At 40.7% G+C, this 126,127-nt stretch overlaps 7 protein-coding genes and 1 long non-coding RNA gene across 12 annotated transcripts in view; 2 read left to right on the top strand and 6 right to left on the bottom strand.

Annotated features, from left to right (window-relative positions):
* Window positions 1-32,383: 32,383 nt before the first annotated feature.
* Window positions 32,384-56,084, top strand: WRNIP1 (WRN helicase interacting protein 1). Its single transcript, XM_040548168.1, has 7 exons — window positions 32,384-32,946; window positions 40,793-40,984; window positions 42,029-42,273; window positions 48,595-48,824; window positions 53,782-53,937; window positions 54,753-54,832; window positions 55,324-56,084. The coding sequence occupies exons 1-7, from the start codon at window positions 32,428-32,430 to the stop codon at window positions 55,597-55,599; spliced, it is 1,698 nt and encodes a 565-aa protein (XP_040404102.1). The 5' UTR covers window positions 32,384-32,427; the 3' UTR covers window positions 55,600-56,084.
* A 7,871-nt stretch (window positions 56,085-63,955) lies between these two features.
* On the bottom strand, window positions 63,956-72,980 carry LOC121065270 (leukocyte elastase inhibitor-like). 5 transcript variants are annotated; one of them, XM_040547986.1, is made up of 7 exons: window positions 72,847-72,980; window positions 71,478-71,653; window positions 69,164-69,301; window positions 68,156-68,273; window positions 67,272-67,414; window positions 66,359-66,526; window positions 63,956-65,610 (listed from the first exon to the last, which is right to left on the bottom strand). In XM_040547986.1, exons 2-7 carry the CDS (start codon window positions 71,643-71,645, stop codon window positions 65,209-65,211), a joined length of 1,137 nt encoding a protein of 378 aa, XP_040403920.1. In that variant the 5' UTR covers window positions 71,646-71,653; window positions 72,847-72,980; the 3' UTR covers window positions 63,956-65,208. The 5 variants fall into 5 exon arrangements, with proteins under 5 accessions (XP_040403920.1, XP_040403924.1, XP_040403921.1 ...); XM_040547990.1 differs by lacking the exon at window positions 72,847-72,980 and adding an exon at window positions 72,663-72,700; XM_040547987.1 differs by lacking the exon at window positions 72,847-72,980 and adding an exon at window positions 71,987-72,509.
* Window positions 72,981-73,330: 350 nt separating this feature from the next.
* On the bottom strand, window positions 73,331-82,088 carry LOC121065269 (serpin B6-like). The gene is made up of 7 exons (XM_040547985.1): window positions 81,975-82,088; window positions 81,382-81,559; window positions 79,601-79,738; window positions 78,329-78,446; window positions 77,939-78,081; window positions 76,026-76,193; window positions 73,331-75,086 (listed from the first exon to the last, which is right to left on the bottom strand). Exons 2-7 carry the CDS (start codon window positions 81,547-81,549, stop codon window positions 74,682-74,684), a joined length of 1,140 nt encoding a protein of 379 aa, XP_040403919.1. The 5' UTR covers window positions 81,550-81,559; window positions 81,975-82,088; the 3' UTR covers window positions 73,331-74,681.
* Window positions 82,089-84,422: 2,334 nt separating this feature from the next.
* On the bottom strand, window positions 84,423-97,969 carry LOC121065265 (heterochromatin-associated protein MENT-like). The gene is made up of 9 exons (XM_040547982.1): window positions 97,554-97,969; window positions 94,056-94,248; window positions 92,208-92,384; window positions 91,060-91,146; window positions 90,209-90,346; window positions 88,086-88,203; window positions 87,382-87,524; window positions 85,798-85,965; window positions 84,423-84,927 (listed from the first exon to the last, which is right to left on the bottom strand). Exons 2-9 carry the CDS (start codon window positions 94,218-94,220, stop codon window positions 84,526-84,528), a joined length of 1,398 nt encoding a protein of 465 aa, XP_040403916.1. The 5' UTR covers window positions 94,221-94,248; window positions 97,554-97,969; the 3' UTR covers window positions 84,423-84,525.
* A 537-nt stretch (window positions 97,970-98,506) lies between these two features.
* On the bottom strand, window positions 98,507-106,440 carry LOC121065268 (heterochromatin-associated protein MENT-like). Its single transcript, XM_040547984.1, has 9 exons — window positions 106,109-106,440; window positions 104,648-104,701; window positions 103,153-103,329; window positions 102,682-102,768; window positions 102,167-102,304; window positions 101,500-101,617; window positions 100,801-100,943; window positions 99,886-100,053; window positions 98,507-99,340 (listed from the first exon to the last, which is right to left on the bottom strand). Exons 3-9 carry the CDS (start codon window positions 103,318-103,320, stop codon window positions 98,933-98,935), a joined length of 1,230 nt encoding a protein of 409 aa, XP_040403918.1. The 5' UTR covers window positions 103,321-103,329; window positions 104,648-104,701; window positions 106,109-106,440; the 3' UTR covers window positions 98,507-98,932.
* Window positions 106,441-106,988: 548 nt separating this feature from the next.
* On the bottom strand, window positions 106,989-114,905 carry LOC121065267 (serpin B10-like). The gene is made up of 8 exons (XM_040547983.1): window positions 114,532-114,905; window positions 113,293-113,470; window positions 112,305-112,418; window positions 110,600-110,734; window positions 110,080-110,197; window positions 109,564-109,706; window positions 108,890-109,045; window positions 106,989-108,016 (listed from the first exon to the last, which is right to left on the bottom strand). The coding sequence occupies exons 2-8, from the start codon at window positions 113,458-113,460 to the stop codon at window positions 107,612-107,614; spliced, it is 1,239 nt and encodes a 412-aa protein (XP_040403917.1). The 5' UTR covers window positions 113,461-113,470; window positions 114,532-114,905; the 3' UTR covers window positions 106,989-107,611.
* A 9,701-nt stretch (window positions 114,906-124,606) lies between these two features.
* LOC121065263 (ovalbumin-like) overlaps window positions 124,607-126,127 on the bottom strand; it is an 11,056-nt gene continuing 9,535 nt past the window's right edge. The window contains exon 7 of the mRNA XM_040547981.1: window positions 124,607-125,846. Coding sequence (XP_040403915.1) covers window positions 125,451-125,846 — 396 coding nt within the window. The 3' untranslated portion in view covers window positions 124,607-125,450. The remainder of the gene's footprint in view (window positions 125,847-126,127) is intronic.
* Window positions 125,559-126,127, top strand: part of LOC121065264 — a 6,137-nt gene continuing 5,568 nt past the window's right edge. The window contains exon 1 of the long non-coding RNA XR_005816963.1: window positions 125,559-125,696. This is a non-coding gene — a long non-coding RNA (uncharacterized LOC121065264). The remainder of the gene's footprint in view (window positions 125,697-126,127) is intronic.

Genomic DNA, 126,127 nt, shown 5'->3' with positions numbered 1-126,127 from the left:
TCCTGCCGACTCATTTTCACCTGTGGTGGGTGGTTCATTCCCTGCTGCCTTCTGCTGTGAGACTGGCCATGGAAGTGCAGAAGTGGGAAGAAGGGTTTGGGGTTTTTTTGCTTGTTTGTGTTTTAAAATGCCAGTAAACTCTCTCCACAGCTACTATTTGGGTATTCCTGCATCATATACTCACTAAGAAATTATTTTATCCTACTCTGCTGCTAAGGCACTGCACCAAAACCAGGAATCCACTCATCCTGCAGGTGAGCCAGGGCATTGCTTGTTTACCCAGGCAGGCTCTGCTGAAGCAAACACTTCTTTACCACTATGACTGCAACCAGAGTTGGAATTAAACAGATTTGAACTAGTAAATCAGCATGAAAAGCCATGTGCAGAAAACACCTTGATCCACCTCGTCTTCTAGAAAGTCTAGTGTGAAAAGTGTGGAATAAATGGCACATTCATATTCAGCGTGCATGTCAGAATCCAAGACTGGGTAGAATAAGAAGAAAAGCACCCTGAAATGCACATACTGAAGACCAGTGTTTTTAGGGAAGGGGTAATTTGAGCTGATTTTATATGTAAGGTTTGCCAATTTTGGTGTATATTTGTTGATATTTTAATAGTTTGTAAATTGCACCTGGCAAGTTTCCATAGCATACCTTTACGCTTTAGGGGAGAAGAATTTAAAGAAAGGGTGTTACATATAACTTAACTTCTGAGCTATATTAAAAAGACTTAAAATCCAGGAAGTTAAGTATTATAGTTTTCCTACGTTTTGATCTGTTTGTTGCATACCAAAACAAATAGCCCACTCTGCTCAGTTTCATATGACAGAAGGAAAGGACGTGAGGTAAAGATCACAGAAATCTCCCTCCCTCTCTCCCTGTCCTGCCTATGGTACAGGTGCTACTACTGTTTTGCGATGGTGGATATTCTCAGAGACAGAAATGCCTTTCAGCTACGTCTTCTTTTGTAGCTATTTTCTTCCCCACGGAGAGATCATCCCAACAAAATGAAACATGCTTAACCTTAGAGCTGAACTTTGAAACCCATCACAATCACCACCTATTTTTGTATTGCTGAACCCCCACATATTCCAACTAAATGATCATTCCAGATGCCTGGCCACCTGGCTGTAAAGATTAGCCACAATCAGTGTCCAACTGAAGACATTCAAGGAAATGAACAATACCAACATCAATATCAAGCCATTAGAAAGATCCTGTGTGGGACTTCAGTTTTCAATTACCTGATGAGATCTGAAAAGTGACATAGTAGCTGGCAGGACAATAATGTACCAAAAAAAAAAAAAAAAAAAAAAAGAGTCAACAATATCTTCTATGTTAAAACTTTTTCTCTCTTAAAAATAAATAAATAAATAAAGTCAAACTTTAACAGTTCAACTTAAAAATTCCAAAAAATGAGCATCAGTTTTGCACTTAATACTGTGAGTACATTCAAATTAAAACATTTCCAAGAAAAAATAAAATTAAAAAATATGTTATACGTATGCTAAATATATTGTTATTACCACTTAGACAAATATTACGGAGAGGGGTTTTGCTGACACTTACCTACTTTTTCTAACTGAATAGAAAAACACTCAGACCTCATTGATTTTTAAGGATCTTGCAAAAGAGACTTCACAGATTTTGTTCATTCATACTTTCTCTGAATATTATATTTACATGGAACTTGTGATCCTGGAGGACATTGAGTTGGGGCAGGGTTTTCTTTGCAGATAATTCTCTTGCCTGTAGTGGCATTGCCAGGTGAACCTCCACACACTCACATTTTTTTGTCCTGGGCTTTCACTTCACTCTGTGACACTCTTTAGGCAGACTAAAATCAGCAAAGAACCTGTTTAAATGGAATCAAGTGAGTAACACAAAGGATGCACTCAACGTGAAGGAAGAAAAGTCCTGAGAATCAAAATGCTGTGAACAGTCTCCTGTTTATTGTCCAGGAAGGTTACTAAAATATTCTGTGTGAACAGATGTTAGGACAGTCCATAAGAATGAGGGGAGAAACTCTGAGGTTCCACATTCATCATTTTTCAGCTTCTCAGTGCTTTTCTTGGGAAGCAGAGCTCCTTTAAGCAGGCCAGGAGTAAAATAACAACTTGATTGTCTAGTAAAGAAGATGAGCTAAGGTTTTATTTCATAGACATGCTGCAAGGAAACTGCTGTCAGAGGACAGTTTGGGCATCTGATGAATACAGTGACCCAAAAGACACAGCTGGATTACGGCACCTATCACTGAAAAACTATTTCCCTACTTTAATGTGCAGGATATGTAAAATCATGCAAGATTTAAGGTTCTTGGTCTTTGGGAGAAGCCCAACTGGCTGAGCAGAAAGAGTGCTTCCTTTGGCCAACCGTAGCTTTTCCCAGACAGAAGTTTCTTTTCACAGAAATTTTATCAACATGCAACGCTGGACTAGTCTGTGGTTTGAATAAACAATAAAGTACACCAGTGTTACAGAAGCTGGCTAAATAAAGCAGTCTAGCATTACTGATTCGTTAATATTCCACTGCTGAAATGGTGTGTTTCAGCCTGTAAACGTTGAGGAATTACTTCTTGTTTTTTTTTCTTTTTAGAAATAAATATTTTATTAGCGTTACATTGCTTGCACTGATACCACGTTGTATCATTTACACAATTGCAGTCCTACTTCTTAAACACCTGAATCCCTGTGACTACCAGAGTTTTTTTCTCTCTCTTTTTTTTTTTCCCCAGAAGATGTGAGGCAGTGTTTCATTAGACTTTGAAGGACTCCAGTAGTCAGCACTATTAAACCAGGGTCCAGAATGAAAGCCTTGTGCTAATAAAATGGCTTAAGTGCCTAAAGCAAGGTACATTTTCCCTGAAAGTACAGGAGAACCAAACCAATACACTCAACCTGCCTGCTCCAGAACTCAGCAGTTGAGCCATTCCTTTGCCAAAATGCACACATTGTGCTTCCTTTTGTCACCTGCTCCAAATTATAATTCAGTTACAGTGCACACCTGCAGGCTACTGACCCGGAAGCTTTTAGCTGTTGCTAAATCCATGCTGTGGGATTTGGAGTTGGGTTTATGACCAGGACTTTAAGCTAAGGACACCAGAACTGAAGTATGATCCATTTAGGAAGGAACTTCCACATGGGTGGCCAGAACAGGTGCAAGGCAACCTTTGCTAAGGGTAGTCATGTTTCAGTGTGCTTCACCCCCTGGTATCATTATGTGCATCCAGAAGCATTTCTGACTGCTCTTTGAGAAGTCTCAGGGGAGAAGTTTTGCCTGCTGTTTTTTCTTACTTGTGAACTTCTGAAGCCCTGCTTGAACATTCAGGTGAAAACAACTGCACTGAGATGTTATAGCAGGGGGAACTCCTCAGAAGCTGTAAAGTGGCCATCCTCTGAACCACTCACAGAGGACTCCAGCTGCGTGCACTGGCTAGTAGTTTTTTAGTGAAGCAGGTGGCTGGAGCAAGCACTACCTTCCAGAGAACCTCAGTGCTCTCCCAGAAACATGTTCAGGTAATTGGAAGAGAGGGAAAAAGTTCACACCCTTCCCACTTGGCCATGTAGTTGGCCCAATCACTAACTGGTTTTCTTATCTTATCCAAGAACAGAAAAGGGGGTGATGATGTTTAGCCAGGATGGTCTGCTTGCACCTGTAGGTTCTCAGGCATGAGGGGGACCAAAAGCTATCTCTAACTTTGTGTTGTTAAAAGGAAAGAAACAGGAGAAATGTCAGGACTCCTGCTGCATTGTACAGTTGATCACAGCAAACTACCTGTGTTCTGCAGTACTACAACATTCAATAAGCCCTCACAAATAGGAAACTGACTTGAAAAATCAGCAGGATTGAGAAACATTATACTTATGCAATGTAAGAAAAATGAGATTCTTGAGGAGCCTGATCTTTCGCATTTATTGACGTTTTCAGACAACATTGTTTTATTTTTCCATATTAAATAATTAAATAAGCATAACATTGGTCAGAGTAAGTTTGTTGTATTTATGTTAATGAAAGATTAGTTCTGAATTCCCAAGTGTCTAGTGACCCTGCTTCTGGGACAGGGAAACACGAGAAGAACAGTCTTGTTATGAAACAAACTCTCCTTTTACCTCAAAGGACCTCTCCCCTCTTCCCCTGACCTATCCTCATCTGCTCACTTCTTCTATTTACAGAACTACATCAACGTTACTCACTCTAATTTGATCACAAGTTTTTGGGCTCCATACAGAAACCACCTGGCCAATTTCCATGGCCTCTGCTCCGTGGAAGGGCAGAGCAGAGGATCAAAATGGTCCGTTCTCACTTCATGCAGTGGTGGAAACTTATATTGTAGGCTGTTTTTCTTTTAAACTCTGTAATGCCTTTGGAATCACAGACATTAAGTCACACAGTTTTTCTCCTTCCTAATTGAAGGGAAGGCATAGGTAGATAAAGCCCTACTGACATTCCTGTCTGGCTTTCCTCTCCTCCTCAGCAGCATAGCCAGCAATTGGTACCATTACACTTGTTAAAGCTGGACATAAGCGAAAGAAGAATAAAGTTACAGAACCTCTAAAATCCATAAATCAAACTCTAGTCATCTAAAAGATGTTTTGACCCTCTATAGTCAAGGGAGAGAGAGAGAGAGCTCTACAGGACAGTCACAGTGCAGAACAGATGGGAAGAAGTGTTCCTGGTGGTACTGCTCTCCTTTCTGACTGAAGAGAGAGACCTGCTTCAGTTGGACATCTGATTTTTCAGGGATGATGGACAGAGAAGCCTAATCTCATCTTTCATCCCCACTTCTAAAATGGTTACAACGATGCTTAGAAAACAGACTGTCATCACTGCAGAAACTTGAAATATAGCTTTCAGCATCGTTGAAATTCTGTCAAGGACAATCTGGGCAGGACAATGCAGTTGTCCAGCACATTATGAAATGAGTCTGCCCTGATCCAGTGTGGTAGGTTCTAGTGAGAGACAACAGTAAAACAGTCTAGTCTTGGCTCAAAACATTAAGTAGTGGGGCTTTGATTTGGTGAGAAGATGTGGTGGATGGCTTTTTTGTCTTGACTCCTTTGAATATATTGCTCATGAATGTTGCTTGGAGAAATGACATCAGCAGGAATCATGGATTAGACTTAGTCCTAAGGATGGGAAATATATGAGAACTGATCAAAAAACAACAATTACTTCCTCACTCAGCCTACACAACACAGATTTGCGCTGCAAAAGGGATTATTCCTCACAAAATGTCCAACTTTCACTCTTTGGAAAGGCAATATTCATGAGCTGGAAAAAATCTGTATTCTTTTGAAAGGCAGGGCAATTTCATACAACAATTTCACTTTGCAATTATGCCATGCTCTTTGGTTCCTCGTTAGTTTGCTTAGCTGGTTTTATAGTTTGGTAAAACAATTCATTCCTTTCCCTCTCACTTGCTCTCTCCCTTTTTCTTTTTCTTTTTCTTTTTCTTTTTCTTTTTCTTTTTCTTTTTCTTTTTCTTTTTTTTTTTCTTTTTTTTTTTTTTTTTTTTTTTTTTTTTTTCTTTTTCTTTTTCTTTTTCTTTTTCTCTTTTTTTTTTTTTTTTTTTTTTTTTTTTTTTTTTTTTTTTTTTTTTTTTTTTTTTTTTTTTTTTTTTCTTTTTCTTTTCTTTTTCTTTTTTTTTTTTTTTCTTTTTCTTTTTCTTTTTTTTTTTTTTTTTTTTCTTTTTTTTTTTTTTTTTTCTTTCTTTTTTTTTTTTTTTCTTTTTTTTTTTTTCTTTTTTTTTTTTCTTTTTTTTTTTTTTTTTCTTTTTTTTTTTTTCTTTTTTTTTTTTTTTTTTTGGGGGGGGGAGTATTTTTAAAAGAAAATCACTGTTTCTAACTGGTGCTTTTGCCTTAATCTCAGTATTTACTAAAAAGTTATGCATATGCCTGTAAGTAATATCATGGCTCTAAAAATCATGATTACTGAGATGAATGGGGAATGACTGATTGCTATTTCTCCCAGTGCAAGAAGATGGAGATGCTCAACACAGTTACTACACATCAGGTTTCAAATGAGAAATAACAGATCACCACAGCAATTACATGTTGGTCTGGTGGCAATGGGGTAAATGGACAGAAAAAAGGTATCGGATGAAACCACAAGGGATAGTTTCATTAGTGGCAATAGTGAAGATGTAACTTCTGGCCAAGTGCTATCTGACTGCCTGAAGCTAAGGGGGTTTCTCTGGGCAAGAATGTCACCTCATGCTCCATGATTTGAGATGCTGCTACTAGACATCTGTAGCTGGGATGCTGACCTAGCTCTAAATCTGGAATATTGAAATGAAAGTCCCTGCTTAATTGCTACTAATCCTTTCTTTCTGCCACTAGAGTATAGTGAAGATATTTCTTTCTTCTAGGTCTGTCCTACCCAACAACACAGAAGATTTCAGTCTCTTTGGTTTCTCTTCAGTCCTGCTTGTACCTGGAACCATTTTGAAGCCTTGTAATGACCTCATTCACCTTTCCACCTGTGGGATTCAATTTCATGACTGCTGCATTATTTTTACCTAAATTTTTCATTTAACATTATGTAAAATGAATTGTGACTACCAAGAGTGCAAATCTATTCCCTGACCAATTCATATGATCCAATGTGAGAATTAAAAATAGTTGTCACTGGAGCTAATCAAAGAGTTTAGAAACAAAACACTAGACTGTATTGGAAAATGATGGCTCATGAAAACAGATTACTTTGATGGACACATGAGAATGTGCTACCTCCAAATAAAATTAATTGGTGAAGAAGGCAATCAAAGCAATGCTTTCAACCCTATTGGAATGAAGCATGCGTATTTTTCATTTCGGTGCAATTTTGTATATTGCTTTCCTCTCTTCAAGAGCACTAAATCATTACAGTGAAACCGAAAACCTTATGAGATGAGCCAGATTATCAATTTCTTTGTAAACCAATTTCAACCAGCTTGCTTAGTGAAAGGCTTTGTTAGCTTCTGGAAACCAACCGGCTGAACCTAAATTATAATTGTGCAGTGGAATCAGCTAAATTTGACATAAAAATATGATCTTATGTGAAGCTAGAGGAAGCCGTTTTAGGTTTTGTTTTAAATGCCAGTTCGCTGAGCACAACATACAGAGTTAAGGCAGAGCATGAAGCTCTGACAGCAGATATATCTATTGGGATTTGCACAAATGTATTTTTTTTAATATTTCTTCTTTTCTTTTTTTTTTTCTTTTTACCCCTACACGTCTTCTTCTTGCCATTTTCCTCAAACGATATCATTTCTTAATGTCATGTTTCAGCCACAGTACCCACACAGCACAGCCAAATCCTTCAATTCTTCAGTTTTGCTGTACTAGCTGTTTCAAATTTAATTTCAGTGGTAAACATGCCACAATGGGCAACATCGCCATATATCAAGTAGCTGTGATCAGGCAGATCAGGTACCAGTAATTTTCCTAATGGAGATCCAGTGTCAGAGATCAAGCACGAAGGATCAGATGTCTAGCTTGCCGCAGCTCAGAATCAAGTGTCATGGATCAGGACTGTAACTGCAAGGAATTAAGTGTCACGTGTCACCAAGCGGGGAGTAGATAATGCCCTGGACCTCATGGGGGACTGTGTCTCCACAGCTTCACCACTGGGCATCAAGGATAAATGCAGCAAAGGCAAAGGTGGTTAAATGGTTGCTCTCTTAGTTGAGCACAAAGCCTCTTTGCCCAACACTGGTTTGGTGTCATATTATATTCATACAGGTGTGTCTCTGGGTGAGAATTACCTGCAATACTGCTTGTGCACTCAACCTTTCTCGACGCTGCTAATTATGCATTTGACTTGTTACTCTCTTTACATATATATTTACATGTGTTTTAAGAAAAATGCATTGAATGCACGTAGTGACAGGGAAAAGTACCAAACATGCAAAACAGTGCTCCTGAAGGAACTGAAGACACGTTATTTCTTGAAATGATCCAATCTGAATCCCGAGGATCCATCAGCACTCCACTCCTCTTGTATACGTTATCATTCTGCTCAGGTCACTGTTTGGCAGCATTTTGTGCAAAGCTGTGGATCCGTGTAACCCAGGCATTTAGACACTGAAGAGCATCTGTTGGTAGCACACTCCCTGCTTCACACTAACTCCATGCACAGCATTTCTTAGACCTTGGGAGTATGAACAAACTGTAAAAGAATAATCGTTGACTTAACATGGAGATTAAGTATGAAGTTGCTGGTGGGCTCTAATTCCACACCATTTCAGCGCACAAACGTGCATTTACCTACCTGAACAGATTAAACTTGACCCAAGAAAATTTTCACTGACAAAAAGAGACCGTCACACATAGCAAGCAATTTATATGAACCTCAAGGCCTTATTCCCTTACAGGGGACAATGATTTACAGGTCCCAAATAGAAGCTTAGAGGTGTATTTTAATATCAGTAAACAATGCAATTTGCTTTTTTGAGGTTTCTCAGGCTTTCAGGCTCATTGAAACTTGCAAGGACAGAGTTAAAATTGATTGCATACTAAAAAGTTTCAATCTGCTTCACTAGTGCTGCAGTCCCCCTCACACTACAAGTTAGTCTTCTTGAGTTCGGGATAGACTATTTGAGCACCATTGCTTTAAATTTTAGTTTGTTTTTAAAACACTCAACAGAAGATGTAAGCCCACAAAATATGAAGGAGCAAGACTGCTAGACTGAAAGACAAAAAAAAATAAAAAAAAACAAATCCAGCTCTTCCACCCTCATACCTTCCCAGTCTATTGGCAGGTACAACAATCATTTGAAATGTGAAATCCTGCAAATGCCTTTAATCTGAAAAATGTTTTGGTGGTAGCATGTATCCTGGCTTTCCTTCATCCAAGATGGACTCGATGAACTTCTCTTAGGAAAGCATCAGAAATGCGTTCCTTATCTAGACTCTGATCATCTGGAAGGACAAAGCTTGTTTCTGCCCTGCTTCCTCTTGAGCTGGGAAATAAGACAGATGCAAGCAGCTTTATTTTTTTTAATGTTAATATGGACAGTCACAGATCTGTAGATTTTAGGATACGATAATTGGTTTATAATCATATATTCTAATTAGCTTGCATTAGTTCGTGAAGATTATCTTGAGATTCTCAAGAATCCCCAGAAAACAGCCCACTGTCAAGATGCCTACCATTGCTGAACCACAAAAGGAAACAATACTGCCCTCAGGAACCACTCCTGGAAAGTACTGACACAAGGAGGTTCACAGAGAACATCCAAAACTATGGCTTGGGGCTATGACACATTTTGATAGTGCTTGGTATTAAGTCCTTGGTATATGAGCCATCTGTAAATCCCATCTATTATTAGCAGGGATAAAAGAACATGCCTGGAGCCATTTAAGGAACTGTAACAATTGGAGAGAGGTGGACTTCTTACACACAACATTCATTTCACTGGACATCATGTTTAGTGAACTTAGGGGACTTGGGGGCTTCGCTCCTTCAGTTCCCAGCTAGCTTTGACATAAATGGTTTAAAAGTTGGGACAGAGGAGCCAGCTACACACATTGCACCACTACATCTCGTGTCACAGGTCTGAACCTTTGTCACACCAACACCTGCTGTGCTGCTGACAACTACAGTCTTCTAACTTTTCAAGCTGCCCTGACACCATCAGCATATCTTCAGAGGTCCACAGCCTCTCCCAGGGGTGTGAAACTTGATGTCTGTTTACCAGTGCCCAGAGATCACTGGAGAAACCTCTCGGGGTGAGAAACACGTCTGTCCCTGCAGAATTAGCCGTGGCCATGCCTATTAGCAGTTCTTCATCTGAACTCCAGCCTGAGCCCTGAAAATCAAACGAGCAGGCTATTCTTATGCATGTTTGCTCCACAGCGTATTAGGTGTATGCATTTGATTTCCAGGAATTTGCAAAGTTCACAAGGAGCAAACTACGGAGAGATTCCCAGAAGTTACGCTGGCTCCCTGCCACTATGGCACAAATGCTCCCTATCAGCTAGGACTTGAATATGCCCCTTTACAAGCATAGCTGCCTCTTTGAAGCCCAGCATAAGGCAGGCAGAAATGAGATCAAGAAGGGCAACATCCCCTTTTCTTTTACAGGGGCAACTCCCGTGCAGTGTGGCTGTGGCAGAGGTACGGAAAGCCTCCCAAAGGGAAATGCTTAGGAAGGAGTTATGGCAGGGTCAGTCCAAGCACAGTTTACAGAAGAATGATTCTATGCTTTATCTTTCAGTGGGCTGCTCTGCTGTATTGTTTAACTACTTTGTTTGTTTGCCAGACTTTAGCCCGTCTCAAGCAAGACAAGGTACTCCATTCTGATAATCCCTCAAATAGCTCATCAAAGAAAGTCCCTGGGAATTAAAGACCCACTGTAACCAGCAAAACCTGGCTCAGAAAGTCAGCAAACAAGACCTCTTTGGCAAATTCTGAAACCTGGTCTTCATACCTGTTTTTTTCTGTGTCTCTACCAAGATATTCCTAGGAAAAGACAACTCCCATTATTTGCTCATTGACAACTTGGAATACGTCCACTCGAGTCACGCACATATGAATTTACATTCAGAACAGCTGGTCGAAGTCTGATGATTTCTGATCCCTTGCATGCCTACCACACAGCATATTTACTTGGTATATGAAGTGTAGAAGAATGAAAATCATCTGGGAAAGGCAAATGATTGCTGTATCATATTAGCCAAAAAAATTTTTCCTCCTCTTGCCTATAAAACCGCAGATGACCTGACAGCTTGACAACTCTTTGTAGAATCCAGCTCCATTTTCATCCCTGAAGATAGCTCTGTATTTCTATAGGGAAAGGTCAGTAATACTAACAAATGGAAGTATCATTCATTCCAATGAATGAAGCCTCATTCATTTGAGGCAGTCAGGCTAATCTGTGCTGCCCACAGCGCAGAAGTCAGCATAGGCAAAGATCTCTAAAACATCTAGTTATATCCTGTCTTGCAGAACACAGAAATATCTTCTCCCACACCCAAAGCCTGATTCCAGCCTCACTATTTCCAAAAATCCACTCTTTCATACTGTTTGTGGGGTCTGGGCTAGCCAGATGGCTAAAACACTACAGAATCAACCCTTAACGTAGAAAACGGAAGAAGACAGTTTAAGTGAAATGGAAAAAGGCCTCAATTAACAACATAGAGGAAACTTAACAAATACAGGGGAAAGCTAGAAAGACAGAGGAGGAAGGAGCTGAAAGAAATTGTGAGCATTGAGGAGGCTACAGAAAATAAGAAAGAAATGGAAGATTTCTGAGGGGAGGAAGACCAGAACTGTTTTCATGCTATTATACCAGGAAACACATAATCAGCAAAGTCTCATACTGCTCACATATCACATGGCTCCAATGAGTATTATTAATCATTATCAATTCAAAAAGCAGGAGAATCCTGCAAGGAAAAAAAAATCCAACATAAGAAAAAAAAAAAAGCAACAACAGAAACACAGCACAAAACACAACAAATAAATAAATCTAAATGCTTTATGAGACTGAGACCTGCATCACCTAACCCCTCTGATGAAAGATTTCCAGCCAGATTTGGGCTATTAGCTATGTCATTCCTTGATAAAGGTTTTTCACCACTGGAGGTCACTGTAAACTTTAGTTGGGCTTTACCACTCCCTAAAAAAAATAAACTCTATGCAAGTTATGTAGGATCCACATTTTGGGTTGAGATTGAACTAAAGCAACACTTGCAGAGTATTTGAAAAACACCTGTAGCTAACTGGTGAGGACTTCTCTGTGCTGGAGGCAGACTTACTCTTGCTCCAACTTACACTAAGTGAAGCAATTGGAAGTATGCTGAAGGAGTAGACATGCCTGTGTATACACACTGATCAGTTTTGCATCTGTCAGCCTGCCTCTCTTACCACCAGTCTTGCAGACACTCTGAACACCAGCAAGCAACACTAGGTAAGGTGATGGAGTCACACTGGGAGACCTAATAGTGTAGCTCCTAAAAATCATAGTGGTTTTTTGCTGTTGTTGTTGTTGTTTGTTTGTTTTTGAAGGAAGATGAATGTATGATTAAATGCAGCAAGATCTCTAAAAAAAAAAAAAAAAAAAAAAAGACAAATGTTCAGCAACCAATCCTAATAAAGAATAACCATCTTAGGTTGGAAGGTTTAATTCCTGTGTAACCCATAGATCACAGTTCATCTGAATGCAATTTTCTTCTCTCTTATCTTTGCGTTCAAATGACCATTATTGGGAAGAGTCTTTCAAACAGTACTTAGTACAGCCCATTTAAACAGATAGCAGTACATATATAATATAAGTATTATGGATTTTAAACTGATGCTCAGGAAGTAAAGACATGTTAGTCCAAGTTTCTGTCTCCGATACTGTAGGACTCCTACTAACATGCATATCAGAAGACAGAGCTGATGTTCACAAAACAGAGATGCTGTGCCACTTTCAGGGAAAATAAGATTGAAAACACTGGAAAAGAAAAAAAGAGAAACGAGCCCAACTAGTTCTCAATGGCTTTCAAAAAACTCAGCTTCTTAAACCAAGGAATTTAAATTTTAGGGACACAACTGAAACTCCCACTTGACCACCACTCTGACAATGAAGCAGTGGCAGCTGGGCAAGTTTTATCTGAAATGCACATTATATTTACCAAAATTCCACATTTTGGTGGTGAGAGAGAATCATCTGAACACAGATTTCTTTATTTTCTGCTCACTGAAACACAGCAGATCAATTCATGGCTTGTGTCAACCACAATAGCTCCAAAGCAGTTTGATCTAACGAGAACTTTTGTAAAACAGAAGCAACCTGGGTCAATTTAAAAAGAAATTAAAAAGGGGCCAGCTTTTCTTCCCCCCTCCTATTCATCTTCTAGCTTTACCTTTACTCCTTTGCATTTTAACTTATTTCAAGTCATCAGTAACAGAAGGCTGATCGCACAACCCATGATACAGCAAAATGCCAGCAAAAACTAAACCCTGTAGAATGCAGCTTAAAGAAAATCCTCTGACGTGATTAAAGCATTATACGGTAAAGCAAAGGATATCAACAAAGACAAGTTCACTGCACTTGATTGCTTGATTGTGTTGTTCTCCTTTTGTTTTCATTTACACATGGAATATGAGGTCAATATGAATATTGAAAGAATAACTGTCTTTTTACTAGTTGTATGTGGGGCTGAGGATCTTACTCACAACCTCAGTTCAAATAAATACATATGTTATTAATAATACCTAACAACCCTGATTTAACAAAGCATTTCAGCACATGCTTAACTTTAAGCGTGTGATCACTGTGATCGTTTTATCACTGCAAATAATGTGTAATCCAGGACCACCCACATGCTGAACTATCTCCGGACATACCCTCTGGCATGTGGTTTTAGCCCACTGGAAAGTAGAAAATCTCAGCTTTCCACTGGGACGAACAGTACTTGCTCGTTTGCAATTATAATTAACTAACAGATAGCAGTACTTTATATGCCTTATGTAGTTCAGAAAGCTATCTTCTAGTTTCATCTAGTTCTTTCTATTCTGACTCTTCTGGACTACTGTGGAGTACCACAAAGACTGAAAGAAGAATGCCTTTAAAAGCTGACAAGAAAAAAAAAAAAAAAAACACAGATATTGAACAATGGGTGAAGAGATACTCTAAAGTCATGTTAAAATTTATTCTACAAAATGTTTACTTGGCATAAACTTCACTGTTTCATTTGAAACTCCAATATAAAGTCCCGTTCCAAATTCATGCCAATAAATCTTGTATATAACACTACCAACCAACATGAACTTCTTTTCTTCTTGACCTTCCATGTATTGATGTATTTCTATAAATTATCATGATTTCCAAACTGAACTGTAAAATGCAGTTTCTAAAGTCAAACGTGATTTCTTTTTTTTTTTTTTTAACTTTTAAGAGTCTAATTTTTTCTTTGGTGTCTGCTGAAGACTTTTGGAAAGCATTCATAGTGCCAGACACTGCTTACATTAACAGTATGATTCCAGATGCACGAGATCCTGGGAACCATGGAAGACTTGGCAGATCTGGAAATACAGCTCAAGTCATTATTGCCAACTCATATTCTTCCAATTAAGCATTCCACTGATTTTGGAACCTAGAGGTAGCTAAGAAGCCAATTTTCTCTACCACAGTCACATGATGCTGAAATGGAGATGACTGAAGAATTTGTGGGGGGAAAAAAAAAAAAAAAAGATCCCCCACATACTTGGCAAATGCTAGCTAATAACATAGAGGGTTTCGTACAACATGTGTGAGAAAATACATTTCCAGATATATGAAACAGGTGTGATGAGGAAGACATTTCTTTCATTACAAGGGGGTCATGCTGCAGTAGCCCTGGCCTGGATAGCCCTGCTCGTGTCACAGATCTGCTGGGTGACCTTGGATGTTTCTTTCCATCCCCCTGAGCCCCTGCTGCTCTATACACTTCCATAATGGCCAGCCTACCTACACTGTAAGGTCTTCGAAGTGACAGCTGTCACTCATTTACACTGTTCACAAGTAAACTCTAATGCAGTAAAACTTTGCATTGCCTGAGGAAATAAAGGACCAAATGCGCATCCCAAGCTGGCCTCCTGAACTATCTAACCATGCATGAAAATGCCACTAATGAGGCAGGGGGAAGAAGTACAGCACAGGCGTGAGCCAGGAATAGTGCAAACAGGCACCGCACAAACTTTTTTTACAAGTCCCACGCTAGCCCTCACAAATATTTTGAATCACTCTGCTGGCAATTGGTGGCAGACAGAGAATATTTTATTGGGATTCTTTAAGAAGATCATTAAATAAAATCCATTTGACTTGTTAGGAATTTCAACCATGAATGCCTAACTAAAGATTTTCACAGTTGTTCTCTGGAGTAGACAGAGGTAAATGATTTTTAAATTTGAGTGACTTACAGTTGAATTTACATTTATATAATATATATATAATTTACATTATATTTGTACAACTTTATTATAAAGATTTGTAATACATATTTTATTATGCACTATTTTGTGTACAAGGTGTTCTCTTTACAGAAAGGAGAGTGCTGCAAGTAGTGTGCTTAATGAACGCAGTAACATGGCAGAAGAGGCAGTAGCTGTATGCATGTACCTCACTTTCATCATGTGGAAGCAGGGCACCTAAGAGAAAATGCCTCCAAAGACCTGAGCAATTCAAGTATTTGGATAAACCCACACATTTCTGTGTGCCTCTATTTTAACAGACAGTGAATTTTTCTATAATTAAAAATCAAGCTTGTCCATAGCAGACTTTAAAGATACCAACCTTGGATGTAGCGCTGGAAAGAGGCAGATCTTCTGCCTCTTAGTGCCTAGAATATTGCCTTGAAAGAAGAACAACTTTGAGATCCTAAATGAATAAGGGAAAAATACATCTTTATAGAAATTGCAAGTTAATAGTTGTAGTAAATTTATCTGATTCATTTGTCCTAATTACCTGGATTTTGGTCATTTTTCCATTTTAGTAGTGCTATATGGACTTCAGATCTTTAGACCCTACAACTCTTTAGATGCCCTCTCCAGCAAGCCACATTTCCATACTGTACTTTTGTATTCTTACAAAACCATAATAAAGCCCTGATAGCATTATGAACTGGAAGAAATAAATACATACTGTAAGCTTAAATAGGAGAACTTGGTTACCTTTGGGATGGTCTAAAATAGGTAAAACCAAGATTCTTTAGGCAATTTATCCAGGTTCAGAGCTACCAAACATAGGTCTACCATGAATTTCCAAAAACAAACAAACCAAAAAAGAGCAGAAAATGTTTGGTTTGGCAAATGAGACAGTTCTCTTGGTGAACATGTCCTTTAAAATGCAATGATGATGTTAAGAGCTGTGCTATCATCAAAGGTCAACAGAAAATCATCCTGCACCTTGTTGTCTCACTGCCAACAGCCAACATAAAGGGCTGTAATTTTCTCCTACCATCTTCAACTACAGTCACTATTTAAGATATGAGGTCAAATAAACAGGCTCATAAGTAGATAGGGTCATAGCTGAAATTAAACCTGTCTGCCCATGTATCTGCTCAATCACTGTTTAGTCCAGGCGTGAAGTTGGGGAGATCTTGTGTACCAGTATGTCTGTTTAGTTAGCCTTGGAGACAGGGAACTATGGAAATATACTCTCTTCTCATTTTAGTATCAATAACAAATTCCTTTATATGTATTATAACAACGTCTTACATGCTTTCTTTAGCGTCAGGACATATTATATAACATCGCTTTCATGTCTCTCAGGAATTTCATTTGTAAATGCCAATCAACTAGTTAAAAGTACTTGACTAAAAAAATTCTCCTTAATATGCTATTCAATATGTACCTAACAGTTACGCTTTTAATATAAGCAATTAAGGGACTTGTTTAACTCAAGAGAAAACTAAATATTTTCAGTAAACATGTAAGACCCAAACACTAGGAATTATGTTGGATTGTCCATGTAAGTGGAAAAATGAAGATCCTCAGCTCCTTCAAATGCTCATTACACAGGAGGTTTCTCTTTGAGATGATGGAAGTGTGCCCTCTCCTGTGCAAAGGCCCTTGTTTGGAATCCTCACGCTGGGCTCAGCACTGGAAAGTCATTTTTATTGCACCGTGACTTCTACTAAACGTGTCCACTAGATGTTGCACAAGAGTGCCAGAAGAGAAAGGTCACAGGGACACTCTGGATTTATCCCCCTGCATCTCAGTGTATATTACAAATTGGCTGGGTAGGTAACCTGTAATGAGACACCTTTGAATGATCACAGCTGAAAGAAGTCTATGCTAAGCCATGCATCCAAGGGCAAAGAGGAGTTTTTAAGGAAAGGAGGTATTTTTCTAACCAGCCAAGATTTACCATTTTTTTTACACTGAAATAAGTATCTATGCCTTTGATGTATCAAAAGTGATCTGTTTTTCATACGTTTTAACAGCCACAAATTCCAAAGGTTATGATAAGCCTCTCACCACAGTACTCTTAGGATTTAAATAAAAACCAAGGAGAATGAACTGGGGGAAGAAGGAGTGAATTGCAAGTAAACGAACATCAGAAAAATAATGAAAACATCTAGGAAGCCGCTGCAGATTTCTGAAATTTTAGATTCTGGATCATATAGCATGAAGGACCTTTGCAAAGTAATTAGCATTCATGAAATGGCTGGGATCCAGCAGGCTGAGGGTTCTGAGGCATGCCTCTTCCCAGATCTCAGCATATAGCTATGTAAAGAGGATACTAGACAGAGAGTCAGCAATTTCATTTCCATATTACAGTTGTCTCTGACACTGACCGAGAGCATGACCTGAGGAGACTCTTCATCCATCTCTCTGTCTGTTTCTGATTTTACTGATCTCCTATCCAGCTGTTCAGACGATGAATTCTTTGGACCAGATCCTATCTGTACAGTGAGTGTCTCATACAATCTCAGCTAGGGTCTCTGCTTGCTCATAATAACACATATAGTAAGTATCAAAGGCTGTTTACAGCCCACTGAGCAGCTACAAAAAGCAAAGCTAATGAGGGAAACCACAGCTATTTGGAAGTTCGTTTATCCTGCTGAACATCATGTCTTCCAGTGCTGCACATTCATTACACTCTTTGTGGAAATTGAGTTCTTAGTAACTGAGTAATGGGTCTCTCAGAAGCAAGACAGAACTGAGCACAAGGTGGATGTTTGCTTTCAGTCATAGCTATTATCCATCCAGAGAAACAATAACAGGGCTGTGACGCTCTCCTGCCCAACCATCTAACTTGTCTAGAGGTCAGTCTTACAGACTCTTTCTGTTTAAAATACATGTAAGCTGGCATATGAAAAAGAGAAAGGTCCAAGAGCATAAATACCAATATGCACAGGTCTAATAAGATCCCACAGCCTTCAAAACATCAATAATGTTGATAGGACAGGATGAATTTAATGCAAAGCTCATCTCATTGCTGGTTGAAGGCTTACAGAAGTACAGTTACCTGCCTACTGGAAGTGTTCTTCTGCTGGGGTATCACATGTAGAAATAAAATGCATCTGCTGGAAGTTGTTTGTTATAGCTCTAAATTTTCTTTCTCAATTAACTCTGCTTTGAGAAGGGAGCATAATGACCTAAGGGCAGCACTGTTCCTTCATAATCCTTTAGGAAGCCAAACTCACATTTTTTCCAGAATCACAGAAAAAGTGAGCAAGATCCTCCTAGACACTCTTTAGATCCCATCCCCTTCTCTCTGCACTTTGGGAGTTCATAAAGTACCATTCTCAAATACAAACTCAACTAGAGATCACCAGCCTTTCTGATCACACCAGCCAGAGGTCCAAAGGTTCACAGGTCTGAGGGCCACAAGGCACGTCCCAGCTTGCAGAGGAACCAGGCAGCTCTGGGAATGGTTTACTTGCAGATGACAACAATACCTCTCTAGAAAGAGAAGGGAAGGGATGAGTCTGGAATGGACATGCCATGGGGTCCTGAGATGACACTGGTCTCAGCCTGCTGTTGGCTCATTTCCTCCCAGAGCAAAGGATTCAGATTATCCAGGAGTCCCTGCACAAGCACAGCCCTACTGCCAGTCCCTGGCAAGGAAGCTTGCTCTGCTTCTGAAATACTTCTGAGTCCATGCCACCTTTCTATGCATGAGGGCTTAGGAGATAACATGGGAACCTTGCACTTCATATGAGACCTTTTTACTCAAAAGAACAAACATAAAGTAAGTTGCAAGGCAACCGAAAAAACAGATGTCTGACAGATGTTACCACGCTGAATTTCAAAAGTGGATTTGTGCCATGTGAAAAAAAAAACTGACAGAGAGCTCAGATAGTCACTGACCTATGCAAAATTTGGGAAAAGAATACTTTAGCACAGGTAAAGACTACAAAACAATCTCTGATAGTCTTAACACAAGGTATTTTAAAACCTATTTCCTTCACAACACAATGGATATGGTCGTCTTGCTAACAAATACCAATTAATACACTAGCCTTAGATAGATAGGTCTTAAACACTGTAAAATAATAGTAGCACGGCAGTAGAAGTACAATAAACAGAATAGTGGAATGAAATGAGCTTCCTTTTCCTTACATACCAAAATTCACCCAAGAAAAAATGCAAAATTTTAGTGACCTAAGCATAAACAAAAAGAGAATATTTTTCAAGCTTATCTGCAAGTAAAGTAACAGCTCAAGACTGCATCAGAGATAAAATGCAAATCACTAACCACAGACTTTATTTTTATCTGCCAGCGAATCTAAAGAAGCCCCTTTCTATAAAGATCAGGGTGCTAGTGTGGTTTTGACATGTATATTAGTAGTTTCACTTCTCTTTACCACTCCTGTTTGACTGTCTTGCATAAAATGCACAATTATACGCTGTTAATGGCTTAGTAACTGAATGTGACTGAACTTTAAATCCAGCAGAGCTACATATCCCAGACAGCATTCTCCTTGACAGCACGGTACTCAAAAGCTAGCTCTTCATCTTCTGTCAAGTTGGTTGAAGGGTGGACTGAAAGTTCATTACTTAAGGTGAATGTTTCAAAAAATAAAATAAAATTATCAAATCATCATTCAGTGACACTTTATCAAATTAATTAACAACATGGATAAAGACATTTCTAATATGTTTTTACTTTTTGAGTGTACCCTTAGTTTTTCCCTTCTTTCTACTTCTCCATGCATGTATATACCATAAAGCAGAATCAGTTTAAATGGGAACAGCATCAAAAACCTTAATACTATCTGGCTTTTTTTGCTTCTACTTAGGAAAATATTAGTTCAGATTTCCGGGAGAACGATTTTTCTGATGAATTACAGAACATCCGCATAATGAGTTTCTTAGGTTATCACAGAAGAGTATTACAAAGAATTCTACACTATTTCTTGCCTTTCTTCTATTTCCTTATGTATCTTATTATACAGAGTGCTGATATACCTAATAATCTTTCAATTATTATCCTCATCACTGTCCTTTGAGCTCTTCACCCAGCACATGAAAAACTCTGTGGTATTCCCACGAGGTCAGGGCTCCCTGGCTAATAGTAGTAGACAGATATGCAGGGTGAGGTTGCAGACATTTCAGAATGCAAACCCTTTACATGAAATCAGTTTTGAGATTATGAGAAAATTCTCGTTTGCAGCAAAATAATTAAAAGCCTAAACATTCAGGCAATTTACAGCCTCAGAGTTACTCTAGAGATAGCGTCTTCCTTTTTGCCTTTCCGAGCTCATATATTTCTTTCATTCAAGCAATGTTTCCTGTCAAGAACTCTTCTAAAAGCTGTTGAGTTAAAACATGTCTGCGCTGTATTACTTTACGGGAAACCACAACAAACTTATGCACTATCCTTGACTGCAACATCTAGAGATATAACAACGAAGCACTCCCAAGAATTAGCTGCTAGTTCAGTGGGAAGAAAATGCTACATAGAAGAAAATAATGGGCAGTAAGTAGCCTTTCCGGGGATCTCTGGGTCTCACATCATGACGGGCTGGCGACCTCACTCCCACCATGGCAAATGAGGGTACCCTTGAGGTAATCCCTCGTACTGCACCCAGCAGAGGTCACTAGAGGATGCATCATGTGTTAATGGCAGACAAAGCACCCTGACAGCAAGGGCAGAGATGCACCTTTCTGAACAGCACATCAACAGCTATCTGGGACTTACTTCAGGGTATGCTCTCATAAAAGAGAAGAATATGTTCTAAGTGAGAAAAAGACTTTTTTTTTCCTCCACTCCAAGAAAGAACACACAGGTTTAACTGGCTACATCTAAACACAAGCAGCATTCACCCAGTTAAACAATATCAATACTGATCAGTGGAATACATCTTAATTATTAAAAATATATCTACTACCTGTGTACTTCCAGGAGCAGGAATCTTTCTCTTTCTTCCACAGCTTAACACAGCCCATAATGCATGCCAGAGATACGAAGCCAAAAGGCAGAAACTACCTGCAATCCAGGCAGCATTTCTTTGCAGGGGTAGATCCATCCCTTTACTTTTAATCAACTGATTAACTTGGGTGTCTTGGTCTAGCAGATGCAATTTGGCAGGCACCCTCAAAACCCTCCCTAGTTCCATAAGTACCACCTAGCTAGACAAGGCTTGGAGACGCGGCAGGATCCCATCTCATACTTCAACACATTCCCTGAACCTATAAGGAAAAGAAGTGATGGCCTACTGACAAGCTTGAAACAGGTGCGGAGATCTACACATGAGATGTGTATTGCATGGACTTGAATGGTAATTACTCTGACATCCCAGAACTTCTCAAATGAAAGCAAAGTGTCAGCGCAATCCTTTTACAGTTAGCAGAGCAGGCCACTGGTCATCTACTGGGTCCTTTTCCTCTTTTAGTAGACAAGAAGTGGGGAAAAAAATGAACAAACAAACAAAATAAAGAGCAAAATTCAAGACATTCACTTAAAATGTGTCATAGTGCACATGCACAGAAAAGTCGATTTGAAATGCCATGGCTTTACTGTCTGCAGTCCCTTCTGTTCTTGTACTTACAGTCTACTCACATTGCTCTCATATCCAAACCACCACCATGCACCAAGCAGTTCCTATCTCCCCATCTGATATCCAGTATCTGCTCACTTGCCAACTACCAAGGATCTAATGGATGGAGATGCTGGATCATTTCAACCAAAGGGATATGACACTCCCAGTATCATCACGGCAACTTCTTTCCCCTAAAATTTCAAGAAACAGACTTCTTTTGCTGAATTTTCCCAAGTAATTCAATGTGATGTAAATTCTGCAAGGAAAATTTTGGCTTGAGCAGCCAAAACCTGGAAGGGTTTTAAAAAACTGAAAACATGATCTTAAAATTGGAAATAGTAAGCAACTTCAGTTAATAAAAAAAAAAAAAAAAAAAAAAAAAAAAAGCCTGCAACCAGCTCCGTTACGAGTCCAGGGAAGCTGTTTTACTTATAGAGACAGAAAACTGAAAATCTGAGAAACAAAGGGTGTCATGTTTCATTGGCACGTGTGAGGATGCAAAGAATATATAATCCTTACATATAAGGATATATTTAAGAGGTGCCCACAATTACCAACAGTCATTATGGAAGATGAAACAGTAAGAAGACAGTGCAATTTCTTTTCCACTTGTTCATTTCTTTGATCAGGGCAATGAATTTAACACACTCCTTCTGGCTGTGGGGAAATATGAGCACTGGAAATCTCAAGTACTAAAAACTTAAAAATGAAAGTATAAAAATCATATCATCATTTGAAAAATCAAGAGATTCAAACGTTATGACTGTCATTCTTTCCTTACTCATCTTTTGGTTTCCAAGTCTTCAGAGCACTTATGAATCACATTTTGAGTTGTTATGTAGTTGTTATGTTGGGGAGGGTGGCTTTGTTTGTGTTTTTTTTGTTGTTTTTTTTGTTGTTTTTTTCAATCAGGTAATCTTGATACTCTTTCTTTCTGAGAAAGACAAATTCTTGTAAATATGGGAACTGGGAGCATTAAGTAAGACACAACTGCCTGAAATCATGCAATCACACATATTGATACACGGCAACAGACTGCCGTGAACTTGGGACCTGAGGAGTGCACTGCAGAAAGGGTGTTTTGTACAGCCCGGCCAGACTGAGCTTGGCAACAGGATGCCTGGTGACAGAATTTCAAGCAAGCTGAAAAGGAAGTTGGGAACTTGGTCCACTTACATTTTTCTGACTATAACAAGGCAACCTTTAGACATGGTGCTTTGATTTAGAGGCTGTAGGAAGCCTTTATTAGTTAAGAAGTCTCACTGAAAATGTACAGAATCCCTTGTAGAATTTTGTCAAAGAGGCATTCTTGATTAAAATGGTAAAACAAGAAACAGGTTTCTGTCAAACTATTTAGTTAAATACCTTTATCAGTATTTGTGAGTAAAGGAAAGTTGTTTTGGGTTAAATTACTCAACAGTTTTGAGTAACATTTTGTTCCCTGTTCAAAACACTGCCATGAGCCTGACCTCACCTAGAAAAAGAAATGTACAAAGGTATCATTACCACCAAGGCCATTTCTTCCTCTGCCACACAGAGAACGCAGCAGAAGGAACTGTTAGAGAAATTGTGGTGGTGGTCAAGAGAGAGAAAGCAGGCCCAAAGGAGAAAAGATTGATCCCATTCTTATTGGAGACAAGGAATTAGAGGACAAACAGCTAACACCAGACCTAGCTTAACTGAATCCCAAATACTGAGTATATCCAACAGGACTATATCTAACACTTCCAACTGGGATAAATAATTAAAGTTAGTCCTCAAACTGTTTTCATAATATCATTAAAGGGATATTTTGGCATGGAAATCTGTACTGCGAAGTAAAAAAACATTAAACACCTGTGGAAAAACAAAAGATTTAAAATTAAATTACCATTTTTACTTTTGATTAAAGAAATTTTCTTCACAAAATGACAATAAGAAGTATTTTTCTAGCTTTGTCAAAAAGACACAAAAATAATTACCCGTCTTGAGAATACTTCACGTCTCCAGAGCTTCTTCAAAATGAACTGGCATAGCAACGATCTATTCAAATAAAACTAGCTAGTGAGAATTTAATCTCCTTTATTCTTTGTTGCTTTGTTTCCTTATAAGAACACAACTAAGAAGGCCTGAAATATGACCGTAAGGAAAGAGCAGCTCTGTTTCTTGCCAATTCTGTTCTTTCAGGGAACACAGCAAGAATAGTAGAGCTGCTAGAGGTTATTGCTTATACAATAACAAGCTGCAGCTGATAAAATCACTTTTTTAGCAAACATTAAAATTCACGTTTATGCTTACCAATAATGTCAGAAATACTATTCTGGTACATGAGGCTGTGCTTTAGCCAATTTAATATATCTTAGCTCATGAACTGAACTGCAGTGACTAGAGAACAACTCCACAAATGTAAGGTAAAACATAACAGGTAAAATCATAGGGAAAAAAGTTTGAATCAACGCCTTTTACCAGTGCCTTTTCTTTCTGTTTTGGAGAAGACTATAGACAAATGTGCATGTAATGTGTGTGTTGCCACCACTCAGTGGACAGCAGGTAATGCATTACCCACAACAGTTCAGCTGCATCTAAACTCCAGGTAAAGGCTCTTCACAATGCTTATACCTCCAAGGAAAAACTGACGTGCATGTATAGGGAGCAACTCTACTGTCATAGCATGTTGCCCGAATGAATGCTGTACGGGCACTACGTAGCAAATAAGTAAACGGACGGTAAACCGAGGTAATGGCCAAGCCTTGTAGCTGCAAATGATAAGATCCAGAAACCCAACAGTTACCCTGTCGACTTGTAATAGATTCAACCACAGGAACTGCAATTGTAGCTCCAGCTCTCTAGGTTGCTTTAAGAGCAGTAGCTTTATGCTTGGGGAGAGACCCTGAGTTTCAATTCTCTTTCCCTGGGTGGTCTGCCAAAGTTCAGAAAGCTTTGAAGCTTTGCTTAAGACTAGATTTAACTTTTGTCTGATATTTATTTAATATTGCTCTCCTAAAAAAGTGGTCATTTAATTATTATCCAACGTGGGTGGGTTTACTTCATTTTTAATTTGTAAAATATGAGCCTAGCAGCTTCAATTGTTCTGAACATTTCTAACAGAAAAGAATCAAGCTGTGCCCATCAGAATCGTGGAACCAGGGTTTAAAAACAAGTCATTGACCATGAAGACGACAAGTTTATAGCATTTAAAATGGCTCTGTCATTAGGGATAGGGAGTTAGTGCTCTAATTTCAGACAGTGATTCAAAACAGAATAATGGCATTGTCTCACCCATCACTAACCAGGTAAGATCCAGAAGGGAAAGACTGCAGCTTTGATGACCATGAACATGCAGCTTTGGCTGGGCCATCAACAGCAGACTAGGTGGGGAATGTGGAGCTCACTGGGTGGTAATTCATTTTTGTAAATCATGTGGTAGTTTCACAAACATTTTACCTTTGCATAGTTTAGTGCTGTTGTCAAAAGAGTTGGTTTCACCCACTCACAGCTGCTCAGTCCTACCCTGTGCCACCGCCTCCCTTGGACCACAACAACCACTTGGTGTGGCTATGCAGTGTAATGGATCGAGGAGAGATTTGGATTTTTGTTTATTTTTTTCATCTGGTTCTTACACACACACAGAAAATTGTTCCTATAAAACAAAATGTCTTTCACTTGTTAATGTATCACCTGAAGCAAAACCCTGTGTTGGTTAAACACGTGCTGCCAACTATATAAATGGAGGCAAGGGGACATTCTAAACAAAACACATGTAGAAGAGGTAAAGAGCAGTTTTATCATCAGTCCTTCTGAGTCATCCTCTCCAACAAAAAAAATGGTCCAGGTGGAGAACTGGTGTGGCAAAGAGTGCCATCTAGAGGACTGCAACACTGAAGCTTCTTGACAGTTCAAAGACATAAACGTTATACTGTAAAGTCATTATTCGTGGCTGATGGTCAACAGTTGGTGGGTTTACTTTCCATAGTTGTACTGCAATGGTTGTGGAGAGACTTTCTGTCTAGAATTGTTTTGTTTTGTTTTGTTTTGTTTTTACAATACTATACTGAAAGATTAAAATTGTGCTTGCTTACGTTAGAAAAAAGCATTTCTAGAAAAATAGTTGTTTTGAGGAGGGCGATCATTTTCTTCTGTAATTATATCAGTTAGTCAAATCCAGCATTTATTTCTTCCAGGAAGTACAGACTTTGACCACTCTATGCTAGATGGTCTCTTGAGTTGTAACCTACTCCCACCGAAGTGAATAGATATTTTATCTCTGCCTTCAAAGTGAGCAGGACAACATTCACAGAAATTATGTACATATGCCCACAAACATACACATGTAAATGCATACCTCTGAGCAAAGTTTATTGCACTTCCTGCCAGCACAATCATCTTTCTTTCCTTTCCCAATCAGTATAATCAAACTTTGTCAGGGAAGCAGACCAAGTTGAGACCTTTCAAAGTAAGGTCTTGGTTTTCCTTTCATCAACATTCACAGCACAGTTAGGACCTAATTCTGTATCCCACTGAGAAATTCCTAAAAAATTTGCGTGAAAGTTAAGCTTTGCAATTAACTTCTAAAAAAAGCTTGTAAAAGCTTAGGAAAAATATAACTGATGTTTATGTATCTGGAAACCTCACTCCAGTGATCTGGTATATTACCAGAGTTCAGTTGGACTGCCTTTCACCTTTGAAGTCTTGTCCCCAGGAGACTGAGGAGCTAAAATGGGAATACAGAGCTATTTCTCCAACTAGCAACCAGCTGTTCATCTTCTAAGCCTATCCACTTTTCCCCTACTGCACCTCCAAACTCTTCCTGGCTTATCTTACAGCACTCCTAACAAAGAGCTAGCTCCACCATTAGACTGAAGAAGCAAACATCAAGGCAATCGATTAGAGATTTTGCAGCAAAAAGTGAGGAAAAATCCCACCATCTCAATTACTATCTGCAATTTGTCATCAAAGATACATTAACATACACAAAGCAGCTCTCATGGCTATGTATGAAGGTTCACACTTAGTTCCTTCTGCCTGACCATAAAGAGACAAAGGAAGAGTCACGTGGCAGCAATATCAGCTTCTACTTTCTCACCTGTGCAAGTTGTGATTTTCACTGGAGGAAATCTGTTTTAAAAGAGGTAAATAACAACATCCAAACCACAACCACCCAGATTTTTTTTCTAATTTTCACTGTAATTCTAAATGAAACTCCCTAAACACATCCTACTTATATGAGATGTACTTTGTTTTAATATGCAGATCATTTTCTTTTACTAAAACTAAGAAGTTATTAGTTTACTGAAGACTGAAATAATTTTGTACAAAAGGAACCTAGTAGATTAAGAAATATCATCAAAAATTGTATTTTTTTTGTAGTTTTGAATACAAACTGAAATGTCACTGAATTTATACCAATGCTCCAGGATATCATATGAACATGAAAATATTCAGAATATTTGAAAAACTGCTCTAGCCTATCAGTACAAATAGTGCACAATCAGCCATAGCACAATTTTTTCTTCAAGCCTTTTCACAAACTAGTGTGTACTAATTATTTCTCATTGCCCTAATGTGCTTATATGCTTATATTTCCTTATTTCTCGTCTAAGTGACATATCAATAAAAACAGTTGTTCCTCTATACCGTCCCACAGAAAAAGCACCATGATACAAGGAGTGTTTTGCTATTTCCAAACACATTTTGGCTGATTGAGATGGAAGATGGTGAGTCATCTTCCTGCCAGAGACCACTCAGTGTAGCTCCCACTACTGTTCTTACCAGAGACAAATGCAGCACAGAGCTACAGTGGACAATGCTTGTCCCTGCCACCACGGCACACTGCAAGGAACCATGCCCTATTCCCCCTGTGTTAAAGGGAAGCAAAGGATTAAGCTGCCTTAGTTCTTCTGGGAGATCTGCTCTTCTCATGAGACTCATTCAGTCCCCACAAATTCTACTGCTGTTAGGTAGGACCAATGCTTTCAAAACATGAATCCAAGGGAATCTTAAAAACCTTCTGGTTTTTAAGAGCCGCAGAACCACACAACTTCTTTGGAACTTCTGAATTTAAGTAGGTAAACCCCCAAATAAAAACATACATGCTTATTTCTATGAATCCAAAAGACTAAAAGATGCTGACCAGACTCTTGTAGTGGCAATACACGTTCACAGACAGAAATGAAAAATTCAATTCTACTCTGAAATAGACATAGTAAACTCTTTAACTAACTGGAAGAAGAAAGGAAGCATACTTTGGGAAGACAAAATTAATTATGCAGTTAGTTACCTTTTCATCTTCTATTCCAGGATCTGATTCACTGAATTTTTCTTCCTGAAAATGTGTAGTCCTCTCCACTTTTTCCATGCTCTGAAAAAAGGCTGTTTTTTCCAGCCTGTTGCTGTTGTATCGTGTATTGATTTCCTCCAGCCTGTTAATCTTAAGTAGCTTCATACTGTGCCCAGTTAATTTACTGTCTGTTTTCCTCTCCACCTTAGATTCGTAAACCAGTGAACACTCATACCTTCTGATTTCTCCTCTTTCTTGTCTGTACAAAGGAAAGACAAATAGTAAATATCAATGTTATTCATGAATTTTACCTTAGAAAACTGCCAGTGTTGCAAAGTTTTTTATATCTCAAATATCTATCGTTATATATTTTGAACCAATACAAAAATACAGAATTAACAGCACTCTTTGTCTACATTGAACACTAGATAATTCAAGAAGGCTACAGGACCGATGTAATTTAATTTGTTTGTAGAGACTATTTAGCTCTACCAAATCCATATATATTGCTGTTGCTTGTAAACCTTGTTTATGGATCACTACCCAGTTTTTAATCACTCGAGTAGCTCCCTGTTGCTCAGAAGTGTTTTCTTTCTCTCCACTGCAGTTCCAGCAAGTGACGTGTGAGGACTCTGGGACTGAGCCCATGAAATTTTAAGATATTAAACAAAGTGGTTTAGGCCTGAACTCACTCCTTTTCTCTCTTTCCACGGTCCTATACCATGAAAAAAAATGTAATTGTCAAATTGACTGTGATCTCAGGCCTTCTGTAAAATGCTGCAACAGACCACACACCTCAGCTGGGTTCCTTTCCACTATAGGTCCTCACTATGTGTTTAGCACTTACATGATATAGGATCATCAAGGCTTGTCTAACAGTAAAGTTGGCTGAAAAGTTATTAAGTTATTGCAGGTCAATTTAATCTCTGGTTGCTACTTTTGATTAATCCTCTATAGAAAAGCCTTTATTCCACAGCAAGGTTGTGGGGCTCCCCCCCTCCCCCCCCAAGTAATTACTTCATTACACTTGGAAAATATGTCCTTTTGCACAACTAATTCTATAAGACTACAAGAAACTACACTAAAATTTCACTTAGCAACTCAGAATAGACTCAGGAAATACAGGGCAAAAACCGTTTTCGTTATTGCAAACCTTCCTTCACTGGACTAGAAACCCAGCTACAAAAGCACTGTAGCAATGCTTTAGTTCTAGAAAGTTGGATCTGGTCAATCTCATTAGTTTTTATTTTAACTTGCATAAATACCATAAACTATATGGCATAATTAAGAATGTATATACAACCTTACATTCATCAGCAGCATGGGGAAACAGCTCTCGGTACACAACCAGAGACCCAATTAAATCAGTTATTTTTACCTAAACACCTTCCAACAGAAAATGTTCGCCTTATTTCAACTCCACATCTGTACACATGCACCAGATTATATGTATACCTACACCAACTCACTTTACAATGCCCAAAGTTATTCCTCCAAACTCTTCCCAGATGCGGAAGACGCCTTATGCTATCACAAGTGACACAGGAGGTGGCTTGCTAGTGGTGATTATAGATCATGGCCAGTAAAGTGCAAGCTTGCAGCTAGCAAATAAGCTTTCTAGGAAGATTTGTTACCACGTTATTGCAACATGGTGGCAATATGGGACCAAGATGTTGACAGACCTGGCATCAGGTAGAGGGCCCAGAGTAGGAGAGACACCCCAGAGCACACTGGTAGTAAGTGAGATGCATGGACACCAGCATGGGACTGTGAAACATCCATTGTCTGAACAAGTCTTGCACTCGGTATGCAAAAATGTTAGGTCTGCTGCCTCTAGCCATTATCACCAGCTCTCATGGCTCTGACCTCCCTTCCCACCTCCTTCAGGTGAAAGGACACTTTAAGAGCTATTTCTCCACCAGGTTCTCAGATCAGGGCTTGTGAGTTTTGCTAAATGCACTAACAGTTGCAGGCTACATACCACAAGGGCTCAATCTAACCTTTCAGCCACAATTCTCTAGATCATTCAATCTATCCAGCACCAAGGGGTGATGGAACATACTCCAACGCTGTTAGAAGAAGCAAGTGAGGTTTCCAGATTTCCTACCCCCACCTCCACGTCTACAGCTATTTAAAGCCATGTGTTTTTGAGCTACCTGGCTGTGAAAACCACTTTTGACCTGATGTGACTGCAAACAGGGAAAGTTGATTCAGGCCCTCCATAGTTCTTCAAAGAGCACACCATCCTGTAGGTTACGACCACCAAATGCGGCCATCCATCTAATGAGAATGACATGTCCTGCTGGAAGGGCATGTTGTTCCCTCATAAGTGACTGATGGGTCACTTATCTGGGAAAGTATTAGTGGGGTGGAAAGCCTGAAGGCATTACTGTGCTCCATTACCAAAGAGAGATTAGGATCAAGTCCAAATCTTACTGACTTCTCCCCCATTACCACTTCTACATATTACTGAAATGATAACCTAAACAATGGAATTTTTTTGAGGTGCACAGAGGGCAATTTGTTTGCAACTGCCCCCTGCACAGTCCCAGAGAAGCAATCCCATTCTCATCATGTGCCACTGTGCAATGTGAGGCTGTAGCACTCCACGTTTTTGAAAGGAAAGAGAAAAAAATGTGTTCAATTAGATGTTGAGCTCTGTTTCTCCCAAAGGAGGATGAACGTTCCCCCCATCATTTATATACCCTAACTTCAATCTGCTTTATTTTGGGTCTTCCTCAGCAAGCCAATCTCTCACTTTAAGTCAAATAACTTGCTTCATGTGTCACATCTTCACTTATACACTCAGAAATCACAGACCTAACACAGCAACACAGAGACTTGCCCAGTTGTATGCAGAGGAGGTATATACAATCCTACACAATAGTAGCATGAGCACAATAAAAGTGTAAGCGATTAAGTGAATGCCTTTAAAACTGCTCCAATATAGAAAGAGGCAGGCAAATGTGTCAGTCAAAAGAAAAACCCATCAACAACCTTTTTCTTTCTCAGTTTTTAGTTTGTAACCCCTTCAGCCAGAACTTGGTTTACATGATGGGTTGCATAGCACTTTGCTCAAAACTCGGTCCTTTGGCCTCTGTCTTGAGTTCAAATGAAAACTTTATTTCTGAGCTGTTGGTCATTTGCAAACCAGCCATTTTTAATATTTAAGCTGGGAGACAGGTACTATTACATACATAGTAGCCAGACTTGTTTACCTCATAGATCCTGGCATAGCACATCTTGACATTAGACTGACCTGAAATTTACAAGCTGGGAATGATTATGTAATAGAATATAATTAAACCTAAATATATAATTCAGGAAAAAAAACAAGACGTAAGGTGGAAAGAATTACCAGTGGGTCAAATTCAGGTGGTAAATTAGGATGCTAACAGTACTGCTTACTATACTTTTCTTTAACATACAAACCACTCAGCATTCTGTGTAATGCGGGAGCTGTATTTTCTTCTTAAAAAGAATTTATTGGTATTTTGTCAACCAAAAAAGAAGCTTTGGTGTATTTCATCAAATGACCGAGGTGGACCCCCAAATACAGATTGTGATTTAATGTTAATCAGTGTGAAACTGAAGCAAGTCCACCGCACTTCAGGCCATCTAATTGGGGCTGGTGTGGCCTGGCTCACCCTTTCCCAGTGCTTGGTTGTACAATCTGAGTCAGATCATGCAGTGTGCTGGCTGAAAATGTGCGAAGCAACAACAACAAAAAAGCAGCAGTGATAACCCTATGTTGCTGTGGAATCACAGCCAAAGAGACCACAGAGATGCTGCACATCTCAAAAACTGGAAGGGTTTTTCAACGTGTTTCGACATGTTTTTCAACGTGTTTCACCTTGAGTACTGTGTTCAGTTTTGGGCCCCTCGCTACAAGAAGGACACAGAGGTGCTTGAGCAAGTCCAGAGGAGGGCAACGAAGCTGGTGAGGGGTCTGGAGAACAAGTCTTGCGAGGAGCAGCTGAGGGAGCTGGGGTTGTTTAGCCTGGAGAAGAGGAGGCTCAGGGGAGACCTCATCGCTCTCTATAGGTACCTTAAAGGAGGCTGTAGCGAGGTGGGGGTTGGTCTATTCTCCCACGTGCCTGGTGACAGGACGAGGGGGAATGGGCTCAAGTTGCGCCAGGGGAGGTTTAGGTTGGATATTAGAAAGAAGTTCTTTACTGAAAGGGTTGTTAAGCATTGGAATAGGCTGCCCAGGGAAGTGGTTCAGTTGCCATCCCGGGAGGTCTTTAAAAGGTGTTTAGATTTAGAGCTTAGCGATATGGTTTAGTGGAGGACTTGTTAGTGTTAGGTCAGAGGTTGGACTAGGTGATCTTGGAGGTCTCTTCGAACCTAGATGATTCTGTGATTCTGTGTTTTCAACATGAAGGCAGAAGACAGCAGCTTAAAGACAAATCTAAGGATGAGCAGGCCTCACTCTGAGGGGTTTGCCCCGGGGCTCCTATGGCTGCGCGGCCCTGACGCCCCGAAGGCGCGCTTTTGGCCCATGCCCACGGCGGCCGTTTCGCCCCGAGGCTGTCTGGGGCCAGGTTGGTGGCCGTGTGGCTCGGAGCCCTCTGCCCTCTGCTGCATACAGCCAGGCTCCCCGCGGCTCCTCCGGCCGCTAGGGGCGGGCTGGGCGGCAGCCGGGGCGGACTACAGCTCCCGAAGGGCTGCGGGAGCCGAGGGCGGGCGGTCTCGCTTCCTGCCCCGCCGGTGCCTGCCGCGGGAACCGATGGAGGGCGCGGAGGAGGAGGCGGCGGTGCGGTGCCCGGTGTGCCTGCGGGAGCTGCCGGGCGCGCTCATCAACTCGCACCTGGACCGGTGCTTGCAGGCAGGGGAGGGCGATGCGGAGCGGGGCGGGTCGCCCCCTTCCAAGAAGCCGCGCCTCGCCGCCGTCCCATCGGGGGAGACCACCCCGGCGGCCGCCCCCGTCTTCTCCCTCTTCCACAAGGGTCGCGGCGGCGGGCAGAGCCCCGGAGCCCCCGGCGGGAGGAGCGGGGCTGGGCGGGGGGACGCCGCCGAGAAGCCGGAGGAGGGAGGCCTGGAGCTGGGCGGTGGGACAGCGCTGCGCGGGGCCAGCGTGGCGCAGAAGCTGGAGGGGAAGCCCCTGGCCGACAGGCTGCGGCCGGACACGCTGAGGGATTACGTGGGGCAGGAGCGGGTGCTGGGCGCCCAGACCCTGCTGCGGTCCCTGCTGGAGTCCCACGAAATCCCTTCCCTCATCCTCTGGGGGCCGCCGGGATGCGGCAAGGTGAGTGGAGCCCCGGGCCTCCGGCGGCAGCTCACGCCCAGCGTCTTCCCTGGTTCCTTTCCAAGTCCGATCAACCCCGAGAGTGTCTCTTTTTTTTCCGTATTCCCTCGCATTTTGTTCTTTTTTCCCACCCCGTGTATTATTTTGGCTTCTGTGTTGACTTTATGCTGACTGATGCCCTCTAGTTTTTGCAGAGGTTGCGAAAACACAGCTTGCCTCTAGAATGAAACGTAAGCAACCCACACTCACCAGCCAACCTCCCTACAGCCTGCATTTGGATTACACGGGCCAAACTTGATTCATTGCAGACAATTGGCTTGTTTTAGTAAACTCCAAAGCCATTACTAACATGCAAAAGCTGGGAAGCTTGAAAACAGCAAGAAAACAGAATCTATAAAAATATTGAGGAAAAGGGGTGAGATAGTGTCAAATTTACTACAGTGTGGCCTGTGAGTGCAGGTTTGGTTTTGCCCACAAATTCCGTCTCCTGACAGGAAAAGACTTTGGTGTGGAAAGGAGCTAAGACAGTGGTTAGGTACACTGTGCTAGGCACTCATGCATCTTCAAAAAGGCAAACCAAAAGTGGTCAACCCTTCCAGCTTTTGGTTGCATATCCTGGCTACTGCATGCTTTTGTTCTGCCCCTTTTAAGATACTTGGGGCAGGCTGTGGTAAATCCCCAACAGCACTGTAATTGCAGCACAACAGTGAAGGGGTCCACAACTGTAGTGAGCGAAAGACCAAATGAACGGCTCAAGTGTGTTCAGGTGGGAGCACCAAAGATCTCAGCCTAATTTTGTCATTTTTCCCTGTATTCCCAGTTTTTGGTGGAAGGAGCTAAACAAACAGAATATGTAGTTATCTCTGTCAGGCTAATGTGTACACAGCTCTGAGTTTTGCATATATATATGTCTTGGCTATGAACGAGAGCATATATGGGAAATCTGGGATAGGGAAAATAATGACTAATGAATTGGTGCGAGCAGAGGAGTTAAGGACTGAATTGCAGCTTGTTTTTCTTAGTATACTTGTTTGAAGATAAATAGAGACATTGTGTGTGTGGTATTTGAATAATAATCATGGTTAATTACAGTTAATCACAGTTAATAAGGAGCAGGTATGAGAATAATAGATGGCTACTGTTGGCAAAGATGCAGTAGGTTGTTCAGGCTAGATAACATGTACCTGAAAAGAAACAGGTGGTGAGCTTATGTAATTGCTACTTCCTTTAAAGTACCACAGTAATATCAGGAAAACCCGATGAGATAAAGAAAAGCACATTCTACGAATTTGTTAAAGGAGAGGTTGATTGACTGAAGTAAGACAGCTGGAGAGAGAAGTGGAGTTAAACTCTTTGGTTAATTAGTAGTCTAGTAGTTTATTAAATAAGTAACTTTCAGGGACCTACTTTCATGTTTCTTCGTGTTATTCTGTCTTTGGTTTCTGGTTGTTTGTATTAACAGTGCTTGCTTGGTCTTTCTTGAAGCCCTTTTTCCTTAGGAAAAAAATATGTTCCAAACACAGTGGTCACAAAGTGAAGGCCACATACAGTCTCTGGAAACTAGAACTGGACTCGGTAGGCTTTGGATTGTGTTCTGATGAATGCACCTTCTTTGAAAGCCTGTAGAAATGCTTGTTCGTGAGGTGGTGATAACTTAGTTGTGTTACAAGGCTTTTGGAACCTCCTGTGGTGCCTAAGATAGGCTTTGAATAACGAGTGATCAGTTTCATGTCTGTAGTAATGAAGCTTTCACTCTCCTTTCTCAGGACCTGTCTTCCTTGCTTATATACCACAAGTGGAGTTGTATTTAGTAAGCTTGCTTTTCACCAAATTCTGCTGTTCATCAGATTAGACTTGGGACTTGCATAAGGACTGTCCCTTTTGCCCCATCAGGAACAGTTCCAAAGTCTGGTACTCTCTCTCCAGATACTTAAGTTCTTGGCTAGTTCATCTCTTCTCTAGGTTGCCCCTCAACAAATAGCTCCAAGGCTTTGCTCTTTCACCTAGCTTTTAATGTATTCTTTTGAAGTGTCAGGACCATATATGCCTGGCTGAACCAGGAACTCCTACTGCAAAAAGCTGAATGTTTCCCCTCACCAATGCTTACTAATATTTCTAGGATGGTGTTGGAGTAAAATTTCATTTCAGGCCTTCTTCTCCATAAGTAGTGTTTGATTTGCTTAAGTTGCTGAAAGTTCATATTTAAATGATCTTGTGAAATAGAAAAGTACAAGCACTGCCTCAGGACTTAGTTGGGCTGATAGTTAAAAACTTTCTGTTGCACAGTTCTTTTCAGTGGGGAAAAATATTAACAAATGACTGTATTATCTAGCGTCAAATGTAACAAGCCCACATGCGAAGCTCTGCCCATCAAAGAAGAAGTCGTACATTAGTGGGCAGATGCTAAAAGGAATGTTATTAAATATATTGGTCTAAACTCCAAATTGCTGTGTAAGGTGGTCATTTGGACTTCTTAGACCTCTTCACTCTCCTGCTACCCATGCAACCTGGTTATTGCTATCTATCTGTGCTTTTTTCCATTTCTACAGCCGAATGCCATGTTAACTGATACTTCTTTTAAAAAGGGTAGGCTGAGTCAAAAAATAAGTGGACATTGAGTTAACCCTTGGGGAAAAATTTCAAATGAATTTATGTATTATTTATCAGTCTGGGCTTTTACGAGAGGTGTTGTAGTTCAACAGACTTTCTGAGCAAGAAGAGAATCTTTGCTATTAAACTGCTGCAAAAGTATTTGATATTGAAGGTCAAGAACACTGAGAATTTTTATTATGAAGATAAGAAAACCAGTACCTGATTAAAAATGCATTGTGGGTTGTACTGTTCTGATCAAGTTAACTTGTCCCAGGTGCACTTGAATATTCAAGGAGGAACAATCAAAACCAAAAAGACAAAATCAGGATACTTTTGTTGAGGGCTAACTTTCTTTTTTTGAATTTTCATTTGTGTTGTGCCTTCTTGCTTTAAGGGAGCGTGATCTTTGTACTTTTGTCATCCTAATTTCTTATGAAGCCAAAGTGCTTTAGTTGAACTTGCTTTGACTCCATTTTTTTTAATTTTGTGACTACTAAGTATTAAACCCATGAATGTGTTTTCCACTCTAAGAAGCTGACCAGTCGCAGGCCAGAAGAAGAAACACTGCCTCAAAGAGATGCTGTGGTTATTAACTTATGAACAGTTAGCTTATTCATCCTGACTACACAAATTTTTTAAAGCCTGTATGAATCCTAGTGTAATCCGAGTAAGCTGCCCTATGATTTATGACACCTTAATGCAGGGATTTACATTTTTGCTTGTCTGCCATGGGGCGCCAATTTTAGTAGAGTTAGCGGGGGGACACGAGTAACTTGAGCAGAGAATAATTTTGCTGCCACAGATGCGGTTTAAGCTTTATAAACCTGAACGTTCTGTTTTTAAATATGGTAAACATTCCCTCTTACGTATGTCGTTTAATGAGGGGAAAAAAGAAGGCAACAAGTAGCTGGAACCTGCTCCCTGTAAACAACGTGACAGAATGTTCATGCGTGATTTTCTTGGTCTGTGTATGCAATCTGGTACTAAGTTAAAATATGCCATGTTGATATAGTGCAAAATGTTTTTTAAAAATGCCCAACAACCGCAAGTGGTCTTTGAAGTTTCCATCAGATCTCCACTGAGTTTGTTTTATTTCTAGGAGTCCCTTATTTCTTCTTCTTATTTCTGTTTTTATTCAAGGTTATCATGCAGTGCTTTGAAACACAGCTGGCAATTTTAAGCTGAAAATGCGCGGTCTCTTTTACGGTAGCATAGAGTTCAGAACAGCTCTGAAAAATGGGTTCATCTTTGCAGTTACATGGAAGAAGTGTTCAAAAACTGCATGCCTGAGTTTGCGTATGTCAATTTAAATTGGCAATATCTTTGTGTAGTTCTCTGAGAAGAGAAGACTGGAGTTAGCTCATTGTGTTTGTAAAGCATGATGGAACAAACCTGGATGGAGCAAATGAGGGCACAGCTCTGCTTCAGAAAACGCCATGCAGTGACCTTGCCTCTGTTTATGCCAGGTCTGGTTTGGATTTTGGAAGTGCTGGAAGCCACTTGCTGTTGTTCAATGACACCTTACTCCTCCAGTAGTCTCCCTGTGGGCTATTTGGGGTGTGAGGAACCAAACAAGAGGAGTAAGAATAGCATCTGCCCTTATATAAATGCCAACTGCTGCCACTTTTGATTGCATTTATCTCAGTAGGCAGCGTCCCTGAGCCATGCTCATCTGCTGTCCTGGCAATTTCCTTTAGGCATAACCTGACTCATTGCCCGCGTCTCTTGTGACACGGCGTGGTAGCCTGGGTTCAACTCAGTGGTGTTGGATAGGACAGACCCCAGTTTTTTTAAAGCTGTATCCCAGAGAGCTGCTTTCCCAGTTGCAATCTAAGGGTGCTGGCACTGTTGGCACTCTTCACAAGGCTGTGCGACCAGGCGTGGCCTGTTGTGACTGGTCATCAAGTGCGCTGTGGCCCTGCTGCCCTCGGAGGGAGGGCTAAGGGTGAGGGGAGGCTGCCGATGGTAACGCCGTGGAAACAAAGATAGAGAAATCGTAGCAGGATAAAGGAAGAGGCAAAAGTACAGGGAATGTCATGGTGGAGGGCAGCAGGATGCTGGAGTAGAACTCCGATAATGTGATTGGAGACCCTACAAGTCTACAGATGTAGCGAGCCAGCTGGGAGAAGCATGTATGTTGGAAGAGAGCTCCTGCACTGCAGTGTGTTCCCAGAAAGTGTAGTATGAATGTCAGCTCCTCGGGAAGAGGCTGAGAGACAGGAACAGAAGAGTGTGAGCTGTTCTGCACACCTTGCAGGAGCTCCACAGCATGACTGCTGAAAGCAATGTAGATGACACTTGAGACTCAGTGTGTTTTCTCTGACCAGCATCTACAACAACTGTTTTGCCAAATTTGTGCAATTTAAGAGCAAACAGGGGAAGGCTCCATGAACAGGAAGCCATGGGCAGATTCGTTAACAAGGTCTGCCTGATCTTCCAGTGCAGTGAGGTAAGGATGACCTTAGGTTTCACAGACAACTTCTTGACTAGGGTCTCCTTTGCTATGATCTGATCGTATACACAACCCTTCCAAGTTTTTCAATTTCACTTTCTGAAGAGAGAGAGGCATTATTGCTCTTAATCCCTAGAAGGGGCTGTGCAGTGGGTGGTATTTAATCACCTGGTATAAAGCTGCAAAAATGAAAACACCACCTTGTTTCCAATTAGTAATGCAAAGTCATTGAACATCAGCGTAAGTGGGACAGGCTATGTTTGTACTTGATTTTTCCTGTTTTCTTCCAGCCCTGGAGGTGAGGTTGCATTTACTAGTGGCAGCACAGAATGAGGAAATAGGTTACGTTCAAAGAGAGCTGCACAATCAAGGAAACTCACAGGTGTGCAGAAAGTTCTTGTCTCCTGCTACAAGCATCCTACTAACCAAACCAGCAAATCTGAGGGACTTAGCTGCTCTGACATTCAGAGGTGTGCTTTAATCCAGGACTACTTTTATTTTATTCATAGCTAGTATCAAAGCATGGAAGAACCAGTAGCACTGCTGCTGGGAGTGGGCTTGTTTGGTTAGTGTTTTGTTTGGTTGGTGGGATTTTTTCTGTGTTTAAATCTTGGTTTATTGCAGCCTTTGGGGAAGGAAGTCCTAAGTCGGGTTGACATGAAGAAATTTCCAGCGGAGGAGAGCTTTGGTATTCAGGTGTTCTGTGTGTAGTAGATCTGGAAATAAGTAGCTGCAGGCTCAAGTTGAAGTTATTAATGAGTCATGGTTCTTGACTTTTTGTGTAGCATAATACTGGCTTCTGCTTGAGAAAAAGCAGGAGAATAAATTGGGCTTCAGCTGAAATCAGTTTCTTTTTGGCTAATGACTATCATTTGCTATACTCATATATCTTGCAAAAATTGTGAGTTTTGACTCGCAATACCAGCTGTGCTGATTGATAGAAAGAAAAAACATGTTCACTCTGGGTGTAGAAAAAGTGATCTCTGCAGACTTGAATGCCTCGATTTAGACCTGTTCTTAGACTTATGCTGACCGTAACTAGGCCCTTCATCTGTGTGACCTGATGTTGATAAGTGCGAGCTACCAGTTGAAGTGGAGCTATAAGAAGAATAGCCATTTGGGTTTGTTTGTTTGTTTGTTTGTTTTTTCCTCTCACCACTGCTACTTTTAGAGAAAGAAGAGGTACTTTTTTCTTTTTCATCTTCAGATTTGATATATTGGGGTTTTCCATGCTTTCAGTGGTTTTGAGGTATGGATAAATCCTCCAAAGGTACATTCTGAATCAAGTCGCTTTTGTAAGGAAACACTAACTTTTAGTTTTATGGTTTTATTCTGTTAACAAAGTCTTAAGTATCACCTTTTTTTCCTGGTCTCCCAGCCCTCCCTGATGTCTGTAGGCTTGGCTGTGAGCACTTTCCAGAGTATCATTCAAGTCTTGTCTTCTGCAGCATTCTCAGGAGGGAAGGGGCTGGTGCTTTGAGCTGCAGCAGATGAGGGGATCTGACACAGGGTTTGTGTCTTGTATCAAGAGATAAAATGACACCTCTTCTGAAACCAGTCAGGAACCCCTTACTAAAGCTAAAGCAAGGATAAATAATTATATATCCTTCCCCTTAGCTTCTCTTCTCTCATCTTTGTCTGGCTGTTTTCGGGATGTGGAAATCCATTAAAGAGACAGCAATGCTGGTAGGGCAGCGAAGGAGGTCCCGGCAGCACCACTAGCAGTGGTCTGGTAGGTGGTTGCTCCTGCAGTCTTTCTGCAAGACGATCAGGTTTAGAGCACTTGCTGCATTAACCTGAGTACCTAGAATATCTTCTGAAGCAGTTTTGTCAGCACCTGTTCTGCTCCTCAGCTGCTGAGGCTCTCCTGGCTTCTGTCTCCTTGGGCTCCTTTACTAGAAGTGAGACTGATGGAAGAATCACCCATTTTTCCTCTAGCAGTACTTTCAAATAGAGATGCGGTGCTCGAGACATGCAGATACACCTGCCTTTACAGAGGGGAGTGAAGGCAGGACTGAAAACCATGCCCGTGTTCAGGTGTACTCAATCTGTGTGCAAGGTAGCGCTGCAGGCTGCTTCTCTGCTTCAGTGGGTGCAGTGAAATTCCCTATAAATAAATTCTGATGGGAAGGAGTTGTCTACAAGCAAAGGAAGACGATGTGAGTGCTCATTAAAACCAGGCAATGTTTTGTTCAGCCAGCAGCCCTTTACTTCCCTGAGCCAGCGCTTGGTTACTATTGACTATTTAGATTTAGAGTTATGTTTTCTGAGGTCTGCATATAATTTTTCGGTATTAACACTCATGCTTTTGTAGAGAACTGCTTTTTGATTAATTTCATTATTACAAGGGGTGGAAATAGAAAAAGCTTTAGTTAACAATGTGTATGTACCTTTTTCTTTCTTAAGTAATTGCACTGTAAGCTCTTCTGCAGGTATCTTGGAATGGTCCAGCTCTTTATTCTTTAATGTACTCTACAAAATAGTTGCGTGGTGAATTGTAGTCAACCCATCTTCTATGACAGCAGCGTATTTGGAGAAGAGTTTTCCTTCAGTGATAAAGGAGGCAGCTGTCACTGCTGGCACTTAGAATATTGAGACTGATACTTAAAAGCGCAGGCCCTAGAAATGCAGTGGTGGAATTGGCAGCCACAATAGCGTGAACTAAAATATCCTACTCTCTAAACTGTCAGCACTGTCCCTATGTCCTAAATATATAGCTTTGCTCTTTATGTACTGTCTTCGCACGAGTACTTTCTGTATCCAAAATGATTGTTACAAGGCTAGCTCCTACCGCTGTTTCAGACCACCCTGGCACACATCATAGCCAACAGCAGCAAAAAGACCGGCACAAGGTTTGTGACACTGTCAGCCACAAGTGCCAAGACAAATGATGTTCGAGATGTCATCAGTCAAGCCCAGAATGAAAAAAGACTCTTCAAGAGAAAAACCATTCTCTTTATTGACGAGATCCATCGTTTCAACAAATCTCAGCAGGTATTGTACTACATCACTTTTTTGGAAAAAGCTTTTGTCGGAACTTCTGTAAAATTCCCCACTTTGCCTTAAGATGGTAGCGCGCTTTGGGCTTTTGTTTTTAATGTTTGTAGTAAATAAATTAGAGTTATGAAAATTAAATTCATAACTAACTTCCAAGCATCAATGTGTAATTACTGTTATTCGAAGGTTTAAATAAAAGGCTGAGCTATACTTGTAGCTGACTTGCATGCTGGGCTCTGTGTGATGTTTTCCTGAAATTTTTTTTCTCCAAAGACATGTTAGTAGCGTTTGCTGTACCTATCTTCATTTCAGCCTCCATGCTGGGGATTAAATTCCATGTTACCTTTAAAAAGGTCTGGAATGTGGATGTGCATAGGGTGTGTTCGCTTTAATGTTGTGCACTCTTCCCTGTGAAAACAGAAAATTAAAGCATGGCATGGTACTTTGGTGTAATATGTTGCTGCAGCCATTGCTTGAGTGTTGTAGTTTTTTAATTTTTCTTTTCCTAGGTATTATTGCCTTTAGTCATGCCATGGAAAGCTCAGATTTTGTCCTGCTGGTTAAATTTTCATATGGAACCATGTTCTGATCCTACAGTTTTCTGAGACATCCTGTTCAATTAGGTAGAGAACTGTAGCCCTAAACATTGGTTCAAGGAGTTAGAAGTAGCCTCATTATTTGTTATATTAGATAAGTTATTTTCATGGTATTTTGATTGCCAAACAATAAAACAGTCATATAAACTAAAACTTTGCGGATTTTTTGACACTTCTTTTTCAGCTGGGAGGGTCATTCTCAGTGCAGGCATGGGTTATCAAGGTGAGCAGCCCACTGTGTGCTCTGTGCATGAAATTAAATCATTTAATTAGCCGAACTGATGAGGTGCCTTGTCAGTGAGGTTATTTGTCACATCAACAGGGAACCCAAAGACTCACAACACCAGAAAAAAGTATTTGAAAATGCCAGATAGCCTACTCACATGGGATGCTTGAGGTTGTCATTGATGGAGATCAGGTTTTTCTGCTTCCCTCCCATGCTCAGGACACTTTCCTTCCTCACGTTGAGTGCGGGACAGTGACTCTGATAGGAGCGACGACAGAAAACCCGTCCTTCCAAGTCAATGCCGCTCTCCTGAGCCGATGCCGGGTGATCGTTCTGGAGAAGCTCTCAGCTGAGGCGATGGAGACGATTCTGATGCGGGCCGTCAGGTCTTTAGGGGTCCAGGTTTTGGGCAAAGATGACCAGCACGACAGCTCTGCAACTGGCAGCAGCAGCGAGAGCTCGGAGTGAGTACTTTATGGGCTGCAGGGTGTTAACGCGCACAGCCTGAGGAATTGACTGCCTGCCAGGGAGACGATGAAGCAGTTGGGGGGTGGGAAGAGAAACCCTAGCCACTTCTGATAGTAAAGAAAAGAGGTGGCAGCATATGGCAAGGGCGGGGGGGTGACAGGAGAGAGAGAATTCAAAGCACTGGGTCTCCATCCAAAACATAATCTCACCGTCTGGATTAGGAGAGAGTTTTATACTTGGATCTGTAGCTCCTGACTCACCCCCCAGGATATTTAAATCCATTCTGCTGCTGGGGATTTGCTGTGGAAGCCTGTAACTGAGTCTTTGTCGTGTCCTAATGTGTGTTACTTCTTGTTAGTGGTTGTAAAAACATCGCGTTACCCTTAAGTGGCGGATGGGGCATCCCCTATTAAATTAGCTTGGAAGTGCCTGACGGAAGTTTGTTGTTTTCTGAGATTTTTTTGGAATGAGATCAAGAGAGAGTACTACTGTGTTTTAGCTGCAGCATAAGTGCTATGGTATGTTTTACAGTATGCTGGGGAGGGTATTTGCTGTGAGATGTTAATAGATTATCTTAAAATATATTTTGTTTTTCTCTGCCCCTTTTTGTCCAAACCAGATAGTCGTGTTAAACATTTGGGAGAGTTTTTGGAAATACCAAGCTCAAGATACATCCCCCTATGGACGTACATCTGCCTTCTGAAATGGGTAGCTGGGAAATAAGAATAATGCTTGATTCTGCTACTTTCACACAAGATGTTGTTACAGTTTCTTCATGGTGATGCTTGTGTGTACTGCTAGTAATTTACAGTGCATTGATGCGGTGCTAATTGGGCAGGCACTCTTGATGCAATAAATAGAAGGCAGTACGCTTTTTCCTTTTAGCATTATCACAGAATAGAATCAATAAGAAGCAGTAACCTGAATGCTGAGGTCAGGGCAGGGAATACAAGCTGTCCCTTCCTCCCTCCACTTCTTTTTTTTTTTTTTTTTTTTCCACCAGCGTACGATGCCTCACTTTTACTCATTTATAGCTTTTACATGTTGTAGTAGTGTGACTTTTAGAAGAGAGGGCAGTACAGCATGTCATCTTTAATGTAATGACACAGCTGTGGTTGTGGCTACACCCTGACTGGGGTTTGGAGACTTTCCTTTATGTATGGGATTAAAGTAGAAGGCATAGTTTCAGCTGCAGTTGTTTGGGTTTGGGTTTCGCTAGACTCTCGTATCTGTAACCTTCCGTTAGCTATGGATGATTTAAACAGCGTGGTGTGGTGCTTAATCAAACTGAAAGAAGTCTGGCAGGCAGGCTGTCAGACTAGCATGGTTTCAGAAATCTATCCATGAAGAGAGAGTGCCCCATACCAGTGACTAAGCAGGAGCCAGACATTTTAAAATGAAAATAGAACTAGGAATTTTAGAGCTTTTGTTACAGTTGTGTGTTCAACTTTCCTTATCCTTCCTACCACTGTCTGGTTTTGGTGTGTAGTTAATACATAGTGTTGCTGTTGAGTTTGGCTTTTTTTTTTTTTTTTTAAACCACCCTGTCCCTTGCTGTGGTTCAGTTTTTGGTCTCCTCCTTAATTCCTTCTTGCTTCACTCTCCATGCCATTTTTGATCCTTCATTTCCTTTCCACCTACTACCCTGCAGGAGCAGCTGCATCTCTTGTTTTATCTCTTTATCCCCCTACCTCTATGAAGCAGGGCTAGCGTTAGATACAGGCAGGTAAGAGTTCATGCTGTCCTGAAGAATAAACAAAAGTATATCACAAATTACAGTGGAGTTGATTGTTCACTGTGCTCACATCTGTTCCAGAGTTGGAAAAGGTGCTGTAAGGCAGCATGTCCCCATATGTGAGGCATACCCACTTTAGAAGGGATGCAGAGATCCAGCCAGAGGACAGAAGAGGCGTGGACGTTGTATTATGGATTTAATCTCCTCAAGGAGTGGGTTTTCCTGTCCAAACCACGTGCAGTATGAAGTTCTGCATGTGCTCCTTGGAATCATTTTATCAGATATATTTTATCAGATATAAGGTATCACACTTTTCTGACGTGATATCTGACCTAGGTGAGAGTTTGAAGAAGAGGATGATTCTTTGTGGTCTCTTCTTTTACCTGAAGGAGTAATGTGAGGGTGGGTCTTTCACAGTTTCTACAGGTATATTCGAGCTCAGTGAGAATGCAGCCGCTGCGGAATGATTCAGCAGGTTTCATTGGCTCTGCACTGCGTGCATGTGCAGCAGTTACCAAAAGGAAAGTGTGCTCTACTAGAATCTGTTTAAGTTTTCTCGGTGGCTTTCTCTTGTCTTGCTTCCTCTGTTGCTGAAGGTTTCCGATAGGATTAGATCACCTGGCTTTTTTCATCCCACTGCATCCTTTTCTTGCTGTAAAGCTGAACTAGAACCACTGGAAGCCATTACAGAATTTGGTATCCTTTTCTGTGTGATGTCATTGCACTTACAAAGTTTCTTTAACAGTTTTTGTATGAGTTACTGGGTTTCTTTAGGATAAGATGTGCTTTGTGTTACATCTCCATCAGCTTCGCTGCCATCAAACGGTGCCTCATAAAGCCTGCAATAAACTAAAAGAGGGGAGATTATGAAAGGAAGTTTACAGTCACGAAGAAGAAAAGAAAGGAGACGTGAATGTGAAAGATGCTTTATATTGCTGAGATTTTGCTTGTGCTTTTTGCGGTTTTTGCTGTCTCAGTAACAGCACAAACTGTACCAGCTATGCACTGATGCAGTACACTTGTGCTGTGTCACTGACAGAGGAAATAAAATTCTTCTTTTAATTCTTGACTTTTTATTATTTAGGTGCTGCCCTCAGAGTGCGCTCTCTGATTTGTCAGATGGTAAACTGGGTGGTAGATTAATGTATTGAAGTTAGGTAGCCCAGAAGGAATGCAGCTGATTGAAATGAAAGATTCCCAGTTTGTTGTTGGCAAGCCTAGACATCATGCAGTTCAGCTTGTTAGTGGCTATATTACAGGTACTGACAGGTTTTGAATTTGCTGGTTTATAAATCAGTATTTAACATGGGCTTCCGTTGGGTCTTGGGTGTTGAACACCTTTTGAAAATTGTTCTCTTTTTGAAACACCCGTCTAATTTCCTTGCTGAAAATAGAGTTGCTCGGATGAGGCCTTCTTCAAAGACAATGCTGTAAGGCTGGGAACAATTGATATCATGCTGCTTCGTTTAAGATGAAGAGTTATATTTGCCCATAAAACTGTTTCAATCTGTCCAGGAGTGACTGTAGTGAAAATAATTGCGTTATGAATGCTGTAATGTACTGATTTATACGTGAAAGAAGCAGTGGATACTTTATCTCGTGCTCTGCTCAGTTATTTCTAAACCTTTCATCGTACAGGTTCTCCTTGCTTGGACTTCCTTGCATCTACTCTCATTGTATCAAACGCTGGTTTTGTACAGGTTTTACGGGTAGTTGATGCTACGTTTCATACTGGTTCTTGGCACAAACTGTGTTGAGGATATTGTGATAAGGAGGGAATTGGAAGAATGATTTATTATCCCATGGTGGTAGTTTTCCATTACTTGAGCTAGTATATCACCTTCGGCTCAGTGAGTCAGAGATACTGGGGTGTCCCCGTTGGCTTGTTTTTATTTTTGTCTCCAAGTATCGTCAGTTACAAGGTAGTAACATTAAGCATTGGCATCCAGGGGGTGTTCTGTGTTAATTTTGGAGAGTGGAAAAAAAACAAGACCGCCCGTCTGCAAGAGGTTCAGGAGCTTGTGAAGAGGTCGGAACCTATGGGAGTTGTTCTGCCTCAGAGTTTGAGGGTGTGGGGAAGTCAGGGTAAAGAGAAAGGGTGTAGGGTGCCTGAGCTTCTGAGAATAGGATGGGCTTAAAAATGTAAAATACAGCGAGTGATGAGATTTAAGATCTTAATTTCTTAGAAAAATTAACTGAATTCATTTATTCTGAGTATAAAGCATTATTTGTAAATTCTGAGTCAGAAGGGAGCTGAGATTATGGAATTAGGGAAGCATTACATTATTTCAAATCATTGACTTCATCAATACACCGCAAGCTTAAGCTTAAGCTTGCCCATATGTGAAAGGCTTTTTGTTTGTTTGCTTTTTCCCATGGCCTGTATGTATAGTGCTGTTGTTGTTATAGACAACGACTAGATTTGCCCAGTACATAACACATTATTTGGAGTGAAATTTCTGTTACCAGTATATTGTAACTTGGATTTCACCATGGAAGCGGGACAAGAACTTGCTTGTAACCAGATTTTCACATACCTCGTCATGTATTTTTATTTTAATTTCTGTAATGCTAAATGCTAGTGTTGAGTCAGTGGGGCACTTACAGTCAAGTAGTGAAACTGAAGAGACAGAAATATAACTCCTCTTTCTTATGCTGCTATTATTTAGCAATTAAATGGTAACAGGGCTCTGAAACTTTGATTCTTTTGGGATTCTTTGCAGGTTCACATGTGAAACCTTCTCTTCAATCTGCCCTGCTAGTGTATCGAGGTGTTTGCTCAGTGCACTGCATACTTGGTTTTGTTCCCTGTCGATGGAGGTATTAGCAGCAGGATGTCTGTGTGTACTGCCTGCTGCGTTTTTACAGATAGCCTTTGCTTCCAATGCATATAGAAAAATCTGGTGCCCACCTGTAGCGGTGAGAGTGAGCATCACTCCTTGCTTTCCAAGTAACTTGATGTATAAGCTACTTGACAGAATTAAGGCACTTTGTTGTTATACTCTGCTGTTTCCCTGTTCAAACACAGAAGATGTTAGAAACGCCAAATGCAAGTTTTCGGAAGCTAATGTTGCCGTTCAGACTAATTCTGACTAGCATGGGAATAAGGGGGAGTTCAGAGCTGCTCAAATACCTGTAGCTGCAGAGCTGCTTGCAGCTGCTGCATGCTTAACAAAAACATTTTTCATAACCCCATAAAGAGGTGGGCCAAATAATGAAGATTAGTAGAGCTGCGTGTCTGGGAACCCTGGCATTATCTCTTTGTACACCACTGGTAATAGCAGTAGTAAATCTTTCTGGTGAATGAGGTGCAGGGCTGTTGGTGAATCCCTAATAATTTGGTGCACAAGGGCTTCATAAGAAATTGCCTCTCCAAGTCCTGTGCGTTAATCCCTTGCTGATGTGTCACTGTTCATATTCAGTCCAGTTACTAGAAATGGCAAAGTTAAGGTGGTTACTTGTGTCATGCTGTAACTCCATCGGCTTCTGTTTTCAAATCGGCTGTATCCTATGTCTGGCAAACACCTTAGCAGTTAACTTGTTTGTGCAACTGAAGTTTGAGGGTCAAATACTCAACGATATGCATGTGAAATGTGCACTCAGGTTGGTTTGCATAGCACTGGGAGCAGGGATTGCAACCCAGTGAATGAAAACCTGGAGAAAGAGCTGGAGTGCTTTACTTTCCCAGATTTGCCATAGATGATCTATGAGACCATGGCAAAGCCTTCACCTGTTACTACATTTCTCAGCTCTTCCTGTCTTGTTTGTTTACGTTGTGTGTTCACTGGAATTCAGCCTTTTTGTTATGATGCGTTCTCATAGCCCTGGTGTGCTTAAAGCAGTGGATGGTAAGAACAGGGACTTGTGTGCACTGGGATTACTTCTGGTTTTTCACAGCCTTTCTCTGTGCTGAAATAGCTTCTGTACCCCAGTGACTGAAGTTGTACCTGTTACCATTTCAAATAAGAAGGTGGGATGAATATATGCTTTATGATTTACATCAATGCTGCTTGTCATAGCTTTTTTAAGAATATCTGATAGCAGCTTTTAATGTCAGTAACCATTAGTTTAAATACTCAATAGTTACTTTGTGCATCACTATATTATCTCATGCATTTGGATAGCTTCCTACCTCTTCATTGTCCTTTCACCAAGGAATTCTAACTGCTATCTATGAAATGCTGATGGAGTAAAACCTTGTGATGTTCAAATGACTGTGCCAGAACTATGCTTCTGGCAAAAACCTACCCCTAGTTTCCATTGAACTTGGTGAGAGGAGGTAATCTCAAGGAAAAAAATAAGGAGATTAAATAGATGAGAGCTTCTGGTTTTTTTTCTGTTTTTTTTTTTTGTTTTGTCTGCCATTGTATTTAACATGCATTGGACAGGAGGATGAGGGGTAGGATTCCACAGTTTTATCCCAGGTTCTGCAGTGCTTAATCATGACTGACAGAACGAGTTAAGGACAAAACGTAAGCCCGGTTGCCTCTCAGCAGACTTTGCAAAGAAATGCAATATCTAGCACAATATGCAATGAGAGGAGCACAATGTGGGATAACGGCTTGTGGTCATTTTGTTGCAGATTCCCTGTGTACATAGAGGAGAAAGCTCTAAGTACCCTAGCCTACCTTTGTGATGGTGATGCAAGGACTGGATTGAACGGACTTCAGTTAGCACTTCAGGCCAGACTGGCAGCAGGGAAGACCACTCCTCTGAGTACTGCCAAAGGATGCTCTGCTGATGGAGTTCTGATAACAGAAGAGCATGTAAAGGAAGGCCTACAACGATCTCACATCCTATATGATCGAGCAGGTGGGTACCTGATGCAGTTTCTGCCATGCAGCATTCTGAAGAGCCTCTGTAATTCCCGCTGCTTCTTCCCCTTTCATACCAGTTGCTCTGGTGAAGCAGTGGCTGTACGGAAATTTGGCCTGAAAAGTTGCATTTCCTTTACAGTATAGCAGGCTCATCCAGAAATTCCTTCTAAACAGTTTCCTCTCACTGCTTAGGAAGCATAGGTTAGTTGAGAGACTTCCTTGTAGTCCTACAGACAGTCGCATGGTGAAATTACTTTGTTCCTTCAGGTTATTAGAATATTGAGGTCAAAGAGGGTTGCAAGGTGAAGTACTATTTTGATGAGAAGATTTGTTCTTGGAGGGTTGGAAGTGCTCTATTGTAGTTTGCTTATATTTTTAGAATTGCTTTTAGAGGTAATGCATTTTGTAACTTGCTTAGTACAGGTTACATAAATCTAATTGCATTTCAGGCTTCTTAATGGGGTAACCACTCTTGCTATACTTGTAACTTGGCAATGCTAGGCACCGTAGTAGTTGGCCTGTACCTCTTTATGCAGGTGGTTAAAGGCCAGGGACTGAATGTTTGAAATTAAATGAATCACCTTGAATGCATGTGCTAGTTCTTCAGCAATACTTGAATTACTTAGCCATAGCATCATACAGTTATGCCAGGCAGTGTTTTTCCACTGTATCTGAATTGCTGAATTAACTGTCAATGCTTAAAAGCTGTGGTGAAATTTGTAGAGGTTGTTTGCAGTGCATTTGCCTGCTCTCAGCCTTGATACAAAGAGGAGATGACGGCTCATTGTCAGTAAAAGTCAGCTGTGCAGATATTGATATGTTGGCAGCTGAGAAGGGGAGGATAGGTAGGGGGAGGGAGGAGAAAAAATTTATGGGGTATGTGGCAGGAAGAAGTCATGATTAGGGAGAAGGAGGAAGGGGAAAATCTGTCCAGTTTACTGTTGCGACTCTCCTGTGCTGTGTAGGTCCCTTGTGTGTTTGCTGTCGCCTTGTGCCTGCTGTCACACAACTCATTTGTGGCCATTGCTCCCAGCCATCCTCTGCCTATTTGCTTAGTTAGAGATGACAGAGTGACTCCGCCTAAGGCTTGTGTGAAGTCTAGGTAGCGTGTGTCAATAATTCTTTGAGCTTTGTGTGGTTTTTGTCAGATTTTCTTTCAGAGATGGGTGGCAGCAGTGAAAATCCTCTTTCTCGATTGTATAAATGGCAAAAAGCCTGTGATTGCTAATGTCACAGTAGCAAGTTGCCTGCGTATGTGCCTTTAAACTTTCTTTTGCAGAATAGTCTGCGTCTGGATTGACCACTTTTGGCAACAATAGCGATAGCTATTATGTTTTATGTATAAAGTGCTTCTGGATAGAGGCTATTGTATAAATATTGATATTTTTGTATTATGCTTTAATACTTTTTTAATCTCATTTCTTGTGCTGGAATCCGCAGACTTCTTTTAAAAAAGGGTGGGGGCTTCAACCTTATAAAATGAAGAGACATGGTGCTGTCTAAACATGATGATAGCAGCATACATTTGAGTGTAGCATGTTCACATAGCAAGCACCAGATAATTAGTGTTCAGCCTGAGTTGCTTAAATATGGAATTCAGTCTTTATATGGTTTAGTTTTGCTCACCTTAAGCAATATTTGCCAAATGTATACAGTTGTGCATGCCTTCATGTACTCTCACTGAGCAGTCTAGGAAGGAAATTATTCTTAATCCAGGCATTAGCCTATTGCTTTGATTTGGGTACAGCCAAGATCTTTGCATAGATAATCTATGTATTTTAGCTGGCAGAACAAAGAAACCACTAGACAAATTTCACTGCCAGGCGCAGCCTGCAGCCCTAACAATGTGAAAGAAAAACTGTTTAGTTGTATTTTAGCTTTTAATTGTAGTTACATCTTATTTTGATTTTTGGAGAAAATGATGCAGCAGCTAAATTAATTGTTAACTATAGATGGACAAAGACTTGATTTTTTTTAAGACGGAGTTTTATTGTCTCGTTTTGCTTTTATGTATTGTGGCTCACTGCTTCCACTGATTTAATAATGAATACCAAAAATAAAAATCAGAATAATGGCAGGATTGTTGTTTTCATCTGTGTATCAACAGTGTCAGCTATGGTAAAGGAGAGAAATATGTTGAGATAAAGTGTTCCAGATTACAGAATGTTAACTGCTGTGCCATCCTATTTTATGAAGGAGGAAAGAGAAGGTGCCTTGTTCCATTGTATTTGTTTGCCGGCTTTATTGCTTTCTGCTGGGCCAGAATGAGAAGGCTTTTTACCCATGCTGTTATTTCAGCCTTTCTTCCAAGGCTTTATTCTGTACTTTATCAGTGAGCAGTTGATATACCTTTGACTAAGACAGGAAATAATGTGAGACAGGGACTGTTATATTACTTTGGCTCGCTATAATTAGGGATTGCTTAAGGAGTCCAGACCCTAATTATGGTCAGTGAATTTTTTTTACCTGTCTACTATCAATAAGATCTTAGAGAAATGAACATCTTAAATTAGCTGGAAAACTCTTCTTAAGCACATAAGTGATTTAGGGGCAAAAAAATGAGAATCAATATGATTTATGTGTCTGTATACATTAGATACTCTAGAAAATACCATCTTCCCTGAAGCCTTTTCTGAAGTGTCTTGTTTCTCGTAGGAAAGGTATTTGCCTGTGTGGGAACTTAATAGAACAGTTGTGTTTTGATTCCAAAAACTCTTCAGAGATTTGATTTCAAGAGGCATCTGGGATGCAGAGCAGCAGTGATAAGTTTGCATATGTATCTCTGTAAGCTGAATTCATAAGGCCAGAATCTACATAGTGGCTAACTGGCATGAGAGACAGAGCTAATAAACACAGGTCTCTAAAGAGTTTTGTCTAAATTTTTTAAACTGTTTCTGGTATCTCATGTAGAGTATAAACTGCATATTTAAAAAAGAATCATAATACGCAGTTTCAACAGAAGGAAAAATACGCAGTTACATGCATTGGACAAAGATTTTAAGTACAATTCCACAGTTTTTTCTGAATAAGTCTGTCCAGCGTATGAATATTGTCATTATGCTGGTGAGTCAGTCACACAAATAACTTTGAGGAAGGAAATAGAGGGAGAAAACTGTCCCCTTGCTCAGCCAAGTACTCTGAAGGTTGGTGTCTCTGGTCCTAACCTATCCATTGGATTCCTTCTGCCTCTCTAGTTGGCATTCCCAGGCACGACACATTACAGTAGCCCAAACAGTGTATAAAAGCACTTCATCCCCCCAAAAAAAAGCAAAAATCTGGGCAAATCCAACCTTTCAAGATATTTAAAGGCTGTCTTGCTTTTGAGAGACCAAAAGACGCCTCTCCCAAGATGATGATGCGAGTCCAGCTGCTTGGGTTTATTGCCACTAACTCAAGTGCTATGACGGAGCACAGACATGCTGTTTATGTTGGCATGAGTAATCACTACGTACCACAGGGCTCTTTGTGTGCAGTCCTATCAAAAATAGCTGTCTGCAAGCCTGTGTACTCTGGGAGTGCACACTCTGAATTCCCCACAGAACCGCAGTGCAGCATGAGCAACAACACTGGAAGATGGGCCCAGTTTCTGACCTGGAAGGTGGAAGTCTTACTGACTTTGAAAGGAGCAATTGCAGTGGTATGGAGGCTTTGGTTTTCTTAATGACATGTGCAGCCTTTTATTTTGCAGGGACTACAAATGACAGTGATGTCTTCTGATACGGCCCTGAGGCTGTAAATCCTTTTAGCTGTAGGAAGAAGAGAAATGTTAACAGATGGCTCTGCACGCAGCCAGTTGCCTTCATAATATGGTTAGCTGTGAGCCAAGGAATGCCAGGCACTTTGAGAAGTAAAAAATCAGATTATGTGGAAAGTTTAAAAACCATATCACAGCAAAATACTCTTATAAGTTTGATTAAAAGATATGCATAAGAATCAAACCCAGCTGCATGGCAAAAAAGTTGCAAGCAGGAGAGGTCTCAGTGTACCTAATGGTGCCCCCATATTTTTAACTATAGCCCTAAAATATCTGTGAAGTGGCTTTGTTTCTCCTTGGAACTCATACTTAATCTTATATTAAACTTTAATGTTTTAAAAAAAACAACTTCCTTGTAAATCATTGTCTCCCCACCCCTTACTTAGCAGTCTGGTATTTCAGATAGTTGGTTGTGTGGTGGTGGTGGTGGTGCTTTTTATTTAATGTTGTTGTTTTTGTTGTTTGAACTGGTTATAATTTTTAGGGCCTTTCCTAAAAGGTTGCAGTTGTCCACATCTGAACCCAGCATTTTGTAGTGGTTTTGTAAGGGCTCTGTGTTGTGATTCTATTTCCTCCAAATTTTGTAGTGTTGTCATTGTATAATTACAGCAATGTTTTCTTTTTTCCATGTATAATATAGCAAATTCACGTCTCATTTACTGGATGCTTCATTTTCAGATTTTATTTGATGTGAAATTTCTTGTTCTAAAATATCACCAGTGTTACACAACTTTTTTTCTCTTCTGTTGCCTCCTCACTGCTACCTACATGTGTTTGTCAAAAAGCAATGTTTGATGGTTTATACATTCTCATACTTTGCCTATTGTGAATTAGGAGATATAAGATCTTCTTCCTAACTGCTTAAAATACCAGTTTTGTTTCCTACTTTTGAAGGAAAGTTCATAGGATATCAAAATCAAATTGTTTGCCTTGTAATGTTTAAAAGAAAAAATCTTCCCTTTTCATCTGCTGTTGCTCTGATATGCTTATATAGTTAGTGGAATGGTTCTGGTTGTTTTCAGCATCTTCATGCTTTGCTTTGATGAACAACATAATGATATATGCATAAAAAGAACTTGAAAAAGCAGGTTATGTTTACCTACTGTGACTTGGGAAAATATATTCTATTCTTTTAAATGTATCTCACTTAATTTCTTCCAAATAGCTTTGTATGTTTCTTCTCACCCATTCCAAACAGGAGAAGAACATTACAATTGCATCTCTGCCCTGCATAAGTCTATGAGAGGCTCTGATGAAAATGCTTCCCTTTACTGGCTTGCTCGAATGCTTGAAGGTGGTGAGGATCCACTCTACGTGGCAAGGAGGCTGGTAAGATTTGCAAGTGAAGATATAGGTAAGCAACTGCAGTATTTCTTGTTGGAATGTTACGTTAAATTCAGATTTTCCAGCATTCTGGTTTCCAAAGATTGGTACGGGGAGTAATAAATGCTGCATTTGGAATAGGTACAAAATACTGAAATGCACTATATCTGACAAAAGTTTAGTATATGCTCACAAAAGCCTACATTTGATGTAATTGTGATGACTGTCTACTGCAGGAAAAACAAAGATTTTTTTTTTTTTTGAGGTTAGGTTTTGGCAGTGTATTAATATTCTTTCAACTTTGGTGATGATTATAGGTCTCTAGTAAACTTGTGTCACAGAGAATGCGTATTTCAGGGATGCCTGGGTTTTTCTTTGTTTTAGTGACTGTGGAAGCTAAAAGCCTACCCTGGCATACAAACTTCAGATTTGATAGCTGGTTCTGTAGTTTTAAGGCATCTTCTTATCCAAAGTAACAGATACAGCAGTGTTTTTAGTGCATGTGATGGGTGAAGAGTTACTAGATTTGGGGAAACTATGTCTATACAGCGTATTTCCCCACTTTTTCAATTCCAAAAAGTAAGTGAATCATACGCTATCTGCTACTGCTCAGACTGCCACTGTGTGGCAACAGATTCAGTTTTTTTGGGGGCAGCATGGAAAAAGGAAGGTTGTAGGTGGAGAAAGTATATCTTAAGTACTGCCAAGTATTGTACCAGACAATCTGCCATCTGAGACAGCACCTTTGCAGTGTGCATGAATAATCTTCCTTCTTACAAGAGGGGAAAAAAAAGGTGATTAAAGTAAACTGACTTTAACCTGCTTTCATCTGATCCTTTTCTGCAGGGCTGGCAGATCCTTTGGCTTTAACGCAAGCAGTTGCTGCTTATCAAGGTTGTCACTTTATTGGAATGCCAGAATGTGAGGTAAAGGCTTCTTTAATTCACTGATACTAAAGTACTGTTAAAAAAAAAAAAAAAAAAAAAAACTATTTCTAATTGTAAAAAATAAACAGATTGCAAGGACAAGGCAAATTTAGTTATTTGCTCATTCTACACAACACTTCTTTGAGTAAGAGAATATTGTAGCTCTAAAAATAGAAGCTGTAGTTTGAATTTCACAGCATGTTTGATATTAAAAAGTGGTATTTGAACTAATTTCAGATTTATCTATCTTTTCTGTTTTCTCTCTGTTACAATTAGTCATATATTTTGACATTCTAAATTAGTTATTAATTTCTAGAAGCAAATATCATAAAGAACTGAATTGTTGTTTAATAATATTCATATTGTAGTAGCCTGCAAGGTCAGTATAAAAATACAGGACTTCTCAAGCTGCACAAAATGTCTGAATAACAGTCCCTTTCCCAAACAGCTTAGAAAAAATCATTTAACACTTTCCCTTTTCTTGTTTCCAGGTCATTCTAGCACAATGTGTAGTGTATTTTGCAAGAGCACCAAAGTCTATAGAGGTGTACAGGGCTTACAGCAATGTGAAAGAATGTCTGAGAATGCACACAGGACCTCTACCACCTGTTCCACTGCACCTGAGAAATGCCCCGACAAGGCTTATGAAGAACTTGGGCTATGGTAAAGGCTACAAATATAACCCCATGTACAAGGAACCTGTAGAACAGGACTATCTGCCAGAAGAGCTGAAAGGAACGGACTTCTTTAAGGAACAAAAAACATGATGGGCTTGCTCTGAATGTTTTTCATTTTATGATTTATAAATGTGTATTGGGATGAAAATTCCCTGTATAGTTTTAGCCCTGTATTCCTGAGGCTGAAAGTATCAAAGCACTGAGCCTCTGAGATATTTCTCATTTTACTGCTGTCATTCCAAAGTAGTTTTGTAAACAATTCCACTTAAGCAATATGGAAACCAAAAGTAAACTTAACCAATATAGTATTGTCACCCTCTGATTCAAATTTAATGGTACAAAACAATGAGACTTGTATTTCTTACTCTTGCTGAGAGACAAGGAATATTATCATGCTGCTTTTTAAAATTAGTATCCATTTCAAAATTTTAGAATGTTTATTTTCAAAAAAAAAAGTTGTACCTCTCCATTAAAATATTATAAGCAAAATACAATTACACTGTAATTCTTTTGTGATGTTCCAGAGAAATTTTGTACAACAACATTTATTAAACCAATAAAGTTGTTGAAAACAGTGTCTTTGCATATGTTTAAATATTCTTGTGACAGTAGTGTAGTTTTGTGTTGTGGTTTAGCCCGGCTGGCAGTCAAACACCACACAGCCGTTCGCTCACCCTCCCCCCTCCCTCTCCGGGATGGGGGAGAGAAACGGGAAAGTGAAGCCTGTGAGTTGAGATAAAGACAGTTTATTAAGACAGGGAAAAGAAGAACAACAATAATAATAATAATAATAGTATTAATAGTAATAATGTGTACGAAATAAGTGATGCACAATGCAATTGCTCACCACCCGTTGACCGATGCCCAGCCTATCCCCGAGCAGCCGGCCACCCCCCCACCCCGGGTAGCCACCCCTATATATTGTTCAGCATGACGTCAGATGGTATGGAATACCCCTTTGGCCAGTTTGGGTCAGCTGTCCTGGGTCTGTCCCCTCCCAGCTTCTGCTGCATCCCTAGCCTGCTCGCTAGCAGGACAGAGAGAGGCTGAAAAGTCCTTGGCTTGGTGTAAGCACTGCTCTACAACAATTAAAACATCAGCATGTTATCAGCGCTCTTCTCATTCTAATCCAAAACATAGCACCCTGCCAGCTACTAGGAGGAAAATTAACTCTGTCCTAACTGAAACCAGGACATTTTGAAAGTTTTAAATTCCTTTAGCTTTATCATGCCTACTTTCCACAGCAAGTCCAAAATGATTCTGGAAGTAGAATAGTCATGAAAATAGCTGGATTATGTTTGTTTATAAAGTTACAACACTTAAAAATGTTAGTGTCATGACGTTTTGAGAAAAGCTTTTGGAAAGGAGATTTCTGGTAGCAAAACACCCTCGTGTATTTTGAGTTGTGTTTTAGCAATTTCATTAGTTAGTTTTTAATTGGAAAGTTGATACACACAAATTGACTTCCTGCTTTTATAATAGGAAGATAAAGCCAAATTCTCTAATGAAAACATATCCACATCCAAGACTGTTGGGTGAATATTTCTGTTAAGTGGAACATAAGGTCATGGCAGTGTCCCGGATGTTGACAGCATTCCTTCATTTAAGTGCTGATTTCTTTTTTTTCTCTTCAATCTTAAGTGCGCAGTGGTCTGGTCTGCTGAAAAGCCAGTAACTGCTGTAACAGCATATGACTGTGATAATTACTTCTTGGGTAGCATAAGAGGACTGTTTTTGGCTGGAATCACAGTAGATAATTAGCTAAGAAGATTTTCGTTATTGAAATGCTGAGTAGCCACTGGGGCAACTGTCTGCACTTGTTAAAGTGCCATGGAATAAACTGACTGCCAGTGAATAGGATGTGTATCGTGGCTGAAAAATGCCTCCTACACAAGAGCACACTGCAGTTACAGCTGGATTTGCTTGCTACATACCCCATATACTTTTCTTAGCAGGCCTGTGGTGGTTACCTGATGGATGTCAGGGATTCCTATGCTGATCCTACTTAGTTTTATGAAATGTGCTGAAATCAAAACTTAGCATGCTTTATGTATAACTTCTGATCTTCTTTTGCTATTCTGCTAATAATACGTCCCCACTAAATGAAGAAGGTGGCTCTGCTGACTTCTGAGAGGTGCCAGAAAGGTACTAAATCCCCTCCTAAAGGTTTACTTACTACATATTTTTTTTATAATTATTGAATCGTTTTTTCAAATGTGTTATATTCACTGAACAATGACTGGTGCTTTATATCATTTGCAGTATTTGACAGTTTAAAAAAAACAACTTTAAATTCAGATACCTAACTCAATTTGTAAATGACGATTTCATTTTTTAGGGAAGGAGGAAAACTGGTTTGCATTGGAGTGATACTGAGCTCCTTGCATCTTTCTTGTGCTGCATGTGTGATACAACCCAGCCACCTGCTGGCTACCTGGTACACACAAGTTGCAGACATATTTCTTAACAGTTGAGGTATTTGGTGCTGTGGGGAGCTTAGATCAAGAGGGATGCCACAACTGTACATCTGGAGTTCATTCAGAGCAGCTCTTGCAAACCAGGAGGTTTGTGGTCTGAAGATGTGGTTCCAAGTCAGGAAGCTAACTTTCCTGGAGGAGGAAATTCAGCTGATTGCTCTTATGTTTCAAGATACCTTGGTGGACTCTAGCCTTGATGAAAGTTTTTGAATACACAACCCAAAAAATCTTTGCTAAAAACTTATTACTGTCTTTTCTTAACCAAATGTTACTTGTATTGGAATTGATTTTGTTCTGAGGCTCCCAGCCTGGTGGTAGTCATTAAGTTGTTCTCCATGAACAAAGCATAGAACTTAAGCTAAGGATCACAGTGTAACTTAAATGTTTCAGAAATTAAACTGAGCAAATGGTGTATGTACTGCTAGAGGGTTTGAGTCAGATTCTTTATGCATTGTGTTCTTCCTCGGGTAAGTACCTGTATTCATCACAATGGGATGGTTTAGCAGGCCAGAATATGCTTCTGAATTTGTCTCTGCCCTTTCAAGATATTTAGATAAATGGGAACAAAGACAAAAACATGGGGAATGTGTAAATTCTCTAAAAACTGCAGGAAACTTTTTGTTTAGATGAGACTTACCATGAAGGTAATGAAATATTCTTCACCAATAGATGTATGACATAAATGGATGTGTGGGGATTGTTGTTCATGTAATTTTATAGAAAAGTTATGCAGTAATAGAAGTTTCAGAAGATGGTAACAAAGGATCAATCCTCATTCCTGATATTACAAAGAAAATACCTTAAGTGTAAGCTGTAAACTCTTCAGCTGTTCAGGTGTGTAGCAGGGACTCTGTGTTTTATCTGTTGGAAAACAATGGAGGAGATGAGTGAAATCATAATATGACTACTTTTGTTAATGAATAATTCTAGTGTCTGTCCCATAATAAAGAGTAACTGAACCTTTGGAAAAAAAGCAGATTAAGACATTCAGGGTAGTATTATAATGATAAAACGTATGAGACTAGATGTAGTACTTGAAGGGGAGAATTTTTTCATACTTTGTAAAACCTTTCCATGAGCTTTCTTGATCTCGTATGTGATAGCCAGAAAATAATTACTTATGGAGCTCTGAACTTCAATGTGAAGTGACTGACCAGGTGCATAACACATACTAATGCAGGACGTAAGGCTTGCCATATCTGTGAGGATTTAGATACTAGCATTTATGTTATTACATGCATATGAGAAGTGTCATGGCCTAGAACAGTATATATTGGTTAGTTAAAAATCCATTAGTGGATTTTTATTTCTGAGACCAGTTTAACTCAATATTTACTTACTAACGGATGCTGAAGACAGTTACAAAAACACAGTTGTATTTTTCTTTGCTAGGCTAATATTTGGAGGACATCGAGTGTTGCTATTTGGGTCAGATACTAGAGGGTATTCCTGGAGCATGCTTCTGGAGTATGCTGGGCAGGGGATTCGGGGATGAAGAACACCAGCAAAGTGTGAATACAGGTTTAGAATTACTGGGAAAGCATTTCAGACTCATTCCTAGTAATATTAGGTTTTGTGTATTGCAAGAAGTTGAAAATACCAAAATAATTCAGCTTTAAATTAAGTTTCGGCCAGAGGTTTTGGTCAACAGCCTCCCTGTCTGGTCTAAACAGTGGGTTACAAAATTGTCAGTCGGCTGACAGGAGGCCTGACAAATCTTCACAGGCCTCAGATGAGGCCTGGAAGTGAATAATACTGATAGTATGTGAGAGCTTAGAGCAAAGATCTTCCTAAAGACAAGGAAGTCTTTTGACAAGCTTAATTTACTTGAATTTGCATGGTGGTTTTTCTTTTTTAACCCATCACTTGCTTGTTTTTGTGGCTTGGTTTAGAACTTTCTTGTTGCTTAAGTAATGTACCCGTGAGTGTGCAAGTGGCAGAGGCCAGGGGAGAACGACAATAGCTCACCCATTATATGAGGAGGATGCACACTGATATTTTTACTTACGACAGAGTGTACTGCGTATGCTGGGCAGGATGAGTTGAACCCATCTCTTTCCTCTGCTCCTCTCTTCCCTTGGTTGTTTCCTCTTAGGCCCCTGTTTCAGAACAGGGTTAGTCAAGGTATAGTTTCCAGTGCTGGAATAAGTCTAAGCAGCACTGTGCTCACCTTCAGAGGGCAGCACAGCTTGGCAAAATGGTCAGAGGTGCTTTTTCATTACTTCCTCAGTGGGTTTTTCTGTCAGTGCTGCAGGAAAAGAGCTCCTCACAACAGCTCTAGCAGACATTGAAGTCTAGTGACCTACTAAAATGTTGGCACCAACAACTTAGTTTCAAAGTTGCCATACCTCATGGCTTCTTTCTCTGCAAATTATTAATCTTTTCCCATCTTCCCTGTGGTAATTAGTGTGATCCTACACTGTAAACAGAGTTGCTTTTCTTTGCTCTCTCCCTCCCCATGATGCATATCTCTTACAGCCATTCCCTCTAAATAGGGTCACCTCCACTGTTTGAAGAACTCTATCCTCTGTTAAGAAGTCTGTCAGGACCAGATGTATTCATAAATGGACACTTTGCACCATTTTCTATCCCTCTTAAATGAACCAAAGGCAAAATGTCCATTTTCTCTCAAGATGATCTGTAAAGTCTCTACATAGGATTGACACTGCTGTCAGCAAGCAGAGGCCAAACTCCTACTGAGATTAATTTCAATCTCCCTTTTTTCTTTATATCAGCTGTTCCACAAAGAACTGGTGCAGACCACAAGAAAGGTTGTGCCATAGACCAAGTTTGGGAATTGAGTACATTAGAGAAACAACTTGTACCGGTACAATTTATAAAATAGTCAAATTCCCCAATAGTAAAATATCAATGTCAAAGATACAGATAGTAAGACTAGATACAGTGACTAAATACATCCTGAATTAGTTCCATTGTAGTTTTTAGAAAATTAATGTAGTGAATATTGCTTCCATTATTTAACTACTTTGACTCTCATGGATGAAAACCTGGAATAGTAGTTAGTAAGGAGTTGTCCAGGCTTTTATGCTAAATATTAATATGAAATTATTACTCCTACTTATTTTTGTTTTTTGTATTATTTTCCATGCACAAAGATTTTAAATCCTCAGTTAACCCTGGGTTGCATTCTTCCCCTTCTCTCATTTTCCTCTCGTGTTGAAAGAAAGGTTCTTGGCCAAAGAGACTGTCTGCCACTTTCCATAACATGACTTAAAAAGAAGCAATTCCACAAACTGGTTGTTTCAAATTCTATTTAACCTGAAAATGCATCATTTTCTGGTTGATGTGAGGAATTTGAGGAGAGGTTGCCTACAGAACTGCCAACAGCCACTGCACATGTTCAATGTGTTTCCAGACAGTGCTGCAGGACTTTGGCTGTATTTGCTGTTTTCTATTATTAAGCAGTGAGGGATTGTATAGGTCCCTTAATGAATACAGATAGGAATATGTATTTAGTTGGTGCCACAAGATGGCATGACAAAGCTAGACAGGTTTGCTAAGAAATAAGAGAAGAAAATGACTAAAAACCAATTTCTGATTTCAATTGCACCTTTTTATCTCTGTAGTCTCAAATGGATTGCAGTTGTATTTCTGTCTAGTCAAGACATATTGAAAAAGCAAGCCAAATAACTGGGGATTTGATCAGGTTTATGTGCTTTACCAGCTTTTTGGTCACGTATAAGTATGTAAAAGATTTAATAATGAAAGTCTTACTAAACATGCTTTGAGTTAACTCACTATATAAATTTATCTCTAAGGTAAGGGGACTTAAAACCCAGATGTAGCTCTCTACCTTATCCAGGATATGCTATTTACTTTATACGAAGAGCAACTTAAATTCTATGAATCAGATATCAGCCCAATGGTATAGAGGTTTTATCTTTTTTAATTACTGAAATCAAAGGGCTATCATAAAGAGTCTATGTAAGTAGTAATACAAGTCTGGCTTACTCATCACATCGCAGTGAACATGTATTGCTCTGAATTTTGGATTGGTATAAAGCACACTGTGCTTAGGGAGAGAGCAAAATGGAGGATGTAGTCTACCTTTTGTAATTCTCTCTTCCATTGGAGAAGAAACTTATATTTTGCTGCCTTAAACTAGTAGCCCCTTGCAAATTGGTTTTGAACAGGGAAGTTCTTTCCTATATATTTATCAATCCCCTCCCAGGAAATTTATCTGCAGTTGGTCTTTTTCCTCTTGAATATTACAATTCCCTCGGTTAATATAAAGAAGGGATCTTACATGGAAGTTATTTTTGTATATTGTGCATGCAGAGATATGATTGCTACTTAGTTAAGACTAAAGTTAGGTTCCTGATTTTTGTATGTAGACTTATGATATGGCATTAATCTTGTATGTTTTATCTTTAGCTCATTAAATTTACAATTTCTTCTTTAGTCTTCAGTTAAAGCATACTGAAAGTTATCAGGCTTTGAATGCAGAGAGGCCTCAGTTCATTCAGTAGTTTTAAAAGTAAAGTCCATTGCATGAGCTAGTTGAAGCTGCGTATTTCAATTTATTTTTTGGCCATATGAATGTAATTAGTATTCTACTTTTCCCTGTTACAGTCAGTCCTTGTCACTTGTTCTGAGGAGCACGGAATAAATAAAATAAATATGTAAAAACACCCACCACTCTGTTATTGTGGGGCATGAAATACAGGAGGGAATTACCTGCTCGTAGGTTTGCTGGCTCTTTTAAAAGTGGCCACATGTGAAGAAAACAATACTGACATTTATTGAAATTCTTATTGCTGTGATTTGATTTTCTGTAGCCTGCCTGTAGAAAGCCAAATTTGTCTCTGTATAATGTTTCAGCTACTGAATCCTGAAACCAAAGTAATAAATTAATGTCTCTACATAAAACCTTGCATGGTAGTATGAAGCAGTGTAACTTTGTCTACTTTAATCTCTTGGTTACAGTTACAGCCCTAAAAGCCTTCAGAGGTCATGTGTTGAGTGAGTTTAAGCATATTAAGATACGGATGCAATATAACTGAGTTCATGATCCTTACTTGATCAAAAACCTATCTATGGCAGCAGAATCTTTATTTGCCTGGAGGCTACAACTAAAGGCCCAGACACCTAGAACTAATGCAACACCAAACAGTTTCAAATTTTTACACAGGTTTTGAGCTGGTGTTTTTACCCACTTATAAGACTTTTTTACAGCCTTGGTGCAGAGTGGCTGGAAAACTGTGTAGAGGAAAAGAATCTGGGGGTGATGGATGCTCGCTTGAACATGAGCTGGCAGTGGGCCCAGGTGGCCAAGAAGGCCAACGGCATCCTGGCTTGTATCAGGAATAGTGCAGCCAGCAGGACCAGGGAGGTGATCGAGCCCTGTACTCAGCTCTGGTGAGGCCGCACCTCGAGTGCTGTGTTCAGTTTTGGGCCCCTCACTACAGGAAGGACATCGAGGCCCTGGAGCGTGTCCAGAGAAGGGCTACGAAGCTGGTGAAGGGCCTGGAACACAAGTCCTGTGAGGAGCGGCTGAGGGAGCTGGGGTTGTTTAGTCTGGAGAAGAGGAGGCTCAGGGGACACCTTATTGCTCTCTACAGCTACCTGAAAGGAAGGTGTGGGGAGCTGGGGGTCGGCCTCTTCTCACGGGTAACTAGGGATAGGGCTAGAGGGAATGGCCATGTTTACCAGTGTGCAGACCAAGTGCTCATGTCATTTCACATTAACTGTTATTCTCTTCCTGTTCCCTGTGCTAGCAGATGGTCATTACAATTACAGGGGAAGCTAATGCTTCACTTATTAATCTGTTTTCCAAAGACAAGGTTGTTTTTTCAATGTTTCCACCTACTCTGAACAGGCCAGGACCTTCATATAGCTGATCATGCCTACTGGGCCAGCAATTTTCTTTGGAGCTAGCCTTCCAGCCATGTTGATGGTTACTTTTGTACTCTGAAATACTAAGTTGTGTGCAGAAATTTCCATTTTGAACACAAACTTATAAAGACTTTATTGGTTACTTAAAGACAAAATTATTATGCAGTTTGCAATTATATAAAGGATTGTGCCCCACTTAGAGCTGAGGTTCTAGAGGTAAACGTTAGAAACAGTACTCAGCATATACATGAAACAGGTAAATAATATCCAGAAATAAACACAACGTTAACAGTGTGTAATTACAGTGGCTACCTGGCAAAAGGCTGTTGCACAGTAGAAATAATTAATGAATAAAGAGTTAGTGGAATTGAGAGCTCAATAAATGTTGAATCCTTGTACATAAAGAAACATCAGGTATTTGCTGCAGATTATTGATAGTCGTCCTCTGGGAAGATGAAGAAGAGGTTTTTTTTTTGTGGTGTTTTTTTTTTTGAGATCACACAGGTTCTGGACAGAAGCTATGCCATCCCGAAAGCTTGCAGAAAGGTACCCATTACCTCCAAACATTTAAAGCTTCCTAGCCCTGACAAGTGGTCACACATCTTTCACTAACAAAAATGGCACCAAACTAGGTATTTGAAAAATTGCCTTTATGTCACCTAAAGATATTACTCATTTCTCTTCCTTCTCCTCATTTAAAAGCTGCATTATAAGTTTTCTGGGTAATGTCTGGAAGGGGTTGCTTTTGTTTAAATAGCTTAATCCTTTTTCTATTAATAGATGTCTCCAAACAAATGTTATCTGACCTTCTACTCCATGACAGAACTGGGTAAACTCAGCTGTTCACAAGAATGCCTTTCGGTGCCTAGAAGTATTTTATTAATGCATCTCTGAAAAGCAAGACTTTAGGGAAGACATAGCTTTTCATGTACATGTGCATAAGGAATGACTGGACCAGTCAACACTGAAGTTGTTATATCAAGGTTTTGTCAGCCTTAACAGCAAACACAGGGCAACCCATGGAAAGAGATAAGACACCCATTCACGCTAAAAGTCACAAGTTTCTTCCAGTAATATTTCTATTTCTCATCCAATTTCAAAAGAAGATTTCTTCTGCCTACAGTTAAGTTTGTCTCGGTTATTTCCTAGTGACTAATGCTGTTCTGAATCGCCAGAAGAAGAAAAAAAAGAAAGAAATTACGAATCAGGTTCTCTGGGATTGTTTTCACAGGAAATGCAGAACCTCTGTGACAGTTACTAAGAACAAGACAGGAGCCTCAACTTTCTGTGTCAAAATCCAGCTCATTCATGAGCAAAGTATTTGTCAATTGCTACAGGAATGATCATGCAAATGATAGGTTGTCTTTCATGGAGAAGCATATTTGCCAAAGAAAAGTATGCTTTGAGTTGGGTTGTGGCGAATAAAGAAAAGGAAAGGATGGTCAGCATTGAAATCCTCTTCCATAACCATGCAGAGCATAGCAATGCCAGCAGTGGCAGCTGCAGCTTCCGTGCCTTCCTCATTCACTTCTACAAAAGCCTTGTGGACAATTTTAGAGAGGAAAAGGTCACGTGCCCCTGACATTCCTGACAAGTCAGCCTTGGCACTCTCAAATAAATCCAGCAAACCCATAGCAACTAAATCTGATTTAAGGTCATAGCTTTCTTCTAGCTTAAATTTTGGCAAGTGCACATGAACATCAGTTGAATATAGATGCTCTGGACACGTCCATTCCTGGAGCTTCTCTAAGGTGAGATGCTTTTCCAGCTAGAATTAAAAACACAGAAATCACTACATATTGCCAGGGTAGAAATACATCACTTTCAGTAGCATTTAGAGGGCTTTATATAGTGCTATACAACTACAAACTAACTATACAAAAATGACCATACCCTTATTTTTGATAGCTCCACATAGATCAAATGAATGCTAATAAAATTAAGTGGAGTCAGTGCAATTTTTAGTTGATAAAGTAAAACAAATGTTTGCTTCTTGCTGCTACGCGGAGAAGGGAAAAGCATGCACTGATGGCAACTAAAACTAATCATTCTTCCTGTTTAATATGAGTGGAATTACATAGATAAAAATCAGTAACAAAACTAATCATCAGAGAGATTGAAGATGCTGATTTGTTACTGGTTATTTAATGGAAAACAGTCTAACTACCATAAGGCTAAGAAAATAAAGATTTTCAAAGGTAGCAAGAGAAGGGTTCTGTCAGAACAAAACAAAAAATAAAGCAAAGCATGTTAATTCTGTTTTCATAATCTCCCTCATGGTTCTGTTCAGCAAGCTAAAGGACACGGGAACACAAGCTACAAAAACAGGCCACAATTTCTCTCCCTGATTCAGTGTGTGTGTGTGTTCCTTATTGCAGTGTTAGCAGAGCATTATCTAAAAAAATATGCTTGATAGATTTGGGACTCTAAGAACTCATTAAGGGTTCATTAAGGCTTTAATTCTGAATGGCTGAACTTATCCATTAAATAACTTTAGCTTAGCTTATATGGGTCACCTTTTGCAGTCCAGTGGAGTCATCTTCAATATCATCAGGTAACAGGATGATCATACTAAGTTCTCTTCCCTCATAAGGCAGCTCCAAAACACGGATCTTCATGTCAGAGATGTACCCAAAACGAAATTTCTTTTTCTGGTACATCATTTTCACTGTTTTTCTTTCATTCTGGATAGTTAAAAGTTACAGAAAACGTTAAAATACTAATTTAAAGATCTGATAGGATACAGACAAGAATTGCATGCTTGCAAAACCCCCTCCCTCCTCCACTATATCAGGCAATTATAAAACAACCTTCATCAGACTCCTGGCTGCATGTTTAATAACATGTTTTTCTAAAGATATAATGAATTTTTATAATACTTGGTTTTCCTTTGTTTTTTATGCCACAGTCATTGCAGAAACTGGAAAAAAAAAAAAAATTTCTTCAAGTTGCTGTACCTTGCTCTAGCAGCAAAAATGACTGGGGAGAGTGTTAAAAGTCAAAGAAGATCAACCCTGTTCAGCATAAATCAGATAACTGTATATAGCATCTTGTAGAGCTGTTAACATAAGCAGAACATATAACAAGAAAATGGGGCTCAAACAATATGTGCAATCACTTTAATACTGTTTACCTGTCATCACAAAGAGGTACAGTCCACAGCAGCCTGTGGACAGAATGCCAGGCACAGTCAGGGTCCTCGTCTACACATAAGAATCACCTCTGATATTATTCCAATAAGTGATAGAACAAAGAGCTTGCTGAATACAGAAAAATGCTAAAATCCATAAAGAACCTCTTTCGGGTAAACTGAAAACAATCACTATTTGCATTCTTTTATTATTTTACTTGTAAGTAAATCTTCAATTTAAGACCTATATTTTTTGACCTTGTCATTAGATATATAATACTAAAATGCATCTGTTTTACCTTATTCAATCGAAATGGCATCTCAACGGTGTTGGCTTCTTCAAATTTCTCTGCCCAATTTCCTTTGAAATAAATAGCATTCACCAAAACAAGCTTGGTCATGCCATCAACTGAGCCTTCAGACAGCAGGTTAGGGATTTTACCTTCAGAGGGGACAACAAAAGGAAAGTCACAACAAAACCTCGTAATACACTGATTGTATACGAATCATCCATAAAATTACTGATGCTATAGAAATATTACAAATATAAAACCCTACCCCATTCCCATGATAAAAATGGTGTATTTCAGCACCTGTTGCTTTACTTCACACCATGCTTGTTACTAGTACACACTACTATAACTTTTGATATACCATAACTTGATGAAAATGTAATATTTTAGCTTAAACCGTCACATATGACTCATTATCTCTCGTGATTTGATTCTAGCTACCTAGATGAAAAGAACCCGAGGCAACCCAAACCACAGAGAGCTCCAGCACATTGCTTCAGAGTCAAATTGTTCTGCTGTATCTGCAGTCAACTCTGCAAGAACTAGAAAATACCCAGATTTAGCCTTATTGGACTTAGAAATATGTAAGATATGGACCAGGGTGTCATTTTAGTCAAATTTAGACAAATTCGCCAATTCATTATTACAAATTTATGTTTATACAACTATCCTGAACCTACCATTGGCCTGAACACAAAAAATTGAAATGACTTTGGATTTACGTAACTGTTGAAATGTCTTGCTTAGGTATTCTCTGGTTCTGTCAATGAATCAACTGAATACCCTGGGGCAAAATTAATTTACTCCATAGGCAGCAGGAAATAAAGTCTATTCCTGCTCCTAAAGTATGAAAAAAAAAGTCTGTTACTTTATTAATGAAAATAGTTTACCTTCAGTTTTCTCTTCTACCCACTGGTTAATTTCCTTCCGGGCTTCATCACATGCCTGAAGAAAATCAACTGTAGCCAGATCAGCTCCATATAATTTCTGAATATTAGTCAGGAAATCCTAGATTTTGGAATGATAAGGACAGCTTTTATTGTATGTAGATAAGAAAACATCTCTTTATGATATAGACAACATGCAAGTCAAACGTTATCACCCGCTCTGAGGTGGGGCTCTGACAGTGCACTGTCTGGGTTTTTTTCTTTGTTTTTTATTGCCATTTCCGATTGAAACACCACTGAGTAAGCCTCATAATACATCTGCCACGTGTACATCTGTAGTGCTTACTACAGGTGTTCCAGTATTCATCTGTCATTCTCTTGAAACAGCCTCAAGCATGGCTAGGAAAAAAAAAAATAAATCCCAGAAAGGGATAAAAACAGCAATACCTGGATATACACAAAGAGGCGTGTTGTTTAGACACACAGGGAATCCCAGATAAACGTTTTCAAAAATATTTTAAATAATGTGGTTCTCCTGACCAATTAAAATCCTAAAAAGCTGGTAACAACAGACATAGGAGAGGGATGTTATTATAGTTAGTGTAAACAACCTAGACAGCTTGCTTTTTGCCTTGAGCCCAAAAGCAGCAGATGTCAACAAACAAACAAAAGGCTTTGCTGCATAACATCCTGTAGGTGCATCCTTCAGATTGTGCAGATGCCGAAAGATATGGAAATACATACACATATATGCAACACTTTCGTTGACTGCCCAGTAACTTTTAGAAATATGCCAAAAAATATTTTTACCTCAAATTCTCAAATGGCTACATTTTCAGTAAATTTTCTTACTTACTAAAGCAGAAAGTTACAGGTTTTACATTTGGACTTACTTACTCTAGTGGTATTTTTGCCAAGGGGCATTCTGAAAAGACAGGAAAGCAGCTGATGGCTGAGTTTCAAAGTCTCCCACCAGGTTCCATGACACAGTTATGATCTGCATAAACGTACCGGCAAAAAGCTGTAGGACTTCTCTCCAAAAAGCCGATTGGCAATCCGTAGGAGATAGAAAGCATCCCTTCTGTTTATATCTGTGGTCAGAGTCCGAAATCTGGAGTGAATGTCTTCAACTTCATCAAAATGAAGTGTCTGAAATAAAAGACATGAACTGCTGCTAATACTGTCTCTAAGCAATATGCAATGTATCTGTACAGTCTGTCTGGTTTGTTAAATTGGAGAAAGAAAGCAAAAGAAGCTGGAAGCTGCTTAGGAGACTTCTGTAGACTCCAAAGAATGAATGAAACCATTGCCTAGGGGCTATGTTGGCCATGCCAGTCACTTGTGTTAAGCTACTGCTTTATATTTAGCCCCGAACGAAGCTGTTGACTGTAATCCGGAGTCCTACTCAAGTGATGTCTGCATATTTCCCCTCCCTGGGCCACTGGGTGATAGGTCTTATTCCAAATGGGAAATTGAAAAGAAAAATGATGCCACAAAGACACTTTAGGTTTCTTGCCTCTGTCTTCGGCCATAGGGAGCTTGAGTTTTTGGTTTTCAAAAGATATAATGAAAACTAGGGCAGGGTTTATATGAGCACTTAAGGAAGATGAGGTCTGGAGAAAGCTTAGAACGATTATTTTTGATGGTTTCATGAAAATATAAGCACTTTCATATAATAACTATCATCTTAAAATTAAATGCAGTTATATTTTATATTATATATATAACATATACACACACACTTGCATATATGTGTGTGTACACACATACAGACACCCCATACACAAGTATATGCCATATTATACATCAGTACCTCCTTTCCCAGAGGGAAGCTGGCTAGCCAAGTCTTACAATAGGATAGCAAGAGCTACCAGACCTCACAGACAGCAAAGACTAGAACAAAGCAGGGACATCTCACCTGCACTTAAATCAAGTATTTCTCAGTAGGGAAGACTGCTGTGTAACAGCTACTGAATCCAAAGCAAAGCCCTTATTTTACCTCACTGGGTTTTGGGTCAGGCCTTGCTGCCCACATGAATTCAATCTGTGTTGCACATACAGATAGATGAGCAAGACTAGCACAGAGACAAATTACAATAGGATTAGGACCACAAAAGCAAATTTCTATATGCTTGTAAACCGCCCTTCGTGCTTATCAGTCACTGTCTCCTTAATTAGCTGTGTTTTGATAAATAAAGCATTATGCTATGGGAACATGCATTACTGAAGGTTAGTGTGCTGAAACACACACAAGCTTCTTTTGCGTTATTTCTGATCTCAGTAGATTTATCCTGGGTGGGGCTGACAGTTGAATCATAAGAAATATATGTTCAAAGTCTGTTTGTACAAGTAGTGATTCAATTTTACTGTCTTATTCAGTAAGCACAGCACTGGTTAATAGTATAAAACAGTTCTTCCTAAAGTTCAGAATACAAAGGTGAAATTAATCATAAGCAAATACGTTACAAGGACTGCAGTGACAATTCTCATACACCCATTTGCACTAGCAGATGTTTGCCTAACAAAGAGAAAAACAGCAGCAACTGAATCCCTTTTGTGCAGGAGACCCCAGGGGAAGTTGGCACACTCCTACCTACACCAGCTTTTGTAATTTGCACTCAGAGTTGTGAAACCACCAGCTCTAGAAGACCAGCTTAAAATGCAGAAGCTACTTGCCCCAGCTTTCATGGGGCAGGCTGTTGAACGTGGAAGGGATGATGAGCTGGGTCTGCAGCAAAACCCGAGGTGAACATGCCAGACCATTGTCTTTTGAACCCTTCTACCTACCCTACGGTATGAGTAGGCACGTGGGCTCAGCTCCTCACAGATATCTGGGTGCCTAGCTGCTACTACGATATTGATGTTTAGGTAGCATCACCATGCATTATCATAGTTGTCATGCTTGAAATATAAAACTATATTATTATTTCTTACTTACAAAATACACTTGGTATTACTAAGCGTGCTGTTAGTAGCCATGTATTACAAAGCAGTAGTTCTTTGTGGAGATGTCTCATGAAAACTAGTAAGGACTTGCTGCTGGAACTCCAATCAATTTAAATGGTGACTGATAAATTAGTGCAATTAGTTTACTACCTCAACAATTAACTTAAGTGAAATTAAGTGAGAGATGGGGATGATAGCAAAGATGGAAAGACAGCGCTGGAGAAGGACAGGCAGATAGCAGAAAGAGACCCCATGAGTGTGACAAAAATTTTGCCCCTTGATCATAAAAATAATGCCCTCCTTTAATTTTTCCTGCCTCTAAAATTTAATGACTTTTAATGTTAATAAAATATAAAACAAGAGAGAAAATGTTGCTAACCTTCAGCACCTGTGCCTCTGTATTACCTTTGGCCCCTAAAAGGACCATAGCCAGAGCTGCAGAAACACTGACAGGAGAGAAGAAAACATTTCCTGTTGGGTTGGTCTCATTAACCCTTCTGAAGAGATCAAGTGCAAATCTGCTGTTCGCATTACTCAGGTTCTCCATGGCTGTAGCTGAAAAATAAAGCATTCAGTAAGGGCTCCAGGAAGCACTCCTGAAGGAACTAACGCGACTCGGTGAGTCACAAAGGCTGGATTCATCTGGGTGCATCTCGGTACAGAACCAGCAAGAAGTTCACTCTCAATTCACCTTAATAAAAAAAAGAAATGGAATCTGTCATGTTGAAAAAGCATTTTTTCTCCCCCACGTACATTTGCACATCCCACCCTTCCTCAGCACGCTAACTTTAAAGACACCGTTTAACAACCCAAGAAGCTGCATGCCTCGGTAGCACAAACCACGCTGCAAAAAGGTGCCAAGCCCACCGGAGGCATACTCACGCTGACCTCCCGGGACGTGTACGGCACCACTGCTTTCACCAGCCTGCTCTGCCGAGGCCAAGCTCGCACCAGGGCACAGAAGCACCTGAGCAGGCCCACGAGTGCAGGCAGGGAGCCCGGGGCTGCTGTTAGCTGCTGGGGCTGTGCCCGCTGCTGAGAGCAGGAGCAACCCACAGAACAGGTGCAGCGCCAGGGCGGGCACTGCACGGCCGGAGCAGTGATTCGTTTTAGCTACATCCCCACCAGGAGCCCTTGGGAAGCGGGGTGAAAGGTGTGAGGGCTGGGTCAGGCATGGAAACGTACTCAAAGGCTGGCGGTGGTACTGGTTAGTACCGTAAAACCTTCCTGCTGGAGCAGGAAGACTTTTTCTCTTTGCTTGCAGGGGGGATTTTAGGTTTGGTGGTTTCTAGCTTCTCTCTTCTATAAGGTGTCACTTCACCATGGACATTTTGTGCTCCTTCCCCCCCACAACCAAGGCAGCAGCCCAGCAGTACCACTGCACTACCGCCCAGATCCAGCTACGTGGAGAAGCTCGCGCTGAAATCAGGGGATTTCCAGCCCAGGCTTTCTGTAGAAATTCTAAAAAAAACCATTGCTTCAGCTGCCAGGCAATCGTGATTTTTTTTTTAGAAAAAGCCTAGATAAAAGACAGAAGGAAAAGCGTACTTTTACTTTCACTTACAGCACCACACCACGATCGATCATGCTTCAGTGGCGCCGGCTGTCTGCAGCCCCCCAGCAGCACTCTGCGGGGCGTGCAGGGGGAAGCAAAAATTCCTCTTTTCCTTCCGTTATGGCCCCATTCCTGCAGAAACCACACTGGGGCAGGGGCTGACCCATCCCCCTCCAGCTGCTTGCCCACCTACCTGCACCGAGCTGTGCGGAAGCCCCGCTGCGGTCCAGCAGCCTCGGGGCGGGGAGAGCCAAGGCCAGGGGTGTGAGCAGCGACGTGCAGCCCACGCCTGCTGGTGGCTGCTTCCCTGACACCAAATGATGGCTTCATCCTCATCACCTGGTGTGGCTGATGCACCGCGCCCACCCTGACAAGCAAGCGCCCTTTGGATGCACTCCAAGGTACAGGCAGCGCTGGCCTCCTGGCCAGAAATGAGTGCTTGGCTTCAGAGCCCCTGCCCTAAAGGCTCTTTATAATGAATCCTAAGACGGACCCCAAACTTGGCAGTAATCCCAGTCAGCACCTAGGGTTTGCAGCATTTGGCAAAGCCCATGGTAAGGAATGAATTCCTATTGTTAGGTGAAAGCTGGTTGCCCTCCGTCAAGAAGTAGTTGTTTTCTTCTTGTTACAGGTGTTGCATGATTTATGGTCACAAAAGAAAGGAACTCCCACAGCACTCACCATGAGTTCATTTATTATTTCAGGAACAGCAAAACAAATCACTGTTAGCAAAGTCACTTTAGTTTTTATCTTTGGCAAAAGAGGTTTAACAAACCATGAATAGGAAAAATATACAGATAGAAAAAAATAAAACTTTGGCATTTAAATACCACAGAGGAACCATATGCTTTTTTATTACATTCTTTGTTAAAGGACTAATAAACTAGGTGATAGCTAATATACCCAGCTGTCACATAGTGGTAAGACAACGATCCTTACCCCATGAAAACCTGCAAGGTCACTTTACAGAGACATACTTTTATTCCCACTCTTGTATAAGTGCTGTCCAGTTATCATCCAAAAAACCAAATCTAGTCAGGATGCTTAATAACATATAACAGGTTGCCAAAGCCTCCTTTCATCTCCCTTCACCTTTATGAAAATGTTAAACGTTCTAGAAGAATGAAAAAAGACAAAAAATACTGGGGATGGGAAGAAAAACAGGGAACACAGCATGAGATGTCTCCCAATCTGTCAGAAACAAGATCTACTTCTTCCTTTTCTGAGATGTCACTGTGATAGGCGGCAAGAATGTTTGTTCATTATTTTGCTACATTAAAGGAACGAAGGGAGTTATTCAAACAGTGGCTGGAATGCTGAGACATCTCCCAGAGACAGGATATCTCAGGTCCGTGGTGGAGAGAACATTGTGTAAATAATAGGTTGCTAAATCGGTAACGTACTCCCCTGTCTCAAGGACTAATATAACCGAATAAGGAAGAGAGAGAAGGATGGCTGTCTTCATCCGTGTGACCACCGGAGGGACAGAAGCGACAGGGACGAGACGACCCCCTAGCAACAACTGACGCAGCTGCCACGGAACCCGGAAGAACTGAATGATAAAAGGGGACCGCAAAAGGGGGAAGGTGCGCGCCGCTTGGAGGAGCACGAGTTCCCCCGGCCGTCCAGCGCTGTTTTGCTTGCTGATCGCTTACTCAATAAATTGATTGACTTAATTCAAACTTTTTCCAACTAATTTATAACAGCCACTATCTGATTCACTGTCTGGTGGCCACAAAAAGGAAAGTGTGATGGGAACTACAAGCACAGATTCAAGCGTTCACTGAGCATATTTCGTCAGCAAGAAGTTAGAAAACTCTCTACTCAGGTGCACAGAATAGCAAACCTGTTTTAAATGGCAGCTGCTGTGTATGTCTAAGTGTCTCTGGTACTCTACTGAAGCCCAAATTAATGACCAGAGAAGTGGATTCAGGCACAGTTGAAAGAGGCAGTTAGTGCAAAAGAGTAATCCTATCCTAAAGGAACAAAGTTACCGTGTTAACGGCAGCACTTTGTCAAGACATCTTTTTAGGGAGAGCAATATCTGCCACAAAACAGAATACTGGAAGTTTTGTTGTGCCGGATGAAGAAGAGGAATGGATGATCAGCAGTGAAATCGGGAACAATCATAGCACAGCGCAATAACATCACTCCTGCCGTGGCAGCTGCTGCTTCAGTGCCTTCTTCATTGACTTCCACAAAGGACTTGTGAACCACTTCGGAAAGCACTAGCTCGTTACCAGCTGAAATGGCTGAGAAGTCTGCCTTCTGTAAGTCAAATGCATCAGGCATTCCCATGTTGCTCAAAAGAGGTTTCAGATCGTAATTTTCTTCCAATTTAAATCTGGGCAAAGACACGTTCACCTCTGTCATGTCCATCATTTCAGGATTAATCCAATCTATCAGCTTCTCATATGTAAGTTCTCTTTCCAGCTAAAAAAAAAAAAAAGCCTCCAAAGTTACATAATTAAAACAAGAAGAGTCACAATTTTATGCAGGCATAAGTGGTGATTACTATATCTGTTTATAGAGTGCATAACGTGCATCTTTTTCTGGAGCTCACAGGGTCTTAAGCCAAAGTACAAATTTTATTACTTACTAGAGACTATGGCTTCAGCTGAGATCAATCCTGTATGCTCTCTGTGGTAGATACATTACTATGAGATAGTATCTCAAAGTTTACTTTTATAAAACACATTAGACTGTAAAAAATATATATATATTTTTACATATGGGAAGTAAAAGCACAGAAGAACTGATAACAAGGTCCAAAAGAAACCAAACCCAGTTCTTCCTTTTAACCAAAAGATCCTATTTCAGGATCTTCCAGCTGACAGGCTAGTGAAAAAGCCTGCTTACAACACCCTTTGTAGTCAGTGTTCAAAAAACTTACTAATTGCTTGGCCAGAGCAGAAGGCAACCAAAACTTGTATCTCTACAACAGAGGAGACCACAGACTTCCCTGTGAGCATGTTTCTAAGTAGAGGGCCAGTGACAATGTGCCAGCTGTTCAGTAAGGAAGACCTATGGGACAAGCTATAGAAAGTCCATATTGGAAATCGTAATTGCTCCCCCAGATCTGCTCTCACCTGCTGCTCACCGTACTAGGGCTTCACCATAACCACAGCTAACTCCTGCTCCTGATGAGGGTTACATCTTCCATAGCCTCTGACTTAGGGGGCAGCACACAGCTTGACCAGTAGTGAAAAGAATACATGCCGCTTTGGGGGCAGGGAGATATGGGACATATTTCAGCCAACCTTGAGCACCAGTGATATAACAGCTTTGGAACTGAACTGCAGGTTCACATGCAGTACCAAACTCGCTTCCCTGGCCGGATACAAACTGTCTGGATTTAGCTCAACAGCTTACCTTTTCCAAGCCAGTAGATTCATCCTGGATTGCATCAGGGAGCAGGATGATCATGCTGAGTTCATTGCCAACATATGGGAGCTCAAGGACTTTGGTCTCCAGGTCTCCAATATAGGTCATGTTAAATTTATCTTTTCTGAACATCATCTGCACAGGTTTGGTCTCATTCTGAAATAAAGACATCAACAGTTACTACTGAGCCAGTATGCTGGTCTTAAAATACGAAGCAGGGGCAACCAGTTACTTAGAGCTTTTTAGGTCGCTGTACAGTCAAATTCTAAGTACACTTCAGTGTACAGCCTTGTCACTCTTCCATAAAGTAAAAGATAAGAATTAAGGATGCCTGAGATTTAATTTATATTTCCACATTAGCAATTAAATGTGAAATTTGTTTTAAGGCAAAGAAACAAGAACACACATTTGTTCAGTTAAGAACTACTGAGAAGCACTAAGGAGAGCTGGTAAGAAGCAGGGCCCAGGTTCCTTGCTTTAAATTAATACAAAATAATTTCTATGTAGGTATTTTCATTTCACCCTGTGTGGCTCTAAGCACTATAACAAAGCAATTGAAATATTTTAATATGCTACTGAAATGCTAAGGCATTGAGAGCATCATTTTGAATTTTTAAAAGTCACAAAGGTAGTAAGAAGGTGTAAGATTTTTCTGTTTCATTTTTCACCATCTCCTTCCATTTACACATGGAACATCAACTACTTTTGGTTTACATTTTCCTCCTTTTTAGTTAAGTTTAATCACTTTTCCCCTTACCTTTACAAGATAACCATGCAAGGTGTTGCCTTTTTTTTTTTTTTTTTTTAAAGGAAAGTCCCTTGAAACAATGCCCTCAGATTATGCCAGAAGTGATTTTGCAACAGCAATCAATGACGCATGTAAAGGATGGATAAGCAAAGAAAAGGCCACACAGCATGCCAAAAATCATCCAGCAAGTCCTAAGAAGTGCAAAAGTCAAAGATATACTAGATGTCATAGGATTCTGAGAAGACTACTGGGATGTTAAAGTAACTCTAATCCTGGACAGACTGTAAAATAACTAGCTTAAAGCTTCGGGTTAGCACCTGGGATTTCCAACTACTCATTTGAGCCTACTTCTGCAGCTCATCAGTGGCTAGTCATTAGCAAGATGAAAATACAAATTTAAGCCATTTGGTTGTAACAAGGAAAGAGGTTTGCAGTTGTTTGCATATCTAAAAGCGAGTTCCTTGGCTGAGCCAAAGTAGCATTACTCAATCCCACAGCTACTTGGAAAATGTTGTATCTTGATCTCAAAGACTAGAATCTTCAAAAACAAGCAAATAAAACTGTTTGCAAAGAAAATGGTAATCCAAGAGCTAGGCTGGGCCTCACACCCTGATACATCATTGGATCTGTCTCTGCAGGAGGGAGAGGAAAGAGCCCTAAGCAAATACATAAGCCTGGGCTTTGTGTCATCTCTGTGGGGAAACCGATGGCAAACCTTCCTTCCAAACAGGAACCAAGTCAGTCCAGTGGTTTCTGAAGCGCTACAGTACGTAGTATGGGGAGAGCAATATAATGCCCTATATGAAAAGTGGAGCAGTTTCAAGCATTCTTGAATATATTTCATCACTGTGAGAGTGACAGTTTGAAATCAGGCATGAGGGCTTTAATTTTGCATAGTGCTTGTTTTAAGCAGGTGAGTTCTTACAGAATTCACATTACCAATTCATTTTCATCCTGGAGAAATAGTTGTGTGATATTAAAAATCCTAGTAATTACATGAACCTTAACAGAAACTAAGCAAAGAGCTTTCATATCAAGGGGACAGGCAGTAAGAAGCTCCATGCAGCCTACCTAAGGTAACGCTGCCTGAATGATTTTTTTTCCTTCCAAGTTAAATGTATCATTGTATTGTCAGCATGTTAGTACATCATACCTTGTTAATTTTAAATAGCGCTTCGTTTGTCTTCTCTTTGTCAAACTTCTTTTCCCAGTTGCCTTTGAAATAGATGGCATTCACCAACACAAGTCTGGTCATTGAATCAAGAATTCCCTCTGCCAGCAGGTTTTTAATTTTACCTTTAGGATACATTGAAAGAAAACACAATTTTTAACAGTGGCATGTATGTAATTATCACAGATAGTATCTAATGCATATTAATTACTGGCTAATTAAAGGAACTATGTACCAATCAGAGAGAGTTCAATAATTGTGGTTTCTTTTTTTTAAAAGAAAAAAAGAATCACAATATGACATCTTGAAGTAGCTGTTTATGCAAGCCCTGACTACCACTAAATGCAGCAGGGAGTTCTGCAGAACACTCACCTTCAGTCTTTTCTTCTACCCAGCCATTTATTTGTTTTCTGGAATCCTCTGAAGCACTCTTGAAGTCAGTCTGTTCTAGTCCAGCATGGTAGAATTTCTGACTGGATTCTATAAATGACTGCCAGAAACATTCAAAACAGCTTTTCACCAATATACTTTTACTGACATTCAGTCACAGATGATTTTTAAATACACAGAAAAATCTATTCCCTCTCCTCCCCCAGCTTCATATAAAGCTATTCAGGTTTTGTCTGACACGTTCCAATTAGTTGTTGTATCACCTATTGAAGCTAGCAATTATTTTCCCCTTTAAGTCAAATGGCTTCTTTTATATGCTACAAAGTTCTACAGACTCAACTGAGAAATGATGTGCCTAGGATGTTTGTTCTTTTTGCTTAAGTGAGAAAACATATGATGTTATAAGCTTCTGCCCACACAAACTTCGTTGTCAAACTTCCCAGGCTAATGAAAACTTTTAGGGCGGAGGGGAAACAGATTTTTCTTAGAGAAAAGAAAAATTCTCTCAGATTTAATATAATTAGATCTTTATTCGCAAATGCAAAATTCAGAGTATAATCCATGTAATTTTAGTCTAATATAGGAACAAAACTAACATTCTTCATTAAAACACACCTGTAAATTAGGAAGCACTATAGTGACAAACAGTGACAACATAACAGCATTTGTTTTTCTGCAGAAGTTCTTAGACACAGAACTCCATCACTCCCAGGAAAAAAAAAATAGACCCGTACCTCTATTTCTAGGGAAGTACCTAAAGAACCATGTACCTAAAAGTACCTATTATCCTTATTTACATATTCTGATAAGGAAAATATTAAGAGTCACGTACTCCTCCTAGTATGTTCTCTGGATGACTTACTTAACAGAGAAAAGAAACTCCAAATACTGTCCATGCTAGACAGCAATAACAAGTGTTTTTCACCATATTTACACATGATCAAAGGAAAAGAGATTTGTGACCCATTTGGCCCATAGCACCCCCAAAAAGAATGGATGATGAAACACAGAAGATTTAGAGTCTGATGGATTTTATAGTGCTTTGCACCAGTTATGCATTCAGATCACAGGGTCATCTAAAAGGATCTGCTCCACCTAGTTCAGACCCCAGTCTTCTGCATTAACTCTCAGGTTGGTAGGTCTCAACCTAGAAAAACTTGGGAAGTAAAACCCAAAGCCTTTGTCTGACCTCCAAAGGGAATACCTAGCAAGTACATTATACTTCAAAACATCACAAATTTAATGTTTACTTACCGAGAGAAACTCAAATGTCTTTTCTCCATAAAGTCGGTTAGCAGTTCTGAGGATATATTTGGTGTCTGGATCGTTAATTTCAGAGAGAAGTGACTGATACCCATTGTGAGCATCCTCAGCTTTGTTCAGAGAAAGCACCTGTAGAAAGACAAATATCCTCAGCGTAGTCCATGTCTTCTTTGAAGCAACTGCTTCAGCACAACTGTGTTTTTGTTTTTTTGTGTGTGTGTGTGTTTTTTTGTTTTTTTTTTTAAATGAGTTTTGGGCTTAAACACTGTGACTTGAAAACAGATTTTCCATCATATCTCCTATTTGGAGTTCATCATTCAAGTCACATATGATGTACCCACTCAGATGTTGTGCAAGTAATAAATAAGGCTGCAGAAAAGAGAGCAGTATTAGGTTCCTTCACTCTAGCCAAGCGTTAGAAGACCACAGAATGGTTGAGGTTGGAAGGGACCTCTGGAGGCCACCTGGTCCAACCTCCCTGCTTTCTAAGGAATCCACCCAGCCCCCAAAGAAGTCTGAGTCTAGATACATCCTGCCTTTTTCTTAATGCTGCACAAGGTTCTTCTTGGAAAACTGGGTATTTATAATCCTTATCCTAGAAAGCCTAGCAAGAACTCTGTTAAAATCCAGAGACCAAAAGAACCTGAAGTTAAAAACAAAGCAAAACTTCACAATTTCACATTGTTTATAATAGCACCAAAGGATTTTATTTAATATCTTAGATCCAAACAAGGGAGGATACAAACCTGATCCAGTCCTTCAAGCAAAAATCAAAAATAGGCTGCTGTAGTTGTTGTTAATGCAAGCAAGGATTTAAACTCCCATTAAAACAACATCCCAGCTCCACTCTCATTCTTCTTCATCACTACTACCATTGCTACAAGTGTAAATGCATAAGTGATCTATTCCAAATTACAATGCCAGGAAGAGGGAGGCAGGCCGCACCTCAGTGGATGTGGGAGGATAAGCTGTGCTGCAGTTACTGATGGGTTTGAGCATGCATATGGGTAGACCCTACCATTAATACAGCAGATACTGTTCATTACACTAACTCCCCTCTTGTTAACTTACTTCCAAATTTACATTATGAATTTTACTTTTCATTGATCATCCAGCTTTGTCCTGTTCTGAACCCTTGCTCAGATACCCACTGGGACTTCAAAGCTATGTTCTTAGCCCTGCACCACTTCCTTCTTCTGGATGTTCCAGGATTAAAATTCTAGGTTGTGAAAGCACAAGCTAACATACCAAATGAGCGACTGCTGTTTCTTCTTGGTTTCTTAAAATCTGGGACTAACATGACATGGTTACAGGTTGGATTCTTTTTTTTTTTTTTTTTTTAAAGTGCCTGGCTACATGTTCAAAACATGCACAGTCTGACAGTCTGATATTAAGCCCAAGAAAGATGATAGAAAAAAATATTTTATGTAGCTGAAGATTCACCTTTAGCTATACAAATATAAACCTACAAGAAAAAAAAATCCCATATACCTCTTAATGACATATTAAGGAAGATCTGCATTTCCAAAACAAAACCCCCCACACAACGTAAGAACAGGAACCTCTTAATTTTATACTGAAGGAAGCCCCCCCCAGTACGCAAGCACAATAAAACACATGTACTGCTTACATACATACCAAATAAAGATCTCTGCTCTCCAAATCCAGAATGATTATAACAATTTAGCATAAATGGAGGTCACAGACTATAATACAGACTTACTGTTCATATTGTTCATCAAATTCAGTACACTAAGTTTACAGAGACATACCTTTGCTATTTGGGCTTCAGTGTTACCTTTTGAACCCAGCAAAATCATAGACAAAGCAGAAGAAATACTAAAAGGAGAAAAGAATAGATTCCGTGTGCCGTTTTTCTCACACAGCTGTCTTAAGAGGTCCAATGCAAAAGTGGTATTTGCTGCACTGAGGCTATCCATGATTCAGAGCCTAGGAGATAAAACACAAAAAGAAAGGAATGGTTCAAATTTATTTGAATACAAACTGATAATCTGTGTTTTACATTTCCCAATATAAACTGTTCATAAAACGTCTTGGTTAGGGTACAATATTATGAAAAACTGGTTTGGTGGAATAAGCATCTTAAATCCCATACTAGGCACTAGGTGGATTTATTGCTTTTATATTTCAATCCCGGACCTGTAGTAGAAGGAACGATTCTCGTTGGCATCATTGGGCTTATTCACTGGCTAAATAATACTACATCTTTTGAGATGTGCATTCATGACAGTAATTTGTTTAGCATTTGTTAGAACAAGTCTCCTTTGACTCCGCAACGACAATTATTTGCTTTAGAGGATAACCAAAGCAAAACGGCATTAGAATGGCAGAATTCCAAACTTACCTTCTCCAAGCCTGTGTATCTTTAGTAATTCCTTCAGTGTACTTGTTTGTGCACAAGCTGTATTTTAAACCTAACAGCAAGTCTGGTAGAAGTCAGCTGAATGAGTTGACCTACAAGATTCAAAGGAAATTTATCTGCTCAGCATGCCAGATTAGTGCAATTTCCTGCTGCGGCACAAAGAAAAAAAATCAAAGTCCACTGCAGCTTGGCTTTTATTGTCTACAACACAGAAATGTGTGTGATAAAATAGACTGGTCATAGAGAACTTGATGGTACATGCATGCTCCAACACATGTAACTCAATGCCTGTCAGACTTTACATACATCAGCCGCATAGCTAGCTAACTAACCTGACATTAGACCACATACCTATAGAAGGAGCATTAAATGCCTGAATGCCAAGTTAACTACAGATAAGTACCACCAGATGTAAGGTATCAACTGATAGTAATTTGTGTGTGCATATCTGTGTTTTTATTGTTGAGGCAGTGCCTAGTGTTGGTATGTTGCTACAAAATACAAAACCAACACCTAATTCATATTCCTGATTCATCATATCAAATAAAGAGGACGAAAGAACAAGTTTGTGCATGCGTTCTTTTCCTTCTATAAAAATATCCTTGCTAGCAGCTTTATTATAGACAACAGTAGGAGCTTTCTTGTGTTTCTCTTCTCCTATAACTGGAAAAAAAAAAAAAAGCTTGGATTGAAAAAATCCTTCAATTCTGTCTGAAACAGGAGTGATGTAACTACATGCACTTTACAGCATAAGTAGGAGGCACTTTACATTTTCAGTTCATGCCGGTTATTCCGACAACCAAAATTTTCGCTGTCAGACTACCAGCAATGAGGTTTTTGACGTGGAGATGCCAGGAGTTTTTGTACGCTTTCTATGACAGGCAAACCTTTACAGGCAAAATGACGCATCTCACACCATTTGCCTCAAAATGCGTGCATTTATCCAAACGTCAAGGAACAGCGCAACAGCTGAGACGCAGGGCAAGGAGTGGCATCTTTAGTTATCCACGCTCTCCCCACAGCTCAAGAACCGTAACATAACCCAACAAATGGCTTTTGGAGACGATGCAGAACAGCGTAAGGAACAAGAAAACCCAAGAGGCAAGCACACGTTGTCTATTTCCACCTGCCTGCCACAAACCCCTCACAGACCATGCCATAGACAGGCAGCTAGGCACACAGCACCGCGCCGGCGGCAGCGATTTTGGGGTGTCCTGACCCCAAATCGGGTCTCCTGCGCTTTGGGAAAGGCTGCTCTGAGCTGACAGGGCTCCCCGGGGCACCCGGCCGCAGCAAGCTTCGGCTCTGACCCGGCCACCGCCCGGCGGCCGCACCCCGGCGACACCATGGCACGGCACAGCCACCTGTACACAGCCGGCGGCCCACCCGCAGCTCCCTGGCTGACACAGGCTTCCATGAGGAGAAAGGAGCTTCAGGGAGGCTCCAAAAAGTCCCCTTTTCATCTCAAAAAAAAAATCCAACGCACACTGCCCATAGAAAACAGTACAACGCAGCATCCGCCCCACTCACCCAGCCGGCCTGCCGCCGGCGTTTCCCCGGCCTCCGCTCCGCCCTTCCCCCGGAAGCCTTGCCCGGCCACGGGCCGCCCATCGCCGGGGAAAGGGGCTGGAGCTCGGCCCCTCCATGGCCGCCGCCCGGGCTGCGGCTGAGGGATGCATCACTGCGCCCCTTCCCCGCTATGGCCGCAAGCGGCCGGCAGCCATTTTGGCCGCAGCCCCCCCCCCATCTCCACAGGCCTTGCTTTGCTTCTTATTTCCTACCTTCTCTTCCCCCTCTCCTCGTATAACTGACAGAAAACACCATCAGGCTATGAGCGTTATTCGATGTTATTATTATTATTATTAACGAAGGCGAGCTGCTGCTGTAGCCAGAGGCTGAGCATGGTTCTGGCACGCCTGTAGCTCTAAGTGAGGCAAACAGCCCTTACAGGGGTGTGGTTTTTGTAATTATTTTTTGAGGCAGTCTGTGGAAGAATGCATTGATGTGAAATTCAGAGATGATGAAGACTTAAGCCTGGGGGGGTGTAAGAAACAAGGGGGGTGGCTAGCTTTGCTTGGGAGGGTCTGCCTCTAGCTGCAATGCAGGGACCTAATCAAAGGCTAAACAGGCTAATTATAGCAAGGTGGAAGTGCAGACCACATCTGAATCAGGATGTAGTCATGAGGGTGAGGACTGGGCCTCACGTTTGCATGCACTGCAGTGAGGGAAAGGGGGATGACAATGCCACGGCTGATAGTGGCTGGGGGACAGAGTTACCTTGATGTGATCTGAGTACTAACCAGGGTTGCTCTGTCAACATGAGGCATTGCGTGCTCCCCTAGGCACCGTCATAGCTATCATTTTGGGGTAGGAGAAGCAAAAGGAGAAGCATTGCTTCAGGCCATGGGGTGTGTGGTCTGATAGAGGAGGAGTCCAGGTCCTGGTATCCCTCCAACTGCAGCAGGAGTATCAGGTTTTACCCTGAGCTGGCAAACCACTATCTGCTGCTCTGCAGGGCAGGGCGTAATGCTGACTAGGGTGAGCAGAGTCTGCCAAAGAAGAGGATGGTTTGGGATTTGTTGTGTCTAATAAAGAAGAGGAAGGGGTGGTCAGCTTTAAAAGTTACTTTAGGTGTTCTTGATCTCATCACCAGGACACCTGTGGCAGCTACTGCCTCAGTACCTTCTTCATTAACCTCCACAAAAGCTTTGTGAATAACTTTTGAGATGAAGAGGTCCTTCTTCACTGACATCCCTGTGAAATCAGCCTGAACTGGATCAAAAGCGTTTCGTATGCCCATGCTGCTCAAAGTGGATTTAAGATCATAATTTTCTTCCAGCTTCAACTTGGGCAGGTACAGGTCTACTTCAGCTTTCATCATATTGTCTGAGTTGGACCATTCAGCCAGTTTCTCATAGGTCAGCTCTCTTTCCATCTGCAATGAAAGGAAGAAAATAGTCATAATGCAAAGGACAAAGAGAAGACGTGCACACCAGGGTATAACACTTATCAAGGTGTAAAACAAAGTCCAGCTACCAGCTGGATACGCAGCTGGGATGTTCTCCATATTCTTAGGACATGATCCTGCAAAGTGCTGAGTGACTTACAGTCTTGTCTATTTCCTTAAAGGTGGTAAGGTGTAGCCGTGAACCCTCATTTTCCTTATTTTTTGCGGATGTGAGAAGTATTGCTTTTTGGGGATGTCATAATGATATTAATAGGCCCTTGGTATATGTGTATATGAAAGATATTTCTCTTAGTGGTAAGTAAGTAGGATGCATAGGACCTTGGGTACAAATAAAAATGTTTGCTCTGATTTGTTTAGAGTCTGAAACTGATCCTGGCATGATCATGAGTGGCTGCTGATAACTTGTGGGTCAGGATAGTCAGTGCATAGTTTGAGAATCCTCACCACAAAAGTATCAGATGCAAATCCAGACTGCAAATGACATAAAATGATTAATGCAGCTTTCAGAAGAAGATTAATTCTAGGGCATGATGTTTCAGATTTGTTTTTTCCTTTCCTTGTTCTGCTATTCTGGCAATAGAAAAGAGGACACAAAATAGGCTAAGACAGTAGTGTGGACATACTTTTTTAGGTGTATCAAGTAGAATATTATGTTCGCATCATTAACAAATGCCCTGAATCCTAGGCTGAGAAATCATTGTATTATAGCTTATGAAACAAAGTATGCACACAGCAAATCCCTTTCTGCCATAATTTTGAAGCTCATTCTTCCTCCCTATTTTCATGTTTCCATTAATGTCTCATAGTGTATGTGATGCAACAGTATGTAAATTTTACCAGCTCCAGACCAGTAGTGTTGTCACTGATGTCATCTGGTAGGAGAATGAACATGCTGACTTCATTTTCCACATATGGCAGCTCAATGATTTGGAATTTCATGGTTGTTTCATGAAGGATCAAAAATGTATCTCTCAGAAACATCATCTGTACTGGCTTAGTCCTGGTCTGTGAAACAATTAAGACATAAAAAATAATAGTACTACTTCATTCCTTAGAAGTAATGAAGATTACTTGCTTCTTTGAACTGAAAGCAAAGATTTGTAAACAAGTGTAAGATGCAGCAATATTTGAATATTTTTCCAGTACCTTTTCCTTCAGACAGTATCCCATATGCCCCTGTTCCAAAATCAATGGAATCTTTGGAAAAAAATCCATATAGACACATATGCTATCTACCTGCTAACTTAATTACATGTAATGTATTTCTCACTCTAAAAACAAGGAGTGAGCTTTGATAAGCAAATAATTACTGTGTATTTCAGGTTTCCTCACAGACTGTACATTGTTGGAGTGAATGTGTGGGTGAGGGGTGAAATGTTGACTTTCTTTCCTTGGTTACCATCAACTCTTTTGCATACTCCCAACCAGTACTGATTTTCTTGATTTGCCTCTGAACCATAGTTTCTGTGACCTGTGCTGGCTTTTCCTCTTCCTCAAACCACAGAGGGTTTGATTACCAAATGGAATAAAATTACCCAGCAATTTTCTGCATTCCCAAGCTTTGTGTATGTTCACAGACCTTTACTGATATATCCACTATCTCCTTTCCATTGTTACACAAGTGCAAAAGGTCACCTGTTTGCAGGCTTTGCTATCAGATACGCTGTGAATTAAACCCTCTCTGTGCGCTGTGTACCATGAGTAATCCTAAAACCACATGTGTAGTGTGGTAGCTATCAGATACACAGCCGCAGTATCGACGCAATTGCTTCAAATCACCTGGTATACAAAAGATGTTTGCAGGCGTAATCTGTGTCAAACAAGGTATGTGTTTCGATTGACAAATCCTTTTGCTCACCTTTGACATAAAAATACTCATGCAGTGAGCTACTGTGAATTGTCAGTGCGTGAATGTTTAAGTAGTTAGCTCAATCATATCCTCAGTGTATACCGAACACATCATCCACACACACTTGGCTAAAATGTTGAACCCTCATGAAAATTCCACATGAGGTTTTGTGCAAGCGCAAGGGTACATTATGAAAGAGCAGTTGGTTCAGATAGCGTGAACTCAGATTATAGACTATCTGTCTCAAAAGCATAAAAGAGGCCTAGGTGTCTAAACACTCCTCTCAGAAGTAGCTCAGTCCCTTTTGAAAATGGCACCTCAATACTTACAGAAATTTCTTCTTATGCTTAAGTTACTTAACCATAGTGTTTTGGTAGCAAGGAGCTACTAATCAGAGAGAAAATCTTATTCTCGTGCATCTGTGTAAATAAGATAATTCTGACTTCTTTTCACAATTGCTCTTCTCACTGAGTTTGTACCATGTGCCTATCTACAGGTAGTGTTGCAGAAATGCAGATGAAATATTTAGAGGTTTCTCACTCTTCAGTAATAGATAAATTGAAGGAATTTACCTTGCTTAATCTGAATGGTGTCTCAGAAGTATCTTTTTCCAGAAATCTCTTTTCCCAGTTTCCTTTGAAATAAATGGCGTTTACTAAGACCAGGACAGTGCGAGAATCAAGAGATCCTGCAGGCAGCAGATTCTGGATCTTCCCTTCAAAATCAGAGAAATAAGACTGTTATTTCAGTATGACAGTGTGAATTACCAATTTTAGTTGTGCTTTCTCTGTGCCTGTGTATCTAGCAAAAGTGTTTGCACCTGGGAGATTTTTTCCTGTACGTTCTTCATAGTATACATATGGTTAAAAGTATCTCTATTTTTTTTAATATATTTAGTGCAGTTTTGATAGTAGATGACATTTGAAATTGGTTAAAGCTTGGACATTCTGGGAAGCTGGTTAAATGCAGTTTGAAACATTCAGAAGGAAAGCCTTCTTTAATCAGGGTGGAGCCATTCAGTATCTACTTCTGCCTCCAATGAACAGAAATAATTCAGAGGAGGCCACAACTGGAAGGATCAAAGGAAAGACCTTGTAAAGAGCAGCAGTTAGGTTTGGAGGGAGCCACTCTTCAAGCCATTTAACTGCACTTTGCTTGTCACCACCCCTGAGTTTCCATCTCTTGTGGATCCCCGGCTGCAGGAGAAATACAAGTGGAAATGCAAATGATTTGGAAATGGGAGAAGAAAAAGGCATTAGAGTGGTACTTAACTTACTTTCTGTTTCATTTTCAACCCAGGAATTGATCTGTGCTCTGGCTTGTTCCGCAGCTGTCTTAAAGTTTACAGCTTGTGGTTTTACTTTGTAATACCTTGTAATGAGTTCCAAGAATTTCTGAAAGATAAAATTGGAAAATGAATGCTTATGTAGTTAAATTTAAGCTACAAAAGTGGTAGAAATAATCACTTCAACAGATTATACAATCTGCTAATACACAATTGGTGAAAATATAATTAATTTGAAATTAGATAACCCTTAAAATAAGGTCTGATACATTCTGTGCTAAATATTATGTAAGGGCTGATCAAAATTCAATACTTCCGTCTCATGGAGAGTGATACGTCATGTTTTTGTACTTGAAATTCAAAATGGAAATTTGTAATTTTGAAATATCACGTGAAATAAACATTTTTCACCTTTTTTGTCATTGTTATTTCTCAGAATGACCGTTTCATATCTTTGAAATATTTTCTGCTTTGTGATGTAGAGTTCAGTACAAGAGGGAAGAATAGCCTCACAAAGTTGAAATAACATTTTTAGATTTACTTCAGAGTCAAGGAACCTGCCAAGAGTTTGTGAGGACAATAGAGGGTCAGGCATAAAAGGAATGTCATGGTAGGATAACATTGTGGCAGAAAACTAGAATTGACTTTTACATTGCTGTCTTCTGTGAGACAGTTCAGGGAGATTCCCAGCAGGAAATTCTCTAATTAGTCGTAAAGGGTAGATACATGAGATTGTGGAGGAAATGAGCAATAAGCATTCAGCAGGACTTACTTAATTTAATGACTGAGTAATTGCTAATTACTCAGGAGATGGAAGCAAACTCCAAGATCAAAGAACAGTAATCTCATTTAAAACCACCTTCCAAGAAACTGGATGATGATTAATACAATGTCAGTTCTTAAAAGAATGTCAAAGATACGGGGAACTACAAACTCATGAGCCCACAGGGCACATGAATAAATAGGTTTAGCGGGCATGTGGATAAGCATGATGTATTGGAGCAGCATTTTGTAATAGGAAGTCCTACATTACAAATCTGTTGGAGTTTATTTGAAGGTGTCAGGAAGCCTGTGGGTAAGAAGGTTAAGCCATTACAGCCTATTTGGATTACCAAAATGCATTTCAGAAGACTTCCCACCAAAGGCTTTTGAAGAAGCTGAGTATCCATGGGACTACAGAGAAAGATCTCGTCCATTTAAAAGAACGGAAACCAACAGGAGGAGGAAATAGTGTTCATGGTAAATGGATATTACTATTGGAGTTCTATAGGGATAAGTGATGAGATTTGTGCTAAAATATTTAATTTGTAGAACATAGGTCTAAATATTTACATTACAATATACACATTGAAACGTCTGTAAATAATCCAGTGGAGGGTAATATATAGAGCATGATTACACTTCAGGAATGAGGTGTTGAAGCTATAATGGACAGTTGTGTGAAAAATACCTGCCCAGTAATGGTCAAAAAGGCAAATATAATTTGAAGGGTTAGAAAGAAAGAAGTTAAGTAATAAAAGGATGAACATTAAATGCCGCTCTGTAAAGCCATGGTGTGCCTATGGTTTGAATTCTCTGTGCAGCTCTGGCCTCCCCATCTCAGAAATGCTGGAGTATAAGTACCACCGACAAGGGGAACAAGGATGACCAGGGATACAGAGAAGCTTCCTTTAGAGGAAAAACAAACCAACAGTGATGCTAACAAGTAGCAGGCTGAAAAGACACAAGGAGCTTCCTACAGTTCAGCTGTGGAAGTCTTGGTGCTAAAGTCTGCAGTAGGTTTAAAAGGCAAGTCTGCAAATTCATGAACAAACAGCTCTCCAAGGTCTGTTAAATAGATGTGGCCTCTGGTTCAGGAAGTCCCTGAGCTGCAGATCGTTTGGTGACCAGAGTGGATTCTGGAGAAGCATCACTATGCAGCAAGCCACGTTCCTCCTAAGCTTTTGCCCACTGGTGGAGACAGGTGGACCTCTTGTCCACGTAAGACTAGCACAGTACGGCTGTCCTCACGTTCTCACTAAAACCGCAGTGCTATCATTTGGAAAATTTTGATCACCTCTATTATTAATAGCTTTTAAACTCAGAATATTTTTAAGCAAAAACGTTCAACTCACAGGCAGTAATGGGTGGGTCTTTTCCTCAAACAGTTGGTTGGCGCTTTTCAGCAAATAGGTGTTTCTGGGCTTGTTGATGGCAGACAGGAGCTCTTTGAAGCCTGCATGGATGTCTTCAGCTTCCTCATGCTCAGGACCCTTGGAAAGAGATATCAATTAGCATGGAAATATTTTTTCTCTCTGGAGGTTTGCACCTTCTGTGGTCATTTGAAAAGCCTCAGGTCATTTTAATTTAAAAGGAATGCCAAGAGCTGGAGCTCTTTTTTTTGAGTATCTAGCATATTTGCGGCACTACGTACAACTGGACAAATTGTTTCTGTCTGTAGGGTGAAGATTTGATTCTGCAAAGCTGCCTAGGCCAGTGGGGTCATCTGCTGATGGTGCAGCCAGGAGGTTGGATCATCTCTTTTCAGTCATAGTCAGGCCTAATTTTGAGTATCACTAGGACCATTAAGGCAGCCTTGCAACTTTTGAGCTTTTTGAGCTTTTGACAATGGGCATCTATTCAACTGGCGCATGGTGGCTTAACATTGGGTTGGTGAGGCAGCATTCCTTGCTTTAGTCTTTTTTCACTTGTGCTGAGACATGGGCTTCTAGGAAGGACACACGGAAAAGCACTTGGTGGTCAGAAGATAGAAGAGGTTGAGTTTTGCAAAGGAATGGGGACAGACTGAAGAGGTAATGGAGAGAGATGTCTGGAGGACCACATCAGGCAGACCTTGCTACAACTTAGAAAGTCAGTGAATTACTAAAATGAATGCAGACATAATGATTTATCTTGAGGATTCATCCTGGGCCATCTAAAAGGAGAATTATATTTATTTCCTTTAGTCTTTTGTTGTAATACATACCATTTCTCCAATCTTTGGTCTCCCCAGAGAAGGCCTTGTTGTCTCAGAAGAACTTTCTTCTCTTCCAGTCTGGTTAAAATGAAGAACCTGTGACAATGACAAATTTTCATAAAGACAGCTTGTTTTAAGAAGATAAGCGTGCTCAAGTGTATGTAATTGTATTAGTTTTCTACTTAGGAAAATTCACCGGTCATGCACAATGTTAGTTAATCTACTGAAGTTAATGAGGACAAGACCTTACTCTCAATTTATACTCTATAATTATATCATAATTATATATATTTTAGTTATATTTACTGCTTAATAACAGAGAAATATCATGGCTCAGACATGAATTTATTTGGAACAGTGGTCAATTCATGCTTAGTTGTGTGGAATTTATTTTCAGATCCTGACTAAGCAGAACAAACAGCATAGTGCAGTTCAGAGTCTTACTACTGGGATGCCAATGTAAAACTCTAAAGTTAATGTATGTACCTAAATGCATATAGCCTAAAACAGCACAAGACCAACAAGTTCTGTAAAAGTGATCATGAGATCATTTTTTCACTTCTACTGTGTCCCCATTATGCATGGGAGGAAAATTACCTGATTTACGGACTAACCATGTTACAAGCAAAGATATTTGTACTGCTCCTGTGCAGTCAGGCTTGGAATCAGGAGAGCTCACTGATTTGGGTGTGCAGAATGAGAACACAGATATACCACTTTCAGAAACACCTGGGGTCTAGAAGCAGTGATAGTATCTCTGGCTCTCCCTTCTCTAGAGTGTCTTAGTTGCATATTAATTTTGTTAATAAAGATGTCTCTTTATTACTACTTGAGCACAACGTCAGGTGAATTATTCTCTTCAAGGGCAATTTAAATGGAAGGCAGAGTTCCCAACAAGACTGCAGTAGTCTCTAATGTCAATAACTTCCCTCTGGCAACTGTTAAGTGTAGGCTAAGTGTAGAGGTAGTAGTAGAGCAGGGAGCTCTTGGAAATAAACTGGAAGAACAGTGACCTGCAGAAATGAGATTATTTCTTGTACCCAACACGATGACAAATCACTGTTTTCCCCATGTTGCTCCTGTCTGTTCCACATAGGCAGGTGGGTAATGCAATTTGTGTGGCAACCAGCTTTAATACTGCTAATTTCACAGCCTACCTTAGCCATCTGTGCTGCAGTGTCACCTTTTGCACCCAGATAGACCATGGCGAGGGCAGTTGCGATACTCCAAGGAGCAAAGAAAATGTTCTGGCCCTTGGAAGTTTCATTCAGCTTTTTGTAAAGGTCCAGAGCAAAGCTGTTGGTTGATGCTGAGAGAGACTCCATCGATACAGCCTAAGGTAAATGATTGGCAGACAGAGGTGATGACTGCTTCTTCACAATTTAAACAAAACAAAACATCAAGCAAACACAAAGCTCCTAGTGGGAGATTGCCTGCACCCGCGCAAATACGGTGTTGGGATGTCCCTGTTAATTGTCAAAATACTGCATAGATACCAAGTACAGTCAGATAGCAGGACTCTTTTTAAGACCTGCATTATTTCTCCCTTCCCCATTGCTCCTAAGTATTTATGGTCTTGTTTCAACCCTTTTTTTAGTCATCAGCAGATAAGCACTATTTTAGCTAGGAATGTTTTCACAAACTAAAATAATAAAAAATGAAAGCATTTGCTTAAGTTTCATATAATTATTCTTCAGTTCTGAGGTTGTGAAACAGAAGTATTTCCCACTGTGCTTCTTTGAGCTCTTCTCCTTATTTCTTTAAACTTCCTTAACTATTATTTTCCACCGAAAGAAGCATAGTGAACTCATGCAATTCCTTACTTGTATTTAAAAGGCTTCTAGAGATCTGTACATTGCTATATGTTCTTTGTGGAGATAGATCTATATTTGGTACCTGTAGCTGGATTTGTTAATTACTGTTTTTCAAGTAAACTCTTGTATCTTACAACCCCAGAAATTCAGAAATTTCCATTGCCTTTAACAGTATGAGGACTGCTCATACCAAAGACAGTGCATGGTTGCATCAGGTGAAAGACTAAGTATTAGATCAACAAAAGCAATGGAACATTTTAATCCATCTTCACCCACAATTTACATGCTTAAATCAAAACCAGCAGTCCATAAAGACAGTTGCCATGCAGTGTTAGAGATACCTGGAGCCTCCAGGATCCTCAAATTTGGATTTCAAAGCTTCCCAAGGCTCCAAAACAGCTTCCAAGCATTTTCAGGAGTGCTTCAGAGGTGAACACCCTGCAGTGTAGCTCATACCTAAGCATGTTTAGGACCAGGTATCTCTTACGGCTGTGCCTGGAGGAGCCGATGAGCTAGATACTCTAGCTGATTTCTAGGAGCAAGAGCATATCTAGGGAACAGGGCTGAGATGAATGTTTTTGCCTGAAGAATTTCAAAACAATCTCTGCTATTTCCAGAGTGTGCCTGAACTGAATCTGCATGCAGCAATCAGACATTTCTCAGGCTTGAGAGAGAAAACAAGTGCAGGTTTGTGCGAAGTTCAATCTACTAGACAATTTGGTCATCCGGGAAAGAAAAATTCTGGATGCCTGATCCAGTAGGTTTTTTTTTATACAAATGAAGCAGCGGGTTGAGCCAATGCACCCAATGCTGACTGTCCAAAATGCTGTGTTAGAGAGTCATGCTGTCATGTGTCTCTAGGAGCGCATTCTCTCCTGCAGTCTGTACTCACTCCTCTGATCCTAAACCAACTCGTAGCCTGGTGATTAAGGTAGGCACCCTGCCTACTGTGAGGAAACTTTCTGCCCTCTCAGGCTGCACAGGTTTTGCACAGTCTGGGTTTGCATCCTGATCACTGCGCCCTTTGCGCAGTGTTTTCCAAAGAGCTGCAGTTTGTACTAAGAAATGAACAGCCCCTTCCCCTGCGTGACATTTATGCGATCATTTAACTGCTCAGTTCCAATGAATTCATACAAATTTTTAAGACTTCCAAAATAAAGCTGGTTATATAGATATGAATGTTTACACTACCTGAAATCCTGCGAGAGAGGGAAGAGTTAAGATGTCTTCAGTCAGGATCTGTTGGTGGTATGTGAGGCAATGAATATTTTGGAAATGTAGAAATGGTTGCACCTCCCTTTTCTTCCCTACATCCTCCTCTTGTATTAATGCGCCTGTTCCCTTATTTATTCCCATTTCTTCTTTCCATCACCAGCTTGCAGAACTTAAAGAGAGGGAGAGAAGGAAGGTGAGGTTCAAAACCACTGTTAGTTGGTGTGCATCCTGAACCATGAAGGCCAGTACACCTTTCTCCCAGTGGTGTCTAGCCTGCAAAACTATGGGAATTGCAGAAGAAAATAGAGCCACACTGCATTGACAAAGGACACGCTGAAATAATTTTACAGCTTCCTTTTCTTCTTACTCTGCAAATTGGGAAATTAATAGAAACTAATCTAAAAGATTTGACTGAAAAGGAGCACTGAAGTAGGCTGTTATTGCTGTTGTCAAATGGCAAAATGTGACTGTTGGCAAATTTCAGAGGGGAAAGGTTTGAATACTTGTGTCTGTCAGGTCACATAAAACCCTTATTTTGTGATATTTTACACTTGTCCTCTTATGTCTCAGAAATCAGATCCTCAAGAAAGCTCAGAAGGTACTACCACAGTCACCTAAAATAAATGATGAGATATAAGTGAACACTGGGCTCATTTGAACTGTTGGATGGTGCTTTAAGAGAATGTGGCTCCTAGCAGAGGAGGTGAAGGTGCTTTAAATAACTACAGGCCCTGCACTATATCAAGCTCCTTATTCCTCTGCTACAAATGAAGGGAGTTTGGATCATCCACAAAAAATTGCTTGGAAGCTCTGCTTGTAATCACTTGTTTTACTGAAGCTGTTTGTATTGCAGTAGAGAGTGAAAACAGCAAAATGTGTAAAATCAGAGATCAGTAGAGACATAATACAAGGCAGTTATCCGTATACAAATATTTTACTTTAACCAACATAATTAGCAATTCCAGTTTTCCTCTGCTTATATCTGTGTGGCTTAGATTAACTGCATTGATCCATTTCCTTTGCAATCATTATTTATCTTTTCTGCTACACGTATGGTTACTTAGGAGTGCTCCCTGCCCACAAGTATGACAAATGCACAACAAACTGATTACCAGCGTGCGGTCAACCTATATGGAAAAATCATCAGTATAAAGAGTCCAAACCCATATTTAGAACTAGAAATACGTTTTTGTGTTTATATTCACTTTGAATCTGACTGATACGTATGCCATACAAGGTTTCAGGAGTGATATATGTGCCTCTCTTTTTTCATGTTTTGTTTCTAAGTGCCTGCATTTTTCATACCTGGAATATCCATCTTTTTTTCTTTCTTCAGAAATGTAGCAGACACTATTATGTTTAGTTATGTGCTTAAGAAATGTTCTTGCTACATATCTGAAATTGCTGTTACCTATTTTTTTTAAGCTAAATGTATAGGAGAAGGAAAAAAAACAGTTAGTGATGATAATTACTGTACTACATGCTACAAAGATTGGCCAAAAATACAGGAAGATTAAGAAAGGTTGCCCAAATTATGTAGACACTCTTTGTGGTATCCACTGCAAGATCCTGTTAAGTAAGAGAGAGTAGAGTTTCCAAGGGGAGCAAACACGTGAAGGAGAAGGTGCTCTTGGTTTTGCCATGCCACGTAGAGGAAATAGTGACTTGCTGCAAGCAATGGTGGAAACAGTGTTTTGCAGCATCAAAACTCCTGACCTGTTGTCTGCAAATACATTGGCCTCTGACAAATGGCCATAAGAAGTCTTCTGATAAAACTAGTCATTTTCCTCAGGCAATCCAATGAAGTGATTTTGGACTTTTTGAAGCCATCTTTCATCCCCAGCTTGCTCAATGTGGATGTGAGGTTGCATCTTTCTACCTGTAGTTGGTTTACTCAGTAGTTTGTGTGGACTCTTTGGGCATTTTTTTGACAATCAGTTCTCTTGTGGTTGCATCTGTTTTAAAAGCAGCACAATTTAAAACCAGTCCTAGACTAAGTCTGGTTATGTATTTTTTTTTTTTTTCACTCTGTGGGAAATCCCATTCAACTGGTGGAGACACTCAAAACCCAACTGGACACAGTCCTGACCCTGACCTGAGCAGGGGAGTTGGACCAGATGACCTCAGGTGGTCACTTCTAGCTTGAATGATTCTGTAAGGGTTAGCCTCAACTGAGAGCCAGACCCTGGTTACCATGAAAGCAGTACAGAGAGTCACAAACAAAACTCTTCAACTCCCCTTTTCCCCTGCATCCCAAGTACATTATGTTGGATGGTATGCTCTTTAGCAGAACCTCCCAAGCAAAGCTGAGGCTGGGACTAGCTTGATACCAGAGACGGTCTGTTTGACCCTTTGCACCTCTTACAAGCTCTCAATACTGTGCTGTAATTCCTCACAGATCTTCAGAGGTACTGCTTTTCAAACCTCTGCATTGTGGTATGAGTGAGGGGATGCACAACATTTAGTATGGAAAGACCTTTCATTGGGTTTGGCACAGGACTCTTCCCATCTCTTTCTTTGGGCAACTTCTGCTGTTACACAGCGTGACTCTGCAAACAGGGTAGACAGAGTTTAGTCTTTCCCAGCAATTTTTTATTGGTGAATACATACAGCATAGATCTTGGACTAATATGCTATAAGGCCAAGAATTAATATGCTTACCACCCCAATGAGCCTTTGCTGGCCAGGCATCACTCAATGGAGGGAGGGCTAGTCTTTGTTGCTCCCTAGAAGACACTGAGCCTTGATGGTGCTGGTTGTTGCCTTCCAATTATTTACTTTTTTTTTTTTTAATTGAGGTTTCAAAACCTCTTTGTGTTAGTGTTTCTCCTTTTAAATCCTTGCTGTGCTAACTATTCAATCCTGACAATAACTCCTCTGTTTGTGGTTTTACTTGACTTAGTTTGTGTGGCCATTACTTACAAGCTTTTTGACACCTTAATAATATGTTTCTTAATAAAGCTGAGTCAATAGCATGCAGCTGGGCTGCACCAAGGTAGGTTCTTGATGACAGACAGCTGAACCCTGTTCTGGGGGTTACAGGTAAGGGAGGCACTGATTTTAGAAGCAGCACTTTGTACAGGGAAGATCATGCAGGTGTACTTTGTTGGGTGGAGGCATATTTCCAAACAGACTACCTTTTGTTGAGGTGGAGGGTGAGCTGTAATTATAGGTGGAATTTTACTGAGAGTGTTTGTTTTTACAGTACTTTCCTCCTCAAGCCTTGTTGCTTGATATAATGTTCTCTGATATGTGGTTGCTTTGTACTATAATGGCTACAAAGCTTTGTGCAGTTCCTTATAGGCATAGGAAAGCACAGAAAGGGATATTTGGAAGCTGCTTTTCTGAGCTATAGGCTCAGGTCAGACTTCTTATTTCTAGTGTATTGTGACAGGCAGATGAGCCTTCTCGGTAGGTCCAAGGGAGGCAGATAGTGCAATAAGCTGTGGTCAGAAAGGGAAAAGGAATGCTTACCGTGAAAGAAAATTCAGATGCCTCGAGTCTCTGAGCAAAAACTTGCTCACCAGAGTTTGATTTGTTGTGTCTAGTAAATGTCTAGAATAACATGCTGAATAACAGCATTTTCAGTGCTGTTTGATACCTAGAGGAAATAAGACACTGGTGTATTAGAGTGACCCAGCTTTATCTTTTGGGGTGATGTGGTGGTTGGTTTAGAACAGAATGGGCGGAAATGTGTGTCAGCCGTGCATTGTAAAGGATGCTCTAAGAGAACCGGGTAAGTCAGTACCGTGAGTAGCACAAACACAACTCCGAGTTCATTTATTGATTAAATGCAGATCATGGCAAAATTATGAAGTAAAGCATCAATCAAATTCTCACTGGTGTTTCTCTCAGAACCAGAACTATCTTGGCTGAAATGCACTCAACTTACAAATCGTACATTTATCAATGCATGATATCTGATATCAGGAAACTGTGCAGGTATTATCAAGAAAACAGGTATAATTACATTAAATTAAAAAGAGGAAGCGGATTTGAATTCTGGAGTTTTTTGATTGCATATCAATAAGAGGTAGCAAGAAGACGTTGCTTGTAGTTTTCTTAGCCTTTATGCTGGTTGGAACTCTTAGCAACCTTATCCTTGAAAGTTTAGGGAAATTAGGACGTACTGCAAAATGAACAGCAGTGGGCAATTAAATGTTAAAGGCTGGACCGTTTTCCCTCACTGCCCCCTTTTTTCATGAAGCTGCAAGGGCAATATAGACAATGCGTGTGATGTACCTGTGTGTATGCAGTGAGATGGGGAGATAAGGGGTATTTTGAGATGAATTTGGGTCTGTATTAAGTATTTAATTAACTTCCAACGATCTTTAAAATAGTGAAGATAAGGAAACTATATTGTAATGCAAATGCAGGTTTCCCAGTAAGGAAATAGAGTATATAGATTTCTACATTATTTTTTTTTCTCTTCCTTATGGAATTTTTTCCTCTCTGAGAGGTCTAAAAGTATAGGCTGCATTTCCCTTGAAGTCAGCACCAGGCATGGGGCTAGATGATGGGCTGCGTGCAAAAAGCCTTTATGACTCCTCCTTACTCTTGAACAACAAAGCCAGAAAAGCAGGTTTGATGCAAGGGAGCAAAATTCAGCGTTCTGCTTTCTGTGAAAAGCTCTCTCATTAGCACAATGGAAAGCAACTGCAGAATGACAATCTTTGAGGCACAGGGTGGTCTCTGGGTGCTGCCTTACTTGGGGGTGTGTGGAAAGAAAAAGGATATATACTTTCAGTACCTATGGCTATATGGCTTAAGGCTGAGCTTTGAATGCTGCAGTTCACATGTTTCTTTTGATAAGTGAACTTTAGATGATGTCTGGGAGCAAGGAATAACTCATTCTACGGGGAGCAGAATCTGCCAAAAAAGAGGATGCTCTTGGATTTGTTGTGTCTGATGAAGAAGTGGAAAGGGTGATCAGCCCTGAATGTCAGAGCATGGTTGATAATTGCAGTTGTGTGTATGATAACTACAGCAGTAGCAGCAGCTGCCTCAGTGCCTTCCTCATCAACTGCAACAAAAGACTGGTGAATAACTCTGGAGATAGCCAAATCCTTCTTATCACCCATTCCGCTGAAATCAGCGTTGTTGGTGAAGGCAATGCGGATTCCCATACTGATCAGATTATCACTGAGGTTGTATTTTTCCTCCAGTTTGAACTTAGGCAGGTGCAGATCCACAAGAGTTTTTGTCATCTTCTTTGAATCAGCCCATTCAGACAGCTTCTCATATGTCAGTTCTCTTTCTAGCTGTTGTTCAAGAAAGAGGAGAAATTTGATAATTGCAAGAGAAAAACAACTGATTATAAAATAATTTTTTCACCAATTGAGTGAGTTAAACAGTTTTTAAGTGGCAAAGTTAACATTTAGGTGAAAGCACAAAATATAAATTGGTTTCACTGATGATCAGAGACAGGGTGTGAAGCAAACAAGAGACACAGCGTTGCAAGTTTTTAAGTGTCACCTCTGCCAAATTCATTGCAGAAGAAAGACAGGGCACCCAATACCTGCAGCTGACATCCCCTGAGGTAGTTCTGTCCTCTCTTTTAATTCAGTCATCACATGAAGGAAATTGCTGGGAGATTCCTAGCTGTGTGCCAAGTGGCTTGGTCCAGTTCCATACAGATGTCATGAGCAGAATGAGATAGGTATTAAAGGAAATTAATTCAGCTGTCGGGGGAGACCAAACTGCATGTCCTCAGAGGAGGAGATTTGGTCACCAGTCTGTCCTTTTTGTTTTAACGTCTGGGTGGTGATACAAAATGGATGTAGCATTTTTTTTTTTTTTTTTTTACCTGTTCAAGACCTGTAGTACCATCTTTGATGTCATCGGGAAGTAGGATGAACATACTGAGTTCATGTTTCACATACGGTAGCTCAATCATTTTGAAGTTCATTGTTTCCATGATAAGAACTGGAAATACGTGTTTCATATGCATCATCTTCACAGGCTTAGACTTGTTCTGTAAAATATTTATTTATCAGTTACAAATTATTCCTTGAAAAGAAGAATGAAGATGACTCAGCACAGTGGAGAGAGAGAAAACATCTGTAAGCAACTTTTATAACAGCAACTTGTCATAATTTTTCCACAGCTCTTCTTGACTGGGCAATATTGTTGATCTTGGTGTTTGCCCCAGAGCATTTTTTGGGGGGCTGAGTTGACTGATTTTTCTCTTCACCCCAGAACATGCACAGCAGCCCACAGAAGGAGGAAGAGAGAAATGTCTTCAAGGATTAGGGGGATAGAGCAGGCATGGCATACAGCCGTCCAACACTACAGCAGAGAAACAGCTACGGTTTAAGAGAGCAAGTATTGTGCAGTTTTTCTGTGCTCGCCTCTCTCTGGCAATAAGGGACTGGCTGATCATTCTTCATATCACAACCCTTAACAGAAGATAATGCTCATTGCTGTGCCAAGGGGTTCATGATGAGGGGAATTTTCACCCTGTTTTGCAAAAAGGCCTTACGTGACTCTAGTTAGTTTTTGGAAACTGCATAATCTATCTGGATCTACTTATCCTTTGCCTGAGCAGTGTCTTAATGTTGCATAAATGTTGGTGAGCTGACCACTGACACATTTTGCTGTAACCAGCTTTTCAGAGAGTCTGTTTACTGCAGGGATACGTAAGGACCAATGAATGGAAATACTGCAGCAGGAGATGCTGTCACCAGGCTGTTCACTGCAAGGAAGGCAAAGAGGAACTCACCTTGCTCAGTCGGAAGGGTTGCGTATTCGTTGTTTGCGCGTTAAATTTCTCTTCCCATTCTGCCTTGAAGTAGATGGCATTTACCAGGATCAGCTTGGTGTAGCTTGTCACATCTTGTGAACTCAGCAAATTCTTGATTTTACCTTATGAAATCAGAAAAGTCAGGTTTTATCCCAGTGTAGCACGGCGAGGGCATTTTGTTTGTTTATTTTTCCTTCAGTTCAGCTCCTTAGTGAAAAAGTCCGTGCCTCAGTTCCCTACCCCCTAAATCGCTTCACTGGCACAAATCAATGAGTCTGTTTGCTGTTTCCAAAGCTGCTCACTGCCTACTTCTTCCAGCTAGCTGACAGGGATCAGCTCCTACCAGCAAAAAATGCCACAGCTTCACGGTAAGCAGCTGGGAGCAGAAAGCCGTGTGCTGCCTCTGCCAGCGGGTTAAACCAGGCACGAGGAGGCTCGCACCTCTGGGCAGTGCAGGAAAGTTCCTCCAGGCAGGCATCCATCCCCACCTGCCTTGGAGGAAGTTCCTCAAAGACCTCACTGAGGTCTGCATCGGGTATTTCGGGCTGTCCCAGTGCTGCTCTAGCTCTGCCCTCCCACTGCATCTCTGCTTGCTGCCCGTTCAAGGGCACCTGCCCAAAGGGAGTGTCAGGCTGACTTATTAGCGGAGGAAAGATGTTGGGGTCGAGCTCAACTTACCCTCAGTTTCCTTTTCCACCCAGGTGTTGATTTCCTTCCTGGATTGTTCTGATGCTGTTTTAAAGTTAACCTTTTGTGGCTCTGCCTTGTAGTACTTCTTGCTGAGCTGTATGTATGTCTGGAAAATGGCAATAAAAACAAAAAAGAAAGAAGCTCTATAATGTACTGTATTTTTTCAGCCCCAAAAGGAAGTTGTTAGCTCTTGGACTTCATGTTAACTTCTTGTGCATAGAGGGCTGTGGGATCTAGCTTTTTGCCCTCTATTGGGCTGTGAGTTAACAGTTAAGAAATAAGGACAGAAAATTCCCTGCTCTTCTTCCCAGTTTAATTTGGAAAAGGGAGAAAGACTGCATGTCCCATGGATGTGCTTATTTTAATGTCCCATTTACAATTGCATGTACTGAAAATCCTAATAATAAATTTCCTAATAATAGAGCCATACTGCATGAAAAGAAATCCTGCATTACTGTCAAAGGATCCTTATATACTGGGAGAATGCCAACTGGTATTTTCCAGTGAAGCTTATCACTGGAAGTCAGGGCTCTTTATTTGAAGAACTGGGGGACAGCTTCAAACCTGTTCTATTAATGACAAGTAAATACAATGAAAAACTTTTTTTTTTTTCAGCTTTTCTTAATCCTCTCTGAGATAAAACTGTTCAACTTACAGGCAGCAATGGGTAGGTTTTTTCCACATAGACACGGTTGGCACTTCTCAGTGAGTAGGTGTTTCTGGGTTTATTCATGGCAGCCAGGAGCTCTTTGAAGCCAGAGTGGATATTTTCAGCTTGCTCATGCTCAGGATCCTTGGAAAGAGAAACCATACATTTAACTATTACATTTTTAATGAAGTTTTCAAAGCATGCTAAGTGCTGCATGTGGGGAGGGATTTGTGTTCCTCCCTCTTATATTTTCTCTCTCCAAATTTACCACCACTGCAGTTTGCAGGGCTCTGTTAATGACTGATTTACCATACAGCAAACCTTCCAAAATAGCCCAGTGACTTGTCCTTCTTTTGAGTCTGAGTGAAGAGAACTGAGCTTGAACGTGTTGTGAAGCATGTTGGGTTTTGTACTTTAAATATAATGAGAGATACAGGTGAGAAATACTGGACTGTTAAAGCTGTATCTGGACGTTTTGATTCTGGAGATTCTTTATCTTATCTATTATCTCTAATAGATACCATTCTTCTTCTTTTTGGTCTCCCCCGAGAAGGTCTGGCCACAGAAGATGACCCATCAGCTCCCGCAGCTTTAGTGAAATGAAGAACCTGCAAACAGTTTCCAAAGGTAAGAAACGGGCATGAAGGGACTTGCATGACCTAAAGCCTAATGGAGATAAAATGGTTGTCTTGTTTTACTCCTTACGATAATTCATTCTGCTTGTGTGACTAATCAAAGGGATGCTGAAGTTGTAGTATGTGTAAATCCCACAGAGTAACAAAGGACAGCACTGATCCCCTCCCAGAACATCAGTGTTCATGCAGGCATGCCACAAAGCTGAACTCCCTTCCACAGCAGTTGCACTCAGCAATAGCAATGCATTTGTGTAAAGCCAGATGGTTTTCCCCAAACAAGGAATGCTGGGCATTTCCCTGAGTCTGAACAGGAGTGCTGGGCAATGCTGAGCACCACAGCTTCATAGAGCAACCTACCTCTGCTATCTCTCTTGCTGTATTGCCTTTTGCACCCAGGAATGTCAGGGCCAGAGCAGATGATATACTCCAGGGGGAAAAGAAAATGTTTTTGTCCTTATTGGTCTCATTCAGCTTGTTGAAAAGATCAATTGTAAACTTGCCAACTGCTTCTGAGACCTGTTCCATTGCTACAATCTGTAAAGAGGCAACAGACAGAATTTTACTGTTTGAATGTTTAAAATGATGTATGCAATGCATGTTAGTGAGAAATGTTACATGTGCAACACAATGCATGGGCACCTACTAAAACTAATAGCCTAGTAATGTTTCATCTTCCATGCAGATACTGTTTGCCACCTGTTAGGAGCAGAAATTTGTTAGGTTTTTGTTATTCAGCTAATATTTCTCTATAATTATAGATATGTCCTCTTTTACAGAGCTGCATTTTCTTTGTGTTTCTTTCTGCCTTTGGTTTTCAAAAGGGTACAGATTTTTAAACTGCATATTTTTGTTCCATTTCATTCTTAAATTATTTATCAAAGTAATGTTCTCAGGGGAATCTAAATATCTCTGTGGTTTTATTACATGGGTTCATAACACATCTAAGCTTCCTGCTACCTCATTTTTGATCTATATAGAATTAAGAGCTGATACTGAGAATGTATTTATGCATAATTCTTAGGCTTATGGTCTTTCCCTGTCTAGCTACCCATTTCAACTAGTACCATGTATGGCTAAGTTGTTATTTGCTTTTAGATTGCAGTATTTTATTCACGAAGTCTAACTGCCACCTCTTCTGTATGTTCTGACAATTTTATTTTCCTCAGAAACTGGCAGATTCCTTGAAGCTACAAGTATTCCAGGCTTTAAGATATTTGTCCAGTAGTACCTGCTTCATATTTTCCAATCAGACCAGAAAATGTTGTTGTTATTATTGTCATTATTATGTAAAGAAAGATTGATACCTACGGAATGGCACTGCAGAAATTGTGGGGTAATCTCTGAAGTCTACAGGTAATTATTGAGTGGTTGGTTACCAAACCACTACAGTTCTTCTGGCAGTCATTGTGAAGTCTATACCAAATCTGTACCACAGAGTGATTTCCTTTGAGAACTTGGCCAAATAAGCATCAGGATAGAAATCTCTCTGCTTATCTCTAATGTACACTTCTCTGAGTCCCTGGCCTGATAATGCACAGTGCTGTGCCATTGCAGAATGAAAATGGCCTTTACTTCACCTGACTCCTTTATCAAACTAAAGATTTTAATTAATAAGACAGTTACTGCCCTGAGAGAATTTTCCTTCTCATGATTAATTCTGTCCCCAACTAACCGTTTTCCTTAGCCTGACAAGTTAATTTTCTCTAAGGCTTGACATCTAGAAAAGCATAAGTCAAGAGTAACGATTGCAGTATAACACTGGTATGTTACGATTTACTTATACAGTCATACAAGGTACAGACCACCTTTTAAAAGCATTGGAAAAGTTACTTAAATTGGTTTAAATATTTACCTGTGATCCCGTGAGAGAGAAGACTTAAGCCTTGTCCTCAGCCAGGTTCTGTGCCTGTGTGTTAAGCAATGAATAAATTTAGAAACATGGTATAGCTTGCACCTCCCTTTCCGTCTCCCCTACATCCAGGCTGTTCCCGCCTACCCAAAGCTGCTCTCGACTGAATCCCCAAAAGATCTCGTGCAGCTTTGTCCTCCTTGTTGACCTTATCACTTTTTAGTTTTAGGCATTTCAAAGGGACAATGTGGATTATAATCTCAGTTTTGCTGTTCCACCACAGTAGTCTACTGACAGGATAGCAAACAGTTCACCTACTCCAGTGGTCTTCTGATGTTTTGTAGACAACTGGTCTATTGTTTAAAATAAATGAATCTAGTAAAAAGGTTATGGAACCAGAATACATGGTTTTAGTTTCTGAATGTAAGAAGTTATGGTAGGCCTGATTCACCTCTCCAGCCTTGCCCAGCTGTTACTCTTGGGTTTTGTATAAGGTACATCAGCATTAAGTGGCAAGAGATCAGTGACTGAATTAGACTCTGAGAGTCCAGCTTCAGAGTCAAGATCATTAGGAGCACAGGCAGAGGCAAAGCCATGAAAGAGGTAAGGCTGGACACCCCTGCTTCTTGTGTTGGCGAAGAAATCGTGTTGCATTCATGGCTGGGAAACACCTATGAGAAACACTGCAAAACACGGAGCTAGTGCACAGTACTTGCATGTGCTTGAAGAACAAGGACTGAAACAACCCCAGTGGCAGGTCTCGAGCAAAGATGGAGTGAAAGAATACAAGAGGGGCAAACATGGCATAGTGGTCATCGCTCTACTGTCCCAAAAAAGAGCAGGGCTGCTGTTGGGTGGTGGGAGAAGAGGAAGGTGGTGGCAACATCTGTAAGAGTCTAGGGGACAGGGGAAGAGGAATGGAGGAAGGGAAGGAAACTGTACTATGTGCTAAGCATTTTGCTGCAAGCCTGATTACAGGAACAGAATGGGTCAAGTCTTCTGAAAAGTAGAAGAAATCACTGTTGTGCAAGGCAATGAAGAAATGCCAGAAATTAAAAAAGTGGTGGTTTTAGTATGATGAGCAGAGTCATCAAGAAATCAGGATAAGATAAAGGCTCACTGAATGGTTAGGTGGTGGGAAAGGCCGTGCTGGGGAGACTCCAAGTTCCAAAGAAGTATGCTGACAGCAAGCAAGCTAGCTCCCTCTGCTAGTCAAGATGCAAGAATGCCAGAGAGGATGAGAAGGCAAAAGGGGTGTTGACAGCAGAGGAACAAGAGAGAGAATCACACAGGTTGGTTGACAAGGATTTCCAGAGGCCAACTCCCACTTGGAGCAGACCCATCAGTAGATAAGGTCACCCACAGTCCTTCCAAGGGTGGAATTTCCCCAGCTTTCCTGGGCAACCTGCTCTGGTGCTGTGCTGCTCACCAGGGGAAAATGTTGTTCCTCAGCATGCAACTCACCCTCCAAGTTTTGTTGCCATTTGCCCTTGGTAAGGATCCAGCACCGCCAAGAGGACACTAACTCTGTCATCTTTACAACCATGCCTAAAATAGAAAAGGTGACTGATATTTCTAATGACTTTAAAGGCCTGTGCCTGAGTTTGGATGCATGTTGTCAATGTTTTGTTTCTCCTTGGCCTCCCAAACATGGTTTTTATATGTTCCCGAGGAACACCAGAAAGTGCTTGAGAGGCTTGTCCATGGAGACATGAAGCCATTCCATTAGGTGAAGCACAACATGTCAGAAATGACATACAGAGATCCTGTGACATGTCTCACAGCTGAGACAGAAGGCAACACTTGTGAGGCTGGATGGGGATGGAATAAAGCACTTGCTTTACAACACTGTCCCTGTGCTCCTTCCCATTTGTGAAGCAGAGCCAGAGGGGAGCCTGGCAGCAGTTGGTCACATGGAAGAAAACAGAAATGACTCGCTGACAGCCAGCAGCCTCATCTCTGCCAGGAAAATGGGGTCCTGCCTTCCTAGGAAGGGATGTTTCTAGTGAGATGCTGTTGGTATGTGCAAGTGCTGTAAAGAGGCCCAGTCCTTTCCTCTCTGCTCTAAATTCAGAGAGCTAAGAGCATCCTCTACAAATGTGCAAGACTGGTTAGGATGCTCTCCTTTTTAGGAGAAAGAGCTATGACAACATACATGTAGTGAACATGTAGAGGGGGATTTGCGAGTAATCTTCCAGAAGATGCTTAGAGAGTTAGCATTACAGATTTGATTCTCCAGTTTGATCTTGCTTGCAAACAGTGAAATAAGTGCCAAAGGGAAAGTAAAGTAAAGCAGTGTTGGGTTGGCAACCGCTGAATGAAGGAAAGGTTATGACAAAGGAGAGGGTTTCAAGGCACATGTTTTATTTTCCTCCAGTTCTGTGTTGTTGTTTCAGTATTTGCCAATTGATGTAGGGCAAAAATTAGAAAGTACATGTGTTAGCCCCTTTGCATGCAAGAACAAATCACCAGTATCAGGAACACAGAGGAATTTGCAGGTTTATTTCATTACCAGCAGTGCCAGGCTGTGAAGTTGTTATAAGACTGAGCAGGCTCTGGTTGAGGTGGCCCTCCTGGAACAGCCAGCTTAGCAGAGATGTAGCAGCTTTCTGCAGGAAGGAGTTTTTCCCATTTCTTTTCTTCTTATGTGCAAAGCAAGTGTGTTGGGAAGTACTCTTTTAGATCAACCTAGTCTGTTGTGCACAGTGACAGTTCTGGTTTGGAATCAATGTTGTTCTGCCACAGTTTGGTGCTTAGAGTGCTGTTCTACAGTTTTGGGGTTCTTTGTCCAGGAAAGTGAGCCAGAGACTTGAATTCAAGTTATTTTTAATATGTGCTCTCTTCTAACAGAGATTGTCAACAGTACAGGAAAATGGTAAAGTGCACAGACTATTGAGAAGTTCTTCATGATGTGTATTGTGTTAATTATTGTTGTTGCAAGGGCGTGTTTAGTAACAGTCAATTTTTTTATGGGGAGCAGAACCTTCCCAAGAAGAGGATGCACTTGGTGCTGTTGTGTCTGATAAAGAAAAGGAAAGGGTGATCTGCTACAAAAATAATAGCAGCACCAAGGCTTCGTGATGTCAGAGCTGCTGAACTGGCAGCTGCTGCCTCTGTACCTTCTTCATTGACTTCCATATGACACTTGTGAAAAACTTGTGACAAAACCAGATCGTCATTCTCTGACATTCCTGTGAAATCAGCTTGACCTTCAGTGAAGGCATCTTGTATCCCCATCTTGCTCAAAGCAGATTTGAGGTTATATTTCTCTTCTACTGTGAACCTGGGCAGATACAGCTCCACTTTAATTTTCTCCATGAATTCTGGGCTGGTCCATGCAGACAAGTTTTCAAAAGTCAATTCTCTTATTAGCTGCAGTTAGTTAAGAAGAGAATCAGAAAATTAGACAGCGTTCAAAAACCTGGGCCCTAAAGATGATTTCTTCTTTTTTCTTAAACTGAGAGCTTTTCAAGCTGTTACAAGAATACAAAAAAAAGCAGTGAAATACCAACTGTAAGATCTTTTATACTAGAAGAGAGTATATTGCTTTACAGTAGGTCAATGCAATATTTGAACAGTTCTCAGTAATCATCAGGTGACATAGCAGGGTTAAATATTTGTAAAACAACAACAGTGTTAAGTAACAATAGCCTGGTTGATTTGCAGCTCACATTTCTGTCTTTTGTACAGTTTAGAATTTACTGAAAACGTTTTTTTTCTCCTCTATGAACACTCACTAACATAAATGAAGATTTAATAAGAGTTTACTCTCTGGAGGCAGGATCAGTGTCTTTACAGAAGGTGGCAGTGTGTATATATATATTAGCTCTGGACATCCTGAAACGTAGTGGAGGCTGTTCAGTTTGTGCTTTTCTTTTTGAATGAAATCACATCTATCTGAATTGGAACAGACAGTGAATCTCAGCAGGGCTGGATTTCTGTCCTCATTGTTCTTCAGGTGGAATTAGTGCCAGTCTTGCTGGGTTTGGGCTGCCTCTTTCCAGAGGTAATGAGCAACATTAGGAATCACAGAAATGCCCCCTGCCAAGAGCTAAAAAGATCTCCAAGAGGTTCAATTTCACAGTGTTGGGCCAAGTTTGGGGTTTGCTTTTCCTTGAGTCTGGTCAGTGCCCTCCTTCTTAGAAATAAGATTGCAGCCCAATCTTTTACCTCGGACGTGCATAAAATAAGTAAATAATGGCATTCTTGTTTCTCACATGATTTGAGTTCTCTGTTGCCCCTTACCTTTTGTAGGCCGGTGATGTCACGCGGTAGGAGGATAAACATGCTGAGGTCGTTATTGACATATGGAAGCTCAACAACATCAGTCTGGACTGATTCTATGTAGGTCCAATTAAATTTATCACTAAGGAACATCATTGGTACTGGTTTAGTTGTATGCTGCAACAAATCAAATGAAATACTTGAAATTTGTACTCTGAACAGTAAAGCACTAAGTTGAAATAGCACAGTGGAGGTACATCCTTGTGGCTCTTAGAGGTGGGACACAGGATATACAGACAGCTTCTGGTCTTCTGGGGTTCATAGCTAAGCAGGCTACCAGAGCTGTCTAGGATGACGCATATTTATAGGAAGCTGTGTTCCACTCTGATTTATTGTATAGTTGAAAATGTATAGAACTAGTTTGTACAGTTTTGTTCGCCTTGTTTTTCCTGCCTTAAGAGGAGAATGGAAGTTTGTTTCAAGTCAGCTTCTGACAATTATACTTGTGCTTCTGGTGCTAGTATGTGTGTGCAGTCTTTGTACTGAAGATGTAGTAAGGAAAATATACTATGTAATTTAAATGAATTAATTTTAATGCTCTGTGGATTTAAAAAATGACAGGAAATTCTTTCCTCCATCTTTTTAATTGTTTTTTCTACATGCCGTCTAGTATATAAGGCATTATATTCCCATACCGTGTTTATTCTGAAAGGCCTTTGCCTGGTAGCTTCAGCTTCAAACTTTGTTGCCCAAGTTCCTTTGAAGTAAAGTGCATTTACCAGGACTAGCCTGGTGAGTGAATCTATGGATCCAGGAGGCAGCAGACTTTGAATTTTACCTAGAGAAAACCAAAGGACATTCACACATTTGTGCAGCTTTACTGTTTCAGAGTAAATGTTGGAACAGTTTCTGCAGATGTAAGACAGGGAAGTTATAATTGCTGATATGGCATGCTTTTAGCTTGAGATTATTCATAAATACATGGTAACCATGATTTACAAAGAAGAGTAAGCCACGTTCCTCTCCCTTTCAGATAGAGGAAGAATTTTAGTAAGGGCTTGCCAGCAGATGACTACTTTAGGAAAAGTAGTGATCTGATTTACCTTTCTGAGATTAGTTGTTTACCTGCCTTGGGCCCCTTGCGTACAGAGACATTGTTCAATAGTGAAATTACCTCCTTTAGGACTGGGATAGGAGAGGCTGGAGCTTACCTTCAGTCTGCTCTTCGACCCTGGAATTGATCTCTCTTCTGATTTCATTTGCTGCTCCCACAAAGTCAACTGCCTGTGGCTCTGCATTGTAGTATTTCTTGGCTAACTGTAAGTATTCCTGCATTGCAAGAGTGGCAGGCAACAAACATAAGACAGATGTCTATGTGAATGCCAATAAGTAACTAGCCAAGTGAAAACACCGTAAAAATGACATAGGCTACAAGCACAGTATTTTGTCAAAAGAATGAATTATTCTTTTTAGTGGAAATATGCAATTTAAATGTTTTCACCTAACCACATCTGTGAATCATATTGAAATTAGATACACGTCCCATAAAAGTAAAATTATAGTGTCTGAAGTCTCAGGAAAAGCCTCACAGGAAGTATGTATGTTACCGATAATAACACAATTTGCAGATGTAATGAAAATATTTTAAATTATGTCATTTATGGTTTGTTGTTATAGATAGATCATAAAGGTTGATTAGCGCTTCATATTATGAATAAATGGTCTACATACCTTACTGAAAGGCAGTGATTTTTCTCCATATAACTGGTTGACACTTCTAAGCAGGTAATTTTTAGTGGGTTTGTTGATTTCCAAGTTGAGTGCTTTAAACCCAGTGTGGATATTGCCTGATTTGCCAATTTCTGTCTTCAAGAGAAGGAAAAAAAAATGTTATTCATTTGTTCTGTAGAGCTGTTCAGATTTCTAATTTCTCTCCTCATGCAGCTCATTGTAAAGTATTGCCTGTACTGCAATGCAAAAGATGTACTAAATTGAACAGCTATCAAAAGAATCATTTGAAATTACTAAAAGTTTCAGGTACACTATAGGCTCTGTAAGAGCCCTGGAATACAAGTGGTAAGAGCCTGAACTATGTAAAACATTTAAGGGTTTCTAAATGGAGGTTGCAAAACTAAGTATATCCAGACAGTGAGAGACAGAATGTAATTGCTAAACTATGCATGCAGATTTGGCTGTGTGACTCCTAATAAGATTTATGAAAGTCGAGTTGCATGGCAAGTTTGCCCTACTTTTCTTAACCTTGCTCTAAATGTTAATATTTTGTAAATTCATTATTGTAGCAATCGTGGTAAATTGTTTATATTGAAGTAACAGGATTAAATGATTGTGGACCCAAACTCTCAAACCACCTCAAGGAAATCAAGCTGTGAATTAGTAAACTAAACCTCTGGGTCTGTACTGTATTCATCTTGTCATTACATCAGAGTAAGAGGCATGAACAGACATTTAAATTTCTAAGCTGTTAGAACAATCCCTTTGCCCTGCCCCCAGTGCTCCCTAATTTTTATAGTTTGGATGAGCATTAATCATGAGGAACAATCCCTCCCTCTCCTGTTCATGTAGAATAAATGGGTTGTTGACGTAGGCCCCAGAATAAGTCTTCCCACTGTGGGATTTGAGTGTGGGATGCAGATTCAAGTTCCCATTCATCAAAACTCACTGCTGCTAGGGTTTTGTGGGCAGACTTCGGGGAAATGGCTCACTCCATGAAGAATAAGGATGACTGGAAATAGCAGGGAGAACTTTAGGCCACCGTGGCTGAATTGTCAGTGAGGAAAAACTGCTTTTACTGACTCAGAGGAATTATGTTTGATTTCCAGATTTTTCCATTTTCTTAAATTATAGCTAATTTCATAAAAGATGCCTGCTATTCTGTCAAAGAAATGTCTCAGGAATATGCCAGTTTCCATTTCTCTAAGATTTATTGCAAGCAACTATTGGTCTACCTTGGGAAATTCCAATATGCCAATTTATTATGCTAACTTATTGAATGAAATAGAGACTAATTTCTGAAATGTATCAAGCATAGGTAGCCTGTAAAAATTAATTCTTTGTTGTTGTTGTTGTGTTGATGCTGCAATCAAATGTGTGGGAGAGTAGCTTTGTTACTGTGATTTGTTCTCTCAGACAGGGACCATGCTTTTTCAAAAAGATCAAGAGATCCATTGACAGGGAACAGTCACATTAGATTTTAAATTTTGCAAATTTGAGGTTAGATTTTGCAATTCTACCTAAAAATGGGAAGTATGTCGTAAGTATTGCATTAGGTGAAGGTACCATAGGATGCTGTACCAATTAATTGTGTACTCTGCATTTGAGGAAGGCAAACACATGCAAATGCAAACATGGAAAGAAAACAAAAGCAAGAGAAAATGTTACAATGCCCATAGCATGATAGCTAGATTTGGTGAGATACCTTCTGGAAACAGGCACGTCGATTTGACAGATGCTCTTCTGTTCTGGAAAAGACTTGCATTCTTATGGTTGTGGTGACATTTCTGGCTCCTTCAACTTCATTAAAGTGAAGTACCTATAGTGGAAATCACAATAATAAATGCAACAACAGAAAATTTGCTGTTTCAGTAAAATCTTTCAGTGATGTCATAGGACTGGTGATGAACAGAGCCAAATTCAGATTTTACTCTTGCATCCAGTCCTGAATGAATATGGAATTTGGTTAGGCTTTGAGGCCCATGCTTTCAAAATGGCTTGAGCACACTAAGATGAGGGTTGCAGGGCAAAACTTTCATGTGCCTGGCATTTCTAGAGGAATTTGCCTGCTTTGAGTTAGCCCCTGGGCTGACAAGACAATGACTGGGAAGAGCCAGTTATCTCCAGATGGGGACTACCAAAGCAGAAGTCTAAATGGAGAGCTGCTACATGTCAGAAAGCAGGAAAACGATGTGGGCAGATTCATGCCCTGAGTACCTTGCTCTGGGCATGTGCACCTTACTCAGGCTGCAAAGGGGTACATCTAAACTTGGAGCACTTCTCAGAAGATCCATGCCTTTTTGTTTTATTTTCCCTGCTTCCTAACAGGAGATCTCTCCTTTCTTTGAAACTACGCTGCCCCTCTTTTGTCCTGTAGCTCAGTAGTTAGACCGCTGCCTTAGCAGGTGGGACAACTTCTTTTACCTTAGTAGTTGCAAACTCACCAGCTCCCATTTGTTGGGGGCCTCTGTTTGCAGAAGCTACAGTGGGCTCTATCTTTTGACCTGCACACGTGGAGAAATGATCTATCCACTGCAGTGGACAACAGGGGCAAGACAGGTACTGGCATACATGGAGAGTTTTGTTTGTTTTCTGCTTATGGTTTTCTTATGATCTATCATAGTAAATTTCTGACATAGAGGATGTTATTCCAAGAGATCAACCCTCTCAGACCTTTTGGGGCCCAGACTCACCTTTGCCATCTGATCTGCAGTGTTACCTTTTGCTCCCAAATACACGGTCGCCAGGACAGATGAAATACTCAAAGGGGCAAATAAAATATTCTTGTTGCCATCTTCTTGACACTGATATTTGAAAAAGTCAAGCGCAAAGTTTGTGTTTGCTTTATTTAAAGCTTCCATTATTCTGAACCTGCACAGAAAGAGAGAAAAGATGCAATTAGCTAAGCATTAATTGTGACTGCTATGTATCTACAGGTTTCTTTTCACTTTTTTTTCTTTATATTTTTATTTTTTGGTGATTTGAAGGCTTTCTAAAAGTATTTTCAAAACTTGTGTCCTTTATAAGGTTGCTAGTGCAGCACAGTAATCCTCTGCATGACTGAGACTCACTGGTAGTGTATGCAAATTAGACCAAAGGCAAAATCTGGACTGTGCCAGGTATTTTCTTCAGCTCTCCTATGACCTCAGGGAACTGAGTGAAAGTGTGCTGGCTTGTCAGTACTGCTACGCTATTCGTTTCTGCCAACTTTGTTATTCATAGTGTATGAACACTCCTTCATTCACCAGAAGTTCACGTGGAGAGACAAATATCCATGCAAAAGACAATCAGGAGGAACAGATGAAAACTCATTGAATCAGGATGGTTACACTGTTGCACCACCCCAACTTCTGCATGGTAAGAATCCTAAATTCCCTTTTGACTTTCAATAATTTCCTGAAACTCTGTCTTATGGTGCTAGTTCAGATCCTAACTTCCCAATCTTCAGCATGACAACGTTTCCTTAATCAGTAGACCACATGTGCTGCTATTTACTGTCTGCATTGCGGCCGTAGCTGAGAGACCTAGGCATGGACTAGGAGCTATTCTGGTTGGTATAGGATGACCATAGAATAAATTGTTCTTGATCTCAGCAGTTTGCAAACCAGGAGCTGTCCTCATGTACATGAGAACTGAAGATCACAGGTACAAGTTAGCCAATTTAAGCAAACACAGCTCACCTTGCTATGACACATATGCTAGCCAGTAAGCTCTAGAAATTACAGAACTATGTAGAATAAATTGCTCTTCCTGTATATTTCTAAGACTTGCCCCTCCTAGACCATACCTGTGCCATCTTAGTAAAATATTTTCCCAAGCATTTGTTGTTTCCCATTCAGATCCCTGTTGCCTTTTCTCTATGCATTTGTCAACAAATTAACATCATCCAAGAGCATATGAAATACATAATCTCTAGAAATAATGACAGTTACCTTGTTTTGTGCAGGGAGGAAGACTGCTGCTCTGGGTGTCTCCAAGGTTTCTGCAGTTCACACGAAGGGTAGGCTGAATTTATACTCTGTCTGGCCAGTTCTGCAAAGGTTCTTATGACTCATAAGTATGCAATTTATTTTGCCCCGAAGGCCACATCCCTGTGGAAGAACTGAATCATCTCAGAGTAGGATATGAAGTGATGGTGAGAACGATACCACAGAAAGACCTTACAAAACTGACTGCAGAAATACTTCTATAAACATTTTTGTGGCAACAGGCTAATAGCAACTTGAACCATCACTACTTGAAACCACATTTCTTTTGCCATTTTGAGGATTAAAAAAAATAATCAGTAGCTGACCTACTTTTATGATTCCTCTAATAGAAAAAAATTCTGAGGAACAGACAGTGACATCATATTTGTGAGGTTTTTCTATTGTCCGTTTCCTACTGATAAAGTATTTGTCACTTCTGGTGGGTTTTTATTTTAGCAAAATGAATTTTGTTAACCTTGGAGAATTATAAAATTGTACAACCAGGGAAATATTTTCACTGTGAGACAGTGAAGGTTGAGAAACAAGCATCAGACCCTTGCTTTTCTTATCACTGGCAATGTCACTAGAACATGATGTGGGTTTTAAATTAGACTTCTCTTTTCTCCTGTCTCAGTTTCCCTGCTCTAATCTGAAAGCTGCTGTTTCACCTATATAGCGCCTCAGGATGTATTCCTTATTTTCTGTTCCAGAAAATTTATATTGTCAGATACTCTGTCTTCTCACCTTGGCTACTAAAACATCTCCTTCCCTGATTCTCCTCGCAGTCATGTTGTCCCTATCTTTGTTGTCTTGTCTGTCTCCACTCTCACTTCTGACTGAAAAATTCTGTGTAATTCTAGCTTTGCCTTTTATTTTATTTTTTATCTCCCTGTTCTGTCGATACTATCACCTTGAATACAAAGACAGGAGCTGGTTGTATTTCCAGGGCTTCCTCCTCGACACTGAGCAAGACTCAGTCCCAAGGTCTATCCCCTCAGCATAAACTGCCTTCTGAGACCTTTATTCTGCCCTCCTGTCCATCAGCTGGCACAGAGTCTCCTGTGCTGAGGAACAAGATGTGGGAGTACTTGCAAAATTTGTTGTAGGGCATAAGATGTTGCTGCTGCAAAAGGCACCTTGCCAGTGGTGAACCATCTGCATCAATACACCTTGGGAACTGAAAGTTTTGCTAACGTTGTTTTCCTACTCGTGAGCAGCCGCGTAACTTTAACAGGATGGTGTTTTCCTGCCCCTCGGGTGTTTTGAAATTGTAGCTACATAAAAACAACGTGTTTCAGTGTGGGTTATAATTAGATGCATCTGTTAAGTTTTCCAGAGAACAGGAAAGGTGTTCACTGCAGAATTAATCGCTTCCATTGCGCTTGGGAAAGTTGTAATTTGTTTATATTGGCTTTAAGTGATTTCCAAAGCCTAAATGATTTGAGTCATCCTTGCAAATTTAGCCATGCTGTTGAACAAATGATAGATACATTGGATCAACTTCATCCCTTGGAGCAAGTCCTAGGATTTTCTGGTTTTAAAGCAGGGATGAATTTAACTTGTAACACTGCTCGCTGCGTTGCAGGAGGCGGCTGAGGTGTTCTGTATGTGCGGAAATGCTGGATTGGACTGAATGAGAGAGACCAGAGGGCACGTGTCTCAATGGGTGGTGCTGCGGCTGACTCAGTAGCAGCAGTTCTCCCACTCTATATTAAGTCAACACACCAGCACACTCAAAGTTTTATATTTGTGCTGGTAGCATCCTTCCTGTGGGAAGTAAACCGGTAGGCTCATTCACTGTGGTCATTCATGTTTCCACTTGGTCAAGACATCAGCGCCCTGGCCAGTCCTCAGCTGCATAAAAGCATTTTGTTTTCCTCCAGTTTAAGTGTAACTTAGCACAAGTCAATGTGACTTCTTTCTTACACAGTGCTGTTCTGTTCATTGGCACCTGGGCTCAGGAGTAGGTGAAATTCTTGCTGTCTATATAGAACATTTATAAACTACTCTAAAGGCTCTTGAGGGTCCTGAGAGAAAGATTTGGTAGCTTCTGTTTTCATGAAATTTTAGGATACAACTTGCCATGACTGGTTTTCATGTTAATCAGTAGGTTATTTTAGCTACCAACTCTTCATAGTTCTTAAAAATCTGATTTAGTTCAGACCATAGGTGTTCTATATTTCAAAAGAAAAATTGATGTTGGAAGGAAAGCTATTCAATTTCCTTGGCATCTAATATTTTTTACCAGCAAAAGCACTGTTTATTTATTTGGGAGGGAATAATTTCAGGTTCAGACAGCAAAGCAGTCTACCCACATTTCTGTCTCAGCCAGAGCAGGCCAGTAGGTTTTAAACATGAAAGAATTTTAAACGTCCCCAAACCTTTCTAAGGATTTCAGGAGGTGAGAAGCATGGGGAAAAGAAGAGTTCTGAAATCTGAGAATACTAGAATCCTGTTGGTCTGATTTCTTTAACCTCTGTGTGATTTAAAATTAAAAGTTTGACATTTATTTTCATAACAGCCCTCTTATTGACAGGGACCAAAACTGTAACGAGGACAGGGGCGCAGACACTGAGGAGATGGTAAGGGTGCTGGATGATGGGGTGCTTAGACTCCCCTGTGCTAAGGAGGACCCTCTGTCATAATGTCATTGAGGGTGCAGCACAAGCTTTTCCTAACCTTGTCAACTGAAATATAACAATACCTCTATGTTTCACCTAGAACGGTTGCCACAGATTTTGGTTTATGTTCTAGAGGATTTTTATGTGGGATAAATTTGTATCATCCTGATAGTTTTCTAAGTTTATAAGAGTATCTGTTTTCCCTATAAAGCTTTGGTTGGGAACGTGTCTTTATTTTAAAATAGAGTAGATAGCTATCTGTTGTGTACACACTACACGTAAGTTTTCAAGCCTTCCCTTGCCAAGCAATCTTTGCTGACATATTCTAACAGTATTTAGACCTTATGAGTTGCTAGAGGTGTGGCGATGTTCCTGTATAGGTATTACTAAGGCAATTTGCTCCACACCTGCAGAAAGCAAAGGTGTGGTGAGATTTGGCACATGAATTAAGCACTGGCACAATTCATCATAGTGCTCTATTACTTCTGTGTGCTTTGGCTTAGACACTGCTATAAATTAAGGCAGTGTTTTTCCTGAGAAATTCAGTTCTGTTAACTAGCGCAACACTACTGAGGAAGGACCGGTCTATATATCTGAAAAGAGAAAAGTTTATCAGTTAATGAACAAATACGCTGTTTCCACATATACAATGGTGTAGTATTCCTTTGAATGATTCAGATGGTGAGCATTTTTAATGTAACCCAGGTAGCAGTTAACACCAAAAATATGAGGAGCAGACTGAATTTCTCAATCACGATGCATGATACTGCATTGTGAGTAATGATGTACATATGGATTGTATGCACTTTAGCTGAAACTTGTCATTTTTCTGAAGAAATTTCTCAAGGGGTGTAACTGTACGTCAGCTGCACAACTGCTGAATCAGAAAGCCATTTCCTCCTTGGTGTTGCTGGGAGTTTCCCAGGATGCAGTGCTATAGTGCAAGGTGTATATGTTGTGGGATGAAGAATACAAATACCAAATCAATGCATCTTCAAAATACAAGAGTTCATCCTGAACTGATGTGCAAGAGCAGGATGTAGAGAAAGGGTTATTTTTCAAGAAATCCATTTAAACGTTTGCTATTTCTTCATTCAACTTGATTGCAAATACTCTTGCCTGGTGGCAGTCAGTTTTCAGGAGGGAAATTTCCCAAATACTCGCTTGTGGAAATGTGCTGGCAATCTTTGCAATTCACTGATCTGCTTGACACCTGCTTCATATTTTCACATGTTTTAGGCTACTATTGGGACTGATGTGAAATACTTGATTAAATACATATATGAAGGCAGCAAGCCTTTGTCCTGGAACACAGTAACCTCCAAAATGGGTCTGGGAATAGAATTTTCCCCTCAGAAAGACAGGCACCTTGGGAAGCTGGATTGTAATTTGTTAGCATCATTTGAGCATCTCTTACCAGTGCCTTTGTCATTGCAAGATCCTTCCCCCTTTTCATCTCTGGCATTCTCTCCCTGTTGCACAAAGTAGCTCAGTCCCTTGAGACCTGATGTGCTTTTACATGATTCAAGTTAGCAAGCTCTGCGTAGTAGTGACCGAGTAGAAATTAATGATGTGATACACACCAAGTAAGACAAGATGATCTCATATTCCCTTCTGCTTTCAGACAAAATGAGATGCAAAGTTTTGATTTTGCTCCTCAAGCCTTTGTGAGGGATGCATCTCTTTGTCTATTGTCCTGCAAAAGTAAGAACTTCCAGGGCATTGCACTGAGGACTTTCTTTTGAAATATTCTGATGATCACATACTCTTCTTTACCACAGCATTTCTGAGCTTTTTGCAGCTGCTCTTTCCAGTTGGAATTCAGCTATATGCAGACTTTTGTGACTACATTATCTTTTGGACTGCTATATTTTGAGTCTTATATCTTTCAAAGCCGAAAGCATAACACCCAATGTGTGGTTTAAAACTAGTGGCATTGTCCCCTTGAACTGCTCTAGACATTTTTTTTCTTTCTTCTTGATTTAGCTTCACTTACTAGAACTATGACTTTATTTTCAAATGCTTTCTTAATATCCCTTCCTTTCGAGGTTGCTAATTGCTTGTCTGGGAACATAGACAAAGCCTGTTTAACTTGGACTCTGCATTACAGAGGCAACATCTGGCTAAGAAAAATTAGCAGAGTGCATTCAAGGAGAGGCAAAGTAGTTGTTCTCTGTGGCTGGGGGAATGGTGTTCATCAGCCCCCACCCCATCTTCTGCAGATGCAGCTGAGATGCAGCTTGGCCTCTGTAGTTGAGCAACACAGGCCTTTATTGCATGACAGATTGTCCCTCCAGGCAGTAGGAGGAGGAGGAAGGCTCTCCTCCCACTCCATTCCTTAGTCCCAAACCTTTCTCTCCCTGGCCTTTATCCTCTTAGAAACAGGGCTTGGCCTCAGCTCTGCCTGCTTCCTTCACTGCCCCAAGAAGCAGATAGATTGCTGAAGGGCAAGGAGGAAAAAGGAAGATGTGATGAGGATGGGGATAGGTAACAGCTTGGGGAAGGGGAGTTACTGGATAGCAATGAACTGTGCCCATGGGAAATGAGACAGAAGAGACAGAAAGAGAGAGGAACTGCTCGTACATTCATCCCCGTGAAGCTTAATGGTCCCTCTCCAGTCTTCTTTGGCCACCTTTAATTTCTATATCTCTGCATTCCTTACAGGAAGACATATTAATCTGACATCTTGTTATTCTCTATCTCCCATACTGACCTTTTACCAGAGCTGTAAATTCTGAATTTTACCTAAGTTGGTCTTCCAGTGTAAGGACTTGCTCCCTTCCAGGATAACATTCCTGTTATATGTAAGGTGCCACTACTAGAAGTTCATTGCATAGATTTCAGTTTCTGTGTTGCTATTGCTAACATTTAGCAAAAGTAGCAAAGTGTGTGAGTTGAAAAAATAAAAGCTCAAAATGAGTTTGGGATTTTTTATTTTTTTTTCCCCAGGAGTACCATGCAATTGTGAGTGTTTGCTCATTTCACAGGACAGTTAGACTGTAGTATTAGTATCTTTATCCTGTTATATTTAAGAGTATCATAGGAAGGACAGGGAGGACAGACAAAATGATTGCACATTGATATCCACATGACAGCAAAATGGAGTCAAAGTATAAATTATGCTATTAAGACTAAAAATGTGTAGCATGCATATATCTGACCTTTGCTCCTAAGTGCTGTTAACCATCCCAGGAATTTGTTGTTCACATGGTGACTAAGCACTGTTTAGGGTTTACAGAGATAATCTGTAGACTTTGGTTCAAAAGGGGTTAAAAGTCAGGCAAGACGGTGAGAGCTTTGTGGGCTTCAGGAGAACCAAAATGCAGGAACTGGCAGGGCTCATCCTCACCTGTGACCAGCTCTCATTTGGTGAGAAAAAGCCAAGACAGCCAGATGGCTTCCACTACTTCTATGTGAGTGACATTGGGATTTTTCTTTAAAATGAAATGAAACAGAAGGCTGTGGGTTCTCCAACCTTCACGATATGCAGCACTTGACTGGGAATTTTTCTTACATTCCTATATATTTGAAGAATTAGGACTGAAACAAGCAGTAGGACCCTAGGGCCATATTCTGTCATCTCTATGGAAACTCATTACGTGAATTACCTCCCTACTGGTGTCAGACTGCAGGCAGGCAAACAGGTGTGGTCTTGTCTCTGTGCAACTCACTAATCCATTGCGTCTCTTTGCATGTGTGAAATTACATGTGTATATGGGGTGTGGTGGCAGGACAGTGAAAGCCTCTTATGATGGGTCCTAAAGCTGTGAGTCTGACCCTTCTGTGATTGTGCTGAAAGCGATACTGGGGATAAAAGGGAGAGTGATCCAGATGCACATCATGAGATAGGGGAGAGACAGAGGCTCTGGTGTGCAGTTCTGACTAGTTTGCATTTGTGGGGTTGTGGTGGTTTTACTCGGGTGGGTGGCATAGCTCCACCACAACCGCTCTCTCACTCCGCCTCCTCAAAGAGGAACGGGGAGAAAATACGATGAAAAGGGCTCAAGGGTTGAGATAAGGACGAGGAGATCGCACAATAATTATCGTGACGGGCAAAACAGACTCAGCTTAGGGAGATAGTAAGATTTATTACCTATTACTAACAAGCTAGAGAAGTGAGAAACAAAGGAAAGAAACCAAAAGCACCTTCCCCCCATCCACCCTCTTCCACCTCCTCCCCCCGAGCGGCGCAGGGGAACGGGGGAATGGGGGTTATGGTCAGTCTATAGCGCTTCCTCGCCGCCGCTCCTTCTCGGTCACTCTCGTCCCCTGTGCTGTGGGGTCCCTCCCACGGGATGCAGTCCTTGCCAAACTGATCCGACGTGGGCTGCCCACAGGCAGCAGCTCTTCAAGAACTGCTCCAGATATGGGTCCGTACCACAGGGTCCATCCCTCAGGAGCAAACTGCTCCAACCTGGATCCCCCACGGGCAGCAGCTCCTGCCAGGTCACCTGCTCCTGCGTGGTCTCCTCTCCACGGGATACAGGTCCAGCCTGGAATCTGCTCCAGCAGGGGTCTTCCACAGGCCGCAGCCTCCGTCGGTGCAGGTCCACCTGCTCCACCGTGGTCTCCTCCACGGGCTGCAGTGTGGAACCCTGCTCCACCGTGGTACTCCATGGGCTGCAGGGGGACAGCCTGCTTCACCATGGTCCTCACCACAGGCCGCAGGGGACTTCTGCTCCGGCACCTGGAGCACCTCTCCCCCTCCTTCACTGACCTTGGCGCCTGCAAGGCTGTTCCCCACTCCTCTCACTCTCCCAGCTGCAGTGTGGCGCAGCATTTTTTTTTCCCTGTCTTAAATATGCTCTCACAGAGGCGCAAAACAACATCACTAACTGGCTCAGCTCTGGTCAGCAGTGGGGCCCTTACCTAACATGGGGCAGCTTCTAGATCCTTCTCACAGAAGCCACCCCTATGGCCCCCGCTACCAAAACCTTGCCACATAAACCCACCACAGGGGTTGGAGTGAGAAAGCTGTACCCTCCTCTGTTAGCACAAAGGAGAGGAGTTATTCCATGCTATTTTTCCTCATCTGTGTACAAGATGGACAGACTGCACAGTTGGTTAAGGTCGTAGCTACTGAAGACAAAGAACACGATTGTCTGTTGCTCTGCAGGCAGAAGGCAGCAGGAATCAAGAGAGACAGGACTGGCTCTGTCTGCATACTGCAGTAGATGTACCTTTTTGCATCTTCTGTGCATGAAAAAGTATGTTTTAATAGATAAGAATTCCAGTGGCCTAGAACTAATGCAGTTTTAGAATAAATCTGGTAAAAGCTGAGTGTCCTGAGGATTTTGAGTACTCCCTTTCCATGGACAGACCAACAGAAACTCCAGGACAATAGTAAACACAACGTTATCTCTCTCATAATAAATTTCTCCATTTGTTATCTCCTGACCAGCAGTTGACTAAGTTACAAGAAAGTGAGGGAAAATATTTGAACTATTTATACACCAGTGAAGGTGGTACCATGTTACCTTCTTTCTTTTGCAAGATCCTGTTTGCTAACAGCAAGTTATGGCCCCTAGGTGCTGCCAAAGTATGTGTTATCTTGAGGGAGGGAATGGGGGGAAACTAAAACAAGTAGAACAAGCAAAATACTCTGGGGTGGAGCTGAAAAAAAAAAAAACACAACCTACCACCACAGACCACCCAGTACTGGTGCCATGCTTTTCATACTGGAGTGAGGAAAGAGTATAGCATCCTTGCAGTAACTTCACACCTCAAAACCCTCCTCTGTCACTCTTCCTGCACTTCCGTGACAGTTCCTTGCGGGTCTGTTTCCTTTCTTATTCCTGGACTGGAAGAGGACTGGAAGATGGTTTCATGGACAAAACAGACTTGGCTTGGGGAAGAGTAATTGAATTTATTGCCAACTGATCACAAAGTAGAACAGTGAGAATTAAAAACTTTAAAACAAACAAACAAAAAAACCATCTCCCCACCCTACCTCCTTTATCCCAGGCTAAACTTCAGTCTCGATTCTTCCATCTATTTCCCACAGAGCAGTGGGGGGGTGGGTGGAGGGTGTTGGGGAATGGAGGTTGCAGTCAGTCTACAACACTGTCTCTGCTGCTCCTTCATTGTCACTCCCCCCAGACCCCCTTCTCCTGCGTGGGCTCCTCTCCACGGGCTGCAGCTCTGGCCCGGGGCCTGCTCCTGCGGGGGCTCTCCATGGGCCACAGCCTCCTCCAGGCCACATCCACCTGCTCCACCGGGGGCTCCTCCACGGGCTGCAGCATGGAGATCTGCTCCGTGTGGGACCCATGGGCTGCAGGGGGACAGCCTGCTCCACCAGGGGCCTCTCCACAGGCCACAGGGGAACTGCTGCTCCAGTGCCTGGAGCATCTCCTGCCCTCCTGCTGCAATGACCTTGGGGGCTGCCAGGCTGCTTCTTTCACATTTTCATTACCTCTCTCTCAGCTGCTGAACCTTTTCATCTATACAGTTATGTGCTTTCACAAGTAATACTCGGTCTAAACTTATTTTCTAGCTGGTAAATGTCTCCTGAAAACAATGAGAAGTAAATCAGGGAATTTCCTGTGGAAATGTTCAAACATTTTAGTAGGCAATCACAGCAAACCATATATTACAAACATGTTCTTTTGCTGTTCTTAACCTGCTGATACAAGCATCAGGCTCTATAGCCAGTGTGCGTGCCACAATCCTGCTGTGTCCCACCCCCATGGCCTGAAGTGTCAGTGCAAGGGTCTCCAGCATGGGTTAGTCAATCTCCTCTCAAAGTCCTTGGTCCTTGCACCCCTTTATTCTGCAGCAGCAGCAATGAAAGAAGAATGGGGTCCTGCTTTGAAAGCCAGACCCTTCCAGCTGTGACTGGTTCCTTCCCACCCTGTCCCTGTGGAGTACCATCAGCAGGTGAGGTTGGCAGAGGCTTTCTTGGACAAACCCAGCTCCTCTAGAAGAGCCTCCAGGCACGGTACAGGCACAGGGGAGGAGAAGTGGCTTTGAGGCAGGGATTTGCTCCACGCCCTGTTCTTCTCCAGCCTGAGTGTCTCTGGTGCTGCCCAGTGGCCATGTGCCACCAAAGCCTATTCATTCCTGCACACTAGCCCTCTCAGGTGACAGAGGGGACAACTGACTGCTGCTACCATCAGCCACCAATTTCTGAATTTGTTCTGGTCAGTGTGAACAGAATTTGCTCAGCTGTTGAGCAAATCTGAGCTGAGGCAGCTCCTTGGGTACCTCAGGGTAGGGCCTGGCAGCCCAGGCCTGTCCCATCACCCCAGCCAAGAGCAGGGCATCAGCAAACTGGACACAGTGCTCCAGATAAGGTCTCACAAGTCATGCTTAGAAAGGCGAAGCAGTGCTTCCTTCCCTCCCTGTGCTTTTTTAGCTGATGCATCCCCATACATGGTTAGCTTTAATAGCTGCAGGGGCACCCCACAGACTCTTGTTCAACCTCTCGCCACCTATCAGGACTTCCGCAGCGTTGCTTCCAGCCTGTGTGTCCATGCTTATTCCTCTGCATAGGTCCTTCCTTCTCTGGTAAAAGCCCTTGCTGCATTTGAAATACTACAAATGAGATGTGTTTGCTTAAACATGTTTTTATTAAGATTAAAGTATTAAAAGAGTACATAAACAAGACCCATTACATGTGAATACAAGAAAAACAATTTGAATAGTAACATGCCATATTTGGTCATGATGATTGAGCCAAAAAAGTTTAAGGAGAAATGTGAATTATAAGATTTCTATAAGGCATCTTAGAAAAGTGAGGAAGAGCCCTGCAGCACCAGGAGCACAAAGGAAAAGCAATTGCCTTGTCAGCATAGGAATGGTTGGTGACAATCGATAGTTTAATCTGAGAGCTTTCAAGTGACTAATTCTGGAGGAGTCACCACAAAGCCTGGTCATGCAGACACCTGGCTTAATTGGAAGGCTGTATTTTTTCCCCCATAGGACTTCTGCTGGTAAATCAGGTTGTATTTTTCAGTGTGATGATTCTGATGATTCAGTACTATTACTGAAATGTTAGTTTGCAGCAGGAACATCTCTGTTCATGATTATGCTTTCTTTGGGTGCAGTTTTCATTCCCTTAACCCTTCGTCCATGATGCATAAAGGAAAGGCAAAGGGTGGATGTTATATTGTAATTTCTCTCAGATTTATGTTGTGTGTGTTTTGTTTTTTTTTTTTTCCTTATATGGCTGTGACAGAAAATATGCCTTTCTTTTTTATCCTTGGTATTACAGTGCTTTGGGTCTTGCTGTAAGGGGCAGAAACTCTTTCAACTTTCTTTTCTTTAAGGGGAAATCCATCTGCCAAAGAAGAGAATGCTGTTGGTTGGGTTGTGCTTGATGAAGAAGAGGAATGGGTGGTCAGCCCTAAATTCTTCAGAGACGCTTGTAACATCCATCCCAGCTTCTGCTGAGCCTACCACATCTCTGCCTGCTTCAAAGATTTCCACACATGCTGCATGGACAGCCTCAGACATCTTTAAGCTTACTGTTGAAGAGATGCCAGACATATTCGCTGATGAGCTGAACAGGTCGGTCATACCCAAGGCCATGAAGACAGATGTGAGGTTGTATTTCTCCTCCATCTTCATGCGGGGGAGGTACACTTTCATCCTCCTCTCTTCCATCATAGTAGAACTGGTCCATTCTGTCAGTTTTTCAAAGCTGATTGTAGTCTCAAGCTGCAAGGAGACGAGAATGACATCCATGAGATGACAACTTCCTTCACAGTACTTTGTAGTACCATGTCCCATTTACCATTATGGGGTTCTTTGTATTTTAAACTGACTGCTCTTGGCATGGTGCTTTTCCTAGGCATGTAAAGATTAATGGATCTAGGAGAGGAAAGCATAGTATGACTCTCTGCTCTGTCCCATTTTCTCTTTCTTTAATAGACTCACTGCCAATTCTTTTTTTTCTTTTTTTTTTTTTTTTTTTTTAATTTTGATGACTACTCTGCAAA

Source organism: Cygnus olor, chromosome 2 (assembly GCF_009769625.2).
Source record: "Cygnus olor isolate bCygOlo1 chromosome 2, bCygOlo1.pri.v2, whole genome shotgun sequence".
Lineage (NCBI taxonomy): Eukaryota > Metazoa > Chordata > Aves > Anseriformes > Anatidae > Cygnus > Cygnus olor.
Note: the sequence above shows the minus strand (reverse complement) of the source record. Positions and strands in the feature narration are given on the sequence as shown.

Excerpts from the sequence above, each read along its gene's own strand:
- WRNIP1 (XM_040548168.1), top strand. The coding sequence starts at position 32,428 with ATGGAGGGCGCGGAGGAGGAGGCGGCGGTGCGGTGCCCGGTGTGCCTG. Across the intron at positions 48,825-53,781 it reads CATCCTATATGATCGAGCAG|GAGAAGAACATTACAATTGC; the intron begins GTGGGTACCTGA and ends CATTCCAAACAG. Across the intron at positions 53,938-54,752 it reads ATTTGCAAGTGAAGATATAG|GGCTGGCAGATCCTTTGGCT; the intron begins GTAAGCAACTGC and ends CCTTTTCTGCAG.
- LOC121065270 (XM_040547986.1), bottom strand. The coding sequence starts at position 71,645 with ATGGAGAACCTGAGTAATGCGAACAGCAGATTTGCACTTGATCTCTTC. Across the intron at positions 69,302-71,477 it reads CAGAGGCACAGGTGCTGAAG|ACACTTCATTTTGATGAAGT; the intron begins GTTAGCAACATT and ends CTTTTATTTCAG. Across the intron at positions 66,527-67,271 it reads TGCCATTTCGATTGAATAAG|AATGAAAGAAAAACAGTGAA; the intron begins GTAAAACAGATG and ends TTAACTATCCAG.
- LOC121065269 (XM_040547985.1), bottom strand. The coding sequence starts at position 81,549 with ATGGATAGCCTCAGTGCAGCAAATACCACTTTTGCATTGGACCTCTTA. Across the intron at positions 78,447-79,600 it reads AGACATTTGAGTTTCTCTCG|TCATTTATAGAATCCAGTCA; the intron begins GTAAGTAAACAT and ends TGTTTCTGGCAG. Across the intron at positions 76,194-77,938 it reads CGCTATTTAAAATTAACAAG|AATGAGACCAAACCTGTGCA; the intron begins GTATGATGTACT and ends TCTTTATTTCAG.
- LOC121065265 (XM_040547982.1), bottom strand. The coding sequence starts at position 94,220 with ATGGGAATAAATAAGGGAACAGGCGCATTAATACAAGAGGAGGATGTA. Across the intron at positions 90,347-91,059 it reads GACCAAAGATTGGAGAAATG|GGTCCTGAGCATGAGGAAGC; the intron begins GTATGTATTACA and ends TCTCTTTCCAAG. Across the intron at positions 88,204-90,208 it reads AGACCCACCCATTACTGCCT|AAATTCTTGGAACTCATTAC; the intron begins GTGAGTTGAACG and ends TTTATCTTTCAG.
- LOC121065268 (XM_040547984.1), bottom strand. The coding sequence starts at position 103,320 with ATGGAACAGGTCTCAGAAGCAGTTGGCAAGTTTACAATTGATCTTTTC. Across the intron at positions 102,305-102,681 it reads GACCAAAAAGAAGAAGAATG|GATCCTGAGCATGAGCAAGC; the intron begins GTATCTATTAGA and ends TCTCTTTCCAAG. Across the intron at positions 99,341-99,885 it reads GTACTACAGGTCTTGAACAG|CTAGAAAGAGAACTGACATA; the intron begins GTAAAAAAAAAA and ends CTTGAACAACAG.
- LOC121065267 (XM_040547983.1), bottom strand. The coding sequence starts at position 113,460 with ATGGAAGCTTTAAATAAAGCAAACACAAACTTTGCGCTTGACTTTTTC. Across the intron at positions 110,198-110,599 it reads AATCACTGCCTTTCAGTAAG|GAATACTTACAGTTAGCCAA; the intron begins GTATGTAGACCA and ends CTTGCAATGCAG. Across the intron at positions 109,046-109,563 it reads GGCCTTTCAGAATAAACACG|CATACAACTAAACCAGTACC; the intron begins GTATGGGAATAT and ends GATTTGTTGCAG.